The sequence below is a fragment of the Nansenia antarctica genome (assembly GCF_963989245.1).
Source record: "Nansenia antarctica genome assembly, chromosome: 4".
In the NCBI taxonomy this organism is placed as follows: domain Eukaryota; kingdom Metazoa; phylum Chordata; class Actinopteri; order Argentiniformes; family Microstomatidae; genus Nansenia; species Nansenia antarctica.
In genome coordinates, this window is record NC_137689.1 from 24,947,601 (window position 1) to 25,091,779 (window position 144,179).

The window sequence follows — 144,179 nt, forward strand, 5'->3', positions numbered from 1 at the left end:
GAAATGGATTGGAGAAGTGGGGAGGGGATGGGGTCAAGAGGGCATGTGGTTGCCCGCTTTGATGTGATAAGTGTGAGAATCTCATCGGGGGAGAGGGGGGAAAAAGATGACAATCCAGAGATCGAGTGTCGAGGGGAGAGTTTGGAAGGGGTGTTAGCATTGTTAGTGGGAACAGTGTTAGCATTGTTAGTGGGAGGAGGGAGCGGTGGGGGGAGAAAGGTGCTGCTGATGTCGTCCACCTTTTTTTCAAAGTAGGTGACAAAGTCATCGGCGGACAGGGAGGAAGGAGGAGGGGGAGGAGGTGGATTAAGGAGTGAAGAGAAAGTGGAGAACAGTTTTCTAGGATTAGAGGCAGAAGAATGTATTTTTGAATGATAGTAGGATGTTTTAGCAGCTGATGCCGAGGAGGCGTAGTTGGCAAGGAGAGAGTGATAGAGGTTAAGGTCACCAGAAAGGCCAGTTTTTCTCCATTTCCTCTCAGCTGCTCTGAGCTCTAGTCTACAAGCATGAAGCGTTTCAGAGAGCCAGGTAGAGCCTTACACTTACACATGGCTGTGGTTCAGGAGGTAGAGCCTTACACTGACACATGGCTGTGGTTCAGGAGGTAGAGCCGGCGTCTAATCATCACATGGTCCGCGGTTCGAGTACGGGCTAGCCATGTGTCGAGGTGTCCTTGGTCAAGACACTTGACCCCCAATTGCTCCCAATGAGCGGGCCGGCGCCTTGCATGGTAGCTTGCCGCCATTGGTGTGTGACGTGTGAATGTGTGAATGAGAGGCCGTTGTAAAGCACTTTGTAATAAAGTGCAGTCCATTTACACTTCACCCTCCTTTAACCTTTAACCTTCTCCTCTGCAGGGACCCTATATTAGTCACAGCACCAATGTGACCAAATAGTTTTGAACCATTGACTTATGTAATATCTAATATATCCATCTCCAAAATATAAATGGATGGTGCATGAGGCCAGAAAGGCAGTTTCTGATGCTGCGATCTTAAATGAATGATGAATGAATGGTCTTTATTGTCATTGATATAGTACAGGTACCAAACAACGAAATTTTGGAGGGGGGGCTCCCCTGGTGCTAGGAAAAAAAAAACTAAAAACAAGAAGGGAAAAGAGCTGGTTTACATAAATAAAGGCTATGTACACTATCCACTATACTATACTATACAAATAAAACACTGTGCTGTACTCTATGCTATGCTATACCTATTCTAACATTTCCTATCTCTGAACCTTATGTACCCGAGGGTTGTCATATTGCACATAGTGTTATTGCACATTCATTTAAAGTGTCGCAGTTTGCAGGTTTGAAATGTTCACAGTTGTGTTTCAGTGTTGCACTTGATTTCAATCTAGTAGCTGCCATCAAATTGTCTAGATTGTCCAGGGCCTAGAACCTAGGTCTTTGCTGTGTTCAGGGCCTGAATGGCCCTGGGGTAGAAGCTGAGCTTCAGTCTGTTTGTCCTTGCGAACATGCTCCTGAACCGCCTGTCCGAGGGCAGCCGAGCAAAGTGTTCGTACCCAGGGTGGGATGGGTCTCTGGAGATCTTGGAGGCCTTCCTGAGGCAGCGTGTGTTGTACAGCTCTTCCAGAGAGGGGAGGGGGGCGCCGGTGATCTTCTGGGCCGATCTCACGACTCTCTGTAGCGCATTCCTCTCTGCGGCTGTGCAGCTGGAGAACCACACGCAGATGCAGTAGGTGAGGATGCTCTCCACTGCGCAGCGGTAGAAGGTCACCAGCATCTCCTGTCCGATGTGGTCTTTCCTGAGGACTCTCAGGAAGTAGAGCCGCTGTTGTGCCTTCTTGATGATGGCTGCTGTGTTGATCTTCCAGGACAGGTCATCCTGTATGTGCACCCCCAGAAATCTGAGGGTTGAGAGTCTCTCCACGCTCCCTCCATCGACGAGCAGGGGCTGGACCTCAGATTTTTTCCTCCTGAAGTCCACGATGATTTCCTGGGTCTTTGACTGGTTCAGCAGCAGGTTGTTAACCTTGCACAGCTTGCCCAGCTGCTCCACCTCATCCCTGTACGCCGCCTCGTCCCCCCCCGAGATGCAGCCCACCACGGTGGTGTCGTCTGCAAACTTTACGATGGAGTTGCTGGGGTGGACGGGGGTGAAGTCGTAGGTGTAGAGGTTGTAGAGGATGGGGCTTAGCACGCAGCCCTGGGGGGACCCAGTGCTGAGTCTGAGGGCTGTGGAGGTGTGGGAGCCCACCCGCACCCTCTGGGGGCGGTCAGACAGGAAGTCCTTGATCCATGCACATATAGAGTGTGATAGTCCCAGGTCTAGTAGTTTGGTCACTAGCCTGTCTGGAAGGATGGTGTTGAAGGCAGAGCTGAAGTCCACAAAGAGCAGTCTCGCGTAGCTGTTTCCCCTCTCCAGGTGGGATAGAGTGGAGTGGAGAGTCGTCGCGATGGCGTCCTCTGTGGACCTGTGGGCTCTGTAGGCGAACTGGTATGGATCCAGGTTGGGCGGGAGGCGTGTGACTATGTGGGCCGGACTAGTTTCTCGAAGCACTTCATGATGATTGGTGTGAGTGCCACCGGGCGGTAGTCGTTTAGGCAGCTCACCGTGCTTTTCTTCGTGACTGGGATGATAGTTGAGGTTTTCAGGCAGGGTGGGATGGTGGCCTGGGACAGGGACTGGTTGAAGATGTTGGTGAAAACCCCGGCCAGCTGGTCGGCGCAGTCCCTCAGCATCCGTCCCAGGACGCCATCCCGCCCTGAGGCTTTCCTGGGGTCCACCGCCTTCAGCACGCGTCTCACTTCATGCTCTGTGAGGGTGAGGCTGCTGAGAGCTGGAGAGAGTGGTGTTTGTGTTGTGGTTACCTCCGTTCGCCCCTCGTCGAACCGGGCGTAGAAGGAGTTCAGCTTTTCCGCCAGCAGGGGGTCGTCCTCCGCGGCTGTGAGCCTGTTGGCTCTGAAGTTTGTCATGTGCTGAACCCCCTGCCACACCCGCCTGGAGTCGTTGCTCAGGAAGCATTCCTCAATCTTCTCTCTGTGGTCTGCCTTGGCCTCCCGGATGCCGCGCTTTAGGTTAGCCCTGGTGGTGCTGTACAGCAGTGTGTCCTTCCCTGAGAAGGCGTTGTCCCTCTCCTTGAGCAGTTTTTGGACCTTCCCAGTCATCCATGGCTTCGTGTTGGGGTAGACCCGGACCCGTTTGTCCACGGTGGCTGAGTTGGTGCAGTTCACTATGTGGTTCAGAACCGACGACGTGAACTGTTCCAGGTCCTCATGCTCATATTCCTGCCATGGGGTGTCATTCAGGCAGATCTGCAGTGGAGCGGACCCTGCTGGCCAGGTTCTGACAGTCTTAGTGGTGATGGGAGCACATTTCCTCATGGGAGTGTAGGCTGGGATCAGGAGGATTGACACATGGTCAGACATGCCTAGATGAGGTAGCGGTCTAGCCTTGTAAGCAAGCTTGATGTTGGTGTATACCTTATCCAGTGTTTTTTCTCCTCTTGTTGCACATTTAACATGCTGAAATATGGCATTCTGTGGGAACATGTTGAAGACACTGCATGCTGGCGTCATCAGTAAAGCACAAAGTCATGGGCTGCATTTCAGATTGTACAGGGAATGCAATCTTTTAACTTTCCTTGTAACCTTTCCTTTCCTTTACCACCCTCATAGAGGTGATCCTAACCCTCTTAGAGGTGATCCATTTTGCCCGGGTCTTCACATGTATCACTCATTAAATGGGTTTGAAGGAAAGATAAATTCTCAAATTTCCTCTGTTGGCAATAAAAAAAGACTTGATACACCAGATGGAGATATTGGAATCCAAGGTTTCTGTAAAATAGATGAAATACAAAGTGTATAGTACATTTCAATGGGGCAACATGCTTTTTGGCATCATTCTCAATAAGACTGTTGTACCACCAAGTAATCAAGGGACAATCAGGGGCTTCAAACTCTCTCTAGCTGTTCCTCTGGTTTAACCTTCAGGTCTCCTGCTAGCAGGTTTACTCAGCATGTGAGCGTGATTCCCTTAGACAGTGTTGTTGCTGTTCCTTGTGGAGAGTTGAGTCTGCCTGTTGGTGATGAGGTGGGTCAGGTAGGGCTACTATAGGATACAGGCTGCCTGTTGGTGATGAGGTGGGTCAGGTAGGGCTGCTATAGGATACAGGCTGCCTGTTGGTGATGAGGTGGGTCAGGTAGGGCTGCTATAGGATACAGGCTGATTAACAGGTCAGGTGGTCACAACAATATCCTGGCAGAGTTAATTAATTAATTAATTTTGCCATTTAGCAGACGCTTTTAATCCAAAGCGATTTACAATTACGAATTACAGGGACATTCCCCCTGGAGTAACTGAGGGCACACTAGTAGTGGTGTGGTTTCAGGTGGGATTTGAACTCACAACCTTCCGATCACAAGTCCAACTCACTGTCCACTAGACCACCACTACCCCCCAGAGTGAGACGGGCTTCACTCAGCATCACTTTGATAAACCTGATGGTATTGGATGAAATAGTGCTGGTGGGTGAACTGTATACATACTGGCTTACTATTCTCTCAGACAACTTTCAGTGAACGTTACCAGTCCTTACAATGTCTGCCTAGTAACATGTGACTCTTTGTTTCTGGGGTAGTAGATTGGCCTGTTTGTTTGAAGAGTAGCTAAAGTCCTGCTCGGTTTCCTCTTATTGAACACAGTGGCTTGGCAGAGGAACATGTCGATGTCAACTCTCTTACACATTTCCATTGCCCTGGGATTATCCACTCTGAATGGAGCAGGTACGTTAAACGATAATATACTTTTTTATTCATGTATAATGTATCTGATAATTGAAGAATTATACCTAATCACTAACCCTTTGATGTTACCAATTATTGTACACATATCCAAATATCAATAACCCTGGAATATCAGACAACTAATTGAATTCCATAGAAGGCAAATAGAGTATGTTTTTATCCATTACTGTATGGTAAACTAGTGAAAACCAGTGCCCTTCCAGCACTTATTTGTGTTGTTTTTCTCTTTTAGATGGATATTATATAACCCAAGATTCATACTGCCTGTACAGCTCTCGTGATCTGCATGATATGGAGTATATACGATCTTGTATTTTTAATAAGATAGAGGAAATCAGATTCAACAGCACTGTGGGCAAGTATGTTGGGTACACAGAGTTTGGTATAAAGATTGCAGACGCCTGGAATAAAAGTCCTCAACTGGCTAGAGCGAAAGGGCAGCTGGAGAGGCTCTGCAAGCCTAACGCTGGTGATTTCTACAGTCACATACTGGATAAGTCAGGTGAGCAGCCCTCCTGACCACAGCAGTTTACCATCCCTACCTGACCAGAGTTAATGTTAATGTGGTGTTAATGTGATATTAATGTGATATTAGTGTTAATGTGATGTTAATGTGATATTAATGTGATATTAGTGTTAATGTGATGTTAATGTGATATTAGTGTTAATGTTATGTTAATGTGATATTAGTGTTAATGTGATGTTAATGTGATATTAATGTGATATTAGTGTTCATGTGATGTTAATGTGATGTTAATGTGATATTAATGTGATATTAGTGTTCATGTGATGTTAATGTGATGTTAGTGTTAATGTAATGTTAATGTGATGTTAGTGTTAATGTGATGTTAATGTGATGTTAGTGTTAATGTGATGTTAATGTGATGTTAGTGTGATGTTAATGTGATGTTAATGTGATATTAATGTGATATTAGTGTTAATGTGATATTAGTGTTAATGTGATGTTAATGTGATATTAATGTGATATTAATGTGATATTAATGTGATATTAGTGTTAATGTGATGTTAATGTGATATTAATGTGATATTAGTGTTAATGTGATGTTAATTTGATATGTATGTGATATTAGTGTTAATGTGATATTAATGTGATATTAGTGTTAATGTGATATTAGTGTTAGTGTGATGTTAGTGTTAATGTAATTTTAATATGATATTAGTGTTAATGTGATGTTAATGTTAGTGTGATGTTAGTGTTAGTGTTAATGTTAGTGTGATGTTAATGTGATGTTAGTGTTTATGTTAGTGTGATGTTCATGTGATGTTCATGTGATGTTAATGTGATGTTAATGTTAGTGTGTTCTTTGTGAATAAGAAAACTTTTTAGAGATTCCTGATGGATATGACGATAGAGCTAATAATAATAGGATCAGAAATGTTGTTCTATATTGTACATCTTTCTGTGGGATTATCTTGAATGATCATGGATACTGTAGCTACAATCATTGAACACGTGCATCACTGTTATATTATACAGTTGTTTTTCTCAGAGAAGCATCACAAACAAACATTTCTATTGGCTCATTTTGAATGTACAGAATCTTCAGAGAGCATTACAACAATAGCAGTCTGTAAAATATTATGAGATTTCACTTCTCATTAAAGAATTAAACATTCAAGTTTAATCACATGAGAACAGAGCCCTGTTGGATGCTACAGACAATATGAATGATTTGCATCTGAGCTAGATGGTTCTGATGTGATATTATGCAGTCTGGTGATCAGGACTAACCCTAAATAATAATAAATACATAAATATATATGTACAATACTAATAAGTGTTGCTTGCTACTGCAAGCACACTTAATAACAGTAATCTGAGTTTTCCATTTTCACTCCATCAGTTAAGCCTTATGTCAGACTCAGCTCAGTGGCGCCCCCCAGTGGAAGACACCCTGCCATGCTGATTTGCAGTGTCTACGACTTCTACCCCAAACAAATCACTGTGACTTGGGCAAGGGACGGACAGGACGTGAAGACAGACGTGACCTCCACTGCGGAGCTGGCCGATGGGGACTGGTACTACCAGGTCCACTCCCACCTGGAGTACACGCCCAGATCTGGAGAGAAGATCTCCTGTATGGTGCACCACGCCAGCCTCCGAGACCCCCTAGTGACAGAGTGGAGTAAGTGTTATTACAGGGAGGTTTATTATAAGTGTTATAATGGTGTTTTGGGTAAGGAAGTTATCAGATATGTGAGTTGGGTGTTTTAAAAAGTGTTTTAATGTGTGTTTGAGTGGTGAAGGATAAACAAGTATTAGTTTATCAGACACTGAACAGGCCTTGCTGTAGTAACAGGGAACATGCATTATGTTATCTACGTGGTTTATAGAATCTGATTTCTGCTTTTGTGTGACAAACAAATCCATCATTTCTCTTTGGCAGACCCGTCCCTGCCTGAGTCTGAGAGGAACAAAATCGCGATCGGAGCGTCAGGACTGGTGCTGGGACTGGTGTTAGCGTTAGCAGGGCTGATCTACTACAAGAGGAAAGCCAATGGTGAGGGTCGTCTTGTGATGAAAACAGAGACAATCTGCAAACATCCATCTGGTTTTGCATGCTCTATTAACGGTTATCTGTGTAGACACATTAACCATCCATGCTCTATTAAGGGTTATCTGTGTAGACACATTAACCATCCATGCTCTATTAAGGGTTATCTGTGTAGACACATTAACCATCCATGCTCTATTAAAGGTTATCTGTGAAGACACATTAACCATCCATGCTCTATTAACGGTTATCTGTGTAGACACATTAACCATCCATGCTCTATTAACGGTTATCTGTGTAGACACATTAACCATCCATGCTCTATTAACAGTCATCTGTGTAGACACATTAACCATCCATGCTCTATTAACGGTCATCTGTGTAGACACATTAACCATCCATGCTCTATTAACGGTCATCTGTGTAGACACATTAACCATCCATGCTCTATTAAGGGTTATCTGTGTAGACACATTAACCATCCATGCTCTATTAAGGGTTATCTTTGTAGACACATTAACCAACCATGCCCTATTAACGGTTATCTGTGTAGACACATTAACCATCCATGCTCTATTACGGGTTATCTGTGTAGACACATTAACCATCCATGCTCTATTAACGGTCATCTGTGTAGACACATTAACCATCCATGCTCTATTAACGGTTATCTGTGTAGACACATTAACCATCCATGCTCTATTACGGGCAGTGTTGCCACAGTTACTTTGAAAAAGTATTCTGATTACTGATTACTGACTACTCCTTTAAAAAGTAATCTAGTTACTTTACTGATTACTTGATTTTAAAAGTAACTAAGTTAGATTACTAGTTACTTTTTTAGTTACTATTGGCAGCTGCCTAGGCACCCGACCCCCCCCCCCCCCCCGCAACATAAAAATGAAAACTGGTTTTGCCAAAACTCACTTTATTTTAACAGTAACTTAAATTACATAATTAAACTTTAAACAATAACTTAAAACAACAAAATAAAGAGTATTTCTTTGCCTCACCCAACATAAATACTTTTTTTTAAACAATAAAATAAATATAATCTTTATTTAACAGTAACTAGCAAGGAGTGGTTTCACAAAACCTAAAACCTACCCTGACCATTCAGGCTTTTACCACAGGACAATATTTTCTTGCCAGCACAGAGTGTACAACGAACATTTATGTTCTTGTCATCCTTTGCTGACACAAACTCAAAATAATCCTTATGTCCAGGTTATAATATAATAGTCCAGCTATTTAACGCATATCTCTGTTCTCGCTCCATTGTGTAGGCTACGCTTCTGTTTACACTGTGCAATCAGCGTGGTGATACACGTGAGCGATTCTGCTGCAACCTCGTGTTGAAAAGTGAGCACTGACGTCACTCCCCAAGACGCGAGAAAAGCAAACAAATGTTTGTTTACTATCGAACATTACAAAGAAATACTGCATTTAGCCTAAGTTATGAGGTAGTAACGCAATAGTAACGCACAGTCACTTGAATAAGTAACTTTAATCCGATTACTGATTTGGAAATAGTATCGCGTTAGAATACTCGTTACTGAAAAAAGTATTCAGATAAGAGTAACGCGTTACTTAGTAACGCGTTACCGGCATCACTGATTACGGGTTATCTGTGTAGACACATTAACCATCCATGCTCTATTAACGGTCATCTGTGTAGACACATTAACCATCCATGCTCTATTATAGGTTATCTGTGTAGATACATTAACCATCCAAATATAACTGTCAAGCTGATCAAGTTTTACAGTTTTACAAACATTCATTTGGAGAAACATCATTCTGCCTATGAGTCTTTATTACTGAAAGTAATTTTTATTCAACATTATACATCACTACGGTCTACGGTCTTGTATACATTTGGAGTGATATACAATTGTACATTACAGTTTACTTTTTACATCAGGTCACTGCTACAGTATGTCGATTCATTTATGAAAATATCAAGATGACTAATTTTCTCTCTCTCGCTCTCTCTCTCTCTCTCTCTCTCTCTCTCTCTCTCTCTCTCTCTCTCTCTCTCTCTCTCTCTCTCTCTCTCTCTCTCTCTCTCTCTCTCTCTCTCTCTCTCTCTCTCTCTCTCTCTCTCGTTTATTTCCGTAACAGGGCGGATTCTGGTACCAAATAACTAATGTGAGAATCCTGTTCAAATGAATTACTACTTATTCATTTGTAAAATATATCATGATGGTCATTCATTTGATTGTCAATTGTTTGTTGTGTTTTCAGGCGTGCAGGCACATTGCTGTAACCACTGCTGACAGGTGGACCCACTACAGCTGTCCTTAGATCACAGTAGGCCTGAAATGAGGCCTTGTCATAGAAGCTGATTACAATGCAGAGCTTTACTGAACCAATAGCTGCTGTTGCCTTTAACTTCTCAGATATCAATAGATTGATTATACACTGTGTGATTGTGTATTTGTAGAAGTTATATTCCTTTACTTTTTCCACAATTATTATCTTAAACTTGAATGCAATAAATCAGCTACAGTGAGATATGAAATGATACAGCTCTACGTTGTTAGAATGGGAGTGATGAAGATTAGGTCTGGGGTCAAGTCCATCTGAATATGACTCAACTGACAGGAACAGGCAATGAACAATGAAGAAAAATGTCATCTAGTGACATGATGACATCACTGGGGATGTTTAAAAACACTGATGTCATTAATATGCAGGACGGATTGTTAGTGTCACTGTTTTGCATTTATTTTGTACTTAAGTACTTTGTATTTCTAGTCCATTTTCTATCATCATGAAATGGACCTAAAGCCTTTCACTGGTGTTGGGATATTTGAGTGAGCAGCCCAATAGTTGGCAACTGAGCTTTGGAACTTTAGAGGCACGTCTTTGTGTGTCTTACTATTGTATTTGACAGGCCAGATCAACATATTAATTTTATATTTTTTCTGAAAGTAGTGTGTGTGTGTGTGTGTGTGTGTGTGTGTGTGTGTGTGTGTGTGTGTGTGTGATTTTTGGAGAGGGGGTAAAGTAAACTGTTTGATTAATACACTAATACACATATAAATAAAAGCAGGTTTATTGTGATTGATATACAGTATATTGAGCTTCTCTCAAAGGCTTGTGTTGCTCATCTTCTGCTTGAACGTGGTGGTGGTTTGAGACCGTTATATTCCTGCTGAATCGATCTAACCAGTTGACTTCATAAGAATTATGGCAAAAGCTTTTCAATAAACAATTTTAAAGGTATTGTTGTTTTGTCTCTCACTTTCACTGGGGTTGAGTTTCAGTTAATCACATCATGGATGAGCTGACAATGCTGAATTCCAGTTTGGGAGCTCAGAATGTGATCTGTGAACCAGAAACTGAGCAACTAGGGATTGTGTTTTTTAAGTTATTTTTTCTGAGTGGGGCAGTCCCACTCATATTTTTCATTTTATTGGACAGATACAGTGAAGACAGACAGGAAAGTAAGGAGAAGAAGGGAGAGAGTGCATGTCAGCAGGGAATGCGCCGGATTCAAACCCATGCCGACATGGGCATATGTGTGCACTGTAGACCGCGGTGCTGGACCACTGGACCACCCCAGACCATGGTGCTAGACCACTGGACCACCCCAGGCCACGGTGCTAGACCACTGGACCAGCCCAGGCCATGGTGCTAGACCACTGGACCACCCTAGGCCATGGTGCTAGACCACTGGACCACCCTAGGCCACCTCAAATAATTTTCAGATTCTAATAATTATAATCAGATAAAAGACATTCTGCACCCACTGTGTCAAAAGATGCTCAGCGTGTAAGCTAAAGAGAGTGTCTAGAAAGAGAGCAGGCCCACACACTGCAAGACACAATCACTCCACATATTAATCGCCCATTCCCCTTATACTGCAATTCTTGCAGCATGTCATAAATGCTACCTCTAGTAGGGCTCTATACAGAACATTAAACCTAGGGAGTTAAACATAATTGTGTGGATAGAGAATTTGTAATGTTTCTACCTTTGCTGCTATCTGGTGCTAATTGTTTTGTCCACTGGTTGCCATGGTAACAGACACCCTCCCGGTGAGGCCAGGTACCTGTGATGTCATGGGTGGGTCCCCCTCTCTGCCTCAGACAGACTCTCTCTACACAACAGGGTTGTTTCAGGTCAGCTGGAGGAACGATCACTTTGCTCTGTGGCTCCTGAAGCCACGCTGATGGGCTTGTTTACCATCAGGGAGTCGATGCTGATTCAGATCATATCAATGTTTGGCTTCTAAAATACGACCTCTGACCCTGCTTATCCACCTGTTTTCATTATCAATAATATGAACCAGCATGACTGATGTTCACAATGTCAGCTAAATGCTCATGTGATACAACCTCATTGGGTTTAGCTTGCTTGGCTGTGGGGGGTGGAGTTTTGTTTAGCCTCCAATAACAGACGCTTAAACAGGTTAGAACAGGTTATCGTTGTACAGATTTTAAAAATGACTGTAGGTGACAGTTTCAACAATTCTCCACTTTCAGAGTATGAGATGAGTACTGCATGTATGTTCATCCACATGCTTTTCTGTTCTCATTTGTTGAATTGTTCCTAAGCTGTAAAGTCTCACCTACGTACACAACACAACATGACACAGCACTGCATATCACGACACAACACAACACAACACAACACAAAACAACACAACACAACTCAACTCAACACAACACATCACAACACAACACAAAACAACACAACACAACACAACACAACACAAAACAACACAACACAACACAACACAACACATCACAACACAACACAACACAACACAACAGGTTCTAAGGAGCTATCAGTCCTCCCTGTGCTCAAATAACATTTATCTCAAACATTTCTTTACCTAGTAACTGGTGATGAACTCACCCTCAGCATTTCTATGGGTTCAGTTTAAAAAGAACTTTAGGGACTTTTATGGACTGGTTTGTCTGGACAGGTATGTTTCCTTGTTGTGGTCACATGGGACCTGTGTGAGCTTATCACAACAACTGCATTCCATCAGACTAGCAGATCTGCCATCCAGTACAGCAGCTGATGGGATGGATCCACTGGCTCAGGCTGCTGGGACGCAATTCAATCATTTAACCATCATAAGCCACAACTAACATCATAAGCCACAACTAACATCATACGTTACAACTAACAACTAGTCACAACTAACATCATAAGCCACAACTAACATCATAAGCCACTACTAACATCATTGATGATTATGTCATAAGTGATCCACTTCATACAGTACTGTACAGCAACCTATACACAACTTAAATTCAACTCAAATGCAATATTTTAAAATGAAAAATATGACTGTGACTGCCCCACTCAGCAAAAATAACTAAAAAAAAAAAAAAGCAATTGATGCTGTTTAGGCAATAATTAGTCAATCACCCCTCAGATGATTCTCCATATACAAGACAAGCCTGAACAGCAATGTGAGTGTCTACCTAGCAACAACTGACAAACAAACTCTGATTGGTCCTACTGTGCAAGAGGCTGCCTCCGGGGAAACAAAAAAAACCTCAGTTCCCTCTCAGTGAAGTTTGACGCTGGTCAGAAGGTAACTCTGGTTCTCTGTGTCCTCCTGTCTCTACACGGCCGTCTGTAAAGTGAACATGAAGGGTTCTGTGACCGTCCTCATCCTCTCCTGCCTGCTCCGTGTGGAGGCCAAAGGTAAGTGTCTGAACAGATGATTATTGAGATGATTCTGTCACCAAAAAGTGCTGCTAGGTTAGGTGACAGGTCAGGTGGTCACATCTTTAACAAAGTGTATGTTATCAAAGCTTCATAACCCGTCATTAGGCCTACATTAGTAGGTGTTTCACTAATAATTTATGAGTACGTGTTATACTATGTTAAAGTTAGCACAAGGGTTAGGCTGAGGACCGATGGTATCATTTCCTAGAAGGGGTATATTGTATATATAAGGTCATGAGTTCAAATCCCACCTGGGAACACCGCCACTATTGTGCCCTTGAGTAAGGCACTTAGCCCTAAGTTACTCCAGGGAGAATGTCCCTGTAATCTCTAACTGTAAATTGCTTTCGATAAAACCATCTGCTAAATGTTAAAAATGTCAAATGTAATGTAAATGTATCTTTCATAACACCTATGTCATGTATTTCTAACAACTCTTCATGAAATTGGGATTCAAAATATTGTAATTGATTATGCATTATTGATCTTCTACAACCCTACTATTGACATTACAATTTCAATTTGATGTAATTTTCTGTAAAACATTGATGGATCTGAATCTGATAAATCTATATTCATCATGTTTCTTGTGTCCGTTTTCAGTTCTGCATGATGATATATACACATTAGGATGCTCAGATATAACCACCGACTTTATAATTGGACTTGATGGTGATCAGTTCTATTATTTAGACTTTGTGAAAGGGAAAGGAGAGATGACACCTCCTGAATTTGCGGACCCATTTGTAATGCCAGATGGAGTCTATCAGAGAGCTCTATATAACCAGCACATATGCAAATTAAACCTGGCTACTTTCGCTCGAGTGCTCAACAACCCACCAGAGGCCATAGGTAAGTGAACATTTCAGATAGATTTAATTCAAATCATAATATCCTTCAGATTTTGTTTTAATTTGTTTCAAACTATTGTACATAATTTTGTATGAAACAGTCGAATTTCAAGTTGTTCAGGATATAAGACAATGACACCAGCATGAATAGCAAACAAAAGAACAAGTCCTAATCTGTAATACACTTCATTTAGCCTATTCATATAGCCTACTCATACTCATATAGCCTACTCATAGCCTACTCATGAACTGATTAAATGCTCATAAAATGGCACCCTAATGATTACCCACACTCCCCATCTTGTCCAAACATATTCATATGCCAGCATGATCAGTGTTTTCAGAGGGGAAGGTGATACTAACTGGGTTCCCCTACAGACGCTCCTCACAGCTCCATCTATCCCAGGGACGATGTGGAGCTGGGGACGGAGAACACTCTCATCTGTCACGTCATCGGATACCACCCTCCACCTGTGACAGTCTGGTGGACCAAGAACAACAATAATGTGACAGCGGGGGTGAGAATCAGCAGTCCCTACCCCAACAACGACCAAACTTTCAACCAGTTCTCCAGCCTGACCATCACCCCAGAGGAGGGAGACATCTACAGCTGCAGTGTGGGACACAAGTCTCTCACTGAGCCCCTTACACGGATATGGGGTGGGTCTCATTTAATGGACTGTTGAACAACTTCATTGTACAGAATTATTAAATTGTCAATGAAGCAGCATAAGTGTAATTGGCAGTATCATATCAAAATGTTACCGCAAAGTGTACTGCCATGGAAAATTCGTTTTCAACATGCCATCATCACATTGAATGTTTACAGTAATAGGTAAGCTATTTCATGAATGTCTGTGTGCGTGTCTGTGTGTGTGTGTGTGTGTGTGTGTGTGTGTGTGTGTGTGAGTGTGTGTATGTGTGTATGTGTGTCTGTGTGTGTGTGTGTGTGTGTGTGTGTGTGTGTGTGTGTGTGTGTGTGTGTGTTCCTCCCTCCCCAGAGCCCGAGGTGAACCAGCCCAGTGTGGGTCCTGCTGTGTTCTGTGGCGTGGGCCTGACTCTGGGGCTGCTGGGAGTGGCTACTGGAACATTCTTCCTCATCAAAGGAAACGAGTGCAACTAAGGTCTCAATCAGAGGGGCTGAGAAGACACTAGGGACAAACACCTGAATCTGTTAAAGTCCTTTGTAATGTGGAAACATCATGGGAAGATGAAATGCAGGGAAATCAAGCTGTTTTAGCTAAAAAAAATGTCTACTGGTGTACTGATATAGCCATAACATACTAACACAATATCAATGCTTACCTTGAAGTGTCAACTCCACACAATCAATCAACTAGCCTAGCACTGCAACAACTAGCATAGCTAAAGGCTATCATGTACTATACACTAAACCGCATTTCTAGTAACACAGGCCAGACACACAATCAACAGAACACCATTCAACTAGCAGACTAGACATAGCATAACAGCATAGCATTAGAACACAGTCAATCAACTAGCCTAGCACAACAACTAGCATAGCTAAAGGCTATCTGTGATGTCCGGACTGGACTTGTAAGTAATAATAGTCGATAGAGAACGTGGTCCATCAAACGCAGGTTTATTCTTTTCAGCATGAGTATAGCAGCAAACTACTCAACATAACTTCTCAGCATGAATCAGTATGGCAGCCACTACCCAGCATACACTTCAACTTCCTCCTTAGTCTAACACGTGATTCCGTCTTAAAGGGCAGGACACAACATTTCCCCCTTTCTGGAAAAGAGTTACTTGTACTAACAACAAGGCAAGCAAAAAAATGAAATGGTAGATTCAGCATGTATAAACAAAACAATATCACATCACCCAATCAATATCACATAAGGAAACTTAAATATTATTAATCTAGGTAATGACAGTCTAATACAATAACAATAGACCAAAGTAGTGCAAACAGTATAAGTGCAACAATCCCCATACAACAGGAATACAATTCAACAACTGTCAGTGACCCATTATTAGGCTATTCAAGAGACATAGTCCTTTAGCCATCCAGACCTCTGGATATTACGTCTAGGCCTGGGTGAATGATCAACCACAGGCTCTACAGTGTCTCCGTCTGTGGTTGCGGCAGTGTCTGGGAAAGCAGTGAGATGAGAGGCATTCCAAGTCTTTCCATCACTCAGAATGTATGTGCTGTCCCCCACCTTCTTGCTTATGGTGAGAGGATCACTGTACCTTCTGTGACCTTTCATCACATGCAGAGGATTCTTAACCCGCACTTTGTCCCCTTTTTGAAAAGCAGGAGGACGTGCACCACGTTTGGCATCAGTGTAGGCCTTCATCTTGCGCTGTCGTTCACTGACTCTGTGGCGAATGTTCATCGTCGCCGGAGTACACTCAGGAGCAGGAGGTAACAGAGTCAGCTTGGTTCGCATGGGCCGACCGTGGAGCAGTTCAAAAGGAGATGAACCAGTAGTGGCATCAGCAGCAGTAGCAGTAGTAGCATCAGCAGTAGTAGTAGTAGTAGTAGTAGTAGTAGTAGTAGTAGTAGTAGTAGTAGTAGTAGTAGTAGCAGTAGTAGTAGTAGTAGTAGTAGTAGTAGTAGTAGTAGTAGCAGTAGTAGTAGTAGTAGCATCAGCAGCAGTAGCAGTAGTAGTAGTTGCTGGAGCCTCAGCGATGGCCTGTATGCGTACAGTGTCTGGAAGCAGACCATCAGCAGAGACAGTGTGACCCAGGAATGGTAGACTGGGCTCACGGAAACGGCATTTGTCGTTATTAAGCTGCAAGCCAGCAGATTTCAGACGTTGCAGGGTAACTTTAAGAGCCTCGTCATGTGTGTGCCTGTCACTGCCATGTATGATGACATCATCAATGTAGTACTCCACACCCGGCAGGTCAGCGAGAATGATGCTCATCATCTTCTGAAAGGCAGCTGGCGCTGATGCCAGTCCATATGGCACACGGCAGAACCGATACAGTCCATCATGGGTGATGAATGCCGTTAGGTCGCGTGACTCCTCAGCAAGAGGCACCTGGTAGTAGGCGTTAGCCAGGTCAATGGATGAGAAGATGGTGGAGCCTTTCAGGCTGGAAAGGAGCTCATCCATATGAGGCAGTGGAAAGGCGTCAATAATGACCGCCTTATTGGGCTCACGCAGGTCGACACACATCCTTATTTTTCCAGTCTTCTTTTGTATGACGACAATGGGGGACACCCAAGCAGAGGCGTCGACAGGTTCGATCACTCCAGCAGCGAGTAAGCGCTTCAGTTCATCAGAAACTGCGTCTCTGACAGACAGCGGTAGCCGGCGCAGCTTTTGGCGTACCGGTGTGACAGAGGAATCGACCTTCACGCGGTGCACAAAGTTTTCTGCACACCCTACAGCAGCGGGAGCAGATGCAGTAGTGCACTGGAGCACAGGAGTAGGCAGAGATGCAGAGTCATTAGGAGGCACCACTTTGTTGTTTGCAATATGCACACTTAACACAGTCATTAGGTCCCTCCCCATCAGTGAGGTCCCCCTCTCCACAATGAAGAAGGTACCTGGAGCAGTGCGGCCATGGAGAGAAACATCAGCAGACATGCACCCCAGCACTGGAATGCTGGTTTTAGAGTAAGACACCAGCCTGGCAGTCGGTTCAGTAAGTGGAATGTTTTTAAAGTACTGTGCGTAGATGCTCTGTGGCAGTATAGAGACAGATGAACCAGTGTCAACCAGCAATTCCACTTTACTGGACTGTGAGTGTTCTGAAATAATCTCCACAGTGCATGTGATCTTATCACTATTACGTGCAGAATGTTCAGTATATAACACTGTAAATTCAGGGAGATCAACCTCACGTACCTCCTTGGTGTGTGTCTGTGTACTGCGACACACCTTGGCAAAGTGACCCACTCTGTTGCATTGTCTGCATGTAACTGATGCAGCTGGGCAGTTAGTTGCATTAGCTAAATGTCCATCTGATCCACAGCGGTAACATGTTTTCCGCTGTGAAGCCTCCCTAGGCTTTGTACGCTTACCCCACTGTTGTGGAGTGTGCTGCACCGCCTGCACAGATGCAGCCCGCGGCTCACAGAAGGCCTTAGCTTGCTCCGTAGCAGCCTCAATCTGTGTAGCAGTTGTCATGGCTCTTTCCAGTGTAAGTTTATTGTCCATCAAAAGTCTTTCACGGATCCGCGGGTTGTGTAGATGTTCAACTAGCTGATCACGGATCGCCTCATCCGCACGATCGCCATAGTCGCACGTAGCTGCAAGTTCACGTAGTGCAATCACATACTGAAGGACCGTTTCATTCTGCATCTGTACTCTCTTACGGAAAGCATGGCGTTCAGCAACAGTGTTTGTCTTGGGCACAAAGTACTCCTCCAACGCAGTCATTGCAGTGTCGTAATCTGCACCTGTGTTCGGGAGCGAGTAGAAGAGACGCTGTCCCTCGGTGCCCAGGCAGTGTAGTAAGACGGCTCTACGCCGTGCAGCAGGCCAAGCATTACCGCTAGCATTGATGACCAGCAAATAGTTCTCAAAAAATTTCCGCCATGTCTTGAATGGAATGGTGGGCTCACCAGGCGCAGGCAGGAAAAAACAGGGAAACGGCACGTTTACAGCCATTGTAAAAACTAGTAACTCCGATTACTCGTCGCCAATTGTGATGTCCGGACTGGACTTGTAAGTAATAATAGTCGATAGAGAACGTGGTCCATCAAACGCAGGTTTATTCTTTTCAGCATGAGTATAGCAGCAAACTACTCAACATAACTTCTCAGCATGAATCAGTATGGCAGCCACTACCCAGCATACACTTCAACTTCCTCCTTAGTCTAACACGTGATTCCGTCTTAAAGGGCAGGACACAACACTATCCTGTACTATACTAAACCGCATTTCTAGTAACACAATATTACATCACACTAGTATGACACACTAGTCACAGTTGTGTACTATTAAGAATGGGCCGCCAATTTAATGTCAGTTCTACTACATTCAGAGAGTGCTTGTAAAATAAATTAAAACATTTAGGTAATGTAAGCTTAAACGCAAAACATATGCCATTATATGATTTGGCAGATTACAATATTAATCAATAATTCACACAAAAGGAATTTGCTCTGAATGCTCTGAATTTTAATTTTAATTAGCTCTGACTTTCAAGATTGTGTTTTTTGTTGTTTTGTTGTTGTTATTGATCAATATATCAATAAAACGTAATATCAATACAACTATGTGACTTTTGCTTAACTTAACATTTTACAGTTTGTACAGAATCTAATTTTAATCAATATTAATCAATTTCACACCAAGAGAACCAAAGGGGTTAAAAAAAGAACTCTTTCCTTACACTTACACATGGGGCGGCTGTGGTTCAGGAGGTAGAGCGCTATGTAAGTCAGCCCATTTACACTTCACCCTCCTGTAACCTTTTACCTTCTCCTCTGCAGGGACCCTATATTAGTCACAGCACCAATGTGATAGAATTTTAGCAAGTGAATCATCAATCCACCAGTCGAAGCAGGAAGAGTAATCTAGCTCAGGCCCGGGGCCATTGGCAGTCTCAGTGATAGAAGGAAATAGTTTAATTATTTAATTAATTAATTAATTTGTATTAATATATAGACACTGGAGAACAGAGAAACGGTACAAGGGGGGCAGTAGAAGTCATAGGGGACACAGTAAAGTGGAAAAGGGGGTGTCTCAGGAGACGCAGTGCTGGGGGGTAGCACTGCGTCTCCTGAGACACTGGGCTGAAGTTTGGGGGCTGAAGTTTGGGAGTTGACCCTGAAGTTTGGGGGGTCGCCGAGTCGCCGAGCTGACCTGGGGGCGATAGATGACAACAATGTGAAGTTTGACAGGGGAGGAGACAAAAACAGCATGGAATTCGAAGGAGGATATTGACAGATGTGGCAGAGGAAGGACAGGCATACTGGAAGGACAGTATGTGACCACTTAGGCGAGATGAGGAGTCCTGTGCCTCCCCCTCAACCAGAGGGTCTAGGGGAATGAGAAAAGGAGTAGGCGTCAGAGAGGGCTGCTGGTGTAGCTGTGTTTTCAGGTGAGATCCAGGTCTCAGTGAGAGCCAGAAAATGTAAGGCCATGAACGACACATAAGCTGAGATAGCCTAGCAGGTTTACTCAGCATGTGAGCGTGATTCCCTGAGACAGTGTTGCTGTTCCTTGTGGAGAGTTGAGCCTGCCTGTTGGTGATGAGGTGGGTCAGGTAGGGCCACTATAGGATACAGGCTGATTAACAGGTCAGGTAGGGCCACTATAGGATACAGGCTGATTAACAGGTCAGGTATGGCCACTATAGGATACAGGCTGATTAACAGGTCAGGTGGTCACAACAATATCCTGGCAGGGTTAGGGTTATAGTAAGGGCATTTTACCAGATATTTGACCAATCTGCGAAGTAAATCGTTACCAAGAAATTTCTTCACCAATGTGTTTCTAAAGGTGTGTAATAACATGTCCTAAAAGGTTGAAATTCAACTCCTGTGGGAAACCTCATAAAAAAACTGCTCAAAGTTGGGTACCGATAACCGATTTTCGAAAATTCGAAAATGCTTAAATTGGACTTGAGTAACTTTTGAGGGGTCAAACTAGGCATTTTTCATGATTCTGAGTTGATTGCAAGCATGTATTTGTCACCAAGAGCACATCCTGGATGGGGGGTGTTTTGACAAGGCAATCCGTGCCCACCTCCTCATTGATGCAGCCATCTATCAGCACATCATGAAACATGCCTTCACTGAGGAGGAGCTTGGTGAAATGAGGACCTTAATGGAGAAGGTGGCTGATGGTAAGATGGGAGCCCGACACACAGATCCAGTAGTGGCACTGTTTGAACATAGGTTTGAAGAAAACTTCAAAAGACTCGCTGAAGGAGGAAGAACGCCTACACTCTGGGTGCAGTACCACCACATGGTAGATGTGATCAAGACCTTCATCCAAAGTGAGCGGCTTGCAGACCACAAGGGGCACCTGTCCTGCATTGCTACCAGGATGCTGGACATCTTTGCAGCTGCGGGCCATCATCAATATGCCAAAGGTGCACGGCTGTACTGTCAACTTATGAAGGAACTTGAAACGTTGCCTGCTTACAAAGAGACCATAGAAAGTTTCACTGCCCATGGAAACCATGTTGTCCGTTACTCCAGCCATGATTGGTCTGGCACCTGGTGTGACATCTGTATTGAGCAGACATTAATGAAGGCAGCCAAATCAGAAGGTGGACTGAGCAGAGGGAGGATGAGAAACAGTGATTCTGGCCACAAGTGCTGGGTGCTCACCCTCAGTCACTTCTCCAATGTCAACCAGTGCATGGAGGAAGATGTCAAGGAACATGCTCCACCCCACAGAGACCTTGCCAAAACACAGATGAAGCGAGATGCTGAAGCAGTTGAACTTGCCCTCCAATGGTTTGAGGAGAACAACCCATTCGACCATGATCGAGACAAGGAGATGTTTGTATCTTTCTCTACAGGATTCACAAGCACAGGAGATGACCCAGTCAATGCTGAGAGAGCAGCTGAAGTAGGGAGAGAGATGCAGATTAAGCTGGATGGACAGTCAGTGACATCGACCATGGAGGTGAAGTCAAAGGTACAAGCCCTGTCATCACTCAGAAAGATTCCCAAGATCAACGAGAAGAAGATTCACCTTGACTCACTCAAGTTGTTCAACCGACTGATCATTTTTGCCCAACGGGATATGACAGTTGAGACAAGCTTGGAGTATGAGCTGACTCCCGTCCCATTGTCCCTTTTCAGTAACAAAGATCAGAAAATGAACAAGGCGAACAAGGCAGGCTTTTCCAAGACTAGCCTGAAGGAGTTAACTGATCCACTTGAACTCACTAACCAACCCTGCTCCACTTTGGTGGTTGATGGCGGATGGCTTCTCTACATGGTGAGTGACGTGGGAACAAGGTCCGACTCGGCAGGAGATTGGCAACAGTTACCTAAGCTACGTGCAGTGTCTTGGCCGTAACTCTCAAAGGATCATTGTGGTCTTTGATGGCTATAACAGATCGCCAAAAGATCATGACCACATCCGACGTACCAAGAAGTCATGCTGTGACCTCCAGATTCGACCGGATATGATACACTGGACACCAAGAGCGAAGTTCTTGGACAACACTCATAACAAGAGTGAGCTCATTCACCTCCTCTCTTCAACATTCAGAAAAATTCACATCACCGTGGAGCAGAGTGACAATGATGCTGACACTTCGATTGTGAGAGAGGCATTGGCTGCTGCTACAGATGGCTTTGTTGAGGTCAGTAACATTTGTGTAGGTATTTTACTTGCATTAGCTATGACTACTTTAAAAGAAGAGTTTTTACTATTTTTATATATTTTCACATAGTTGAACATGCATTGCATATCTTCTTCTATTTTCAGTTGCGGGCAGAAGACGCAGACGTGCTGGCAATGCTGGTGCACCATAGCTCAAGCACCAACCACCCACTCTTCTTAACCACATCGAAGGGCTCTTATGATGTCAAGAGGATCCGAGAAGCTCTCTCAGATAGAAAGAGACGCTACCTGTTCTTTTGTCACGCCTTCACTGGGTGTGATACGGTTTCTGCTATCGCTGGCCATGGGAAAACAACTCTGTTTGACAGGTAATAATAATAATATTATATCATAATGAAATATTTGTATATTGAAATATCTGAAACAAACCTTGAAGTGCATTCTTTTACAGGTTTTGTGCAGGGGACATCGACGAACATATGGACATCTTCCTTGACATACACGCTACCAAGGATGCAGTGATTCAGGCTGGTACTAGGATCTTCCAGTACATTCACCATGGGCCAGGTACTACTCTGGGTGCAATTCGATGCAACATGTTCTCGGGAAAGGCAGCGGCTGGGCTGATCAAACCAGAAACTCTACCTCCAACAGAGGGTGCAGCTGCACAGCATTCTCTCCGTGCCTACCTACAGACCCGGGACTGGATCCTTCTACAGAGCATGTCTCTGGACCCCAGTGACTATGGATGGACATTAGGTGTTCATGGTTATGAGCCAGTTCCAACCTTAGACCCCATGGCTCCCGACGAGCTACTCCAGTTCACAAGCTGCAATTGTAATGGAGATTGCAGCAACCGGCGATGCAGCTGCAAGAAAAATGCTGTCAAGTGCATCTCAGCATGTGGAGTTTGTAAAGGCATTACATGCAAGAATGGTATTCATGATGTTGTTGAAGAAGACTCAGACATTGACTCCTGAAGCATTTGACCTATGGTGGATCAGTATTTGCTCTGAGTATTATGCAGCTAATTTAAATAAATGTATATGTAAATGGTAAGGGGCGTGGCAGTTTCTCTACCAGGAAGTGGTCTTGGTGACAATTAAATGCTTGCAATCAACTCAGAATCATGAACAATGCCTAGTTTGACCCCTCAAAAGCTACTCAAGTCCAATTTAAGCATTTTCGAATTTTCGAAAATCGGTTATCGGTACCCCAACTTTGAGCAGTTTTTTTATGAGGTTTTTCACAGGAGTTGAATTTCAACCTTTTAGTACATGTTATTACACACCTTTAGAAACACATTGGTGAAGAAAATTTTTGGTAACGATTTACTTCGCAGATTTTCATATGTTTCCCTTACTATTAGTGAGACGGGCTTCACTCAGCATCACTTTGATAAACCTGATGGTATTGGATCAAATAGTGCTGGTGGGTGAACTGTACCGTATACATACTGGCTTACTACTCTCTCAGACAACTTTCAGTGAAAGATACCAGTCCTTACAATGTCTGCCTAGTAACATGTGACTCTTTGTTTCTGGGGTAGTAGATTGGCCTGTTTGTTTGAAGAGTAGCTAAAGTCCTGCTCGGTTTCCTCTTATTGAACACAGTGGCTTGGCAGAGGAACATGTCGATGTCAACTCTCTTACACATTTGCATTGTCCTGGGATTATCCACTCTGAATGGAGCAGGTACGTTCAACTATAACATGATGCTTTTAACTGATTAACTTGAACCGTATAATGTATCTGATACTTGTACAGAATTTTCAGAGAGCCTTACAACAATAGCAGTCTGTAAAATATTACGAGATTTCACTTCTCATTAAAGAATTAAACATTCAGTTTAATCCCATGAAAACAGAGCCCTGTTGGATGCTATAGACAATATGAATGATTTGCATCCGAGCTAGATGGTTCTGATGTGATATTATGCAATCTGGTGATCAGAATTAACCCTAAATAACAGTAATATATTATACTTAATTGAAGAATTATACTTAATAGAAGGCAAATGGGGTATGTTTGTATCCATTATTGTATAACTAGTGAAAACCAGAGCCTTTTTCAGCATTTATTTGTATTGTTTTTCTCTTTTAGATGGATATTATAATAACCGTCTGGTAAGATGTCTGTACAGCTCTCCTGATCTGCATGATATAGAGCTTATAGAGTCTTATATTTTTAATAAGATAGAGTACACCAGATTCAACAGCACTGTGGGCAAGTATGTTGGGTACGGAGATGTTGGTATGAAGATGGCAGGGGACTTTAATAAAGCTCCTTACCTGGCTAGAGTGAAAGCAGAGATGGAGAGGTTCTGCAAGCCTGCCTCTGCTGGTTTCTACAGAGCCATACTGGATAAGTCAGGTGAGCAGCCCTCCTGACCACAGCAGTTTACCATCCCTGACTGACCAGATGTTCATGTTAGTGTGATGTTAATGTGATGTTAGTGTGTTCTTTGTGAATAAGAAAACATTTGTAGAGATTCCTGATGGATATGACGATAGAGCTAATAATAATAATAATAATAATAATAATAATAATAATAATAGGATCAGACATGTTGTTCTTGCTGTGGGAGGTTTTATCTTGAATGATCATGGATACTGTAGCTACAATCATTGAACACGTACATCACTGTTATATTATACTGTTGTTTTCCTCAGGGAAGCATCACAAACAAACATTTCTATTGGCTCATCACAAACAAACATTTCTATTGGCTCATTTTGAATGTACAGAATCTTCAGAGAGCATTACAACAATAGCAGTCTGTAAAATATTATGAGTTTTCACTTCTCATTAAAGAATTAAACATTCAGTTTAATCCCATGAGAACAGAGCCCTGTTGGATGCTACAGACAATATGAATGATTTGCATCCGAGCTCGATGGTTCTGATGTGATACTATACAGTCTGGTGATCAGGACTAACCCTAAATAATAATAAATACATACATATATATGTACAATACTAATAAGTGTTGCTTGCTACTGCAAGCACACTTAATAACAGTAATCTGAGTTACCATTTTCACTCCATCAGTTAAGCCTTATGTCAGACTCAGCTCAGTGGCGCCCCCCAGTGGAAGACACCCTGCCATGCTGATATGCAGTGTCTATGACTTCTACCCGAAACAAATCACTGTGACTTGGACAAGGGACGGACAGGACGTGAAAACAGACGTGACCTCCACTATGGAGCTGGCCGATGGGGACTGGTACTACCAGGTCCACTCCCACCTGGAGTACACGCCCAGATCTGGAGAGAAGATCTCCTGTATGGTGCACCACGCCAGCCTCCGAGACCCCCTGGTGACAGAGTGGAGTAAGTGTTATTACAGGGAGGTTTATTATAGGTGTTATAATGGTGTTTTGGGTGAGGAAGTTATCAGATATGTGAGTTGGGTGTTTTAAAAGTGTTTTAATGTGTGTTTGAGTGGTGAAGGATAAACGAGTATTAGTTTATCAGACACTGAACAGGCCTTGCTGTAGTAACAGGGAACATGCATTATGTTATCTACGTGGTTTATAGAATCTGATTGCTGCTTTTGTGTGAAAAACAAATCCATCATTTCTCTTTGGCAGACCCGTCCCTGCCTGAGTCTGAGAGGAACAAAATCGCGATCGGAGCGTCAGGACTGGTGCTGGGACTGGTGTTAGCGTTAGCAGGGCTGATCTACTACAAGAGGAAAGCCAATGGTGAGGGTCGTCTTGTGATGAAAACAGAGACAATATGCAAACATCCATCTGGTTTTGCATGCTCTATTAACGGTTATCTGTGTAGACACATTAACCATCCATGCTCTATTAATGGTTATCTGTGTAGACACATTAACCATCCATGCTCTATTAAAGGTTATCTGTGGACACATTAACCATCCAAATATAACCATCAACTAGTGGTAATCAAGTTTTACAGTCAACATTCATTCAGAGAAAATATCAAGATTACTAATTCTCCCTCTCCCTCTCTCTCTCTCTCTCTCTCTCTCTCTCTCTCTCTCTCTCTCTCTCTCTCTCTCTCTCTCTCTCTCTCTCTTGTTTATTTCTGTAACAGGACGGATTCTGGTACCATCTACCTAATGTGAGAATCCTGTTCAAATGAATTATTACTTATACTGGTTCATTTGTCAAATATATCATGATGTTCATTCTTGATTGTCAATTGTTTGTTGTGTTTTCAGGCTTGCAGGCACATTGCTGTAACCACTGCTGACAGGTGGACCGACTACAGCTGTCCTAAGATCACAGTAGGCCTGAAATGAGGCCTTGTCATAGAAGCTGATTACAATGCAGAGCTTTACTGAACCAATAGCTGCTGTTGCCTTTAACTTCTCAGTCTATATCAATAGATTCATTATACACTGTGTATTTGTAGAAGTTATATTCCTTTACTTTTTCCACAATTATTATTTTTTTATCTTAAACTTGAATGCAATAAATAAGCTACAGTGAGATATGAAATGATACAATTCTACGTTGTTAGAATGGGAGTGATGAAGATTAGGTCTGGGGTCAAGTCCATCTGAATATGACTCAACTGACAGGAACAGGCAATGAAGAAGAATGTCATATGGTGACATGATGACATCACTGGGGATGTTTGAAAACACGCACGTCAATAATATGTAGGACGGATTGTTAGTGTCACTGTTTTGCATTTCTTTTGTACTTTGTATTTCTAATGCATTTCCTATCATCATGAAATGGACCTAAAGCCTTTCACTGGTGTTGGGATATTTGAATGAGCAGCCCAATAGTTGGCAACTGAGCTTAGGAACTTTAGAGGCACGTCTTTGTGTGTCTTACTATTTTATTTGACAGGCCAGATCAACATATTGATTTTATATTTTCTCTGCACTAATCTAAAGTGAACGAGTAGTGAATGCTGAGAGTAGTGTGTGTGTGTGTGTGTGTGTGTGTGTGTGTGTGTGTGTGTGTGTGTGTGTGTGTGTGTGATTTTTGGAGAGGGGGTAAAGTAAACTGTTTGATTAATACACAGGTTTTGCTGTTGTTCTTATGTTCTGATATGTTTTTAAAAGTACAATCACACTGTAGTAAACGCTTCGTAAACCTTAATCTGACAGTAAAAGCAGGTTTATTGTGATTGATATATATTGAGCTTCCCTCAAAGGCTTGTGTTGCTCATCTTCTGCTTGAACGTGGTGGTGGTTTGAGACCGTTATATTCCTGCTGAATTGATCTAACCAGTTGCCTTTATAAGAATATGGCAAAAGCTTTTCAATAAACAATTTTAAAGGTATTGTTGTTTTGTCTCTCACATTCACTGGGGTTGAGTTTCAGTTAATCACATCATGGATGAGCTGACAATGCTGAATTCCAGTTTGGGAGCTCAGAATGTGATCTATGAACCAGAAACTGAGCAACTGGAGATTGTTGTGTTTTTTAAGTATCGGGCAGTCCCACTCATATTTTTCATTTTATTGGACAGATACAGTGAAGACAGACAGGAAAGTAAGGAGAAGAAGGGAGAGAGAGAGGTCATGTCAGCAGGGCACGGGCCGGATTAAAACCCACGCCGACATGGGCATATGTGTGCACTGTAGACCGCGAAGCTAGACCACTGGACCACCCCAGGCCATGGTACTAGACCACTGGACCACCCCAGGCCACGGTGCTGGACCACTGGACCACCCCAGGCCATGGTGCTAGACCACTGGACCACCCCAGGCCATGGTGCTAGATCACTGGACCACCCTAGGCCACCTCAAATTATTTTCTATCAGTTAAAAGATATTCTGCACCCACTGTGTCAAAAGATGCTCAGCGTGTAAGCTAAAGAGAGTGTCGAGAAAGAGAGCAGGCCCACACACTGCAAGACACAATCACTCCACATTTCATCGCCCATTCCCCTTATACTGCAATTCTTGCAGCATGTCATAAATGCTACCTCTAGTAGGGCTCTATAGTCAGCCTCGCTCAAGCTCGTTTACATCATCGAGCTCACTGTGCCCTGGGAGGGTGCAGTGGAGGAGGCCTACGAGCGGAAGAGGCTGAGGTACACTGAACTCACAGCAGATGCCCAACAACAAGGCTGGACAGCGAAGGTACGCCCAGTGGAAGTAGGCTGCAGAGGGTTCGTAGCCACCTCAACATCCAGGCTACTCAGGGAGATGGGAGTGCGAGGGAAGACCCACCGGCACGCAATCAAGGACCTCTCCAGGGCTGCTGAAAAGGGGAGCCAGTGGCTGTGGATGAAGAGAAAGGACTCGACCCGGGCGTTCAAATGAGCTGATCGCATCTAGGGAGTGAACCTGGGACGCTGGGATTCACTGCTGAACCCTCTGGAGGTGTCGTGGGCTTATCAGCGAAACATTCATGAAGGAGGGCGCCCACTTGACAACCCAAAGGATGCCATCGCTCATTTGAACACCACAGAGTCTTATCGGTGCCTTAAGTATGTATGTATCGAGGGATATCAACATCTAGTCCTACATAACAGATCTGATCATCTGGTGAACCAGTGACTGCTGTGAAAGTGCAGCTGGCAACAAGGGAAAGACCTTGCGACAGCATGGAAAGACAGCTGACAGGAGGGAATAGACCCCAACGGGGCCGCCATGGGCTAGCTACCCGTGGCGGCGGGATCCAGCACGAACAGTGTATGGGTCCCACCCAAACTTGGCTACGAAAAATTCGAAGAAGAAAATACCCCCTGAGCCTGCGAGAGCGGGGGCGGAAGATGGCTCATCGGCAGACTACCCGGTAACGAACACAGGAACGGAACAGACTACGAGATTGATGAACAGCATACCTGAGGCGCCGACAGCTACAGCAGGACACACGCTCCAGAACTGCGTATGTGGTTGGACAAAGGGGGTTACTTCCACCCATGGCCTGAAGATACACCAGGGCAAGAAAGGGTGCCTAAAGAAGGGTCAACAGGGAAGTCGCATCGACAGCTACTTTTTGAGAAGCAGGCCGAGTCAGTCGACTGAAGTTCAGCAGCAGGACACACACCACAGTCTGCAGGACATCAACACCCCTGTCCCAGAGGAGGAAGAACAAGGCACAGGAGAGCAACCTGAATCCAACACATCACGACCACCAGCAGAGAAGAAGATCCAGGGGCGAAGGCCATTAGTCAAGTGGCCAAAGTCCTGCAACAAGACGCTGTGGAAGGAGGTCAACACTGATCTCTGCAACATCCTAGAAGGGATCAGAGGCACCACCATGAAGAAGTTGGAGAGAATGGGCAACCTCATCTATGCCTATGGAGTGGAACAGTTCGGAGTGGTCGAAGGCAAACGATCTACTCAGTCAATTCCCACCAAGTCCAGAAGGCAGACAGAAATAGACCGACTAGTCAAGGAGAGGAGGCAGCTGAAGAAGCAATGGAGGAAGGCCACAGAGGAGGAGAAGGAGGGAATAAACCTGCTGCAGGAAGAGATTAAGAGCAGGCTTGCAACACTGAGGAGAGCTGAAAACCTCCTGAAGAGGCGCAGAAGGAAGGAGCAAACAAGATCACGCTTCTACAAAGATCCTTTCAAATTTGTGAAGACTCTCTTCACAAAGGAGAAGAGCGGAAGTCTCTCTGTGGCAAAGGCCCACCTGGAAGAACATCTGAAAAAGGGCTGCACAGATGACCGACACCAGGAAGAGGTCACGCTCCCACCTGACATGCCACCAGTCAATCCACCAGAGCACGAACTAGATATCAGTCCACCCAGGTGGAGTGAAGTAGACAACACTGTGCGTAGAGCAAGGGCCGCGTCAGCTCCAGGTCCCAACGGAGTTCCATACAGGCTCTACAAAAACGCACCAGATGTCCTGAGATTCCTCTGGAAGCTGATGAAAGTTGTGTGGCAAAAGAAGGCGATACCAACGTCCTGGCGGAGAGCCGGAGGGATCCTTATCCCCAAGGAAAAGGACTCAACAGAAATCGGACAGTTCCGGCAGATCAGCCTTCTAAATGTCGAGGGAAAAATCTTCTTCAGCGTGGTCGCTCATAGGCTGGCAGGATACCTGCAAAGAAACAACCTGATTGACACGTCAATCCAGAAAGCAGGCATCTCAGGCTTCTCAGGGTGTGTCGAACATGCTAGTGTCATATGGCATCAGATCCAGGTCGCCAAGAAGGAGGGAACGGACCTCCACGTGGTGTTCCTGGATCTTGCGAATGCCTTTGGCTCAGTCCCTCACAACCTCCTGTGGACAGCCTTCGACTACTTCAGGATCCCACCAGCTCTCACAACCCTTGTCAAGGCCTACTTCCAGGACGTCCAGCTCTGCGTGACCACAGCAGAGTACACCACAGCATGGCAACATCTGGAAGTGGGAATCATGGCCGGCTGCACCATCTCCCCGCTGGCCTTCACCATGGCCATGGAGGTCATTATTCGGGCCTCTCGATGGGTGGTTGGCGGACAGCGAATAAGACCTGGGCTGAGGTTGCCTCCGATCAGAGCCTACATGGATGACCTCACAACACTCACCACGACCAAGGCTTGCACAGTACGGCTACTAAGAAAGCTCCAGGAAAACATTCAGTTGGCTCGCATGAAGATCAAGCCGAGCAAGTCCAGAAGCATCTCCATTGTCAAGGGGAAGCTGTCAGACCACCGCTTCCACATTGGCAAAGAACCCATTCCAACGGTCTCCGAGAAGCCTGTGAAGAGCCTAGGTCGTTGGTATGATGCCTCCCTCAAAGATAAAGAGCAAGTAGAGCAGCTCAGGAAGGAGGTAGCCAGCGGCCTGGAGAACATCGACAGAACCCTGCTTCCTGGCAAGCTGAAGCTCTGGTGCATGCAGTATGGACTACTTCCACGTCTCCTGTGGCCACTAACCCTCTATGAAGTTCCTCTCTCAAAGGTGGAAAAGCTGGAGAGACTGGTCAACTCATATGCAAGGAAGTGGCTTGGCCTTCCCAGGTGCCTCAGCAGCATTGGGCTCTACGGCAAAGGGATGTTACACCTGCCCATTTCCAGTCTGACAGAGGAGTACAAGTGTGCCAAAGTCAGACTGGAGATGATGCTTCTGGATTCGAATGATCCATTTGTAGCCCAAGCTGCCCCCATCCTGGCCACTGGGAGGAAGTGGACCCCATTGGCTGCAACTGAGCAGGCAAAGGCAGCACTCAGACACAGGGACATTGTGGGCCGAGTGCAGGAGGGGAGGAGTGGTCTTGGCCTCGGGATTAGTACACCGGCCTGGAGCAAGGCCAATCCATCTCAGAGACGCAAGCTGGTGGTCCAGGAGGTACGTCGGGAAGAGGAAGCAGGAAGGCGCGCACAAGCTGTGGCGCAGGCAAAGCAAGGGCAGTGGATGGCATGGGAAGGAGTGGAAAAGAGGAAGATCTCCTGGAAAGATCTGTGGGAGATGGAGGCATTCAGAGCGAGCTTCACCATCAGGGCTGCCTACGATGTCCTGCCTTCTCCTGTAAACCTAAGCCAGTGGTATGGCGAAGACCCCACGTGCCCTCTATGTCAAAGTCCAGCAACACTGAAGCACATCTTAGTGGGATGCAAGACCAGCCTCACCCAAGGCCGTTACACCTGGCGGCACGACCAGGTGCTAAGGTGTCTTGCAGCAGTGCTGGAAAGTCAACGGACAAGTGTGAACGCCCTTCCTCCCCCATCATCCCGGTGGCAGCCAGCACCATTTGTTCGGGAGGGCGAGGGTCAAGCCTGCCTCACCACCATAAGACCAGACACTGGGCAGCTGGGCAGAGCACGGGACTGGAAGCTGCTGGCAGACTTGGGCAAGAAACTCTGCTTCCCAGCTGAGATCGCAGCCACCAACCTGCGACCAGACCTTGTGCTGTGGTCAGCCTCGCTCAAGCTCGTTTACATCATCGAGCTCACTGTGCCCTGGGAGGGTGCAGTGGAGGAGGCCTACGAGCGGAAGAGGCTGAGGTACACTGAACTCGCAGCAGATGCCCAACAACAAGGCTGGACAGCGAAGGTACGCCCAGTGGAAGTAGGCTGCAGAGGGTTCGTAGCCACCTCAACATCCAGGCTACTCAGGGAGATGGGAGTGCGAGGGAAGACCCACCGGCACGCAATCAAGGACCTCTCCAGGGCTGCTGAAAAGGGGAGCCAGTGGCTGTGGATGAAGAGAAAGGACTCGACCCGGGCGTTCAAATGAGCTGATCGCATCTAGGGAGTGAACCTGGGACGCTGGGATTCACTGCTGAACCCTCTGGAGGTGTCGTGGGCTTATCAGCGAAACATTCATGAAGGAGGGCGCCCACTTGACAACCCAAAGGATGCCATCGCTCATTTGAACACCACAGAGTCTTATCGGTGCCTTAAGTATGTATGTATCGAGGGATATCAACATCTAGTCCTACATAACAGATCTATACAGAACATTAAACCTAGGGAGTTAAACATAATTGTGTGGATAGAGAATTTGTAATGTTTCTACCCTTGCTACTATCTGGAGCTAATTGTTTTGTTGCCACTGGTTGCCATGGTAACAGACAACCCTCCCGATGAGGCCAGGTACCTGTGATGTCATGGGTGGGTCCCCCTCTCTGCCTCAGACAGACTCTCTCTACACAACAGGGTTGTTTCAGGTCAGCTGGAGGAACGATCACTTTGCTCTGTGGCTCCTGAAGCCACGCTGATGGGCTTGTTTACCATCAGGGAGTCGATGCTGATTCAGATCATATCAATGTTTGGCTTCTAAAATACGACCTCTGACCCTGTTTATCCACCTGTTTTCATTATCAATAATATGAACCAGCATGACTGATGTTCACAATGTCAGCTAAATGGTCATGTGATACAACCTCATTGGGTTTAGCTTGCTTGGCTGTGGGGGGTGGAGTTTTGTTTAGCCTCCAATAACAGACGCTTTAACAGGTTAGAACAGGTTATCATTGTGCAGATTTTTAAAATGACTGTAGGTGACAGTTTCAACAATTCTCCACTTTCAGAGTATGAGATGAGTACTGCATGTTTTAAAGTGTTTCTGATCACCACTTAATATCCTTCTCCCTTCCCCTCAAAACTTCCTCTTCCCTCTCAGCCTCTAACCACTTAAGACCCTCTCGTCGTAACCTACGTACCCTGTCCCCCAGCGCCCTCTCTTCTTCTGTCCTATCCTCCCTACCCTCTGTCGAATCCTTCTCCCTTCTATCCACTGATGCGGCATCCTCAACCCTCCTGTCCGCTCTCACATCATCCTTCGACACCCTCTGTCCACTAACCTTGAAGCCAGCTCGATCCTCTCCTCGAGCTCCCTGGCTCTCTGAAACGCTACATACTTGTAGACTAGAGCTCAGAGCAGCTGAGAGGAAATGGAGAAAAACTGGCCTTTCTGATGACCTTAACCTCTATCACTCTCTCCTTGCCAACTACGCCTCCTCGGCATCAGCTGCTAAAACATCCTACTATCATTCAAAAATACATTCTTCTGCCTCTAATCCTAGAAAACTGTTCTCCACTTTCTCTTCACTCCTTAATCCACCTCCTCCCCCTCCTCCTTCCTCCCTGTCCGCCGATGACTTTGTCACCTACTTTGAAAAAAAGGTGGACGACATCAGCAGCACCTTTCTCCCCCCACCGCTCCCTCCTCCCACTAACAATGCTAACACTGTTCCCACTAACAATGCTAACACCCCTTCCAAACTCTCCCCTCGACACTCGATCTCTGGATTGTCATCTTTTTCCCCCCTCTCCCCCGATGAGATTCTCACACTTATCACATCAAAGCGGGCAACCACATGCCCTCTTGACCCCATCCCCTCCCCTCTTCTCCAATCCATTTCCGCCGACATCCTTCCTTACCTTACCACCCTAATCAACTCCTCCCTATCCACTGGATCTGTCCCAGCGGCCTTCAAAATAGCCAGAGTCAAGCCTCTCCTCAAGAAACCTACCCTTGACCCATCATCTGTCCACAATTACAGACCGGTATCCCTTCTCTCCTTCCCTTCCAAAACCCTTGAACACGCGGCATCTAAACAACTGACTGACTATCTCCGGAAGATGGATCACTTAGACCCCCACCAATCCGGCTTCAAGGCTGGGCATTCCACTGAAACTGCGCTCCTTGCTGTCACGGAAGCCCTCTACTCTGCCCAAGCTTCCTCCCTCTCCTCTGTTCTCATTCTCCTTGACCTGTCTGCTGCCTTCGACACAGTCAATCACCAGATCCTTCTCTCCATCCTCTCAGACCTGGGCATCTCTGGCACCGCACACTCCTGGTTTTCTTCCTACCTGGCGGGCCGCTCCTACCAGGTGACCTGGAGAGAATCGCTATCTTCTCCACGAACCCTCTCCACTGGAGTTCCCCAGGGTTCCGTCCTAGGGCCCCTACTCTTCTCCCTCTACACCAAGTCTCTTGGCTCGGTAATCTCTTCACATGGGCTCTCCTACCACAGCTACGCAGACGACACTCAACTCTTCCTGTCCTTCCCCCCGTCTGATGTACACGTGGCAACCCGTATCTCAGCATGTCTCGCTGACATTTCAACTTGGATGGCTGACCACCATCTCAAGCTCAATCTTAACAAGACCGAGCTCCTCTTCATCCCCGGGAAAGCCTGCCCTCTCCAAGACTTCTCCATCACAGTGGAGAACTCTACTGTAACCCCCTCCCTGACAGCCAAGAACCTTGGAGTGATCCTGGATAACCGACTATCCTGTGCGGAGAACATTGCAGCAACGGCTCGCTCCTGCAGATTCTTCCTCTACAACATCAGAAGGATACGACCATTCCTTACCAGAGAGGCAGCGCAACTCTTGACCCAGGCACTGGTCATCTCCCGCCTGGATTACTGCAATGTACTCCTGGCTGGGCTCCCCGCTTCAGCCATTAGACCTCTGCAGCTCATCCAGAATGCTGCTGCCCGGCTGGTATTCAACCTCCCCAAATACTCGCATGTCACCCCTCTCCTTCGCACCCTGCACTGGCTCCCGATAGCAGCTCGCATCAGATTCAAGACCCTGGTGCTTGCATACCAGGCAGCTAAAGGGACAGCCCCTGCCTACCTGAAGGAAATGGTAACCCCCCAAACCCCTGCCCGCTCACTCCGTTCCTCCACCTCGGCTGGCCGACTGGCCCCACCTCCTCTACACAGCAGTCGGGCTGCCCGATCACGTCTCTTCACAACACTGGCTCCCCGCTGGTGGAATGAGCTCCCCACGGCTGTCAGAACGTCAGAGTCACTACCCATCTTCCGTCGTAGACTGAAGACCCATCTCTTCAGGTTACATCTTAACTGCTCCTCCTGAGACATCTTCTGACCCTCACCACTACATCTCCTAAAGACACCCGCTTTCCCCTCTACTGTGTCCCTAAGAACTTCTATTGCCCCCCTTGTACTGTTTCTCAGTTTCTCCAGTAATATTAAAAAAAAAAGATTTTTAGTAGAAGGCGATAATAGGGAGAAGGTTTTTCCTTCTATCAGTGGCCCCGGGCCCGAGCTAGAGTACTCTTCCTGCAACGAATAGTGGACTGCTGATTCACATGCTTAGTATTCAAATGTATTGATTGTAAGTCGCTTTGGAATAAGGCGTCTGCTAAATGCCAAAAATGTAAATGTAAATGTATGTTCATCCACACGCTTTTCTGTTCTAATTTGTTGAATTGTTCCTAAGCTGTAAAGTCTCACCAACGTACACGACACAACATGACACAGCACTGCACATCACAACACATCACAACACAACACAAAACAACACAACACAACAGGTTCTAAGGAGCTATCAGTCCTACCTGTGCTCAGATAACATTTCTCTCAAACATTCCTTTACCTAGTAACTGGTGATGACCTCACCCTCAGCATTTCTATGGGTTCAGTTTAAAAACAACTTAAGGGACTTTTATGGACTGGTTTGTCTGGACAGGTATGTTTCCTTGTTGTGGTCACATGGGACCTGTGTGAGCTTATCACAACAACTGCATTCCATCAGACTAGCAGATCTGCCATCCAGTACAGCAGCTGATGGGATCCACTGGCTCAGGCTGCTGGGATGCAATTCAATCATTTTACCACCATAAGCCACAACTAACATCATAAGCCACAACTAACATCATGAGCCACAACTAACAACTAGTTACAACTAACAACTAGTCACAACTAACATCATAAGCCACAACTAACATCATAAGCCACAACTAACATCATAAGTCACAACTAACAACTAGTCACAACTAACATCATAAGTCACAACTAACATCATAAGCCACTACTAACATCATTGATGATATGTCATAAGTGATCCACTTCATACAGTACTGTACAGCAACCTATACACAACTTAAATTCAACTCAAATACAATGTTTTTAAATGAAAAATATGACTGGGACTGCCCCACTCAGCAAAAATAACTTTAAAAAAAAAAAAGCAATTGATGCTGTTTAGGCAATAATTAGTCAATCACCCCTCAGATGATTCTCCATATACCAGACAAGCCTGAACAGCAATGTGAGTGTCTACCTAGCAACAACTGACAAACAAACTCTGATTAGTTCTACTGTGCAAGAGGCTGCCTCCGGGGAAACAAAAAAAAACTCAGTTCCCTCTCAGTGAAGTTTGACGCTGGTCAGAAGGTAACTCTGGTTCTCTGTGTCCTCCTGTCTCTACACGGCCGTCTGTAAAGTGAACATGAAGGGTTCTGTGACCGTCCTCATCCTCTCCTGCCTGCTCCGTGTGGAGGCCAAAGGTAAGTGTCTGAACAGGTGATTATTGAGATGATTCTGTCGCCAAAAAGTGCTGCTAGGTTACCCGAAACCTACAGTATGGTCATGTTTGTCAGCCTGATTTAAACATTTGCAGCTACTTCATGTAGGCCTATGAGGAGATCATTCAAATGTTGGTTCCACCACTAAGTAAGCCGAGTGGCACAGATGCAGGCGGTCACATCTTTAACAAAGTGTTACCAAAGCTTCATAAACCCGTCATTAGGCATACATTAGTAGGTGTTTCACAAATAATTTATGAGTACATGTTATACTATATTAATGTGAGCATAAGGGTTAGGCTGTACCACACTTGACAAACCATCAGGTCTAAGGATCGATGGTATCATTGTCCTAGAAGGGGTATATTGTATATAAGGTCAAGAGTTGAAATCCCACCTGGGAACACCACCACTAGTGTTCCCTTGAGTAAGGCACTTAGCCCTAAGTTACTCCAGAGAGAATGTCCCTGTAATCTGTAATTGTAAATTGCTTTGGATAAAACCATCTGCTAAATGGTAAAAATGTAAAATGTAATGTAAATGTATCTTTCATAACACTATGTCATGTATTTCTAACAACTCTTCATGAAATTGAGAATCTAAATATTGTAATTGATTATGCATTAATGATCTTCTACAACCCTACTATCGGCATTACGATTTCTATTTGATGCTACTCTGTAAAACATTGATGGATCTGAATCTGATATATCTATATTCATAATGTTTCTTGTGTCTGTTTTCAGTTCTACATGTTAATATATTCACAAACGGATGCTCAGATATAAAGGGATATGCGATGTATGGACTTGATGGTGATCAGATCAGGTATGCAGACTTTGTGAAAGGGAAATCAGAGATGTCTCTTCCTCCATTTGCTGACCCATTTAAACCGCCAGATGACACCTATCAGAACGCTGTAGCTAACCTGCAAATGTGCAAATGAAACTTGGCTGTTCTTAATAAAGTATTCAACAACCCACCAGAGGCCATAGGTAAGTGAACATTTCAGATACATTTAATTCAAATCATAATATCCTTCAGATTTTGTTTCGTTTGTTTCGACTATTGTACATTATTTTGTATGAAACAGTCAAATATCAAGTTGTTCAGGATATAAGACAATGACACCAGCATGAATAGCAAACAAAAGAACAAGTCTTAATCTGTATTACACTTCATGGCCTACTCATAGCCTACTCATATAATGTTAATGTTAATGTTAATTTTATTTATAATGCGCCCCCCATCCAACTTTTACATCGGCCCGGGTAAAGGAACAGATAAAGACAAGGACAAGGACAAGGAACACAGAAAGCAAACAGACACAGACTACTTAAACGAACATCTCAAGGGATACAATTTACAACAAATAGGGAGTAGACTTAGGGAACATCATTGAGGAAGAGGTGGGTTTTTAACTTGGCTCTAAAGGAGTCCAGAGTGGGGGCAGACTTGATGGCGGAAGGGAGCGCGTTCCACAGGGTCGCTGCTATCACCGCAAAGGCACGGTCACCCTTCCTCTTGAGGTTGGTGCGGGGGACCCTCAGGCTGAGTTGGGCGTCGGACCTGAGCCTGGGCCTTGAGGTGGAAGACAGGTCCAGGAGGTCCTTGATGTAGGGTGGGGCGAGACTGTTGAGAGCTTTGTAGACAAAGGTGCAGATCTTGAACTTCACTCTCTTCTTTACTGGGAGCCAGTGAAGGGAGATGAGGACAGGGGAGATGTGGTCCCTCATTTTAGTGCCTGACACCAGCCTGGCAGCGGCATTTTGGACTAGCTGCAGGCGGTAGATGGTCTTATCAGGAAGTCCAGCATAGAGTGAGTTGCAGTAGTCGAGCCTAGATGAAATTAGCATGAGGACGACCCTCCTCAGGTCACTGGGGGTGAGGAAGGACTTGATCTTGGCTATGATACGTAGTTGGTAGAAACATGACTTCACGACGGAGCTCACTTGTCGGTTAAGGTTGAGCTCGGAGTCAAAGATGACACCGAGGTTCTTGACATGTGGTCTGACAAGGGTGGACAGGCTTCCCATGTTGGTGCTGAGCTGAGTGATGGCGGTGGTGTTGCCGATGAGGAGGATTTCCCCCTTGCTCTCATTCAGCTGTAGGAAGTTCTGGGCCATCCACTCCTTCACATCGTGGAGGCAGTCCATCAGGCGCATCAGATCGGCGGGGTCGTCAGTGTTGATTGATAAGTAAAGCTGGGTGTCGTCCGCATAGCAGTGGAATGAGATCTGGTAGCGTTGAGGGATTAGACAGAGGGGGAGCATGTAGAGGGAGAACAAGATGGGACCGAGGATGGAGCCCTGAGGGACCCCACAGGTGAGGTTGGCTTGTCTGGAGGAGCTGTCTGCTATGTGGACGGCGTAGGTTCTATTGCTGAGGTAAGACTTGAACCAGGACAAGGCGGTGTCGGTGATGCCAACCTCCTGCTGGAGTCGATTAAAGAGGATGGCATGGTCTATGGTGTCAAAAGCTACGCTGAGGTCCAGGAGGACCAGGGCAGCACATTTCCTGGAGTCTGCGATGAGGAGGAGGTCGTTCCAAACCTTTAAAAGTGCCGACTCAGTGCTGTGGCCAGGTCTGAAGCCAGACTGAAACTTCTCCAGGATGTTGTTCTGTTGGAGGTAGGGCCATAGCTGGCTGAGGACAGCCTTTTCCAGGAGCTTGGCCACGACTGGGAGCTTGGAGATGGGTCTGTAGTTACTGAGGTTGGAAGGGTCCAGGTTGGGTTTCTTAAGGAGAGGCTGTACCACTGCTTGTTTGAGGGTGGGCGGAACAATACCAGTGGCCAGCGAGCTGTTGATTATTGAGAGGATGTGTGGCCCTACTGTGTCGAACACCTCTTTGAGGAGGGGGGTAGGGATGGGGTCCAGAGGCGATGAGGCCGGCTTCAGTACAGCGGCCATCTTGGATAGGGCTGGTAGAGTGAAGGGACAGAAGCTGGAGAACGTGGATGAACATCCCAGTGTGGTGGCTAAGTCCTTGGTGGAGTGCGGGATGTTTTTTCTGATATTGGTGACTTTATCAGAAAAAAAGGATAAAAATTCCTCGCACTTAGCCGGGGATGGATCCTGGATGACGGTAGGGGGGGGTGAACAACGGTGTTGATCGTCCTGAATAACACTCTGGGGTTGTGTGAGTTAATGGAGATGAGAGTGGCAAAGTACTTAGCCCTTTCAGTCTTTACGACCTTCTGATAGGTCCTCTGCTTTTCCCTCAAAATCTCGAGCGAGATGGTCAGCCCGTCCTTTTTCCACCTGCGTTCCGCCTGTCTCCACGCTCTTCTCTGAGATCTGATGGTGTCGTTGAGCCAAGCCGTGACCCTGGGTTTGGGCTTTTTCAGGGTAAGCGGGGCTATCGAGTCGAGGATGGAGCGACAGGAGGTGTTGAACATGGAAGTGAGTTCCTCTGGGTCAGATGGTGCCTCCCCTGCCCTGGTGTTTTGGGCGGCCATGAAGGCAGAGGAAAACCTTGGGGCTGTCTGGGCGTTAATGCATCGAGAGAGGCGAGCAGAGGATTGGGTAGAGGGAGGACTCATATAGCCTACTCATATAGCCTAACCTACTCATATAGCATATTCATATAGCATACTCATATAGCCTACTCATATAGCCTAGCTTACTCAAGCCTACTCATAGCCTAGCCTACTCATACAACCTACTCATATAGCCTTCTCATGAACTGACAGAACAGATTCAATGCTCATAAGAGGCACCCTAATGATTACCCAAGGCTCCCCACCGTGTCCAGATATGCCAGCATGATCAGTGTTTTCAGAGGGGAAGGTGATACTAACTGGGTTCCCCTACAGACGCTCCTCACAGCTCCATCTATCCCAGGGACGATGTGGAGCTGGGGACGGAGAACACTCTCATCTGTCACGTCAACGGATACTACCCTCCACCTGTGACAGTCTGGTGGACCAAGAACAACAATAACGTGACAGCGGGGGTGAGAATCAGCAGTCCCTACCCCAACAACGACCGAACTTTCAACCAGTTCTCCAGCCTGACCATCACCCCAGAGGAGGGAGACATCTACAGCTGCAGTGTGGGACACAAGTCTCTCACTGAGCCCCTTACACGGATATGGGGTGGGTCTCATTTAATGGACTGTTGAACAACTTCATTGTACAGAATTATTAAACTGTCAATGAAGCAGCATACAGTATAAGTGTAAATTGAATATTTACAGTAAGCTATTTCATGATTTGTTAATACAGTGTGTGTGTGTGTGTGTGTGTGTGTGTGTGTGTGTGTGTGTGTGTGTGTGTGTGTGTGTGTTCCTCCCCAGAGCCCGAGGTGAACCAGCCCAGTGTGGGTCCTGCTGTGTTCTGTGGCGTGGGCCTGACTCTGGGGCTGCTGGGAGTGGCTACTGGAACATTCTTCCTCATCAAAGGAAACGAGTGCAACTAAGATCTCAATCAGAGGGGCTGAGAAGACACTAGGGACACTCATGGAAACATCATTTTTGTACTTAATTAAACTTATATCATAATGTCTACTGGTGTACTGATATAGTCATAACATACTAACACAATATCAATGCTTTGCACTATTAAGAATGGGCCACCAATCTAATGTCAGTTCTTTTACATTCACAGTATTCAAGATCGTTTTTTTGGTTGTTTTTTTTGTTATTGATCAATATCAATAAAACGTAATATCAATACTATGTGCGTTTTGCTTTACTTAACATTTGACAGTTTGTACACAGTTTTATATCTAATTTTAATAATTTTCACACCAAGAGAACCAAAGGGTTGAAAAATACCAAAACAACGTTACTCTTGCCGTAACCACTTACACATGGGGCGACTAGTGCAGGAGGTAGAGCCGGCGTCTAATGGTCGCATGGTCGGAGGTTTGGTTCGAGACCCGGCTGGCCACGTGTCTGGCCTTGGGCCAGCGCCTTGCATGGTAGCTTGCTTGTGTGAATGTGTGAATAAGAGGCCATTGTACCCTTCACCCCCCTTTAACCTTCTCCTCTGCAGGGACCTTATATTAGTCACAGCACCAATGTGACCAAATTGTTTTGAACCATTGACTTATATAATATCTAACATATCCATCTCCAAAATAGAAATGGGTGATCCTAACCCTAACCCTCATAGAGGTGATCCATTCTGCCCTGGTCTTTACATACATTACTCATGCATACAAAATACTTGATACATCAGATGGAAATATTGGAACCCAAATGTACATTAAAATATAGTTGGCCAGATGAAATGCTAAATGTATAGTACGTTTCAATGGGGCAACATGCTTTTTGGCATCATTCTAATTTAGACTGCTGTACCACCAAGTAACCAAGGGACAATCAGGGGCTTCAAACTCTCTCTAGCTGTTCCTCTGGTTTAACCTTCAGGTCTCCTGCTAGCAGGTTTACTCAGCATGTGAGTGTGATTCCCTGAGACAGTTTTGCTGCTGTTCCTTGTGGAGAGTTGAGCCTGCCTGTTGGTGATGAGGTGGGTCAGGTAGGGCTACTATAGGATACAGCCTGCCTGTTGGTGATGAGGTGGGTCAGGTAGGGCTGCTATAGGATACAGCCTGCCTGTTGGTGATGAGGTGGGTCAGGTAGGGCTGCTATAGGATACAGGCTGCCTGTTGGTGATGAGGTGGGTCAGGTAGGGCTACTATAGGATACAGGCTGATTAACAGGTCAGGTGGTCACAACAGTATCCTGGCAGGGTTAGGGTTAGTGAGATGGGCTTCACTCAGCAGCACTTTGATAAACCTGATGGTATTGGATCAAATAGTGCTGGTGGGTGAACTGTATACATACTGGCTTACTATTCTCTGTCACGCCCTCTACCTCTAGGTAGTGGGCAGTGCCTCTCTCTCTCTCTTTCCCTCTCTCCCTCTCTCTCTCTCTCCCTCTAATTGGCTGGAGTGGCTTCAGGTGTGCGTTTTGTCCGGCTGTTCACTATTACCTCATCGTTAGCCCTGCATAAAGACCCGTTCCAGCCTTCACTTCTCTGCCAGATCGTAGCTTCAGCTTACCGTAAAGATACGCTTCCAGCTCCCCTACCTATTTACTACCCTGCCTGTACCTGCCTCCTACTTACCCCTGTTTTGCCTTTACCCCCCAGTACCCCTACCGGACTCCTGCCTGCCTGCCCTACCTGCCCTCCTGCCTGCCTGCCTGCCCTACCTGCCCTCTTGCCTGCCTGCCCTCCTGCCTGCCTACCCTACCTGCCCTCTTGCCTGCCTGCCCTACCGGCCTGACCCCTGCCTGCCTAACGACTACTCTCCCTGCCTAAGCCCCTGCCTGCCTGCCGACTACCCCTCCTGCCTAACCCCCCTGCCTGCCTGCCGACAACCCCTCCTGCCTAAACCCCCTGCCTGCCTGCTGTCTACGCCCCCTGCCTGACCCCCCGCTTGCCCTACGACCATTCTCTGCCTACTCCCTAAAATAAATCATACTTTATTTTACTTTAACCTGTCTCTGTCCGTGTCTGCGCTTGGGTTCCCTATCTGACCATAACATTCTCTCAGACAACTTTCAGTGAAAGATACCAGTCCTTACAATGTCTGCCTAGTAACATGTGACTCTTTGTTTCTGGGGTAGTAGATTGGCCTGTTTGTCTGAAGAGTAGCTAAAGTCCTGCTCGGTTTCCTCTTATTGAACACAGTGGCTTGGCAGAGGAACATGTCGATGTCAACTCTCTTACACATTTCCATTGCCCTGGGATTATCCACTCTGAATGGAGCAGGTACGTTCCACTATAACATGATGCTTTTAACTGAATTACTTGAACAGTATAATGTATCAGGTAATTGAAGAATTATACTTAATAGAAGGCAAATGGGGTATGGTTTTATCCATTCTTGTATGGCAAACTAGTGAAAACCAGTGCCCTTTTCAGCATTTATTTGTATTGTTTTTCTCTTTTAGATGGATATTATCATCACCGTGTGGCCCTCTGCCTGTACAGCTCTCCTGATCTGCATGATATAGAGTTTACAGACTCTTATATTTATAATCAGATAGAGTACATCAGATTCAACAGCACTGTGGGCAAGTATGTTGGGTACACAGAGTTTGGTATATATAATGCAGAGCTCTGGAATAAAGGTCCTATGCTGGTTGGAGAGAAAACGCAGCTGGAGAGGCTCTGCAAGCATAACGCTGGTATTTACTACGGAGCCATACTGGATATGTCAGGTGAGCACAGCAGTTTACCATCCCTACCTGACCAGATGTTCATGTTAATGTGATATTAGTGTTAATGTGATGTTAATGTTAATGTGATATTAATGTGATGTTAATGTTAATGTGATATTAATGTGATGTTAATGTTAATGTGATTTTAATGTGATTTTAATGTGATGTTAATGTGATATTAGTGTTAATGTGATTTTAATGTGATGTTAGTGTGATGTTAATGTGATGTTAATGTAATGTTAGTGTGATGTTAATGTCAGTGTGATGTTAATGTGATGTTAATGTAATGTTAGTGTGATGTTAATGTCAGTGTGATGTTAATGTGATGTTAATGTGATGTTAGTGTGATGTTAATGTCAGTGTGATGTTAATGTGATGTTAGTGTGTCCTTTGTGAATAAGAAAACATTTGTAGAGATTCCTGATGGATATGACGATAGAGCTAATAATAATAATAATAATAGGATCAGAAATGTTGTTCTTGTACATCTTGCTGTGGGAGGTTTTATCTTGAATGATCATGGATACTGTAGCTACAATCATTGAACACGTACATCACTGTTATGTTATACTGTTGTTTTCCTCAGGGAAGCATCAGAAACAAACATTTCTATTGGCTCATTTTTAATGTACAGAAGTTTCAGAGAGCATTACAACAATAGCAGTCTGTAAAATATTATGAGATTTCACCTCTCATTAAAGAATTAAACATTCAGTTTAATCACATGAGAACAGAGCCCTGTTGGATGCTACAGAATGATTTGCATCTGAGCTCGATGGTTCTGATGTGATATTATACAACCTGGTGATCAGGACTAACCCTATATAATAATAAATACATAAATATATATGTACAATACTATTAAGTGTTGCTTGCTACTGCAAGCACACTTAATAACAGTAATCTGAGTACCATTTTCACTCCATCAGTTAAGCCTTATGTCAGACTCAGCTCAGTGGCGCCCCCCAGTGGAAGACACCCTGCCATGCTGATATGCAGCGTCTACGACTTCTACCCCAAACAAATCACTGTGACCTGGACAAGGGACGGACAGGACGTGAAGACAGACGTGACCTCCACTGCGGAGCTGGCCGATGGGGACTGGTACTACCAGGTCCACTCCCACCTGGAGTACACGCCCAGATCTGGAGAGAAGATCTCCTGTATGGTGCACCACGCCAGCCTCCGAGACCCCCTAGTGACAGAGTGGAGTAAGTGTTATTACAGGGAGGTTTGAATGTGTTAGAATGGTGTTTGGGTGAGGTTATCAGATGTGTGAGTTGGGTGAAAGTGTTTTAATGCAGGGCTGCCAAGTTTCACCAAAAGTTTGGAGTGAGATTTTTTGGCGGTGGAGCGACCCAAAACTGTGCACGTTTTGGCAGCGGCGGCCCCTCTCTCCCACCCAATTATTTGTGCTAGTTTCCTGCAATTTTACATGTTGTTCATAATAAACCAGCACAAGAAATGAAAATAATTAATATTTTATAAAACAAGAAAAAAATTCAGACAATATATCATATTTATGAAATCTTAATAAACAAATACAGTAGCCTACAGACTCTAAAATAAAAATTGGCCCCATCAACAGGACTCAGCCCCTTGGTCAGCAGCAGAAAGACCCGTGGTCATCATCTTATATACAGTGCATTGCTCATAGATGGCTATCATGTTATACAGTACATACCAGGGTTTTTCCTGGGTCAGAATGAGGGCTTTGGTGGTTGATCTTGTGCGAGCGCAGCACGCCCACATTTTTTTTGAGGGACCCCCAATTGTTGTATTTGTATTGTAAATTGTAATTATTATTAATTATTATTATTATTATTAATGTACCTGGTTATGTTACAGTAGAGAAACAGAAAACAGTTACCAAAAAAAACTGAGTATTTACTAGCTAAGATTGACAAAAGATTGGCGTGGTGCAACCGAAATTAGTAAACAACTAGTTTGAAACTAGCTAGTAACAACTAGGGGTTTAGTAACTACTAAATGCCTGCATTTAGTAATAACTTACGCCATATTGGTGCAACCCAGTCCAGTAGGCTACCAGATACGATGTTGTAATGTATGCACATATTTTGCTACCACGGTTGCCAGACGGAATTGACAATGTCCAGCCCAACCGGTCTAAAAGCTGCCGAATCCACCCGTCCAGTGTGACCAAAAGTAGCCCAATCTGGCAACACTGCTTGCTACGTTCTTGCAGCTCGCGTGAACACAGGTTCTTCCATCAGCGCTCGCCTGCCGCTTCGATTGCAGACTCAAGTTAACGCGCGTGCAGAAAGATGCCACGAAACTCATGTCCGGTAGCTTTCTTTCAAGGAATTTCAAAAATAAAAGTCCCGTAAAACAATTGTTATTTCTCGCCGTGAGAAATAGAGATGCGGCGTGAGAGCGTGAGAACTGGTTGAAATGCGTGAGTCTCATGGCGATTGCGTGAGACTTGGCAGCTCTGTTTAATGTGTGTTTGAGTGGTGAAGGATAAACAAGTTTGTTTAACAGACACTGAACAGGCCTTGCTGTAGTAACAGGGAACATGCATTATGTTATCTACGTGGTTTATAAAATCTGATTGCTGCTTTTGTGTAAAAACAAATCCATCATTTCTCTTTGACAGACCCGTCCCTGCCTGAGTCTGAGAGGAACAAGATCGCGATCGGAGCGTCAGGACTGGTGCTGGGACTGGTGTTAGCGTTAGCAGGGCTGATCTACTACAAGAGGAAAGCCAATGGTGAGGGTCGTCTTGTGATGAAAACAGAGACAATCTGCAAACATCCATCTGGTTTTGCATGCTCTATTAACGGTCATCTGTGGAGACACATTAACCATCCATGCTCTATTAAGGGTTATCTGTGTGGACACATTAACCATCATGCTCTATTAACGGTTATCTGTGTAGACACATTAACCATCCATGCTCTATTAAGGGTTATCTGTGTAGACACATTAACCATCCATGCTCTATTAAGGGTTATCTGTGTAGACACATTAACCATCCATACTCTATTAACGGTCATCTGTGTAGACACATTAACCATCCATGCTCTATTAAAGGTTATCTGTGTAGACACATTAACCATCCATGCTCTATTAACGGTTATCTGTGGAGACACATTAACCATCCGAATATAACCGCCAAGCTACAGGTGGTGATCAAGTTTTACAGTGAAAAATCATTTATGAAAATATCAAGATTTTCACATTTTCTCTCTCTTTCTCTCTCTCTCTCTCTCTCTCTCTCTCTCTCGTTTATTTCTGTAACAGGACGGATTCTGGTACCATCTACCTAATGTGAGAATCCTGTTCAAATGAATTACTACTTATTCATTTGTCAAATGTATCATGATGGCCATTAATTTGATTGTCAATTGTTTGTTGTGTTTTCAGGCTTGCAGGCACATTGCTGTAACCACTGCTGACAGGTGGACCGACTACAGCTGTCCTTAGATCACAGTAGGCCTGAAATGAGGCCTTGTCATAGAAGCTGATTACAATGCAGAGCTTTACTGAACCAATAGCTGCTGTTGCCTTTAACTTCTCAGTCTATATCAATAGATTGATTATACACTGTGTATTTGTAGAAGTTATATTCCTTTACTTTTTCCACAATTATAAATTTTTTATCTTAAACTTGAATGCAATAAATCAGCTACAGTGAGATATGAAATGATACAATTCCATACCCAGCCATCACCTTGTCTTGAGACATCTTAAGACACATTTGTCAAGACGTCTTGAGACACGTCTTAAGACGTGCCTTTAGACATGGGTCTTAAGATATATTGGAAATATGAAGATGTCTTGGCTTGAGATGTCTTGGAAATATGAAGATGTCTTGGCTTGAGATGTCTTGGAAATATGAAGATGTCTTAACTTAAGATGTCTTGAGATGTCTTGGAAATATGAAGAACACAATGAATGTCATAGTATTGTCTCAGCATTTTATTATTTAAAAAACAACATACACAAATAATTTTAATTTTTTAATTTTTTTAAATTTATTTTTTTATTTAAATACAAATACATAATCATACTGTGGATTTTTTTTATTTTTTTATTTTTTTTTCAGATTTTATCCCCTTTTCACCCAATTTGGTAGCCAATTTAACCCAACTTAGCATCCAATTATCCCCTGCCTATTGCGAAGGATCCGCCGCACGACCCCGTGGCCGGCAGTCCCAGAGGAGGCCGCCAGGCAGACTAGGCTGACTGGCTCCTCGAGCCCAGTACCGTTACTCCGACACCAGACGGGGGCGGTGTTGCGCGACGGATCCTAGTCCAGAACTACTCCTATACCGCCCTCGGAAGCGGCCGGCCAATATGCCGCTTCCCGTGTGCCTCGGCCATATCTGGATCTGGCGAGCCGGGATACGAACCCCGGCCCCGGTGGGCAGCATGCACTAGCGGCCAGTGCTTAGACCGCTACACCACCGCGGGGCACCTACTGTGGATTACTAATTGATAAATACATTTACAGGAAATTGCAGGAACTATTATAAATAGGAACAAAATGATTATGTGTACAACATTATTATATGAACAAAATTATTATATGTACTAAACCTTTTGTAGGTAGGACACTATTGGACCTCGGCCCAAATCTAGTACTGAACCTGACCCCCCATGCTAAACCATTTGGAAGTACAGTATAGTAGGACTCCAATTCAGACACACTGGGGGGCTGTCACAAATCTACTAACTCTAATTATTTAAAATACAAATAAATAAATAAACAAGAATGTGTTGTGTAACAACTCCCCCAAGATTCCCCTCCACCACAGAGAGACTAAACTGTCCTTCTGAAAGAGACTACACTGACATCCTCCATCCCAGACAGACTACAATGACCACCATCACAGTGTGACATGGGAGAGTTACTCCATATGAGAGTGGAGAAACCTATTCTTCAGGTAGCATGTGTTCCTGATGTTGTGGACTACTCTTTTATCAACAATTTCACAGTATTGCCCATTGGTGGCAGTTGACTTCATACCTATCCCAACAAGTTGGCGTGGTTCCCAAAAACATTTATGATGTAGGAACAGGAGGGTGTCAGTGATGGCTGAGGGTGGGAAGAGAAGCTTTGCTCCCTCCTTGTACTCTTCACAGCCTGTCAGGGGATCTTCTCTGTGGAGTGGCAGGAACACGGTCCCTTCAAACAGGAGCTGTGGATTCTCTGAAAATAAAAGACATCAAGTATTAAGGTAGGCTATAGATTCCCATCAATATTTTTTATACAAGGTCTTTCAGTAAGACTATTTTACCTGACATGGTAGCCCATATGCCTGTGATTTTCACCGGTTGCCTGTGGTTCCTGTCCTCACCAAGTAGGGTTGGGTTGAGTTGGGTTGGGGTTGTCTCCACAAATGACCCAACTCTGATAGTCTTTATATCAAATCTGAGAATGAAATTCAGTATGCTAATTATAAAAGGGGTATGCTATTGATAATATCATTTAGATTGTTTTTAATTTATTATTTTAGATAATTCATTATTTTAAAATATTATTTTCTTTAGATAAACAACTAAAATAAAACATCTAAATTAGATGCTATTGATACTGCATAGAAACACATTGATATAATATACTTGTATGTTTCAGGGGACAATGTTGCACTCTGATATTGAGTGTGTCTCTGTGCTGCTTGCCCAGCAAGAGGGTTGTCAATATTTTGGATGACAGGCTTTCCCCTTTTCCAAACCTAGGAAATAAAACAGCATGCATATGATTCAAAGAATGCTCTCTTACAAGAAGTTAATACTGACTTATTTGATAATTAATTGTATTAAATATTGTATTGAAATAATTAATACATTTATGATCAACCCCACCCTACCATACCTTTGGTCCGAGGAAGACCTGTTCCTGTGTCAGGATTCTATTCTCCATCCTCTCCATTAGATCAGGTTGCCGCATATTTTTTGACACCTGTAGTTTTGACAGCTCTGGCAACACCTCGTTTCCATGCTGCCTTAAGCCTGTTTTGGAACGAGTTATATTTTGGTACCAACATTCTAGATATCTTTGGTATAACTGACATGCAGGAAATAATACTGTACATGATAAATACAGATAATACAGTTACTTAAGTAAATAAACACATTTTGAAGTAGATGTTCCTACCAAGCCCTCGTCTTTGCCGAAGATCAGTGGCCGATACTAATGCGACCGAACCAGATGCTCTGTATACAGGGGCATAGCCTGGCAGCCCGTGTACAGGTGTATTGTCTGCCACATGATTGGGTGCTGACAATGTGGTGATGGAATCCAAGACTGCAATCCTCTTGACCATGGTCTTCTCCATAACTAACACCATTCTTGTGAGCGATGACTGAAGTACAACATTCATATAAAACAATTAGCTTTAAGCACCTATATGGCCTTGCAAATTAAATACTGTATGTGTAGTTACATTTACCCATGTCCTTGACCCTGTGGTGGTATCGTTCAAAGCGGTTGCAGTCTCCAATCATGGGGTGGCCCAGCACATCTGTTTGCTCTCCAGTGTGATACCCACAATGAATGTTGGCACGGTTTGCAACATCTGCTTTCCATATCTTAGAAAATATGACACCAAAATGTACTTACTTCTGCTAAATGGTGTTAATATGAGTTAATATGTTAATATGAATTAATATCTAATCAAACCACACTGTTTTGATGCAAAATCCTGTAAGAAAGATAATAATATATAATAATGATATCAATAATAACTCACCCTCTCGAAAAGTTTGTGGTGGTCACATATCTCGACCTGGAGTTGCCTTGCTTCGTCATCCGTCAAACTAGCTGATCGGATCAAAGCCAAGTATCCACTCAGCAAGATGTTGGCTTTAGTCACTAGTCGGCAGGTGTTGCGGCCAATGTATTCAACAGAGGCTGCTGTAAATGCCTCAGGGCAACACATGACATCTCTGGCTATGATGGGCCACATCTGAATGAGATGGAGTACCTCACAGCCAGTGGCACATGCCAAGTGATGAACATCTGGGAGCTGAAAGTATAATGTGGTGTGTAATGCAATTTCATTCAGAGCTGTTCACACTTCTCACAGGACATGGACTTTGATGACAAAAATGTACTATTTAGTGATCTTAAAACAGTTGCTTGTTATATTAAGTGTGTTCTTCACTTCAACTTCCGTAATATGGAGAAAAAAACCAACAAATTCTAGCGCAATTCAGGATTTGCAGAGAAGAGGACCAAATCACCAGCGGGTGTCACATATAACAAACAGGCAGACTTTTTGAGAGAAAGCTAGTTCCCATTGACTTTGGTTGTTCTTTACTGAAGTCAATGGGGACTAGCTTTCACTCAAGTAGTGCTGGCAACCTCCCTGTGTGTTATATGGACAAACTGCACCTGTGTTTCAAGTGGCATGTCGGTGAGGAGATGACACAAGTTTCATTTTTGGGTAAACTGTTCCTTTAACAATTAAATACACCGGCGTCAAAATGTATAACTGTGACTTACCTGCTTGAGCCAGTGTGGTCTGTCAATTGCAACAATCAGATTGGATACGAACAGTTGCAATTGTGTCTTGATGTTGCCCCAAATTAGACTTATTTGGAGTCTTCCAACACCAAGGGCATCTAAGTGGAAGTGATCGATTCTTGTCTGTAACAAAATACAAAGCCAACAGTTGTATTGCTTTTACATGGTTTTATCATTTATCACCTGTCAGAACCTGGCCAGAAGGGTCCGCTCCACTGCAGATCTGCCTAAATGACACCCTATGGCAGGAATATGAGCATGAGGACCTGGAACAGTACACGTCGTCGGTTCTGAACCACATAGTGAACTGCACCAACTCAGTCACCGTGGACAAACGGGTCCGGGTCTACCCCAACACGAAGCCATGGATGACTGGGAAGGTCCAAAAACTGATCAACGAGAGGGACAACGCCTTCTTCGCAGGGAAGAGCACACCGCTGTACAGCTCCACCAGGGCCAACCTAAAGCGCGGCATCAAAGCGGCCAAGGCAGAGCACAGAGAGAAGATTGAGGAATGCCTCCTGAGCAACGACTCCAGGCGGATGTGGCAGGGGGTTCAGCAGATGACAAACTTCAGAGCCAACAGGCTCACAGCCGCAGAGGACGACCCCCTGCTGGCGGGAAAGCTGAACACCTTCTACGCCCGGTTCGACGAGGGGCGAACGGAGGTAACCGCAACACAAACACCCCTCTCTCCAGCTCTCAGCAGCCTCACCCTCACAGAGCATTAAGTGAGACGCGTACTGAAGGCAGTGGACCCCAGGAAAGCCTCGGGGCCGGATGGCGTCCTGGGACGGGTGCTGAGAGACTGCGCCTACCAGCTGGCCGGGGTTTTCACCAACATCTTTAACCAGTCCTTGTCCCAGGCCACCGTCCCACCCTGCCTGAAAACCTCAACTATCATCCCAGTCCCGAAGAAAAGCACGGTGAGCTGCCTAAACGACTACCGCCCGGTGGCACTCACACCAATCATCATGAAGTGCTTCGAGAAACTAGTCCGGGCCCACATACTCACACGCCTCCCGCCCAACCTGGATCCATACCAGTTCGCCTACAGAGACCACAGGTCCACAGAGGACGCCATCGCGACGACTCTCCACGCCACTCTATCCCACCTGGAGAGGGGAAACAGCTACGCGAGACTGCTCTTCGTGGACTTCAGCTCCGCCTTCAACACCATCCTTCCAGACAGGCTAGTGACCAAACTCCTAGACCTGGGTCTATCACACTCTATATGTGCGTGGATCAAGGACTTCCTGACCGACCGCCCCCAGAGGGTGCGGGTGGGCCCCCACACCTCCACAGCCCTCAGCCTCAGCACTGGGTCCCCCCAGGGCTGCGTGCTAAGCCCCATCCTCTACAACCTCTACACCCACGACTTCACCCCCGTCCACCCCAGCAACTACATCGTAAAGTTTGCAGACGACACCACCGTGGTGGGATGTATCTCGGGGGGGGGACGAGGCGGCGTACAGGGATGAGGTAGAGCAACTGAGCAAGCTGTGCAAGGTTAACAACCTGCTGCTGAACAAGTCAAAGACCCAGGAATTCATCGTAGACTTCAGGAGGAAAAAGTGCGAGATCCAGCCCCTGCTCATCGACGGAGAGAGCGTGGAGAGAGTCTCAACCCTCCGATTCCTGGGACATCACATGCGGGATGACCTGACCTGGAAGGACAACACAAAAGGCACCATCAAGAGGGCACAACAGCGGCTATACACCCTGAGATGCCTCAGGAAAGAACACAACAAGCAGGAGATACTGGTGGCCTTCTACCGCGGCGCAGTGGAGAGCATCCTCACCTACGGCATCTGCAACTGGTTCTACAGCTGCACAACAGCGGAGAGAAATGCGCTACAGAGAGTCGTGAGAACAGCACAGAAGATCACCGGCGCCCCCCTCCCCTCTCTGGAATAGCTGTACAACACACGCTGTCTCAGGAAGGCCTCCAAGATCTCCAGGGACCCGACCCACCCTGGGCACGTACACTTTATCAGGCTGCCCTCGAAAAGGAGGTACAGGACCCCGGCAAAGACAAACAGACTGAAGAACTGCTTCTACCACAGGGCCGTCAAGGCCCTGAACACAGCAAAGGCCTAAGTTCTGGGCCCAGGACAGTCTGGACGGATTGTATGGCAGCTAGTGCTGAGGCACAAACATGTACATTTCAAGCCTGCAAACTGTGACACTTTAAATAACGTGAAAAAATACTTTTGTGCAATATGACAACCCTAGTTGACTATCTGTGCAGTATAGTACAGTGGATTGTGTACATAGCCTTTATTTATGTAAACCAGCTCCTTACCTTCTTGTGATTCTTTTATATTCTTTTATATTCTTTTTCTAAAAGTTTTTTTTTTCTCCCTTTCCTAACACCAGGGGAGCCACCCCTCCTAAATTTCGTTGTCTGAGCTTCATTAGGCATAGGTAACATGCATGTATAGACAAAGCTTACATTAAAACATTTACCTGAATGTGCGGTTCAATGACAATGTCATCAGAGAAAAGCTGGTTGTTTTGGCTGAACAAGGTCCCAGTCTCTGTTTCTTGTCGTTTCCTCTCCACTACACCCATCTCAGACATGCCAGCGATAATGATGTTGGTGTTGGACTTTGTTCTGCGGGGTGCTTCACTGGCAACCTGTGGGTTGGAGAGGTCGGCCTTGTCGACTGTGCAAATTCTGCATCTAAGAGAGACATCATTTTAATAAGGGATGCATTTGAAAGATTTCACGCAATGTACATAACCAAGAAGACCAAATGGCCAGAGAAGTAATACTGAATCTAACCGTTTGTTTGCGGTGGAAGACAAACAGTTTGCACAGTGGTTTGCCTGGGGCATATCGGCATTGATCTCCCCAATTCCTCCACATACAAACACATTGCCTCCATAGTAAGGGCAGTTTGCATAATACCCCTCCTGTAGTCTGCGTATGTATGGAGAAATGGCATTCATGCACTGCTCAAATGATGTCCCTGATTTGGAAAGAAGATATATCTCAATCTCACATGAACCATGACTTAGACATTTTAACCATTTGTTAAAATGTGCTGATTATTATGCTACCTGGTTCTCCAAGGCCTATGATGCGCTCCCTTTTTGCCGCCTCAGAGCGGGGCAGGTTACCGACTGAAAAGTACATTCCGTTAGTGGAATGGTACTTCCTCCTGTACAGCCCAAATCCATCAAAATATAAATGGATGTAGAGTGGCAGAACTGGTACCCCTTTAACGAAACAATTTTATGGCAACCATTACTTCATGCATGTTCTTGTTCAGCTTACTCACAGCAACCTATCATATTTGATTAGCCATGAAACTATGACTTAACAGTGCCAATGAAAAGCAGTAGTGCAATATCATGGTAAGCTTTTTAGCCTACCTGTGGGTAGTTCTCTTTCTGGCTGCCCTTCACTACAATGAGCAGGGAGAGTTGCTACATCTTTGATGTATCTGCTGCTTGGCTCTTCAAATGCAGTGGCAGAGTGGTTGCTGTATATGTAGTAGCCAGTGAACTGTGGAATCTGAGGTATTTTCTGAACCACAGTATCCACTTTGATGGACTTAAATGCATCAGATATAAACAGTTGTTCTCTAACAGGTGTTAGACTGTGGAACTGTTGATGATTCCTCATCTCAAGGCCACGGAAAAGTATTCTGCACCTGAGCACTAGATCCTGGATGGAGCTGTGCAATGCAAAGCTCCTCTTACTTTCACACTTTCTGTGAAAAAAAGGTAAAAGTAAAAGTGTGCACACAAAAAAAAGCACTGAAATTAATTGCAGCCCCCCCCCCCCCCAATTCTCTAACTACACATGCACATGCGGTCAAATTACCCCACTCGGCGTTTCTACAAACCAAGCTAACTACCTAGCCCACAATTAAACTTTAGCTACACCTGGCTCAGCCAGCTAAAAGCCATAATGTTATATTCCAGAAAACAAAACCAATTCTCTAGCAAGCTAACACGGGCCATATTCAAGTGATGGTGTTACTAACTAGCTAACTAACTAAACATGATGCACATTCTTTCTTCCACTGCAGTCAGAAAAGCTAGTGCTAACTAGCCTATACACCTTTGAGCCCCGGAAACGCACTATATAAAAACAATGAATTATTATTATTATTATTATACTACATGAACTCATATTTCAGCAAACGAAATCAAGCTTCTGAAACCCTCTTGCATCGACTGAATTCACTTGTTAGCTATATTAGCTAGCTAGATCATGTCACTGGTGAGGTAAAGTTAACAAACAAAATTATTACACAATTGAACATTAAACTCTGACAAATAAAAGTATTAACTCACCTTTTGTAATTCGCACTCCTGATATTCTTGATATTCGTTATATTCTTGATATTCTCGATATTCCTACTACAGGCTACGTTCATCACGACTCAAGACGGGTGAATTCAGCAGCATTGTCAATTAGAATCAGGTGAGGGAGAAAGGCTGCTGGATGCACAGGTTGACAAACGGAATTTTGCAGGGGCAGTGTTCTGCGCATGTGCAACAACTGGAAACGTTTTTGACAAGTTGAGTGATCTCATCATTCTGACTGAGTGGACTATTTTAATTTCCCAGACAGGTTGAATGGATTAAAACTTAACATTTCTAGTTGTCTCAACTTTTTGGCAAAATTTAGTTGACCTGACTCACAAAAATGTGTTAAAGGAACTAAAATCCAAAATATTTTTTTACAGTGATGACATGCATTTTTGTCTGGGACACACCAATTGAATTATTATTAACTAATTAATAATGTAAAATATATAATAGGATAATTCATTATTATACTTGAATTATTCCAATTGGAACAAGATCGCCTGACTGTCTTAAGACATTGATATTCAGTGTCTTAAGACACCTCAAGATGTTCTGTGTCTTCAAGACACCGAAAATATGGCTCTTATGCTCCATGTCTTAAGTGAGTGAATGAGTGCATGTCTTCAGGTTAGGTCTTAAGACGACTTAAGACATCTTGACAGACAAAATGTCTTATTTTGGTTAATGAAGACATTAAGACATCTCAAGACAAGGTGATGGCTGGGTATGTCTACGTTGTTAGAATGGGAGTGGTGAAGATTAGGTCTGGGGTCAAGTCCATCTGAATATGACTTAACTGACAGGAACAGGCAATGAAGAAGAATGTCATATGGTGACATGATGACATCACTGGGGATGTTTGAAAACACGCATGTCAATAATATGCAGGACGGATTGTTAGTGTCACTGTTTTGCATTTCTTTTGTACTTTGTATTTCTAATGCATTTCCTATCATCATGAAATGGACCTAAAGCAGGGGTGCAAACTTGTCACCTTTTAGCTGTTTATACCTCAAAATAGGTCAACAATTTTCATAAATGTTCTTTGTTTTCAGGGGAAAAAACTATTTTGTCACCTTTTTGGGCCATCACTAGTTTGCATCTCTGTAAAGTATTTCACTGGTGTTGGGATATTTGAGTGAGCAGCCCAATAGTTGGCAACTGAGCTTAGGAACTTTAGAGGCACGTCTTTGTGTGTCTTACTATTTTATTGGACAGGCCAGATCAACATATTGATTTTATATTTTCACTGCACTAATATAAAGTGAATGAGTAGTGAATGCTGAGAGTAGTGTGTGTGTGTGTGTGTGTGTGTGTGTGTGTGTGTGTGTGTGTGTGATTTTTGGAGAGGCGGTAAAGTAAACTGTTTGATTAATACACCGGTTTTGCTGTTGTTCTTATGTTCTGATATGTTTTTAAAGGTACAATCACACTGTAGTAAACGCTTCGTAAACCTTAATCTGACAGTAAAAGCACGTTTTATGTGATTGATATCCAGCTTCCCTCAAAGGCTTGTGTTGCTCATCTTCTGCTTGAATGTGGTGGTGGTTTGAGACCGTTATATTCCTGCTGAATTGATCTAACCAGTTTATATATTCAGATCTAACCTTTATAAGAATATGGCAAAAGCTTTTCAATAAACAATTATGTATTGCTGTTTTGTCTCTCACTTTCACTGGGGTTGAGTTTCAGTTAATCACATCATGGATGAGCTGACAATGCTGACTTCCAGTTTGGGAGCTCAGAATGTGATCTGTGAACCAGAAACCCAGCAACTGGAGATGGTTATGTTTTAATGTGTTTGAGGGGTAATGGATGAACGATGACAGGTTTTAACCTGAGCCGTTAAGAGTATTCATTTAACACACAGAACAGGCCTTGCTGTTTGCACAGTAACAGGGAACATGCATGATGACTATCTACGTAGTTTATAGAGTTGGATGCTGCTTTTATGTGAAAACAAATCCATAATTTCTCTTCGACAGACCCCTCCCTTCCTGAGTGAGAGGAATATTCTGGAATATTCTGGAATACTCTCCAGACAATCAGCAAAAGAACAAGTGTGTTGGTGTATTGACTAGACTGAACGCGTGTGGTTAATCACAGACATGTGATATTACAGAGAAATTATTTCAGCGTCAGAGAAACAGGAACCTGCAGGTGGAATACAGAGGCTGGGGTTGTGCTTCCCTGCTGCCCTGAAATTTCACAATGTTCCTGTTTATGAATCAGTACAACAAAGGAAGACCTACAGAGCTCTGAAGTGTATAGCTAGCCTGTTTGTAAAGTTAGCACTAAAGTCAAATATAACCATATGAACCACCTTTACTTGCTTTTTTTGCCACCGAGTCAAACAACGTTTTGATACATTTTATTGAGAGCAATTCTTGGGAGTATTTTTTGCAATAAAAGCCGGTGACTTGTACACGTGACGTTGTCATTACCGTAATTCCTAAACAGTTTGTGCGATCAGAAAAATTCCAACAAAATGTATTATTAATAATAATGGAAGACTGGACGCTCTCCCGCTTTGTGGCGCTCCTCTGCCAAAATGGTGGCGTTAAGGACCATTACTTGGATTTCCGGGTTGTGTGACGTCAACTACCGGAGCTCTATTCGGTTGTTAAGTCTGACGTCAAACGTGACGTTTTGCAATTTCCGGGTCCAAACCAGAAATTCTCCGCACCAGAATACCAGTGTACTACAGCGGTAGAATGACAGTTTAATCGTTTTTTAGACTCGGATCTATTCATACAACAAGGGACACAGCACTTTCCCGTTTTCCCCATATTGTCAGGGTATTTGAGCCTCGGAAAAGCGCTATATAAATATAATTTATTATTATTATTATTGCGGAATTTCGAAGACAGGGCCTCAGCCAATTTTGGACCCGAAACACGTCACGACTTACCAACCGGATAGGCTACTACTGCCTGTGAAGTTGATACAGAGCTGCCAAGTCTCACGCAATCGCTGTGAGACTCACGCATTTCAACCAGTTCTCACGCTCTCACGCCGCATCTCTATTTCTCACGGCGAGAAATAACAATTGTTTTACGGGACTTGAAAGCTACCGGACATGCTACCGTTTCGTGGCATCTTTCTGCACACGCGTTAACTTGAGTCTGCAATCGAAGCGGCAGGCGAGCGCTGACGGAAGAACCTGTGTTCACGCGAGCTGCAAGAACGTAGCAAGCAGGGTTGCCAGATTGGGCTACTTTTGGTCACACTGGACGGGTGGATTCAGCAGCTTTTAGACCGGTTGGGCTGGACATTGTCAATTCCGTCTGGCAACCGTGGTAGCAAATTATGTGCAAATGTAATGGGGCAGGGGCAGCCCTAAAAGCTTTCCAACACCCCTGCCTTCTAAGAGGATACTGTTGAGGAGCCAACCAAGGTTACCCAGACAACACCCAGAGACCAGGAACAGTCCACAATGAATCTTTATTAGAAGGAATTACAAAAGCTAATTAAAAACAGAGTCCAATGGGATGGGATAATCCGATGGAGTCTCGACTCGGGCTCCCCCCAGGGTTAACTCCCGGCCGTATCCCGTCGGTCAAGGACCCTAAGGTCCGGCACGTCTCTATCCCGGCGTGGCGCCAATGGTCTCGCTGAGGACAGGAGGGAGAGGGACTCAACAGGTGGTATATAGCCGACAGTCACTCTCACGGTGCGCCCCTCCACTAACTCCCAGATACACTAGACCATAGGGTTAGCTTAGCCCTCGATCTCCAAAATAATACAACTCAAAACTTCACAAAAAATACTTAAAACTAAATGATCAAAGAAAACCACACAACTGTCGAGAAGACAGAAATAATAAACCACACAAATAAGGAGCTTGCCACTAGCTCGTCATAAACAACACTACTCAAAAGAATAGACACACCAAGCAAAAGCAAAATAAAGTTCACAAGAAACACTGGAGAGGCTAACCCTAGAACACTATGTCTGTATAGGAGGCGAGCTAATAGTCCGGACGTTCCCGTCAACAACAGCGGGACTACAGTGGCCCACAGGCCGCGACAGATGATGAGGTAAGGCATCAAGTCCACTTAACTCTGGGAAGGGTGCTTTGTGCCACACCCTCCCTTATCCCCAGTCAGGCGTTCTCCCGATTCCACGCGGGTCCCTCTGGTATCCAGCAGGGGTTCGTCTAGTGGTCGTCCTATCGGCACTCTGTGTCTCTGTACTCCCGTCTGGACACTCGTTCCCGAACTGCGCTCTCCTCCTAAAGGGGAATAGTGCCACTCCCAGTCCCCAATCACCATCAACCAGCACCAGGTGTGCACAGGAGGGGCAGCGACCACAACACCAACGGTGCGCCCGACCGAAGGGAAACAAAACACAGACGAAAAAGGTTCTGCATGCAAATGTCACCCCGTGACCAGTGTTGCCACAGTTACTTTGAAAAAGTATTCTGATTACTGATTACTGATTACTCCTTTAAAAAGTAATCTAGTTACTTTACTGATTACTTGATTTTAAAAGTAACTAAGTTAGATTACTAGTTACTTTTTTAGTTACTATTGGCAGCTGCCTAGGCACCCGACCCCCCCCCCCCCCCCCCCGCAACATAAAAATGAAAACTGGTTTTGCCAAAACTCACTTTATTTTAACAGTAACTTAAATTACATAATTAAACTTTAAACAATAACTTAAAACAACAAAATAAAGAGTCTTTCTTTGCCTCACCCAACATAAATACTTGTTTTTAAACAATAAAATAAATATAATCTTTATTTAACAGTAACTAGCAAGGAGTGGTTTCACAAAACCTAAAACCTACCCTGACCATTCAGATATGATCCTAATATAATCCTAATCCTAAACTGGGTGAGTCTTATCAATTTAGTTTATCAATGATCAACATTTATGTTCTTGTCATCCTTTGCTGACACAAACTCAAAATAATCCTTATATTTCCAGCTATTTAACGCATATCTCTGTTCTCGCTCCATTGTGTAGGCTACGCTTCTGTTTACACTGTGCAATCAGCGTGGTGATACACGTGAGCGATTCTGCTGCAATCTCGCGATAGTCGAGAGCCGTTTTTTGCGGGCATGGCCTTCCATAGTAACCTCGTGTTGAAAACGTGGGCACTGACGTCACTCCCCAAGACGCGAGAAATGTTTGTTTACTATCGAACATTACAAAGAAATACTGCATTTAGCCTAAGTTATGAGGTAGTAACGCAATAGTAACGCACAGCCACTTGAATAAGTAACTTTAATCCGATTACTGATTTGGAAATAGTATCGCGTTAGAATACTCGTTACTGGGAAAAGTATTCAGATTAGAGTATCGCGTTACTTAGTATCGCGTTACCGGCATCACTGCCCGTGACACATACATTACAACATCGTATCTGGTAGCCTACTGGACTGGGTTGCACCAATTTGGCGTAAGTCATTATAAATGCAGGCATTTAGTAGTTACTAAACCCCTAGTTGTTACTAGCAAGTTTCAAACTAGTTGTTTACTAATTTCGGTTGCACCACGCCAATCTTTTGTCAATCTTAGCTAGTAAATACTCCGGTTTTTTTGATAACTGTTTTTTGTTTCTCTACTGTAACATAACCAGGTACATTAATAATAATAATAATTAATAATAATTACAATTTACAATACAAATACAACAATTGGGGGTCCCTCAAAAAAAAAATGGGCGCGCTACGCTCGCACAAGATCAACCACCAAAGCCCTCATTCTGACCCAGGAAAAACCCTGGTATGTACTGTATAACATGATAGCCATCTATGAGCAATGCACTGTATATAAGATGATGACCAAGGGTCTTTCTGCTGCTGACCAAGGGGCTGAGTCCTGTTTTCTTTTAGAGTCTGTAGGCTACTGTCATATATTTCTACTTAAACACACACACATGCATAGATAGTATGATAAGGGCCTGTATATATGCTGTAGGGGAATGTTGTGCAATGTTGTGCAAATAGCCCCTGAGTGTTGTGCAATGTTGGGCAATAGCCCCCTGACTTGAGGCCATAGTGACATCACAGGGAACGGCCCTCTTGATGAACCAGGGTGAGACCCAAAGATCTATGTAGTATGTATGATCTATGTATGAATATGTAGTATATTTTAAACACACACACATACCAGGGCATGCAAGGGCATGATGCCCTCTAACAATGAGGGTTCTATGGCAACCAGATGACCAACAGAGACCTCTGGGGGTTGGGACCCTTATAAACACACACAGACACACACAGATACACACACACACTCTGGCCTCTTGACCAGCTCTAGGGAAGGGGGGGCAAGCATCTGCAGTGGCTGTAATAGGATCACTGGTAGATATAATTGCATTAGGGCCCGAGGGGGGTGGTGTTATGGCAGACAGCAAGACGCCCATAGGGTGAATTGCATTAGAATTGCATTAGACCATAGGGTGAATTGCATTAGAATTGCATTAGACCATAGGGTGAATTGCATTAGAATTGCATTAGACCATGGGGTTATGGAAGACAACAAGGCGCCCATAGGGGTTGAGACCATTGTGGGCGAACACACACACACACACACACACACACACATACACTCTGGCCCCTCCCCTCTTAGAAGGGGAACAAAACTAGCAGGCTAGGGGGAGATCGGCCTCTTTTTCACCACCCGAGCCAGAGGAGACGTATGTATGTATACATCTGTATGTATGTCTGTGTTGAACTTTGATTAAATCGTCTTAAACTCAATAACTGTTCTTTGATTCATAACCAACAATAATTAACTTCATAAGTGGCGAGACTAGCCCAGGAGATAAGTATAGCTTGATTAAGTTATAGTCAAAAGAATCTTGTGTAACGTTAATCTTGTTGGAATAGAAACAAATCTTTCATAATCTTTAAGCCTGGCTTGGTGATAGAGCCGAATTTGGTAATTCGCTTTTTGTGTAAAATGGTGTTGAGATATTAGTTTGGTAACTAATAGTTGTGATTTGTGAGATATTAGTGTGGTAACTAATAGTTGTGATTTGTTTGGATGGTATTACGGAATATCGTGAGTGTGTGTGTAAAATTGTGTTTTGATAAAGTGTAATAAGTGTTTTGTAAGAAAGAGCATTATTGTAAAAGATTATGAAATCAAATCTTCAGAACTGTAGCAGAAGTGTGTCTAAGAAAGAGCAGACGCCATTGTCCTTTGTGTCAACGGAGCAATAACACGCACGCTCGGGCACGCGCGCAGACACGCAGAAACACACAGAGACCTTGGAAAAGGAACAGTGAAATGCATATGATAAAGATTTGGTTTGGTAACTAATAGTTTAACTGCATTGAAAGATAATCTTGAAATTGTTGTGTCGTGGAGAATGTAATTTGTTTGTGGAAAGCAAAGTATATGTTATAAGTTTAATCCTACAGGAGCGGTTTCTCCCCCAGAAGAAAAGGACAAAGACTTGCCCCTCCCCCTTCCTTTCTCTCCTGTGGATAGACGCGCGCTCACACATGCACGAGTGCAGGGCTGTACACGCATTGATTCAAACATGCACACACGGAGTTGAAAGTCCCCTTTACAAAGGGAACCTGTATTTCATTGATTACATCACTCATCCATTACGAATAAAGATAAATTCATACAAAGATTGTAGTAATTTAGAGATAGAAAGATAGTGAATTGATCATTGGGGTATTTTAAAGTAGTTTAAAGATATTTGTCACGAGCCCCTAGTAGAAGTGCGCGCATGTGTAAGCAGTACACACACGGAGACGCGCGCAGGCACATTTCACACACACAGAGTGCGAAGCGAATATTGTAGTGCAGACGGTACCCATACCTTTAATTTCAACCCCTCTCTCTCTGTAATAAAGTTGTGGTCGCTGAATCACAAAAGTTAAAGACTAGTTTGTTAAAAGTAAAAGAATATATTGTGGGCTTTTGATAGATTCGAAGGAAAAGAGGCCAGTCGTTCCCCAATAAAACGGCTCTGTGCCTGCTTGCAGAATGTTGGTGAAAGAATCTAAAAGGCTGATGCATAGATTGATGTTGTAAATGACTGTTCAGTATTACATTACTTTAATTAATTTAATTAATTACTTATTAGTTGAATTAATTATTCAGATCATTCATTTTCTGTTTCACAAAACAATTGATTGATTCCACAGGTTTGGTCAAATGTCTGTGACTGTCTAATGAAAACCATTCTGAATAATCATTATTTTGTTTAATATTTTGTTAACAGATAATTGACTCCACAGGTTTTAAATCAATGTATATGATAATATAATGAATAATTCTAACTAATCATTCATTCCTTCCCAATAACAAGTTGATTTCTTTACAGGTTGTAATTAATATTTGTAATTCACATCTTTTATTTTAGTTAGGTCATGTCCACAGCTTTTGATTAGGAATAGCAGAATAGTTTGTATTGATAATTAAGCAGTAAAAGGGTTTTTGTAAATCAGTGAATACTTAGGTGTTGACCAGCCTTTGTGATTTAATAATTGTGTTGACCAGAACTGTAATTAGTATTGAATGAGTAATTAAGTGACACATTTTCATAAACAATTAGGAAACACATTTAAGTATAAAGTACTTACACAGATATTAAATTTAAGTTAATACTGCACTGACATACACAAGAGGCAAATCTGTTATTCTGAGTTGTAGGGTTCTGTGGGGATGGTTAATACAGTTAAATTGGACTAGCATTTGTTTAGCAAACAAGGCAATAGGAAGGTGGGTTGTAAGAAAAGTACACCTTATAGAATATATTCAGCATATTGAGCAGTATAAATCAATCAGCTTAAAATGGGAGCAAATTCAACGAAGCTGTTAAAAGATATTAGTGAACATAGTGGAATATTGGCTACTTTATCCCCTATGGCTGTAGTGGAAAAAATGAATCCTCTTGTTAGGGAAATTAGCAAAATGTCTACGAAATGGAATAGCCGTTGGGCATACATTGAACAGCCGTGGCCGAAAGAGGGCAGCCTTAATTTACAAATAATTGCAACATTGGAAATACTTATCAATGTGCACAAAGCACATCAAAGAGGAAAGATTCGATCAGAGAAACGCAAGTTAGAGTTAGCTATTTTAGATCTATTTAAGGTAGAGGGACAGAAAATAGCTCAGATGGAACCGGAAAAGAAAAATGAATTGGCCAGAACACTGGAACAGAAATTGAACATTCCATCCACAGACATGTGTCCTGTCTCCAGTCCCCCTCCATATGCTAAGGCACTGGAGGACCATTCCCAGAAGAAGAAGACCAAGAAGGAGCCAAGGGGAAAAGGGGACGACAGGAGTGACAAGGAAGATGACAGCAAAGATGGCAGTGAAGACTCAAGAGATGACGACAGTGCAGATGGAAGCTACAACGCTCAGGTCAGGAAGATGATAGCCACAGCCGAAAGGAAAGGTGGGAGAAGACACCGGGAGAAAGCGGAAAGAGAGGAAGAAAGACACCACAGATGGCTGAAGGAGCAACGAGAAAGGGAGAAAGAGAAAGATTGTCATCGAATGACATCAAATACATTAAAGAACTGTCCAGTGCTGATTCGGGGTAACAAGATGGAATATCATCCATGGAATCATACAGATCTGTCTGAAGTGATAGAGAAACTCCCCGTTCTCCAGGATGGTGGATTTGCATGGACTACCGAGGTGGACGTGAGATTGACGGGAACGCAGGCCGCGATGGGAGACCTGAAAAGACTCTTAGCTTTTATTGCAGGATTGGATACAATGCAGGAAATATTGATGAAGGCAGGACTTCATAGATATATCAATACATCAGTTTATGATCCAGAGCTCTTCGCAGCAAACAGAGGCAGGCTGTGGAAGGCAATCAGAGAGACTTACCCTACTCACATTCACCCAGACAATATCATTGTGAAGCCACTGGGGGGAGATGAGAATCCCAGGGGTTTGTTGCCCGTGTGCACTCTCAATGGAGAAGTGTGACAGGGAAGGACGCTGAAGATAACCCCTTAGAAAAATCCATAATCAGGGAAAAAATACAAGAAGGGCTTCCTACCCCAGTTAAGGATAAGCTAGCAGAAGTGGTGGGGCTACGACACATGAACAAAGCTGTTTATATAGACCACGTAGCTCATCAAGTTGAGTTATATCGAAAGAATATTCAGATACAGAAGACACAAGACGAAGAATCACTCAGAATATTGACTCATGTGCAATTGACTGAAAGCGAGAGGAACATAGAGGGAGTGCAGGCTTTAGCCCCACAGCAACAGCCACCTGGAGTGCAGACTGCTACTTACCAGTCCTACTCACAGGGGCCACAAGGGGGGTATCCTGCTACTTACCAGTCCTACCCACAGGGGCCACAAGGGGGGTATCCATACCCACAAGGGCCACCAGGGGTGCAAGCGGTTCCATACCAGCCGTACACACAGCCTGGCCAAGGACCACCACCAGGGGGATGGACAGCAGCAGGGAAGAAGATGCTAGAACCGTGTTACCAATGCGACCAGAATGGACATCTAGCCTGTACCTGCTACAACAGGCCCCAGGGGGGCGCAGGGGGGAGCCAAGGAGGAGGATATTGGCCTCCTACTACACCTGCTCCAGGAGTGATGAACCCTTACGGAGGCCCAGCAGCTGGCCTATAGGGGTGCCCGGAAGATCCGAGTGGGAGGTGCCAGCTGGTGGTGACAAAGAAGCCTGAAGACGCCACGCACCTTCCTATGTCTAGAGAATATGTGAAGACAATCGGATTTGAGGGAATTAAACAGCTGATTCCTACAACTGAGCTTGTAGACTTAGAGTGCAAGGGACAGAGAGCAACTCTGTCAACACTTGTGTCAGGACACACGCCAACAGGGCTGCTAGGGAGAGATGCTCAATGCCAATTGAACTATACAGTAAAATGCACACCTGACGGCTGTCAGGTGACGATGCCATCCGGTGCTCAGATTCCATCGACAGCCAGAGTGATTAAGCATAGAACAGACCTACAAGCTTTGCCTTTAAAGGGAGCTGATATAGAATATTGGGTTGATGGGTCTTGTTACCGGGTAGGAGAAACTTTGTGCGCTGGGTATTCCTTAGTTAAAGCACAGAATTCAAAGTTTATTGTAGAACAGGCTGAGGCAGTTCCTCAGCCTTGCTCAGCTCAGTTGGCTGAGTTGATTGCCCTCACAGAAGCATGCAACTTGGGAACCGGACGGAGAGTGACAGTGTACACCGACTCTGCCTATGCACATAATGTTTGTCATTTTAATGGAGCTGTATGGAGGGGGCGGGGTTTTAAGAGAACTGATGGTACGCCTATACAGCATCACGCACAGATCATGAAGCTGTTACAAGCCATGATGAAGCCAAAGGAATTAGCCATAGTGAAGTGTGCCACACACAGGTCTGACTCATCACATGTCACACAAGGTAACAGGGCTGCAGAAGATGCAGCCAAAGCCATTACAGGAGCAGACAAGGCAGGTAAAGGTCTTCTGGTCGCACATGAAAAGCAATTACAGGGCATGGTCACACTTGAGGATTTATTGATGTTACAGAGTAGAGTAACTACGTTAGACAAGAACGTTTGGCTAGTAAGGGGGGCAAGTCAGGATGACACAGGTCTATGGAGGAATCATGAGGGGTTGGTTGTAGCACCCTCAGATTTAATAGGCATGTTAATACGGGAAGCTCATGGATTAGCACATGTGGCTAGGGGGGAGGTAAGACGCAAGATCACCAAGGAATATGGGTTTTGGAGTCCATATTTGATGGAACAGATTGACCATGCTTTAGGTCAATGTGGGGTCTGTTGGAGAAACAACATCAGAGTGGGTACACCAGTGGTGTCTGGGCATATCCCTACCCCAATAGGGCCACGGGTGGTGGACAGGGGGGTGGATGTACAGAGTAGGCAGGATGTTGTGCCAACAGGTGCCGAGGTCCCCAGAGAACCTGAGAAGGAGGAGCTACGACGAGATGCTGTGGTGTTGCCAGAGCCAGTGGCAATGCCAGCGTTACAGCCAGTGATATTACCGGCAATGCCTGAAGCCGAGGGGACAGTGGAAAGCTGTCCAGATGCCAATAAACCAGAAACCAACGAAGCAGAGAGTGTTGACAGTCTGGAGGTCCAGCCTGGGAGTGTCCAAAGCCTGGACACCTGTGCTACTGGGGATGCTGGCGAGTGCCTGCATCATGCTTCAGATGATGCTGAGGGCGACTCCCCAGACCTTGATCAGTGTGGGAGGGGACCAGGCGGCTGCCTGAACCTCAATGACACTGACGGACGACGACCAGTTAGGAAAAGATTAAAGACTATGAATAGGGTAGTGAAGCAGCAGATCAAAGGGAACGACGGGAATGGACAGCAGATGATAGCATGGCTGGAAACGGTCTTAGGGGCATGGGAAACTTATTTTGCTAAGATAGGAGCACCTATTATAGCAGACATGATTTTTGACTTTCTTAGGAGACAAGGCCTCATTGACTGTTTTTGGAAAATCAGTCACTCAGTCCACGTTGATGAACTTTTCAGAAGACTAGTCCTCACCTGAGGTGAAGCTCTATGCATTAATGCATTCCCTTTGTCCTATGCTTACTGTTGGAGAATTATGTGTTATGATAACTGAATGTCATTATTTGTGTATTGTTTGTTTGTTTCTATATCGTATGTGATTGAGGTCAGTTGAGAAGTGATGTGATGGTTATACAAAGATAGGAAAGAAGTTCTGTTCCTAGCGCAACGAAGAATAAGCTCCTGACTAGGAAAGGTTATCAATCTGAGACAGCGGTAAAGGTTGTTCTGAAGATGCGAGTAACAAGAAGACGTTGGTTGTTGGAAGTTTTTGTGTTGAAATATGTAGGATGTACTGTGTTTAGATTAATTTGTATTGTTATTTTTTGATTTTATTTTATTTTATTTGTTATTATGTGTTATTATGTTTCTTGTGTTGTGTGTTGGTGTAGTTTTTCTGTCTTGTTGTTTATTTAAAAAAAAAAAATCTTTGGTGTCTTAGTTGCGGTTTGTGGGGTTTTGTGTTTTTGTTTTTGTTTTGTGGTCGTTTAGTTTCGGAACACCCTCTGGGTGGTCCGAGGGGGGATGTGTCGTATATTTCTACTTAAACACACACACATGCATAGATAGTATGATAAGGGCCTGTATATATGCTGTAGGGGAATGTTGTGCAATGTTGTGCAAATAGCCCCCTGAGTGTTGTGCAATGTTGGGCAATAGCCCCCTGACTTGAGGCCATAGTGACATCACAGGGAACGGCCCTCTTGATGAACCAGGGTGAGACCCAAAGATCTATGTAGTATGTATGATCTATGTATGAATATGTAGTATATGTTAAACACACACACATACCAGGGCATGCAAGGGCATGATGCCCTCTAACAATGAGGGTTCTATGGCAACCAGATGACCAACAGAGACCTCTGGGGGTTGGGACCAGCTCTAGGGAAGGGGGGGCAAGCATCTGCAGTGGCTGTAATAGGATCACTGGTAGATATAATTGCATTAGGGCCCGAGGGGGGTGGTGTTATGGCAGACAGCAAGACGCCCATAGGGTGAATTGCATTAGAATTGCATTAGACCATAGGGTGAATTGCATTAGAATTGCATTAGACCATAGGGTGAATTGCATTAGAATTGCATTAGACCATGGGGTTATGGCAGACAACAAGGCGCCCATAGGGGTTGAGACCATTGTGGGCGAACACACACACACACACACACACACACACACACACATACACTCTGGCCCCTCCCCTCTTAGAAGGGGAACAAAACTAGCAGGCTAGGGGGAGATCGGCCTCTTTTTCACCACCCGAGCCAGAGGAGACGTATGTATGTATACATCTGTATGTATGTCTGTGTTGAACTTTGATTAAATCGTCTTAAACTCAATAACTGTTCTTTGATTCATAACCAACAATAATTAACTTCACTACTGTATTTGTTTATTAAGATTTCATAAATATGATATATTGTCTGAATTTTTTTCTTGTTTTATAAAATGTTAATTATTTTCATTTCTTGTGCTGGTTTATTATGAACAACATGTAAAATTGCAGGAAACTAGCACAAATAATTGGGTGGGAGAGAGGGGCCGTGCACAGTTTTGGGTCGCTCCACCGCCAAAAAATCTCACTCCAAACTTTGGGTGAAACTTGGCAGCCCTGTTGATACAGCCTATTCAACATATCATTGGTGCGACAGAGTTAGAAATGTATGAGTAGATGTATGAGTTTCGCTGTGTTTGAGCAGCCCGAGCCAGTATTAGTTGTTGTGGAGCCCCCTGTGGAGTTGTGGTGTACTGCAGGTCTGCGTGTTCTTTTGTCCCTGTGGTGTTGCCGTAGCCAATGGTAGCGTTAGAATAGACGACCTTCTGAGAGGGATGAGCGCTGCGTACAATGCTCCTTGTATTTTATTATCTGTGTGAATGTTGATATGCTATTTGTTTTGACATGTATTGAGATGATTTCTATATAGTTCCACTGATTATAATATATAATACTGTTTATGAACGTTTTGCATTATACCCGCGTTTTGGTTGCTAGCTCAGTCAATTGTATTGTATTTTATTTTGCAGATTTAAAAGAATCGCACCACCAGGAAGAACACGTGTTGCATGTCTTCCACTCAGGTATGTTGCTCCACGTGTTTGTAATGTTTGAAGGAAATGTGTATTATTTCTGTAAACAAACTGTTGACATGAAAAGAATGGTAGCGTTAGAATTAGAGGTGTCACGCGATTAAAACAAATAATCTAATTAATTAGAGAGAAGTAACACAGGGTATCACACACCGCGGTGTCTTGAAAAGTATTAAAAGTTGATAAATCAATTTTGGGAAAATCAAGACCCATAATAAGTATTAAAAAGTCTTATCACGATTTTATGAGGTCTTGAATTTTGTAGGTATTTTTTCTGAATTAGACTCTGTCCAAAGAGTTTGAGTCCTAAAAACGTTTAGTAAAAGTTGAAATATGACGTGAATTTATTCGTTTTATTAAAAAACAAAGATGAACTGGAAATTGTGTTGTATGATAGTGGTCTGGTCTATTGCAAACTAAAACTGTTAAGTTAAATGTGTCACTGATGTCAACGGTTACAGCTCCAAGTGGCGGTGAGGTCTGGGAAAATATTGACAAGGTCTTTAAAAAGTCTTAGAAAGGTATTGAAATTAACCTCAATATTCCTGTATATACCCTGTAACAGTTTTCAATTCAAATGGATTTGGTATACGAGTGAATCAATGAATAGACATATACATAAGTTTAAAGCAGCAAAATCCTGTTTATTTTAGCTACACAGACCAACAGATCACACAATGTACCTAACCTAATGTTACACTAGGGACTCAGTGTCTTGCCCAAGGGCACCTCGACAGCCGGGGATCAAACCGCCAAAGAGCAGTCCTTGCGATCATTAGCCTCAATCGTTTTGTTTACTTTCACATATGTTCACTGTCCAGTTGTTTTGGTTTTGGTTTTGAAAGTGACACAGGGAATCTGTTAAGCAGTTAATCAAGTTTTTTTGGGCCTCAGCAAAGAATCTCAAACAGAGGTGATTTCAAAGCATTGTACACTTCTTGTCATTGGTCTGATATATATAAATGTTAATAATTATTTTCTAAAATAAGTTGTCAACTAAAGCATTAGTTGATTCGTCTGTTCACCCCTTACATATAATATACACTTTGCTCGGCTGCCCTCGGACAGGCGGTTCAGGACCATGTTCGCAAGGACAAACAGACTGAAGCTCAGCTTCTACCCCAGGGCCATTCAGGCCCTGAACACAGCAAAGACCTAGGTTCTAGGCCCTGGACAATGTAAATAAAGGCACTTGCGGTCTACGACCCATCTCACCATGTCTGGCTACAAATTCTCTGTAATGGTCATAATTTTGTTTAATGACCAAAGGGGGGATTTGTTGGGAATTTGTATTAAAATAACTAGAAGTGATAAATCATGTACTATGTGCTCATTTAAATAATATGTGACTGAGGTCAGTTGAGAACAATAGGAAGGTCACGCAAAGCCAAAAGAGAGGTTCTGTTTTTGAGCGAAAAGAAGAAGACAAGCTCCTGACTAAAAGAACGTTTTATGATTCAAACCGCCTGTAAATTACTTATTTTTACCTATGTGCTAACAACCATTTTATACCTGCTGTTATGATATTCTATTTTTCTGTACTGATTTTATACTTTCATAACTAATGATTAATGATAAGTCTATTCTTCTATACTATATTTTAACTTGTGAATCGAATCCTAACTCATATTACTGTGTAGCTTCAATGGTTAGGTTTTCACATGCTACTGATAAGGACACACTGCTCTGCTCAGTGCTACAAGTATATCATCATGACAACGGGAGGCCAGAAGAAGATAACACACAGTACACTCTTGCACCCACACAGAGAGAAGTTGAAGGCCACATACTGTAACTAACTAGAACACTTGCTCACAGCTGCAACAGATTTTATGCTGACAATTAAAAAACTACCAGATAGGGGGGAGGGACAGCCCAGCCCCAAATGTTAAATCAAATGTATAAAGGACTATGTACGAAGGCTAAAGGGGCTTCTTGTTTGGTGAAGCTTCTGCAGTTAACTTGTTGAAAGCTAGCTGATACGGGCCTGCGGAGGTGAAACTAGATGGGACCACTTTTCCATGGAAATGAACTATTATTGCTTGCTGATGTGCTTGAATAAATATTATCTTAATGAACAGTTCAGTAGTGGTGCCTAATATTTGATTGGATCATATTATCTTAAGAAGTGATATCAAGGACGTCTCGTTGAGATTAAACGAACTCGCTTGTAAGTGACGACTCAATTAAATCGATTCTGGAGAAGTTGATCGCCTTACAGTTGGTCCCTGAAGCTTATAGACAGCGTTTTCGAAACTTTAAGAAAACAACAGGCCTAACTTATATTGAGTTTGCCAGAGAGAAGGAGATTTTATTTGACAGGTGGTGTTCAGCAGCCAGGGTAGATGATTTTGTTAAGTTACGTGAACTAGCCTACTGTTGTTGGAGGAGTTTAAAAACGGTGTGCCAGAGCGCACGGTGGTTTATCTTAACGAACAGAAGGCGACTACTTTGCAGCAGGCCGCTACTCTGGCGGAGGAATTTGTTCTCACTCACAAAAGTGTTTTTGTTAAACATTATGCACCTTTTCCCCGTGGGTCTTCCTCGAAATCTAGCGACACGCGTGTCACTCAGTTTAATACACCATCATTGGGTTCGAAGGGGGAGAGACTGTGTTTTTTTGTCATAAACCTGGGCATGTCATTGCTGATTGCATGGCATTAAAGAGAAAACAACAACAGTTGCCAGCTTCGGGTCCTGCGCCACCGAAGTTTGTGGGGTTGATTAAAACAGTGTCCCCCGGTGGCAAGCCCATTGAGTGCCTGACAAATGTTTTACACCGTTTATTTTCTCTGGATTTGTGTCTCTCACAGGGAAGTCTGAGGACCAGCGCCCGATCACGGTGTTGCGAGACACCGGTGGCTCACAGTCATTCATTCTTTCCAGTGTTCTACCTGTGAGTGCTGCATCTGCCTGCGACATGAGCACCATAGTGCGAGGTATCGAAATGGGGTTTGTACCCGCACCTCTTCACCGCATGTATGTGAAATCTAACCTAGTCACTGGTTTCTTCCCAGTAGCCGTCCGCTCCTGTTTTCCCATTGAAGGCTTTGATTTTATCATGGGAAACGACATAGCTGGTGGTAAGGTCTATCCTTCTCCTGAGGTTGTTGATGTACCAATTTCTGAAATTGGACATGATGACCTAGCCACCAGTCATCCAGATGTGTTTTCAGTCAGTGTGCTGACTAGAGCCCAAGCCAGAAAGCAAGACCAGGATGTTAGCTTGTCAGATTCTTTGTTTGCTTCTGTCTTGTCTGAGGAACGGTGGCCATCGGTTGGTGAGCTGGGAAAAGGAATTTCAAAAGAGCCTGACACAGTAGCAGAACATACCACTGTTGCTGAAGTATCGCTGCCGCTGACCCGAAGTGCACTCATCAGCGCCCAGCAAGCAGATCCGTCCGTAGGCAAGTGTTTCGCTGCAGTTGTTGAGGATCCTACTAAGTACAGTGAGAAACAGACTTTTATTAAGAATAATGGTGTGTTGATGCGTAACTGGATTTCACGGGCAGGTGATGCAGTAGATTAGTGGTCACCAACCCGTCGATCGCGATCGACTGGTAGATCTTTGAGACTTTCCTGTAGATCTTTGATTGATAAAAAAAAAGTAAAAAGTTTTTTTTTTTTTTTTTTTAAACAAAAGTAAAACATTTTTTTTTTTAAATAAATACACAAAGAGCCTATGTTTTGCACGCGCCTCTCTCTCTCTCTCTCTCTAGCAAACTGTTGTGTCGCAAATGCTGCATGAAAGTGACCAATCAGATAAGAGAATAGTACTGCTACGTGACTCGCAAAAAAAACATTTGTCAAAATGGTTTTCCAGGATTCTACAACAAAGGTGGATTTCTTCACTCTTTTGCGCTTAAAGGAGAAAACGAGGGGTGTGGATATTTACAATGAGTTAAAAAAATATGTCGGTGAAAATGACATACCCATTCATAAACTAGTGGCGATTACTACTGACGGGGCCCCAGCAATGCGCGGTGCGCGCAATGGATTTATTGGACTGTGTCGTAATGACCCTGATTTTCCCTCCTTCGTCAATTATCACTGTGTGATCCATCAGCAGGCCTTGGCTGGTAAGGTGTTGGACTTTTCCCATGTAATGACACTGGTGGTGAAACTAGTCAACTCGATTCGAGCGAAAGCGCTTCAGCACCGCTTATTCAAAGCGTTATTGGACGAGCTCGACGCTGCTTACGGAGACCTGCTTCTCCATGCTGATGTGCGGTGGTTGAGTCGCGGCAAAGAGCTGCAGCGATTTGTCGACTTGCTGCCCGAGATCAAGACGTTCCTGTCGACAAGGCAAGTGGTAGTAAATATTTTCATAGGCAAAGGACTTAAATTGGTGTGGAAAGTCAGATCTTTACCTTTTCTTTTTACTGTTTCCCCCTGCTTTTATATTCATTCTATGCATGTATATGTTTTATATATGTTTTTATTCACTTTATGTTCTTATTCCTGTTGTAAAGCACTTTGAGCTGCATTTCTTGTATGAAAGGTGCTATATAAATAAAGCTTTACTTACTTAGGCCTACTTACTTACAAGGAACGAGGAGCACAAGGAACTGGCAGACGATGCGTGGCTACTGGACCTGGGGTTCCTGACAGACATAACCGCAAAACTGAACGCACTCAACTACGAGCTGCAGGGAAAAGACCGACACCTTCCCCACATGATAAGCACAGTAAATGGGTTCAAGGCCAAGCTCGGTGTTTGGACCACACACACCTAAAGAATGGGAGGCTGACACACTTTCCCAACCTGGAGAAAATGGCACAGCGCCTTGGAAGACAATGATGCTTTTCACCCTGAGCAGTACTGTGCTCCCCTGGACAAACTGGCAACAGAGTTCAATCGGCGTTTTGGTGAGTTAGATGTCATGGGAGATATTGCTGCATTTGTCTCAAACCCATTTGTGCCCATTGATATAGAGCAGGTAGCAGCCAAATTCCAGCAAGTATTTACTTTGCCAAGTGGAGTTGACATGGAGATGGTTGATTTACAAAATGACATAGAGCTGAAAGCCAGGTCAAGGGACAGTGACTTTTGGGGACTTGTCAGCAGAGAGAAGTTTCCTCTTCTCACTGCATGTGCACTAAGAGTGAGTGCCTACTTTGGATCCACATATCTCTGTGAAATGTCATTTTCACAGATGAAAATAATCAAATCAAAGTTCAGGAGCCGCCTTACTGACAGACACCTCACAGACTGTCTCAGACTGGCAGTCAGTAGCTATGAGCCAAACTACAAAGCACTTGTAGACAGTTTCCAGTCACAACCATCACACTGACTTGAGTGAGTAACATGACTGTTTCGATGTGAAAAGTAATGCTGCATAAGATGACTGCACTTAGCACTGACTGAGACACAAGTACACATTACAGTTCTACTTTATAAAATGCTATACTTGTAAATATGTTTGTCAATGTTAATAATATGAGAAAGTACACATTAGTTTTACTTTTGTTTTGATGTGAAAAGTGATGCTGCATAAGATGACTGCACTTAGCACTGACTGAGAAAGTACACATAACAGTTCTACTTTATAAAATGCTAATTGTAAATATGTTTGTCAATGTTAATAAGTAAGAATAATAATTAAGTCAGTCAAGTGTCAAAATGTCAAGAATGTCAGCTAACGTTACTATGAACAAAATGATTTTATCATACATTCCTCCATTCCATCATTCCATGCCTTTATTTTTTTGTGTTGTAATGAAATGACATAATCAAACTTTGAATTGAATTTCAGTTATGTACAATTCTTAAAGCAAGACAGCTGCCTGATATGCTTGATACAGTCTTTTTTTTTTTTTGCATCAATTTTAATGTTGGACCAATGCATTGCATCTAATTAAAATACAGGCAAATAAACGTCATTAAGTTTAAAGTACTATCTTGGCTATCTTTTTCTCTCAACGCTTCAATAGGTAGATCTTGCCTTCACCAAGGCCGAGGTCAGGGATCTTGGGCTTAAAAAGGTTGGTGACCACTGCAGTAGATGATGCAAGTGGAGACTGGGCCACAGTTCAACAGATAGTGGTACCTGTTGGTTGTCGACAGCATGTTCTTGAGCTAGCACACGAACATCTATGGTCTGGACATCTAGGGATCACTAAGACGTATGACCGTATCCTAAGACACTTCTTCCTGCCAGGACTGAAAGCTGATGTGGTGCGTTTTTGTAACACCTGCCGCACCTGCCAAATTGTGGGGAAACCAAATCAGGTAGCGCCGTTGCGGCCTATCCCTGCTGTTGGTGAGCCTTTTGATCATGTCATTGTAGACTGTGTTGGCCCTTTGCCCAGGACTAAAGCCGGTCACCAGTTTTTGTTAACTGTTGTGTGTTACCACTCATTTTCCTGAGGCAATTCCTCTACGTAGAATCACTGCTCCAGCCATCACAAAAGCGCTAACTAAGTTCTTTACTACCTTTGGGCTACCAAAACTTGTGCAAACTGATCAAGGAACTAATTTCCTTTCCAGAACCTTTAAGCAGACTTTGCAATCTTTAGGTGTCTCTCACGAAGTGTCTAGTGCATATCACCCAGAGTCACAGGGCGCGCTGGAGCGCTGGCATCAAACTTTGAAGTCCATGTTAAGGAAGTACTGATACAGGAAAAGAATGGGATGAGGGAGTCCCCTTTGTTCTTTTTGCTATCCGTGATGCAAAGCAGGAGTCTCTTGGATTTAGCCCAGCTGAACTTGTGTTTGGGCATAATGTGCGTGGCCCCCTTAAGGTGTTAAAGGAGCGGTTTATGTCTAATCCCACTAAGTAGACTAAGGTGGTGGACTTTGTCTCTCAGTGTAAGGAACGGCTGCGTCATGCATTGACAGTGGCGAAAGAGGCTCTCTCTTCCTCTCAGGAGAGTATGAAAAGGAGGTTTGACAGGAAGGCGGTGGAGCGCCAGTTTCAACCTGGTGATCAAGTTCTTGTTCTACTACCCATGCCTGGATCTGCTCTTACTGCCCGTTTCTCAGGACCCTACGCAGTAACCCTACGTAAAGTGTCTGACACAGATTATATCATCCATACGCCTGAGCGGCGAAGAAAAACACAGTTATGCCACATTAACATGCTCAAATCTTAGCATTCCAGAGAAGCTGTCCAGGGGAAGCAGGAAAAAACTGCTTCCCCTAATAAGATCTCTGCTTCTCTGGTTTGTGCAGAAGTCATGTCTGATGATGGTTTGACAGTGTTGGCTGATGGTCCACACTGTGGTAGGTTGTCGAACTCTGAGTTTCTGTCAAGCTTAGAAATACATCTGTCCTACCTGCCTGAATGTCAGAGGAGTGATGTAATCAGGTTACTTCACTCCTGTCCCACTCTGTTCAATGATGTGCCATCATGTACCAATGTGCTAACCCATGATATCGATATCGGTGCTGCTGCTCCCATTAAGCAGCATGCTTACCGCTGCCCTATAACCAAAAGGGAGGTTATGAAGAAGGAGGCCAACTATTTGTTACAGAATGGTTTAGCCAGGCCCAGTCGTAGTCCTTGGAGCTCTCCATGTTTGTTGGCCCCTAAATCCGATGGAACGTTTTGTTTTTGTACAGATTTTCGGAAAGTTAACGCTGTTACTGTACCAGATTCGTTCCCATTGCCTCGCATGGAGGACTGCATTGATAGCATTGGTCCAGCAACCTTCCTTACTAAACTAGACCTACTTAAAGGATACTGGCAGGTTCCCTTAACATCCCGAGCCTCTGACATTTCTGCTTTTGTAACGCCTGACCATTTCTTGCAATACACAGTGATGGCGTTTGGGATGAGGAATGCACCTGCCACATTTCAAAGGATGATGCACCTGGTGTTGGGGGATATCCCCTGTTGCAAAGTTTACCTGGATGACGTGGTGGTATTCTCAGATAACTGGGCTGACCATATTGCCAGTTTGACAGTGGTATTCCAGCGACTCACTGAGGCGTCCTTGACTCTGAACCTTGCCAAGTGTGAGTTTTGTAAGGCGGTCGTCACCTACCTGGGGAAACAGGTGGGTCATGGGCAAGTTCGTCCAGTGGATGCTAAAGTTACAGCCGTGCTGTCCTACCCTATCCCCACGACTAGATGGGAACTCCGACGTTTCCTGGGCATGACAGGTTACTACAGATGCTTTTGTAGGAACTTCTCTGTGGTGGTGGCTCCGCTTACTAAGCTGTGTAGTTTGCCCTTCGTGTGGAGTGATGAATGTCAGCATGCCTTTGATGGTGCCAAGTCTCTCCTCTGCAGTGCTCCTGTTCTGGTTGCACCTAACTTGTCCCTTCCTTTCAGACTGGAGGTTGACGCTAGTGCTTTTGGAGCCGGTGCTGTGCTACTGCAGTGTGGAGAGGAGGATGTATGCCATCCTGTGTGCTACTACTCGAATCTAGTAGTTAAGACGGTTTATCACAACAACTACACATCTGAGGGCAAATGATTATTATAATTGTTTTGTGTTGTATTGATTCTGTGAGATGTGTTAGCATATGTCCATTGTTCGATATCTTCCACAGGTTGATATTCTTCACTGAGGTGACACTATAGAACACCATGAACAACAACTTGCTACAACTTGATTACAGCCTGAATGACCACAACACACAATATTTAAAGTCTATTTATTACATCTTTGGCGATGATAACTCTTTGTTTGTACATGATCATGACCAACTTCTTCACTAAACAAATGTAATAAAAATGTGTTGTTGTTGTTGTTGTTGTTGTTGTTGTTGTTGTCTTAGTAGAAGTAAGCAACCCTCCATTGTTCACTTACTTTACTACTTCTTGTCCATTCATCTTGGTATGGAAACCTTCCTGGGTTTCATGTTAACCCCTTTATATTTACCCAGAGGTTTCTAATGGGTTCCATGGAACGCAAAAGGGTTGTATGTGGAACTCAAATGAGTTCTAAGAGTGTCAGTACTGTACTGTACACGTCTATGACCTCTCAGGCACATAACAACAAGTTGTCAACACATGTACATGAGAGAGTATATTGATAATTGATAATAAGATATTGATAATGACGTGAATGACACAGTGCTGTCAATTTTCAAATAATGCAATATGCTATATATATGAATGTTCAGTTATGATATGAAGTAGCCAACAATTCTCATGTCAATATTATGGCAGTTTCTTGCGCCTGTCCCGTTCTGTTGTTCAAAGAATATAATATAAAACGCATCACATGTTTGTCATTGTGTGAAAATGTTTCTGTAGCGAAGAACCGTGGCTCAATCTGGAGCTGATCAACTCCGGACAGCAATAGCACGTTGTGGGTGCAATTGTGCAAGAATAACACTGGCATGTCCGCTCGCCAACTAAAGCACTTGATTATAAACATAATAGCCTCTACTATTCCAAAGGCACTGTATGTGAGATCTTTATTTATAGAACTTTAACTTTACTCTCATGTGCCGTGGGCTCTCGGAAAGCTGCACATTGAATGTATTATGTATGAAAATAATGCAATAGGCTACATAGGAATAAGTGTGTTCATATGCAAACATACTCAATGGGATGTAATTAGTAGGCCATTGTTTATCAAAGATGAATCCTGACAATTGAATGCCATTGAGATTGAGACTCGGTAGCCTAATAATGAGTTCGATCTGCGTAGTTATCGTCTCATTAGGACGGCCAATGTAATGCGTTGTTTTTTTGATTTTGCATTCCTTGTTTTGTGGTAAACTAATCTCTTTCTGATCGTCCCGTTCACAAAAACCTAAGGTGATAAGTGACGTAATATGGCGAAATAAATGTTCGTTCAGACAATACAACATATATTTTAAAATATGATGATAAAATACATGTGGGATGGAGGTACGGGGATGATATGTGGCATGTCCGCTCGCCAACTAAAGCACTTGATTATAAACATACTAGGCTCTGTTTCTTACAAGTAGGCTTCTAACTAAATCTAACTGTATGGGACAACTTGTTTCTAAAAAGTGAGTTACAATCACTTGATGGAGGCCTAATGGTTGATGGGGGGAGGGTTGATGATGGCTTCTCAATCGTTTCCGATCAACAAACAAAGACATCGGGTTTCCCCCGCTCCACCACGTCCCAACGGTGTGTTTCATTTAATCATTTTCTCCTCCTTGTTGCATAAAAAAAAATCAAGACTCGCTCCTCTCAGGAGACCACTATTTATAAATAATAATCCACAGATAAGCACAGTCACAGTGCTACATGAAAATATCTAGCCACACACCACATATCATACCTCCGCCCTATATGTATTTATCATAATATTTTTCAATATAAAACGGAGGTACGATATATGGCAGATATATGTATGGTATATTATGGCAGTTTCTCGCACCTGTCCCGTTCTGTTGTTCAAAGAATATAATATAAAATGCATCACATGTTTGTCATTGTGTGAAAATGTTTCTGTAGCGAAGAGCCTTGGTTCAATCTGGAACTGATCAACTCCGGACGGCAATAGCACGTTGTGGGTGCAATTGTGCAAGAATAACACTATTTACAGCGCTGTCATTTATTGCTATATTTATTACTGTTATACTGTATATAAATGTGAACATTACAGATACCTGGTCAACACAGCTTGGGATTCCAAGGAAATTACATGGAACTATGTGTGAAAGGGACAACATTGCAATATATATTACAGTTATTTTTTAATAATGATAATCAACTTTCATTCGTTAGTAATGTAAAACTCCCGCAGTCTCAATCAATCTCCTAGACCTAGATCAATCTCCCTCTCCACTTACGTTACATCTACAATATGGCATGCATACGTTATTATATATATTTATATATATATATATATATGTCATAATTTGTTCCATAGTTCCTTTTCAGCTGACTCTCTGCTCTGTCCCCGCTTCTCTGGAACTTTATGCATTTTTAGAGGTAGTGTCTTGTCATTTTCTCTTCTTGTGTGACATCGCCATCCAGCGATTTTTGTGCATCAGTACACACTCCCCCATTGTCAAGAGTGGTCATGTGATTCGACACCTCGTCGCGCTAAAAGTAGGTAAAAAAACGTTGTGCGTCTAGTGTTAAGAATTTAGTAAGAATTGTCAATGGTTAGAGCAGTGACCACTTCCATGTAGAACCCTTTTTGGTTCCATGCTGAATAGGTTTTATAGGCACCAGGTAAAAACACAAAGCATTATATATTTTGAATATAATGTTTATTAATAAATCATTTTAATCCCCTCAAGGTCTGCCCACTCTGTGTTTACAATGGCATGAATTGTTTATTTGAGAATTATTTAATAAGATCATGCTGGCAAATTAGGGGCAAATCACCACTTTTTACATCAACACTGTTACTTTGAATTTCAAAGAGGACATGTAGATGTTCCACACTGAATGGTTATAATTCCACACACCAATAAGGAGGGATGAAGACGTTGGGATTCTCAATTCCATGCACAATATCGTAGTAGCTGGGAATAGAAAAGAAAGGGGTCACATTAGAGTTCTCTAGTGGAGGATTAAAGAATGTAGACCTCTGGGATCCTGAGGCATCATTTCTCTCAGAGATAAGATTGATCATAAGACAACATGAATTCATGTTAGCATGACTTAAAATTGTGCAATATTAAGCATAACATATAGTATACCACTAACCTGTTGAAGACTTCGCCTTCGTTCTCAAATTTGAACATGGTGGCAATGGGTATACATCCATGGGCAGTGAAAGTCATGAAGTAGCTTGCTGTGAAGAGAACACATCAGACTATCAGTCATGATAGTCACTATGCCAGTGGAGCTTGACTGGGAATGGTGATCATGGTAGGTGAGAAGCTTTTATGATATTGGAAAACATGAGGTAGGTTTTTTAGACTACATAGCTTACACATCAAGTAACTCACCCTTAAGCTCGGGTATCCTTCCAACCCAGTTGTTTACCAGCAGACCTTCTCCACGAGCAGAAAAGGTTCCAATGATCGCTTGTGAATGGAAGTGGGCATGCTTGGGAGTCCCGAAGGGGAACCGCTGCTTGGGAATGGTGGCTGATACACAGGTTTTGGTGTGGCGATTCCATTCATAATACACACCCTGAGGAAGGACAAATACAAGAGTATAAAAGAAGGCCAAGATGTTACAATGATGTTTACTGATTTGTACTATACAAACATACAGTATCAGCTCTGTGTTCCAACCACTGCAATAAAGTCTTAAACTAATTCTCCTCCAGTCTTCTAAGATGGCAGAAATCCACTTTGTTCCCTCCCAATGTATTGTATACTTCATTAACAATGCAATTAAATAGAATATGCATTTGTAATTAGAAGGTTAAACAATGTTACCTCTTCAAAGAAATGCAGGGCTTTTGTAACGGTGGTGTTGCCGTCGAGTGTCTCGACAGTACGGCGGTATTCCTTCTGTCCGTCAATTGCAAATCTCTCAATGGCACTATGACCCTCCTTGGTCATCATCTGTTACATGTGATAAGAAATGAACATGATATCATTCTTGGGTTATTCGTAATTCCTATTTCTGCTTACATTTGAACATTACAGAGTCTTAGATAAAATAATTGCATCCCAGAAAATGACATACCACTGCCTGCATGCCCTCCATGGGACGTGGGGATGCTTCAATGTTAAACAACAAAACAAACAAAAAACGACACAATTGTTACATTGAATGAAGAAGCAACAAATGGAACAAAACAATTTCCTAGAGATGCATCCTGGTATTTCAAATCAAAAGCATTTATGAAACAGTGAATTTACCATAGTTTTACCATTTAGTACCATAGATATAATTATCAATATAAAATCTAATTCTTACTTACAGCAATGTTCAGGTCTTTGGGCCAAGCTACCAACAGCCAGGCTGATGGTCAACAGAATGAAGGCTTGCATGGTGTAGAGTAGAGTAGGTCTAATCAAGGTCTAACAGAAGCTTCTGGATCACTCTCAGTAGTGTGGCACACCAACATCCAAGGTGGCCTTATATACACACCTCACTACGTCCCACATCCTACCTCCTCTTCCACAGCTCCAGTCCAGCCAGGTCACACAAGTGGTGTTTTTTGTTTAAAATTCTAGATAAGTAAAGATACAATCTGAAGTGTGGTCAAAATAAACTCTGATGAAAGGTCAGGGTATGATTCTTTTAATAATTATAATTTAATAATTTTGCCATTTAGCAGACGCTTTTATCCAAAGCGACTTACAATTACGAATTACAGGGACATTCCCCCTGGAGTAACTGAGGGCTAAGTGCCTTACCCAAGGGCACACTAGTAGTGGTGTGGCTTCAGGCGGGATTTGAACTCACAACCTTCCGATCCCAAGTCCAACTCACTATCCACTAGACCACTTTTGTTTCTTCTTGGTACTGAGCCATATCCTCTTGTACGTTGCAGGTAATGGTCATATGTGACACGGTCTGGGGAAAATATCTGAATGCCGACAGTGATCAAATGATCAAAAAGCTTTTTTTATTATTTTAATTTTAATATTTAATATTTTTTAAATGTGTCTTTTTCATATTGCGAAAGTTTAAGTATTGAAGTGCTCACTCAATATAACAAACAACAGTTTTAGGCACAGCCACACATTGTTTTATGTAATATATCTGTAGGCCTACAGATCTTCCTTTGGCTCATTTGGTTACATGAGACATAGTCAATCAGAGTATGTCTAACTTTATAAAACAAATAGAAATAGAATAGATTTTTAGTTTTGGATTTTATCAACAAGATCTTATGCTCAATTTGTATGAAATCATAGAAAAAGCAGAACACAAAAAAGAAACCGTACCCCCAGGTCAAAAGCAACAAATATGACAGATGGGCGTGAAAGCAGGAGTGACTTATCTCAAATGTCTCATTCAAGGATGGAAACTTTTAAAGGAGGCGGAGTACCCTTGACCTTGGTTTGTTTGATTGAATACCTTGATAGAATACTGTACTGTATTACTGACTGTATTAACAAGACAAGGTAACGGTAACAGATAGAATGAGAAAAAGAAAGAAAGAGAAGGAGAGGGAGAGAGAGAGGAGTAGAGGGAGGGAGGGAGATGGGGGAGAGAAAATAGACTATAAGTGTGTTACCTTTATTAGGTTGCATTGTGAATGTTTCTTCTTCTTCTTCTTCTTCTTCTTCTTCTTCTTCGAGAGAGAGAGAGAGAGAGAGAGAGAGAGAGAGAGAGAGAGAGAGAGGTGAAAAAAGGAATGTGTCGATTTCATTGCAGACAGGATGTCTGCTAAGTGTGATCATTCATCTGACACAAAGGACCCAGAAGAGAGAGTACCGTATATCAGTCTGTCTTGAAACTCCTGTAGAGTGTTATCTGCGCATGTCAGTAGAACTTGTTTAATATATGATATTATAAATAATATAATTAATTTGTACAATTTGTAAATAAATAAAAGTCTTTTTTTTAAGGTTTCCAAATTAACTGCAATCGCTAACACGTTGACATTGACAGCCCTAGTTTTTAAGCTAAAAAGGTTTATTAGCCTAGCTTAGCACTCAAGCCTTTATTTCAACTCTGGGACCACTGAGGGAGACCCTCATGTTGGGTGGGGCCGAGTGTCCAGGATAAACATATACAGTGCAACGCCAGGATAAACATATACAGTGCAACGCAATAAATACATAAACAATTTCTGCTGCCGAAATGTGTCACTACCAAAACATAGCAACACACAACAATAACAAATATTATATTAATTTGTTAAGACTGTGTTTCCATACCCCCTCTAAATAATAATGTTACCAATTTTTGTTGAAGATTTTTACAACTAAGGTCATGTTCTCACATGAAAGTCCGAATCGAGACCCGGAGCAAGTGGATGAGTTCGCAACTGCAACATTGTTGCATAAATTATTTCTCTGAGTTGCGTTCTCACAGCCCTTCATGTAAATGAAGTAACATACGCAATCGAAGCAACAGACGTGGTAGTTGATTGGTCAGAAAAAAATAGAATTGCCCGTTGTTCCGCTCTTATCCAGATCAACACGCATGCGCTGTTGTTTTCCTATGGACTGCGTCGGGCAGCGTTCTCACCAAAAGCAAAGCGAAGCAAAGGGATGGATGCGTCGTTTCTAGTCAGGTTCACTATGTTTCAATTTAAACTTTCGTGGGAATTTTTTGGGGATTTGCTAATCTATACATTTTTGGAAAGGGCATTGTATGAGGAATCAGAAAATATATGTTTCCATTTGCACAGATGTCTGAAAGCCGGCCATCTTGGCATTTACAAAATGGCCGCCATAATACACACGTTTTGTAATATCTTGGCTTCTAAATAAGCTAGAACATTGATTTGAACTGCTAAACCTACATTTTCAGGGTCAATGAATCCAATGGTTGGAGTTACAAAGCATTTTTTTTTATTCTTCTTCTTAAAAAAAAAAAGTATATGGGCACAGGCAGCCATTGCTCTGCATGATCCATAGGCTAATTGGATCCCCTGCAAAATTGGTACTCCAAACATGAGGATGGCATGCTTAAACCAACAACCACAGACGTCCTCCCAGCCCCAAAGTCCATCATTGAGATGGTACAATGCAAATGCAAAACTGACTGTTCTTCTGGCAGATGTTCATGCAGAGCTAAGAACTTAGCCTGTACCGACATGTGCAGCAGCCAGTGCCAGAACGATGACGATTCCCAAGCTGTGACGCACGAAAGTGATGATGATGAACTAATCTAACAGCCCAGCTCACATTGGCACGCATTGGACTCGCCATTCACATATCACATCACACATCAAATAAAAATCAAATCAAATTTTATTTGTATAGCGCATTTCTTACAAGATGCAACTCAATGCGCTTCACACAATGAAAATGTTCAGTCAATCAGTCAATCAATCAATCAATACTGACAGAGCCGCGAGCAGGCAAAAGTAAAAAACCTGTATACTATGTAGCCAGGAAAAATTCCCTTGCAGCCCTCTACCAATAGAGCGACTACTAGCCAGTTTGCTTACCAGTACCCAGCGGTCCCCCAGGGGAGGCCAAGGACCACCGGCACCAAGCAAGCAAGCAAGGGCAAAAACCTGTACACCATGTATCCAGGAAAAATTCCTTGCATATTATCGGCGTACACACTGTCCATAAATTTAGTGTTGTATTTGCATCGTTCTGCATCCAGTATGGTCACAGGTCCTGCCAAAAGAGAAACTTAAGCACAGTTATGATGCAACAACACAATAGAGACAGTAAAGATGACAGCAATACAACCTGATGGTGGTCCTGGTACACCCTTGTACCGGTTCCAGTACTGCTCTAGGTGCTATTTGGAGCTGACAGTGCCTCATCAGCACACGGGTCCATTTTCCTGTCAACACAAATCTCAAAACACGAGTATGGTGTAATGGCCTAGTGATCCTAGTTCTATAATGTCCAATGTCTCCCTTAGTATCAAAAGGCGACATTGAATAAGTAGGTTTTGAGGTCACGCTTAAAAATGTCCTGAGTTTTAGACAACCTCAGGCCCTCAGGTAGGGTGTTCCACAATCTAGGAGCATATATGCTAAAAGCTGATCCTCCAAATCTCTTTGTCCTAGCCTCTGGCACTATTAAAAGTTCCGTGCCACTAGACCGTAGGGGTCTAGCTGGTGTGTATCTTATGAGCATGTCCACCATGTAATTGGGTGCATCACAGTGAAGTGATTTATAAACTAGTAAAAGGATCTTAAAGTCTATTCTATGACTGACAGGGAGCCAGTGTAGTGATCTCAAGACAGGTGTGATGTGCGCTCTCCGTTTGGTCCTAGTAAGGACACGAGCAGCAGCATTTTGAACCATTTGTAGTCTATTTATCATTTTTTTGGGGAGACCTGTCAGGAGAGCATTACAGTAATCTAGCCTACTAGTAACAAACGCATGCATTAATTTTTCAGTGTCTGCCTGGGAGAGAAATGATTGTACCTTAGTGATGTTTCTTAGATGGTAGAAGGATGTTTTAATAGTGTTATTAATATGAGTTTCAAAATTTAGATCTGGGTCAATTATGACACCAAGATTCCTGGCCTGACACTTAGTGTTAAGAGCTAGTGTTTTCAAGTGTGCAGATAATTTCTCTCTCCCAGTTTTCTCGCCAATGATCAATACCTCTGTTTTTTCTTGATTGAGTTGGAGAAAGTTTTGTGTCATCAAAATATTAATATCGACAATACAGTCTATCAGGTGGTCGATCATCTTGTAGTCGTTGGGAGTTACTGAGATATAAAGCTGAGTGTCGTCAGCATAGCTGTGGTAGTTAACGCTATGCTTCTTGATAACAGAACTGAGGGGTAGCATGTATAGGCTAAAAAGCAACGGTCCTAAAATGGACCCCTGGGGAACTCCACAGGTTGTGCTATAATTTTTTGACTTATGGTCACCAAGGGCTACAAAGTAGTCTCGGTCAGCCAGGTAAGTCCTGAACCAGTTTAAGACCGGACCTGAGAGGCCAACCCAGTTTTCAAGTCTCTAAATAAGTATGGAGTGGTCTACCGTATCAAAGGCTGCACTTAAGTCTAAGAGTACAAGAATCGAGAGTTTTTTCGAGTCTGCATTTATCCTAAGGTCATTAGTTACCTTAAGCAAAGCGGTTTCTGTGCTGTGGTATGATCAGAAACCTGACTGAAGTGGGTCATACCTATTATTTAGGACTAAGAATTCATGAAGCTGTCTATACACTGCCTTTTCTAAAATGTTGCTTAGAAAAGTGAGATTGGATATTGGTCTACAGTTTTTTTGATCAGAAGGATCTAGGTTACTTTTCTTCAGGGTGGGTCTAACCAGGGCAGTTTTAAGCGCCGCTGGAAATATCCCTTTAAGTAGGGAGTGATTTACAATGCCTAGTATGTCATCAGACATAGCATAAACGCTTATACATAGTCAAGAGACACAACCCGCCTGTCATTACACATAGAGTAAATACACATCCCACAAACAGAACAACCAGCACACCATACACTCCCCACATTCCTCCCATTCATTTATTTTGTTTCATTCCCTATTTTTATCATTAAATATGATATACGGAGCTTATTCTCCATGCCGCACCCGCCTTGAAGTCCTGCCTGAGAGCGTTCCTCACTTCCTGTTTGCGCCAACTCAAGATCCCCAAAATCTGGCGAAGAGCCCTAGTTGTTGCGATCCCTAAACCGAATAAGCCTGAAGGGGACCCTAAGAGTTACCGTCCCATCTCTCTGTTATGCATCCCCTTCAAGATCCTCGAGACGGGGCCGTCTTTATAGACCTGACGGCTGCCTACGATACCGTATGGCATCGCGGCCTCACCTGCAAGCTGCTCCGCCTGCTGCCGGACAGGCACATGGTCAGAATGATCATGGAGCTCATCCGTAACCGCAGCTTTACCCTTACCACCGGTTGCATACAGCTAAGCAGGCTTCGACGCCTTAAGAACGGCGTCCCTCAGGGATCGGTCCTGGCCCCCCTCCTCTATAATATCTACACCTATGACCTGCCCAACACACTCTCGCGGAAGTACGCCTACGCAGACGACCTCGCAGTGGTGTACTCTGCTGGAAATTGGCAGTCTGTGGAGGGGATTCTGAGCCAGGACATGCAGACACTAGTGGCATACTTCCGGAAATGGAGATTGAAGCTTAGCGAGGCAAAGACGGTGTCGGCTGCCTTCCACCTTAACAACAGGGAGGCTAAATGTGAGCTTAGAGTATACCTAGATGGAACTCCCCTGCCATGTTCCGCTGAGCCAATCTATCTCGGCGTGACATTGGACAGGACGCTCACGTTTCGCCGGCACCTCGAGTCACTGCGCAAGAAGTTAACAGCTCATGTGGCGTTGATGAGGCGACTATTTGGCTCAGGCTGGGGCGCCGGCGCAAAGACCTTGCACACGGCAGCCCTAGCCCTCCTTTATTCAACTAGTGAATACTGCGCCCCAGTATGGTGTCGCAGTGCCCACACCCGCCTCATCGACTCGCCTATAAACGAAGCCTTGCGGTTTGTGACAGGATGCCTGCGTCTTACCCCCGTGGACAACCTTCCCATCCTAGCAGGCATCCAGCCCGCAGGCCTCCGCCGCATGGGAGCCACAGCACGTCTCGCCTGCCGGGCCGTGGAGCTTAATAACCATCTGCTCCACGATAGGCTCACTATAACAGCGGAGCCCTCCCGGCGTCTCAAGTCGAGACACCCATTTGTGCCTGCCGCACAGGATCTCAGGCAGCAATGCAGAGATCTTAACATCAGTGCGGCAGGATGGGCGGATTATATGTGGCGCGCGGAGTGGGAGGCAAACACCTCCAAACTCCGCGACCATATCCCAGTCGCCGGCCCTGAGCCCCTCGGGATGGACTTGCCAAGGCTATCCTGGGTGAGGCTCAATCGTCTCCGGACCGGCATCGGACGTTTCCGCTCATCAATGCACAGATGGGGCTTGGCCCCAAATGCGTCGTGCGAGTGTGGCGCAGAGGACCAAACCGCAGACCATGTTATCCTGGATTGCCCGGTGTACCACCCACCCAATGGGATGCATGTTCTGTCGGTACTAGATGACGAGACGATGACGTGGCTTCTGGAGGGGTGTCCAGAAATATTGCCCGGGTGAGCCCCTCAACCAGGTCTCGGGGTGGTAAAAGGGTAGCCCCTCGGCCCCGAGCATGGTGGAGTGGAGAGGAAAACAACTACCCATACGCCGAAAGAAGATCATTAAATATGCCATTAGGCTAAAGATTTACCTGCCTCTGTATTGCCTTACTGGTTGCTGGCTGTTGCCATAACATCCAAAAATGTATAGATTAGCAAATCCCCCCAAAAAGCCAACAAAAGTTTAAATCATAACATCGAGACTATCTAATGCAGGAGGTTGTCGTGATCATACTGTGGTCTGTGGACTTACGTATGGAAGTAATAGAAAAACGACAATTTCTTAAAGTATAAGTTACACATTTTTATGTGATGATATAAAAAAAAAAAAAATACAAAAAATAGCTTTGTAACTACAACCATTGGATTCCTTGACCCTGAAAATGTAGGTTTAGCAGTTAAAATGTTCTAGCTTATTTAGAAGCCAAGATATTACAAAACGTGTGTATTATGGCGGCCATTTCTTAAATGCCAAGATGGCCGCCTTTCAGACATCTGTGCAAATGGAAACATATATTTTCTGATTCCTCATACAATGCCCTTTCCAAAAATGTATAGATTAGCAAATCCCAAAAAAATTCCCACGAAATTATATAACAAACCTGACTACGAAGCGAAACCACCCTTTTCAAGCGGAGCATCTGATGGGTGTTTGCTCCGGGAGTTAGGCTACTTCGAATGTGCGTTCTCACAGATCCAAACGACGCAGAGCAAAGCGAACTTTATCCTAAACTCCATTTCAAGTGAAGCAAATGTTCTAGTGAGAACACCCCCTTAATCAATTTAAATGAAGATTTTTAACAAATCGTGAGCTTAGAATTATAAGGTTCTATCTCCTTTTAGGGTAGTTCAGAGATATTGAGCGGCAAAGTTTTTACATTCCATTATGTTTTGTGTCAAAAATGTCAACATTTTAAAAATAACACCACACAGGCATTAATAAACACCTAATGGATCAGATTATGTAAAAAAACTAAATTTTGACAAAGTTCAATTTCTAAAGGCCAATGCACACGGCGTGCAATTTTTGTTGCACCACAACATTCGATTTTGAAGTTTGAATGGAAGTCTATGAGAAAATCTCATCCCAACGCACACGGCCCCGATTTTAATCGAACATTCGATTCCATTAATTTTGAATGGGACAAAGCACACAGCGTGCGAGTTTTGTCGCACTGTCAAATTTAGCACATTTTGTAAAAGTTTGTGGTGCGACGGATTATTGCATCACAATGGGACAATTGGGAAAACTTCAACTGGTCTATCTAAATTAATTGAGTCACTCATAACGGGGAGAGAGACTGGAGCATACATTTTTGACTGTCTCCTTTTTTGAAAGAAGTTAAAGGCTGAAGGTCTGTCTGACCCAAAAGGTCTGATACAGTACCTACGGTACATGAAGGGTTTATGATGTACAACATTATCATTTCATTTTCATATCATATATTTCAAATACATACAGGACACACACAACGGATAATGGATGCCATTTGGTAAACCTCATCTTCTTTTCAGTGTGCCAGGCACATCATTCACTAATCCGTGGCACAGCTGTCATTCGAAATTTCTCGCCTTTTCGCTAATTGCATGACGACGTCAATGACCTATTTTAAAACATATTTTTAACTCTCCAAAACAATGTGTGACTTTGCAAGGCAGGATAGGGTGAAACAGAAAAGGAATCAGAGACATGTAAACATATTTTGTTTCTTGACTGTGTGTTTCTATGACGTGCTGAAGGTTGAAGGCTATCGTAAATCTTTGAACAAGTAACGTTATTTATACTTATATATATTATATTAGTTTACTCATCTACAATATAGTTTTTGGCTGCACGGGGTTGCCAGATTTCTAATCTAGCACGACTGAATGACCAGCAGCCAAATTATACACATGTTGTATAGACACTGTCCACTGAAAACCGGACATATGGCAACCCAACATTTATATTTACTCTACTGTACGTAGGCTACGTGTATGTAAAAATGGATGACGAAAAGCTCATCACGTTTATTCAGTGCCATAGGGAGCTATACGACCCCAGCTATGAGAGGTATAAGGACACAAATAAAAGAGACCAATCATGGAGAGCAATATCTCTTGCTATTGGATGCTCTGGTAAGTTAGCTAAGTAGCTACTTCAGAAAACTAATGTTAGCGTGCAGCTCTCTCTCAGACTAGCTAAGTAGCAGTTGGGGAAGTCAACCTGACATCTTCAATTGTGGATGGAGCAATCATCTATTTTAACGGTTTGACAGTCAAGGGCAAGATATGAACATCACCATCAGCCAGCCACTACACCTATATAGCCCACAGCTACACTATACACATTACTAGTGTGACGGCCCTGGCCCCATATATTCTCCTGGCCTGTAATAACATCTGTTTCCCTGTCTGCAGAGAGGCCTCCTGCTGGACAGGGTTACTAATCAGGGGAATGCAGATCAGCTGGTGGACAGCTGATTGTGCCCCACCTGGTTCCAGGATCCGGGACATATAAAAGACCCATGCAGGCCTCAGTATGGAGGCCCCCTTCTAGGCACCATTATTCTTTATCCTATTTTGTTTGTGCCTTGTTTCACACCATGCAACACTCACCTCACCACTTTCCACTACACTCACATTACACCACTGATTTACTGACTACCACACCTCATCTTATTATTGTTATTGGCCTCTATTAGTTATAATAAAACATTTCTTATCATTTACTTTAAGATCGCGTGTGTGTCTCCCGTTTTTGTCATGGTCATGAGCCTGGCCGTGACAAATTGGGGGCTCCGTCCGTTTTCGTTTTTCTAGCATTATTTTTTGATCACCTTTTGGTAAGTAAATATTGCTTTTTTTCTATTGAATTCTACCCGGTACTTTTTTGCTTAATTCATAGTTAAAACATTGTGGTTCATTACTTGTGGTGCGACTCCCATGGCTTGTTGCCTTGATTGGCAGGGGGTGCCTTGAGGCGCGTGTCTCTGTTAGTAGCCTAGGCAGAGATTTTGGTGAATGAACTGCAAACTGGTGTCGTAGTCGATTCCCCACCAGTTCAAAATTATCGCCTGCGGGTGTTTTTTTTGGAAGCCTTGTGTTATGCACACCTTAAAACTGGAAAAGCCAAATGTGGTGGAACCCCAGAGAAACAGAGACAGAGGCCAGGAGAATATACAATGATTTATTAAGGATGATATACACAAAGAAATAGGCCCTACACTAACTAGTGGAAAAACAAACATAAGGTGTGATGCAGGCGATAGTTATGGGGTGTGTAATTATACTATGTGTGTGTGCGTGTATGAGGTCAGGGGTGTTGTATTATGTGCTGCGATACTACCCTAGTGAGCAAAGTCCGAGATCCAGAGGGGGTAGTCAAGGGGAATGTCCAGGGGTCGGGCCAGGGAGAGTGATCCAGGAGAGAGTAGTCCAGAGGGGAGTCCAGGGGTCGAGCCAGGGAGGGAAATCCAGAAGAGAGTAGTCAGAGGGGGTCCAGGGGTCGAGCCATACAGATAGTTATGTTCAAGCGTTGGATCTCCGTCTGTAGCAGGGTTAAGTAGGCGGCTGTCCAGGTGGTGATTGGGACAGCTGGGCTGAAAGGTATTAGCCCACACCTGCTGCAAACAGAGCCAGAGATCCGGCCCACTCAATCCGGCCGGGAGGGGGCGCCAGAACGAGGCTCACGGGGGCGTGTCAGATTAGGAGGCACAACACCTTGAGTGGCATATTAAGCATTTTGGAGACACACTTATCGCATTTTTGTATATAATAGCCTATTGTTAATTGATCTGCGCGATCGTTTTGTTTGTAATGGTGCTTAGATAGGTTTTTTTCTATTGGGGCAAGAGGGTGTATACAATTGGCTGTCAGTTGCGCACATGTAGGCTACGGGGCTGCCCTGGTAGGCTTACGGTCTTTCTCCTTTGAGTCTGGCTGAGCGTTTTTCTGTAGTGTTGCGGTACGGCGGCTAGAGCAATTGTCTCGGGGACACATTCTTAGCTGTCAGGTGGGCGACCAGCTTGCTGGGGGTCTAACCGGGCTGACGAGTTAGTGTTTAAAGATCCTCCCGCTAACGCATGAAGACTAGGGTTGAGCTTACTCAGTCAGGTCCTGGGGTAGGCAGTCAGATAGGGGCATGCTCCGTTGCGAGGTTGTCAATTTCCTCTGATGCGCGCTGAGTTGTCAGTGTATACGTCATCTTGGGTCCATAGGCCTACATTGTCCTGTACTTAATATTGTGATTTAATAAAATAAAAATGTCTGGAGTAGAGGGGTTTATAGCAGCTCCATCCTATGACTTATTGTACCGTTTTACTAAAGCTCAATTGTTATTGGTTGCAAAACATTATGATGTAGCGGTGGTAGAACAAAAGAAACATGAGTTTAGGGCATGTTTAGAGTCGAAACTGGTCGAGATGGCAATTTTGCCACAGCCTGTCAAGGGTTCATCTTCGCCTGTTGCTAAGCACCCTTTTACATTTGACCAGGAAAAAGAATTGCTCAAACTGAGATTAGACCAGGAATTTGCACTTGAGAAAATGAAATGTGAAGTCCAAATGCAAACTGAAACGGCTAGATTGGAGTTAGAGAGACATAGGTTGAATTTGATTGAAGACGGTAAAATCAGTAGTGAAGTCTTAAGTAGTGGGGGTTCTTTTGCTTCCAGGGGAGCAAATAGAGGCTCATTTGATACAGCAGGAAACTTGAAACTTTTACCTAAATTTAATGAAAGGGATCCTGACTCGTTTTTTTCTTTGTTTGAGCGCCTCGCTGACACTCGTGGTTGGCCAGATGCTGAACGCACCCTCATGTTACAATGTGTTTTTACAGGTCGAGCACAGTTGGCATATTCGTCCCTGAGCCGTGAGGATTCTCTGATTTATGAGAAAGTGAAGTCTGCAGTGCTTAAATCTTATGAACAGGTTCCGGAGGCCTACAGACAGAAGTTTAGGAATTGGAGGAGAAACAAGAGTCAGACACATCTTGAGTTTACAAGAGAATTAGTTTTGCATTTCAATCGCTGGTGCAAGGCGTCTGATGTATATGATATTGATGATTTCTGTGATCTGATTGTACTGGAGCAATTTAAAAATGCTATTCCCCAGAATATAGCCACCTATATTAGTGAAAAGCAGGTGACTACTCCTGCTGGAGCTGCTGCGTTGGCAGATGATTTTACATTGATTCATAGCAGGGGTAGGTTTGGAGAGCCGCGCACGTTTGGTGAGTCTCGCGCTTATGTGCCAGAGCCTGGATTTCAGAGGAGTACCTTTGGTTTTGATATGCCACCTGCTGGTCAGTCAGTTGCAACTGATTTTGGTCGTAGAGGTCAGAATAGTTCAAGGAGTTATGAGAATCAGAATAGTTCAAGGAGTTATGAGAATCAGAATAGTTCAAGGAGTTATGAGAATCAGAATAGTTCAAGGAGTTATGAGAAAGTGTGCAGTCACTGCCATAAAAAGGGGCATGTTAAATCTGAATGCTATGCTTTAAAGTCTACGCAGGGGTGCTCAATACGTCGATCGCGATCGACCGGTCGATCGCAAAGGTAGTATGGGTAGATCGCATGGCATTGAACAAAACGGAAGAAAAAAAAAAAAAAAAAACGGAAAAATATAAAAGTTCGCCTATCATCCATCCTCACTATGGCTTTTGCCACTTGATTGACGTACAGGTAAGCCAGTCTGAGATCTGATCTTTTCACCTACACCTAACACGCGGTTCACCACGCATGCGCAGTCAACATCACCAACTACAAAATACAAAATACCAGCGAGACTAATTACCTAGTTAGCCTTCCAATTTCTACTATTTACTATATAATACTAAATAAAGGCTATCCAAATGAGTGGGGAAGCTGGACCAAGTAAGAAACCAATAACGTATAACTTCCATCCAGAATGGGAGGAGGACTTTTTTACACAATATGATATTGGAAATGCGTCTGTCTGATCTGCAAATCTACAATGGCTATTTCGAAGAAGGGAAATGTGGCAAAAGAGCGAAAACGTACGGCTGCAACGATAGCTTCTTATCGCGTCAGTCACGTTCTTGTTAAACACAAGAAGTCATTCAAAGACGGCAAAATTGTGAAAAAAGTTTCTCGAGGCTGCAGATTGCCTTTTCGATGACTGATCCACAGTGGCTGATGACACCTTGCAACCAGCTCCTACAGCCCTGACTATTAGAAACTAGCTGCCTCCTCCCAGTGCCAGGTCTCCCACTAATGTAGAGAAATGCATTTATTTCCTCCTTTCAAACTAGGGAACTACCTGTTTTGTATCTGGTTTACTTTTCTGTTTGTTGGATCAGTAGTTGGCTATGTGTTGTGTCCTGTTTATACCGCCAGTGGGCGCTAGTATGCTAGTGATGTATGCAGTGACGGAAGTGATGTATGCACTTACGGATGTGAAGAGAAGGAGTTGAATAAACGTGGAAGTGAACAGCAGCTGCGTGTCTCCCGGTCTCATTCCTTTCCTAACTACTTGCTTACTACAGAATACCACATTTTTGGCGACGAGGATGGCTATTTCCGTACCCTTACCTACACCGTTCATGCCTGTGCCAGGCGAACCTGCTATTTCTTTTCCTACTTGGTTGAGAATGTTTGAAAATTACATGCTCGTAATTGATGCTACCGGAGAAAAATGGCCGGAGGAAAGAGCGCGCGGTTCTTCTCCATGCACTTGGGACCGAAGGACAAAGACTGTTCTACACTCTAAAGGATACGGGTGTTACCTACACTTCTGCCGTGGATGGACTGAAAAAGTACTTTGTTCCTAAGGTGAATGTGATTGCTGAACGTCACAAATTTCGACAGAGAGCTCAGGGTCCTGACGAGACGGTTAATCAGTTCCTTGCTTCATTACGCGAGCTAGCTGCAGCTTGTGAATTTGGTGCCATGGAGGAACAAATGATTCGTGATCAACTGATTGAGCGTGTTGCTAATACACGCATACGAGACAGACTTTTGCTTGAATCGGACTTGTCTCTGGACAAAGCTACTTCAATGGCCTTACAAATCGAGGCTGGACTACGGAACTCCAACGTTCTCTCTGGAGCTACAGCTTCGGTGAGAGCCATCGAGAAACAGCCGACGAGGAGGAGGTTCGACAAGGGCAAGAAGAAAGCTCCGACGACGACTGCACCTGCCACGGTCTACAGCCAGCCAGCTACAACTGGGAATCAGCGCGCCTGCTTCCGATGCGGATCCACAGGACACTTAGCTAACAAGCCTACATGCCCGGCGGTTAAGGTGACTTGCAATACATGCGGAAAAGTTGGACATTTTTCCAAGGTGTGTAGATCGGCTCAAAAAGAGGTGCGTGAGGTAGTGGTGAATGACGTTACTGTGCTTTACATGCAGGGGGCCGTCGTGAATGATAAAATTATGTGTACTGTACGAGTTGATGCAAATTATCATTCCCATGATGTTGAGCTGATAGTGGATACAGGCTCATCTGTTTCTATTATTCCAGAGAGTACTTACCAGACACTTTTCCATACATGTGTCCTTGCTGAGCCTACAGTGAATCTGCTTACTTACTCCAGAGAGAAAATTCCTGTTAAAGGTTGCATGCATGCTACAGTTGTTCATAATGGACATTCAGTTACAGGTTCATTGATAGTGGTTGAATCAGGAAATGCATTGCTGGGACTAGATTTATTTGTAGCATTGCAGATGTGCATTGAGGGTAACAAAATTATTACTGTTAGCTCTGCTAGCTCTCCTACTGTGCTCCGAGCACCTACTGTACAGAGTACCACTCCACAGACCGAACCAGAGGTTCTAGTACAGGAGTTAGGGTGTGCAAAAGGTTTTATGCACAAAATACAGGTTAAACCAGATGCTGTGCCAGTACAGCAGAAACTGAGGAGGCTTCCGTTCTCAGTGAGGCAGGCTGTGACCGATGAGCTCGCAGATCTACAGGAAAAAGGCGTTATAGAACGTATAGACGCATCTCCATGGGTTTCCCCTATAGTTGTGACCCAGAGAAAGGGGGGAGGAAAGCCTCGCCTGTGTGTTGACCTCAGAGAACCTAATAAGGCAATCATCAGTGACTGTCATCCCTTACCGCACATGGATGAACTGTTCGCTGAGCTCCGTGGAGCCACAGTCTTTTCTACTATAGACTTAGCCTCTGCTTATCACCAGTTGCCATTGCATCCAGATAGCCGTGATTTAACTGCGTTTATCACGCATGAGGGTCTCTTTCGTTTCTGCCGAGTGCCATTTGGCCTCGCTTCTGCTCCTTCAGCTTTTCAGAAAATGATGTCGACTGTACTGACAGGCCTGCCAGGCGTACAGGCCTACCTGGATGATGTGATTTGCTACGGCATCACACAGCAGGATCACGATGTCAGCCTACGGAGAGTGCTACATGCTCTAAATGAAGTGGGACTTAAACTGAACATGCACAAGTGTAAGTTCAACCAGAAAGCTCTGCGCTTCCTGGGCCACACTGTGTCCAAAGATGGTCTTCATCCTGACCAAGACGGGGTCAGTGCTGTGGCGAACGCGCCTGCCCCGCACGACACATCCTCCCCTCCCTGCGGTCCTTCCTAGGACTTGCATCGTGGTATAGTAAATTCATACCTGACTTCTCTACTGTGGTGGAACCGCTACGTGCTACACTCAGGGAATCTACTGACACTAAGTTTGAATGGACAGCGGATGCAGAGTCCAGTTTTACTGAGGTTAAGAGACTGATTACTGAGAGTCCTACCTTAGCATTATATGATCCTGAGTTACCTACTTATGTCACTACCGATGCTTCTAACTATGGATTGGGGGCTGTAATGAGCCAGATTCACCCAGACAATACAGAGAGAACCATAGCTTTTGCGTCCAGGACACTTTCTCCTGCAGAGAGAAAGTACTCTACCGTCGAGCGTGAGGCGCTGGCATGCGTTTGGGCGGTGGAAAGGTGGAGAACCTACCTGTGGGGACATCGTTTTGTCCTACGCACAGACCACCAAGCGTTGACAACCCTACTCACTTCCAGGGGTACGGGTCGCGCAGGTCTGAGAATAGCGAGATGGTCTGCACGTCTACTATGCTTTACTTATGATGTCACTTACCATCCAGGGAAACGTAATGTGACTGCTGACTGCTTGTCCAGACTCCCTCTGCCTTCGACAGGAGAGGTGGAGGAGGAGCCAGACATGGTGGCTACTGTGTTCACAGGTTCCTCACATGCCATATCTGTGACCGAGTTCACTGCTGCCTGTGAGGCCTGTCCTGAACTGACTCAACTGAGACAGCAGATACAGAAAGGTTGGCCAAAATGCAGTAAGAATGTGACAAAGGAACTTGCTCCATATTTTAGAGTGAGAGATGAACTGGCTGTGGATGAACTACTTGTCATGAGAGGCCCCGACCGTGTGGTTGTTCCTATTACACTACGGTCTAAAGTGGTAAACTTAGCTCATGAAGCGCATCAGGGAATAGTGCGTACTAAACAGAGACTACGAGAGCTATATTGGTGGCCGCAAATGGACAGATGTGTCCAGACATTAGTAGGCTCATGTGTACCCTGTCAATACAATGACAAAACAGCCAAAACTGCGCCTGCACCACTTACCCCAGTGGAACTGCCAGGTGGACCATGGGAGAAGGTGGCCATTGACATTGTTGGTCCCTTTGACTGTGCGACATGGGACTGCCGTTACGCTATTACACTCACAGACTATTACAGTAAGTGGCCAGAGGTGGCGTTTGTCTCTACTGTAACTACAGAGGCGGTTATTAGCTTCTTGACTACAGTGTTTAGTCGTGAAGGTAACCCTTCCTTCCTGGTCTCTGACAAGGGATGTCAGTTTACCTCCCATGCTTTTGCAAGCTTTCTGGGAGAGAGAGAGATAAAGCACCTGCGTTCCAGTGTTTATTATCCAAGAGCCAACGGGGCTATTGAGAGATTTAATCGAGTTCTCAAAGAGTGTATTCAGACGGCTGAGAGAATGCACAAGCCATGGAAACATGCAGTAACAGAGTTCTTACTGAACTATCGCGCTACGCCGCATGCTACTACAGGAGCTACTCCCTTTGAGTTGCTGAGGAACAGAAAGATGCGTACAAAACTAAATGTCCTCCCTGTCTCACAACAAATTAAGTCACATGAGAAAGTGCAGGAGACAGTGAGACGCAAGCAACAGGAGAGTAAGGAGTACACAGACAGAATGAGGGGAGCGAAAGTGCCCATGTTCCAAGTGAATGACACCGTACGTGTCCGCAGACCGGAGCATGTAAAAAAGGGATCATCAAGATTCACAGAACCGCTGACAGTAGTTAGTAAAGCAGGACAGAATACATACCTGCTCAGTGATGGTCGAAAATGGAATGCATCCAAGCTTACACGCTTCCCCAAGGATGCTCTGTCTGGCACCAGTGGTGAAAAGGAGATTGAGCTAGAGGAGTTCATGGTGCCCGAGAGAGAGAATGTGTTTAATGAACCAGGTCCAAGAAGGAACCTGAGAGTCAGAAACCCACCTAGGTGGCTGGTAGACTTTGTGCCGTAGAGAACGTACTAAAAGGGTAGGATAGAACACGGTTCTAACTTAGTACAAAAAGGTCCTACAAGGCAATGACAAAAGTGAATGTTCATTTCATGTTTCACTGTCATAAACTGTTTATTGTTGTTATTCATTCTGCTGATTCATTCATTTTCATTTCCTTAGTTTTCATTTTATTTCAATTGTACTGACACCAGTCTACAGAATATTGCATTCTTTGAGTACTGTAATTCCTTTAAGAAAGGGGGAAATGTTGTGTCCTGTTTATACCGCCAGTGGGCGCTAGTATGCTAGTGATGTATGCAGTGACGGAAGTGATGTATGCACTTACGGATGTGAAGAGAAGGAGTTGAATAAACGTGGAAGTGAACAGCAGCTGCGTGTCTCCCGGTCTCATTCCTTTCCTAACTACTTGCTTACTACAGAATACCACACTATGGTACTGCAGACTGGCTGTCAGTGTGTGAGTGAGAGAAAGTGTGTGTGTGTGTGTGTGTGTGTGTGTGTGTGTGTGTGTGTGTGAATGTGTGTGAGCGAGAATAGCAAAGAGGGAGGGTTTGTGATGGTCTTCTCCTGTGGCTGTGTGACAGAGAGAGGGAAAGTGTATTGTGAGTTTACTATGCAGGCTGGGAACTGTGTGTGTGTGTGTGTGTGTGTGTGTGTGTGTGTGTGTGTGTGTGTGTTTGTAGTACGTGCATGTACGTTTGCGATGTTGAAACTAGACTGGTAGATCTTGGCAGACTGGCTACTTGAAAGATCTTGGTTCCAAAAAGTGTGAGCACCCCTGGTCTAGAGGTAAGCCTTGGGCTCCAGTGTCTCATGGGGATGGGGCTAAAGGGGCTGGTTGCGCGGCGCCGGTGGTGCAGCGGGTTAAGTCTGCTGCCCAAGCCTGTGATTCGCTGTCCCAGGTGCGCTCTACACATGTTGAGTCTCCACAATCCCCTGACCTTGAATCTTACTTGCCATTCCTTACAGATGGTTTGGTGTCCCTCGTCGGTGGGGATGAGAAGGTCCCAGTAAAAAAATTACGGGATACTGGGGCATTTGATTCGTTTATTTTAGCTTCTGCTTTGCCATTTTCTGATGCCTCTGACACAGGTGACTCCATTCCCATTCGTGGTATGGGTTTGGCTGTATTGCATGTTCCTCTGCACAGAATAATTCTTTCATCTGATTTGTTTCAGGGTGAGATGACTGTGGGTGTGCGCCCAGCGTTGCCCTGTGAGGGGGTGACCATGATCATGGGTAATGGCTTGGTTGGTGCACGAGTGTGGGCAGATGTGGCGCCACCTGTGGTGGTTACGTCTGTGCCAGTATTTAAAAGCAAGCCTGATGAAAGTGAACGGGAGTTTCCTGAGGTGTTCACTGCGTGTGCCGTAACTCGTGCCATGAGCCGTGCCACGCCTGACCCTGACAAAATGGTGGATGATGTGGAGCATGTGATATCACTGTCTGATTTTCCCCTGTCTGTCCCTCACAGTGAACTGGTGAGAGAGCAGCGGGCAGATCCAAGTCTGAAAGAGCTGTTTGAGGGAGCTCTCCCTGCTGGGGGGGTGAGGAACAGCGCCCATGCCTATTTCATTCACAATGAGGTATTGGTGAGGAAGTGGGTTCCCCATGGCGTTGAGTTTGTGGGAGACCCCATTTACCAAATTGTTGTGCCATCCAAGTATCGCAGCTTGGTTCTGCAGGTGTCACATGATGAGGGTGGACACCTAGGAGTTTCTAAGACCTATGATCGCATCCTCCGTTACTTCGTTTGGCCTCGCCTTAAGAGGGATGTGGCAGCCTATGTAAAAACATGTCATACATGTCAGTTGACAGGAAAGCCGAATCAGAGCATTACACCGGCTCCATTGAGTCCGATTCAGGCAACCAGTCAACCGTTTGACCATCTCATTATTGATTGTGTAGGTCCCCTCCCTCCGTCTCGTACTGGGGCTAAGTATTTGCTGACAGTTATGTGCCAGGCTACCAGGTATCCTGCAGCTTTTCCCTTACGCAATATCACCACCAAGTCTGTAGTCCGTGCCTTGACTCAGTTCATTTCAATCTTTGGCATACCAAAAATCATCCAGTCTGACCAGGGTTCTAATTTCTCTTCCCATCTGTTCGCTCAGGTCCTGAAACAGCTGCGCGTTAAGCACAACAGGGCGTCAGCCTATCACGCGCAGAGCCAGGGCGCATTGGAGCGATTCCATGCAACTTTGAAATCTTTGTTGCGCGCCTACTGTACTGAGCTGGACGGAGATTGGGAGGAGGGGCTTCCTTGGATGATGTTAGCCGCCAGGGAGGTGAGCCAGGAAAGTACGGGTTTTAGTCCCAATGATCTGGTGTTCGGACACACAGTACGTGGCCCCTTGGCCGTTATCCAAGATGATTGGAAAGAGTCCGAACCATCAAAAAACTTGCTTAGATACGTGCTCGGCTTTAAGCATAGGCTTTATGAAGCCGGTGAGCTGGCAAAAGAAAAACTAGCTAGTGCACAAAAGAAAATGCAACGCCTTTATGACCGCCGAACTGAGCCACGGAAGTTTAGCCCGGGTGATCAGGTTCTGGCACTCTTGCCCATGGTTGATTCCCCCTTTTGTGCTAAATGTACTGGTCCACATACTGTAGTAAAGCAAGTGTCTGATCTTAATTACCTGATTGGTACACCTTCTGCCACATTAATTTATTGAAACCGTATTATGACCGTGTGTCTGATTCTGTGGAGCAGGCGTCAGTTCCTGTTCTTCCGGCGTGTGTAGCCAGTACAGTAGGGGATTCCCCTCAGGTGGTGGCAGAGCCTGAGGAGGATGGCCTATCCAGTCCCGACCAGGAGTTGTTGACTGGAAGATTGAAAAATTCAGAGTCCCTTCGTGATCTTGGGAGCTCGTTGGGGCATTTAACAGAGGTTGAATGTACCCAACTGCTGCATCTTGTTAAGGATTATCCATCAATTTTTACGTCACATAAAAGGGAAGGACAATGTAGTGGCAGATGCATTGTCCAGGGCCCCTTGTTAAAATTGTTTTTGTAAAATTATTTCCTGTTTTTACCCTTCTACTGTTCCTGCTCCTCTTAATTATGGCTTCATTGGTACCTGTTGCCGAGGTTGGAGTAATGGTGGTTGGTCCTGAATACAGGTGATTATATATTATTTTACTGTGGGGTGTTTCCCTGTTGTGCAGTGTTCCCTTTGGGACCCTGTTTCTATGGGAGGGGGTGTGACGGCCCTGGCCCCATATATTGTCCTGGCCTGTAATAACATCTGTTTCCCTGTCTGCAGAGAGGCCTCCTGCTGGACAGGGTTACTAATCAGGGGAATACAGATCAGCTGGTGGACAGCTGATTGTGCCCCACCTGGTTCCAGGATCCGGGACATATAAAAGACCCATGCAGGCCTCAGTATGGAGGCCCCCTTCTAGGCACCATTATTCTTTATCCTATTTTGTTTGTTGCTTGTTTCACACCATGCAACACTCACCTCACCACTTTCCACTACACTCACATTACACCACTGATTTACTGACTACCACACCTCATCTTATTATTGTTATTGGTCTCTATTAGTTATAATAAAACATTTCTTATCATTTACTTTAAGATCGCGTGTGTGTCTCCCGTTTTTGTCATGGTCATGAGCCTGGCCGTGACACTAGCTATACGAATTACTGCATGCATGATTTATTTCCGTGTCATGCCACATAGCTACACGGCCCATCTCACATACAAGACGCCTATATTACATAATAATAACAATCGAGCATGTAGGCACAATATTGTAGCGTGAACGCAGGAACAATCGTCAGCCAGACGGACTTACATATTGAGCCTCAGTGCACCGCTCAGACCCCCCGGGGGGTCTCAAATACCCGGCGAGTTACGTGCCCTTTTAATTATTTACTATTCAGCCAATATGTCCAATGTTTGTCTTATTTATAGGCCTATGATTATTTGAATGAGATGAATTTGTACTACTGTATATTATGATGATTAATTGAGATGCATGATCAGTTGTGGAAGTTGAGTCCTAGGGCGAATAGCTAGATGTTGGACTGTCTCCGTCCTCCGAATCTATGTCTGCCTGATCATCGCCCATAATAATAAAGTGGCTTTTATAATACACCTTTCTGGCTGTGTGTTTTGTGCGCTCCCTCTCCTGACATTTTACCAATACCCCTAAATCAGGGGACCCACATATTTTATCACAATATGTCCAGTTGTATCTTGTAGAAATTGTGGAAGCAAGGCAAGCAATATTGGTAGAGCCTATTGTAATCAGCCTGCCTGGTCCGACTATGTAACAATTGAGAATGGAATGTTGTGGTGCAACAAAATCTCGCACGCTGTGTGCATTGGGATGCGATTTTTTATGATTTTCTCATAGACTTCAATGGTGTGAGTTGAAAATTGAATTCTGCGGTGCAACAAAATTGCATCGCACGCCGTGTGCATTGCAATCGAATGTTGTCGTGCAACAAAAATCGCACGCCGTGTGCATTGGCCTTAAGGAGTCCAAGGAGGCCTTGGAGTCAATCAAAATCTAAATGCAATCCTTTTTTGTAAAATGAATTCCACTGATCATATAGATCTGAGTTAATGAGTTATGAAATTTAACATACATTTCACCAATAGTTATCATACATTTTTTGTTGGTAAGTCAGTATCTTTTATTTTTTACAAAACATTGTGGTGGCTGCCAGTGGCGGCTGGTGCTAAAAAATGTGGGTGGGGCACAGCAGTGTTTCCTCCAGGATTTTTCACATTAGTGGCGGGGGGGTCCTCTTTCGCTTTCGTTTGATTTTTTTTTTCAGCGTGCACGCGCACGTTTACCCGTACCTCCGCCGTTCTGTTCGTGGTGATTTTAGAGGCAATAGATTTTTTTTTTTATATTATTACTAACACCAGAAGACAAGACATACAAACTGTGGTGAGCTACATTGCTTGTGTAACATTAGCTAGTAGCTATCCATTTTTCACTCATACACGGCCCGGAAAAGTGAACAGAAATACAACGCTGACTTACGGTGGTATCTTCCGGCTGTCTTCACAAAGAGCTCCAGGATGCTTTCGCTTGAGGTGCTTGTTCATTGCAGATGTTCTCCTGTGATAGGCCATTTCATTTCTGCACAGTTTACAGACCACCACATTGTTTCCTTTTGTGTAAAAGCCGGAAATTGCAAAACGTCACGTTTGACGTCAGACTTAACAACCAGATATTCAGGACGCACATTTTTGCGCCCCGGCCTAGAAATAGATAGATGCAATAGACTTGCATTGACCGGCGCCCCGACGCCTCCCCCTATGTATTTTAACAGTGAATTTTACACACACACAGATAAAATGTTTATTGTATTGGAGGATTTTTAATGAATGCTGATAGGCGCCGACAGAATATCTGCCGTATTTTGTGAATAAACAATGTTCATTTAAAAAAAAAAACGTTTCCAAATCGCAACTAGGAAGTGAAGGTGGGGAACTAGGAAGTGAAGGTGGGGGCGGCGCCCCAGCGCCCTCTATCGGCCAGCCGCCACTGGTGGCTGCACTGTCTCGGTAGTGACTGCACTCTTTCGGTAGTGACCACAGTATTTTGTTTGCAAGGTTGTATCATATTCCCACAACCTTATTGCTTAATATTAACTAATAATATGTCTTAAGTTGGGAATATTACAAACAAATATTTATTATCAATAAAATCACTACAGAAGTGATCATGTCACTACCGCAACTGTACCATCTGTTTCGGTAGTGATTGTTTCGGTAGTGAGTTTGAGCTAATTCCTAGCATAACTCAAAAATGCTAACAAGCACATGTGTACACTAGTGCAAGCTGCCCACCGGGGACTGGGATCGAATCCCAGCTCGCCAGACCCGGATATGGCCGGGGCACACACAGGGAGCGGTATATTGAGCGGCCGCTCCCGAGAGCGGTATAGGAATATTTCCGGACAAGGATCCGTCGCGCAACAGCGCCCCCGGGGTGCCGGAATAACAGTGCTGGGCTCGAGGAGCCAGTCAGCTAGTCTGCCTGGCGGTCTCCTCTGGGGCTGCCGGCCACGGGGTCGTGCGGCGGATCCTACGCAATAGGCAGGGGATAATTGGATGCTAGGTTGGGTTCAATTGGATACCAAATTGGGTGAAAAAGGGATAAAATCTGAAAAACAAATGTATAAAAAATAAAAATAAATGATGAGAGGTAACTACTCACCATGCAGCCATGAGGGACAGGGATGCAGTGTCACTTCATGGTCAAAAATGCAAGGGTGTGGCTAAAAACCAGGCTTAACCTATGTGTAAAACTATTTGTGTTTCGGTAGTGACATGAAAGCGTGGGACAAACATTTTTGAATAATGTTTTTTAATTTAAAAAATAAACCCACAATAAATCTAAATATTTTGAATTCTGTTTAAAATAAATCAAAAAGCTATTTTAAAAAACATCATTTAAAATAAGGACAAAAATACAAAAAGTATTATTTTCATGGATTGAAATTTAGGGCTACAGGGTTGGGACAGCCACTTCCCAATAGAAAGTACTCTATAAATGATGATTTTGTATATATTTAGCTTATTACTATCTATTTACTGTCTTGTGTTTAAAAAGATCATAACATAATGTTAGTAAATATCTAAGGTCTGAATTCTTAATTGTTTTGTTAAATAGTTGTTTTATTGTGGGACGGCAGTTTGATCAAATTCAGTAGAATGGCCCATATATATTGCTAAATAAGCAATAAATCCTGTACGCATACAGGGGACCTTTAGTGTAAGACAGTTATTTGATCGGGTGAGGTAAAGGCCAATATTCTGACTTAGCGGTGAAGAAATGTATGGTGGCAATTTCCCAAGCAGCACCTTATAAATAAACAGAAAATACCTATTTCGCCTCATTTCCAAGGATGACCAACCAACCATGTTATATAAAAGACAATAGTGAGTGTTGTAATTAGCACCCGTGATAAATCTAAGGGCAGAGTGATAGACTGAGTCAAGTGGTTTTAGCGTTGAAGACGCAGCATGTCTATAGACAGGGGTGCACATAACTTTTTGGGGCCAGTGCTCAGAGGAGCACCTAGGGATGCTGCTTGGTGCTCCCCGAGCTCGCGAGTCACGACCCGTCCCACAGGATGGATAAAAAAGGGATACATGGATAACTTATATTAGCAAAACGACATTTATTCATAAATAAAGATGAACGAACAAATGATTGTGTGCAAAACAAAATAAACAAATGCAAAATCAAATGACTGCTCTTTAAGCATGAAAGTCTGTCAGACTCCTTTAAACACAATGAAATCAACTGACATCTCTTTAAGCACTAACTGAATGTCTGTTCTTTAAACACAATGAAATCAACTGACATCTCTTTAAGCACTGCTCTGTTCTGTAAACACTGAAATCAACTTTTCAACAAAAAGTTACAGCCTAAGCATTTATTTATGCTACAAGCTTAATCATCATCATCACTGCTCTCTTGACTGCTGTAAGTTATCACTGTCCTCAATTTCAACCATGGTAGAGGATGTTGTAGGCCATCACTTTAAATAGCTCATTATTTTGATTGTGCAACAAAGTCTTTTTTTTCTTCTTTCTTCTAATAGAATTCCCAACCATATTCCCTGGGTCAGGGGTCTAGGTGCGATAATGAAGCTGTAAAACAAACGTCTGAACGTTTGAAAGCTTCAGAGAAAAGAAACGTGAAGTCCCTTGGTGTTGTTTTTCCTTTTAGCGACGAGTCGTTCGGGACTGAATTTTCACGTCGGCGTGATAACCGTGCAATACGCGATACGCGGGACGCGGAATGAAAGTACGAGTTACGATACTTTCCGAATGTTTTCGTGAGGGGAGTCGCCGTGGTCGTCGTGATGGATTACTCGTCGGGCCTTCGGCTGAGGGGACGGCAAATAGTTACTTACTTGGTGGGGCTTGCTTCTTGGACCCAGGCCCAGCTGTTGGTGCGCAAAAGCGCTGATCTGCCGCTGATCTGCCGCGCAGCATGCATTTTGGCGACGCATGCGCACTGGCGCACCAGTTATGTGCACCCCTGTCTATAGATCAAATCACCATAGTCCAAGACAGTGGCGGCTGGTGGTAAACATTTTGGGTGGGGCACACAGTGTTTGCGGGGGGGTCCTCTTTCGGATTTTTTTTCTTCGCGTGCACGATTTTTTTCCGCGTGCACGCGCACGTTTACCCGTACCTCCGCCGTTCTGTTCGTGGTGATTTTAGAGGCAATAGATTATTTTTTTTATATTATTACTAACACCAGAAGACAAGACATACAAACTGTGGTGAGCTACATTGCTTGTGTAACATTAGCTAGTAGAAAGGCATTACTTACACCACATCCAGTTAGCCAACTCCGTTTCTCATAAACCATGGCAGTGAACGCCCGGTTGTAAACTCGTCCCCGATCTCTTGTTTGTTGATTTATTTGCAAATCGGGTCGTTCCGGTCCAAGCTCTTTAATCAGTTTCTGTTGTTGAATTGAACGCCTTGAAAACGGGTTTTCTTTAAGCGAGACAACCAAATTGTCTTTTAGTTCAGAAGCACTTCTCCCAGTAGGACATGCAGCCGCCTCCATTGTTTCACTTTCAAACTAATGTGAGCCGCCAAAGTCACGTAACAGTAATGAGGTCTATGAATGAATGGACTTTATTGTCATTGCTACAGTACAGGTACCAAACAACGAAATTTAGGAGGGGTGGCTCCCCTGGTGTTAGGAAAGGGAAAAAAAAAAACTTTTAGAAAAAAAAAAATCACAAGAAGGTAAGGAGCTGGTTTACATAAATAAAGGCTATGTACACAATCCACTGTACTATACTGTACAGATAGTCAACTAGGGTTGTCATATTGCACAATAGTATTTTTTCACGTTATTTAAAGTGTCACAGTTTGCAGGCTTGAAATGTACATGTTTGTGCCTCAGCACTACACCTGGTTTTTTCAGTCCAGCAGCTGCCATACAATCCGTCCAGACTGTCCAGGGCCCAGAACTTAGGTCTTTGCTGTGTTCAGGGCCTGGACGGCCCTGTGGTAGAAGCAGTTCTTCAGTCTGTTTGTCTTAGCGGCCAGGGTCCTGAACCTCCTTTTCGAGGGCAGCCTGGTAAAGTGTACGTGCCCAGGGTGGGTCGGGTCCCTGGAGATCTTTGAGGCCTTCCTGAGACAGCGTGTGTTGTACAGCTCTTCCAGAGAGGGGAGGGGGGCGCCGGTGATCTTCTGGGCTGTTCTCACTACTCTCTGTAGCGCATTTCTCTCCGCTGTTGTGCAGCTGGAGAACCAGTTGCAGATGCCGTAGGTGAGGATGCTCTCCACTGCGCCGCGGTAGAAGGCCACCAGTATCTCCTGCTTGTTGTGTTCCTTCCTGAGGCATCTCAGGGTGTATAGCCGCTGTTGTGCCCTCTTGATGGTGCCTTTTGTGTTGTCCTTCCAGGTCAGGTCGTCCCGCATGTGATGTCCCAGGAATCGGAGGGTTGAGACTCTCTCCACGCTCTCTCCGTCGATGAGCAGGGGCTGGATCTGGACTTTTTCCTCCTGAAGTCTACGATGAATTCCTGGGTCTTTGACTTGTTCACCAGCAGGTTGTTAACCTTGCACAGCTTGCTCAGTTGCTCTACCTCATCCCTGTACGCCGCCTCGTCCCCCCCCGAGATACATCCCACCACGGTGGTGTCGTCTGCAAACTTTACGATGTAGTTGCTGGGGTGGACGGGGGTGAAGTCGTAGGTGTAGAGGTTGTAGAGGATGGGGCTTAGCACGCAGCCCTGGGGGGACCCAGTGCTGAGGCTGAGGGCTGTGGAGGTGTGGGGGCCCACCCGCACCCTCTGGGGGCGGTCGGTCAGGAAGTCCTTGATCCACGCACATATAGAGTGTGATAGACCCAGGTCTAGTAGTTTGGTCACTAGCCTGTCTGGAAGGATGGTGTTGAAGGCGGAGCTGAAGTCCACGAAGAGCAGTCTCGCGTAGCTGTTTCCCCTCTCCAGGTGGGATAGAGTGGCGTGGAGAGTCGTCGCGATGGCGTCCTCTGTGGACCTGTGGGCTCTGTAGGCGAACTGGTATGGATCCAGGTTGGGCGGGAGGCGTGTGACTATGTGGGCCCGGACTAGTTTCTCGAAGCACTTCATGATGATTGGTGTGAGTGCCACCGGGCGGTAGTCGTTTAGGCAGCTCACCGTGCTTTTCTTCGGGACTGGGATGATAGTTGAGGTTTTCAGGCAGGGTGGGATGGTGGCCTGGGACAGGGACTGGTTGAAGATGTTGATGAAAACCCCGGCCAGCTGGTCGGCGCAGTCCCTCAGGACCCGTCCCAGGACGCCATCCGGCCCAGAGGCTTTCCTGGGGTCCACCGCCTTCAGCATGCGTCTCACTTCATGCTCTGTGAGGGTGAGGCTGCTGAGAGCTGGAGAGAGTGGTGTTTGTGTTGTGGTTACCTCCGTTCGCCCCTCGTCGAACCGGGCGTAGAAGGAGTTCAGCTTTTCCGCCAGCAGAGGGTCATCCTCTGCGGCTGTGAGCCTGTTGGCTCTGAAGTTTGTCATGTGCTGAACCCCCTGCCACACCCGCCTGGAGTCGTTGCTCAGGAAGCATTCCTCAATCTTCTCTCTGTGGTCTGCCTTGGCCTCCCGGATGCCGCGCTTTAGGTTAGCCCTGGTGGTGCTGTACAGCAGTGTGCCCTTCCCTGCGAAGAAGGCGTTGTCCCTCTCATTGATCAGTTTTTGGACCTTCCCAGTCATCCATGGCTTCGTGTTGGGGTAGACCCGGACCCGTTTGTCCACGGTGACTGAGTTGGTGCAGTTCACTATGTGGTTCAGAACCGACGACGTGAACTGTTCCAGGTCCTCATGCTCATATTCCTGCCATGAGGTGTCATTTAGGCAGATCTGCAGTGGAGCGGACCCTGCTGGCCAGGTTCTGACAGTCTTAGTGGTGATGGGACACTTTTCCTCATGGTAGTGCAGGCTGGGATCAGGAGGGTTGACACATGGTCAGACATGCCTAGATGAGCTAGCGGTCTAGCCTTGTAAGCACGCTTGATGTTGGTGTATACCTTATCCAGTGTTTTTTCTCCTCTTGTTGCACATTTAACATGCTGATAGAACTTGGGTAGTACTACCTTCAGGTCAGCATGATTAAAGTCTCCGGCGATAATATGGACTGCCTGTGGGTCCGCGCTTTGTTCACCACTGATGACGTCATATAGCCGCGGCAATGCTAAGCTACCATCCGCGTTTGGTGCAATGTAAACACATGTAATGTACACTGTGTTGAATTCCCTCGGGAGGTAAGTGGGTCGGCATTTAACAGTCAAGTATTCCAGGTCTGGGGAGCAGTGGCTACTTACAGTTTTCGTGTTTAAGCACCAGCTGTCCTTCGTAGATATAATGAGCCCGCCTCCGCGGGTCTTCCCACTAAGCAAAGTCCGGTCTGCCCGGTGTAGGGTCCTTCCTTCTAGGGCTACCGCGGAGTCCAGGATAGTGTCATTTAGCCAGGTCTCTGTGAGAATAATCACACAGCTATCTCCCACGATGTTATTGGTAACGACATGCAGTCTCAATTCGTCCATCTTGTTTGCCAGAGACCTGACGTTGGATAGGAAAATACTCGGCAAAGCAGGTTTATTCGGGCTTCTCCTCAGCCTGGCTAGCAGGCCCCTGATTCGTCCTCGGCGTTGCTTACGGTCTCGCCTCCGACGTTTGCGCTTGAGTGTTGGGAGAGCGTAGTATTGTTCACCCGGCGACCGAGCGATGTCGAATGGGATTCTCTGCTGTTCCAAGAATTCTATTGTTACAGTCCTCTCATTTTGCACACCAACTTCTAGTAAGTCTAGTCTGCTGTAGGTACTATCTACACAACCGTTCCCTATAAGTACTAAAATAAAAATGTACATACAAATGTACTTAAAAACACTAAAAAAACACCAGCGTTGAAGCCACTCCAAGCCTCGCGTCTGAGTAGCGCGCCGCCATTTTGTCACTGTGTGACATAGATAGCCATCTATGAGCAATGCACTGTATATAAGATGATGATCAAGGGTCTTTCTGCTGCTGACCAAGGGGCTGAGTCCTGTTGATGGGGTCCATTTTTCTTTTAGAGTCTGTAGGCTACTGTATTTGTTTATTAAGATTTCATAAATATGATATATTGTCTGAATTTTTGTCTTGTTTTATAAAATGTTAATTATTTTCATTTCTTGTGCTGGTTTATTATGAACAACATGTAAAATTGCAGGAAACTAGCACAAATAATTGGGTGGGAGAGAGGGGCCGCCGCTGCCAAAACGCGCACAGTTTTGGGTCGCTCCACCGCCAAAAAATCTCACTCCAAACTTTTGGTGAAACTTGGCAGCCCTGACATAGACTATCATGATCAATATTTTTGGTATTTGTAAATAACATGAATTTAGTTTTACTAGCGTTCAGCTAGTTCAGCCAGATATGATAGCTTGGAGATTGGACGATAATTATTTAAATCGACAGTAATGCCTCCTGTCACATGGGCATTCTTCCAGGCCCTAGGAAAACTACCAGCGGCAAGGCAGAGATTAAATATACAAATGAAATGGTCAATGATAGATGGAGCTGCCAATTTTAACAAGAAGGAATCCAGATTATCCTCCCCAATCGGACATCTGGCATGGCTTGCAAGGCATCCAGGACGTCAACAGGTGATACGGGTCGGAAGGTGAAAGGTGCACTAGCATCAGTAGCTAGTTAGCATGTAAGCACAAGATTAAATAAGATTAGATTCAACTTTATTGTCATTGCAGAGTACAAATACCAGACAACGAAATGCAGTGTATACTTCCATGCTGAAAGCTTTTCTGTTCATAACTCTTTTTAGGACAGTGAAAATGGACGTGAGCAGAGAAAAGAGCCCCTGCTCCCCGACTCTACATCGGCTGAGTGCGAGCCCGAAGGAGTGAAGAAAAAGGAGAGAGAGTGGGGACGATGTAAGTATCTCTAAGATAAGAATTTGAATCATGATTCCCAGCATGCTGTGAGAGAAAATTATTATATGTAATAAGCTACATTTAAGATTCAAACTCCATCGTCTTAAATTGAATATCTACAGCAAGCTATAGAAAATGATTTCCTGTTGTCACACAATGAAACCAGTTTCTCTACTTGAAGCTTGACATTGGCTAGACAACAGACACATTTAAATGATTACAAAGACCTGATTGCTCTCTTTTCTCCCGAGATGGACCAACCCATCGAGAGCAGTTTTGGACTTTTGTGTTTCCCCAGACCCAGTACTCTAAGACCAGACTAAACCAGTTTGTGGCTATTCATAGCTTTCAGTCACGTGGTTTCTTCCCTAGCAACCACCAACCTGACGGGCAAAAAGGATCATAGCAACATCGCGCAACATGGCGAGTGGACGCAATTTACCGGCTGCCTACTATTTAGACCACCTCACCCATGAAGAACTAGCAAGATACACGGAAAAGATACACATATTCATAGCTTTCAGTCACGTGGTTTCTTCCCTAGCAACCACCAACCTAACGGGCAAAAAGTATCATAGCAACATCGCTCAACATGGCGAGTGGACGCAATTTACCGGCTGCCTACTATTTAGACCACCTCACCCATGAAGAACTATCAAGATACACGACGGTGATAAGAGAGTAGGATTGACACCATTCAAAAAGTGTTGGATTCCCTGGCTTCTCCTCTATCCGGACACGTTGGAATTATTATCCTAACCCCCGGAGAATCAAAGTTATTAACCCGCAAAAGGTGCCTCCTTGACCGGCTTTGTCCGTGAATAACACCGGTTATGGAGGTGGTACAAACACAATACTATTATTGCTAAATTCACCATCAGTATACGGTCATTTTGAGCCCTTAACCACCGCGCTGACACCCCGAGAAGATATACTTTTAATATGAAACTCGATCAACCGGGCGTTCACCCGCTGCTGGACGAAACTACCGCTACTCCCGCTGTCAGCGGGGCGAGGGAATATTTATATCCGGGAATTCGCTCCTTGCTGTGTCCATGGTGATAGGAGTGGAGGATCGACTCCATTCAAAAAGTTTTGGATTCCATGTCTTCTCCTCTATCCGGACACGTTGGAATTATTTTCCTAACCCACGGGAAATCAAAGTTATTAACCCGCAAAAGTGGGTTTTGCCCGCATAAAGTGCCTTTTGCCCGTCAGGTGGGCGTTTCCACTATGCTGTGACGTCACATGAAAGCTATGAATTGTGTCCCCTTTTCACCTTTGTGTAACTAGGAGAAAGTGGGGGCCGATTCCCCCTTAACCTTCATCCCCCATCATCTTCCTCAATGTACAAGTCCACACCCATTGCTCATGATTGGTCTAAACCTCACCCGTGGGCGGACCCCTTACCTGTGGAAACCTGATTGTATAAATACTGAGATGACATGAATGATCTGGACTTTTTGAGAGGAACTTTGAATCGTTCAGATGCGTCTGACGAACCTGTAAACTTCCTCCTTCTGCAGAAGAATATTAAATATCTTTTCTTATACATCTTGAAACGAAACAGGCTGCCATTATTGAATAATTTGCTCTTACAATGCCAATCGGTATACTTGCTATTTTTTACATCCAAAGCTTAAACATTTCCTCCCTTCTTTCCAGTCACAATTCGACACCATCCTCCTCTACTCCGTCTCATCTGCCCACCTATTCATCTAGGACCCATCCCAGGAGAAGGAAGAAGCAGAAGTAACTTATTGCTTCTCAGAGTCTGACTATTATTGACTACTAGCATTATTAGATACATGTTTGAAAGATGATTTCATAGGATTTTGGCAATACATTTGGAATTCAGTAGGAAAGGACAGTTGATAATCTTGCACCACTGGTCGTATACATGATCAAATATAACCAAAAAACAATATATTACTGTACCAAGAGAACATCCGCTGATTCTGGATGAAAACCACTCAAAAGTTTGATTGAAATATAAATCCTAACTGCTTCATGGTGAAGGCACAATAGCATAGGTAGACACATAGATAATGTTTTTTCTGTCAAATCTTCCATAAAGGTTTTCTCTCCTTTTGGTATGTGATATTTCACCCACTTTGCCCCTCCCGTCACCCAATAGAAGTGCCGCCAGGTATGCCCTTCCATGTACTGTTTTTGTTTTTACTCTCGCTTGAAATGTTTGAACACCCCCCTTCTGCATGTCCTTGTGGACAAGGTTAGATGGATGTATGGTAAAAAGCAGCAGACAATTGTTTTCCAGTCAGTGAAAATGTATTTCATCATCAATTCAACATTCAACATACAACAATCAACATTCAGCAATTAAAAAATAGCCTTCCCACCATGTCCATTATTGGAATAATCCTAGAAAAAAAGATTTAAAAATGCGATTGTCATAGATTGTAAAATAAAATGAAACAAATTACCCCATCTGTTCATATGAGAAAATAAATCTTTATTCATATCATTTTAACATAATGTGGTCATCTATGTGGAGGGATTTGGTGTGTGTTTTGAAATATCATTTGCCTTTGAGACTTTGATATGGCGAGGTATGGCAAGGTTATCAACTCGGATCGAGTTTATTCATGGACATTATTAAAGCCTTTGTGTCATTATGCTCAAGCATCAAACAAGTCACACTGTGGAGTGTCCAAGTGGGCAAGCATGTTTTTTTTCCAAGTCTGTACAGTATTGCTTTTAAGGTCCGTTCCCCAAACCGAGATTAACTTATTTACTTTAAATTCACTTAGGCCTTGACAAAGGTCAAGGATGAAACCCCTCCATCCTCTCCGGTCTTGTGTTCTCCTATTCAGTTGTTGCCATGACAGCCCTTCCACCTTCATCTCATGTTCTTCTCCAGGTGGTTCTCGGTGTTCTTCTCTCCCTCCTGCCTTGTGGGTTCCATGTTAGAACCTGCTTTGAGATTGATTTGTTTGATTTTCGACATGTGTGGCCTATCCATTTCCATTTCCTCCCCCGGTTTTGGATTTCTATGGTTTCTTGTTTGGTGAGTTCCCCCAGGTTGCTGTTTGAGATGGTGTTGGGTCAGGAGATTCCTAGGAGGCGTCGGAGGCAGCAGTTCATGAATGTCTGTAGATTGTTGAGTATGGAGGTGGTTGTCTTCCAGGTTTCAGATCCATAAAGTAGGGTGGATTTGACATTTGAGTTGAAGATTTTTTGTTTGGTCTTGAGTGATAGGTAAGATAGATAAGATGTTAAATGTTGTCCTTGCTTTTCCAATTCTGGCTTTGACATCCTTCTCTGATCCTCCGTCCACAGTAATTATACTCCCGAGCTATGTGAAACTAACTACATCCTCTAGCTGGTTTTGGTCCATGATTATTGGTGTGTTGTTCTTGTTGTTGATTCGCATTACTTTGGTTTTTGATGAATTGATGTTGAGCCCAAGTGAAGTAGCAGCAAGGACGTGTGGTCCATATAAGCACAGTGCTTACCCAACGAAAAAATTAAAAAGGACCGTGAAAATATTAAAATAAAAGTGCATGTAACCGTTTGTTTGTTTTCATTAAAAGAGTCGTATTTTAGGTCCCTGGGCAGCAGGAGTCATTCATTTTGACGTTGCATTTTTAGCGCCACCTGCAGGAGTAAGCACTTCCTACTCTGCTTGCATTGCATTGCATTATAAGCACTTCTCTCTCTGCTTTCCCTCGCGTACATTCGAATGCGTGAACATTTTTTTTTTTACGATGCCTCAGCCCGCTGTTTAATGTGGCCAGGGTAAGCATGCTTACCAGCCAATCAGTAGTTCTTTAATGCCGATAAGAGCTACTGATTGGCTCTTATCACTTTCAAGTTCACTTTACATGTCACCTCTCGCCCGGCAGAATAGCTTATGCTAGCTAGCTCAAACGATCTAAATAATAATAATAATCAATAAGGATAACTTGCTTGATTTTGTGAATATGGACATTACTGTCAGCGACCTAAAGGGATTTCGTAGACTGGACTGGACTGGAAAAACAGAACTACTGGCTAAATGCCGCCCGAAGCCACCACTCACCGATCTTCACACCCAGAAAGGGAGAGTCGCTAGGGGGTTCCAGCAAGCCTGGTATGAGCGGTTTATATGATGTATATGATTCGCGAGGCTGGTGGCGATCTGTGCTTGTTTATATGGTTTGAGTACTGCTGTGCTGCTGGTTATGGCTTCTTATTTAAGACTTCCTCTGCTTATACCTTTGAATGTAGGCCTGTGCCATTGTGTTTGGAGAGAGAGCTGCTTAATCAATTGCTGAGATAGGCCTAATGTCGCTGTCCGTGCCATTGATTCTGGACCAAAAGTGTTTGAGAGAGATAGAGAGGGAGGGTTTGTGATGTGATGTCAAGTGCCTGTGTGACAAAGTGTGAAAAGAAAGTGTGTTGTGAGTTTACTATGGAGGATGGAAACGGTGTGTGTCTGTGTTGTGCATGTGTGCGTTTGCAATGTTGAAACTGGACTTGTAGATTTCAGCAGGCTGGCTACTTGAAAAGATCTTGGTTCAAAAAAGATTGAACAATGAGCACCCCTGATATAGTCGAAACTGGCAACTGTTTTTTTTGTTTTTGGTAATCTGATCACAAAGTGACACTACAGTTTATTAGCGGGTTCTAGGGCATCAAAATTGCATTTCCTTGAAACTGCGTTCACTGATAGCGTGTATGTCTAATTATGTGTATTTCTATATCTTATGCTTACCCAATCTAAAAGCTCACGGCACGTGCCTGAACTGTAGCAGTTATCTCTAGTTCATGTGATCTTTCCTGGGTGTGTGTGTGTGTGTGTGTGTGTGTGTGTGTGTGTGTGTGTGTATATATATATATATATATATACATTTCAAAAAGTATCGCGATTCATTTTTCATCTCATTGATTTAAATCGTCACATATTTGTATCGATAATTAACTGCATCGCGAGGCATCGTTACATCCCTACTCAACAGTAATAATTGTAATATGTCTTGTCTTACTGTATTAATAACAATGACTGATAGGGCTTACTAGTAATGACTCACACGGAGACATGACATGCAGTTGACCATCACTTTACTGAACTGATTCTTATTCAGGTATCTTACAGGTCATGACTGCATCCAATTAGGTAGGGAGCGCCACCTACTGGTTAGGCATATTAACATATTTCACAATACATCACATCTTCCCCCTTAAGAGATATATTCCCCATAAACAAATTAACTAGCATATTCCTGTTTTCTCAACTTTACACTTCAACACATTACAATATTTATTTTTTCATTTTAACATTCCAACCAAAAGTTACTTTCAAACTTATTTTGTCTTTAAACTTAAAATCCATTTAAAACTATAACTTAAATCAAGTATTTCTATCTGATAACAGAATGTTATAACCAAAAATACACAAGAATACACAATTATTTTAGCCTACTACTAAACTAAATGTTGCTATTCAAGTAGAATAATGTTTTGGTGGTCAGATTTGCTAATCAGTCTACCACACCTTGACCTCTTGACTGGTTCTCCCCTGTCCCCAGTTGGTGTCACAGTCCCTTTCACTGGTGACTGTGCAGGTGATGGCACTGGTGTGTCACTGGTGTGTGTTACAGACTTGTATGTTTTGTATTGTGTCCTGTCTGTTTTTGTTTTGCTTTTGTTTGTCTCCCCCTAGGTGAAGTGGTATGCATGTGGTTCCTCCCCTATTGGTTATTGGTTCCTGTCCATCATCGTTGTCTCGTCAGCCCTCACCTGTGGTCAATCAGCAATCATCCCCGGTCATCCAATCCCAGAAGAACCTCTCCTACTTAATGTGTGTTTGTCATGTGTAGCGGGAGAGAGAAGTGGTGGTGTTTTGTTTGAGAGAGAAGTAGTGGTGTTTTGTTTGAGAGAGAAGTAGTGGTTTTGTTTGACTAGTCTGTATAATCTGTTACCAAGAAATCGTTGTTTTTGTTCATAGCTGTGGTTAGTGTGTTGATGACCCCTGTTTTCTCTTTTCCTCGCCAAGGGAGAAGGGCTAGGTAAGATACCCTGGGGTACACTCTGCATCACGTAGAAAACCACTGTCTAAAAACATTAGGTAAGAAGCGAGCGGGTGTCACGCCCTGTAATTCTGTAGCAGGTAGTTTAGGTTCCGGGTTAGTTAGTTTGAGGTATAGGTAGGTCAGAGGTGTAGGGAAGACTAGGAATGTGTTTGTTATTTTGTGACACCGTTCGCATGGTCCTTCTCCCTCCCTTCTCCTACCCTTTTTAAATCCCCGGTAGTTTTGGTAGTTCTTTGTTAATTGTTTAATGTTATATGAATGTTGTAAATGTGTAACCACTTGTAAATATACGTTGCACTAGCAATAAATCATTTTCTTTAAAAGGTACCCTTTTCCGTCTGTTATTTTTACATCTACTAGCAGAGTATAGGCAGGAGGTTGCACTCTCCCTCCCTAGTGGCGAACATCTCAGGGAGAGCGTAACATAAATTGGGGGCTCGTCGGATAATATTTATTTCCTGGGAGCTTATATGTGCTTTGTTAATTAATTGTATTGTGGGTGTGGTGTTTGGTTTGGTAATTTTGTTGTGAGAAATATTGAGATGGCGGCAGGCAGCCATAGTACGGGAGTTTGTTGAGGCTCCATCGTTAGAATTGTTGGAGCAGTGCCGTAAAGCAGACTTGTGTGCCATAGCTCACCAATACTCTATTGATGCACCAAAGACGTTGGTAAAGGCAGAGTTAAGGCGCATTGTGTATGAGGCACTAGTAGGGAAGGGGATCCTGCCTGTGTTACTCGCTCCTCCTGTTAAGACGCCTGCAGCTGCAGAGTGATTTCCAGACAAGGAGGATGACGAAGAGGGGCGGGGTGGCCCTGGCACAGCAGCGAAGGCGGAGGCCAACGCTGAGGTGGCAGAGAAATACCCCAGTAGAGTTTCTATGCCTCTGTATACACCATCGTCTTCTCCGGGGTCACCTGAGTCAGGCAGTAAGGCAACGCGATTGCGGCTCCGATTGGCTCGACTCGAGTTGGAGACACAGGAGAGAGAACGTGAGCGTGACAGGCAGAGGCAGGTGGAATATAATTGCAAAATTTAGATCAGAAGAATGGAACTTGATACAGAGGTCCAACTGCGGTGACTTGAGCTGGAAGGGCAAATGGCTCTGGCGAAAGCTCAACAGTCATTAACACCCATGTCCCCTGTCTCTGCAGTCTCCGTCCTCACCACCAGCACACCAATTTGATATATGTAAAAATATCTCGCAAGTTCCACCTTTTAGAGAGTCAGAAGTGGATTCATATTTTGGTGTCTTTGAGCGCATAGCGGTTTCTCTACAGTGGCCCAAAGATACATGGCCACTGTTGTTACAATGTAAGCTGATAGGGAAAGCTCAGGAGGCTGTGTCTACCTTATCCCTGGAAGATGGTTGTGTCAAGTCTGCAGTGCTTCGTGCATACGTGTTAGTCCCAGAGGTGTACCGACAAAAATTTAGATTTCATAGGAAAGCTGCTAACAAGACCTTTGTTGAGTTTGCTAGGGAGAAAGAAGTTATGTTTGACAGATGGTGTGCAGCTACAAAATGCACAGATTTTGAGTCCTTACGTGACCTAATATTGATAGAGGAATTCAAGAATAGCATTTCAGAGAAACTAGTAGTTTATATGAATGAACAGAAAGTGGCAACATTGTCCCATGCAGCAGTGCTGGCTGATGAATTTGTGCTCACCCATAAAACTATGTTTACAGCACCTCGTACAGAGCTACGGAGAGTTCCGCTAGACCCACTGCCTCGTCCTTCCTTGGTGCCTAGCTCTAACTTTAGGGTCAAGGAAGAGCGTGAATGTTTTTACTGTCACCGCCCTGGGCATGTGATGGCTGACTGTAGAAAACTGCAGAGTCGCCACGCGCAGTCTACCTCCCCGCCCAAACCTAAACCGGTAGGCTTAGTTAACACTGTGCATATTGCTTTAGAGCAGTCCTCTAGTGTACCCTGTTCTGATTCTAGCTATGATCCCTTCATCTCCTCTGGAACTGTCTCTTTAACAGAGGATGACAAGACAGATGTTCCTGTTCGTATTCTGAGAGACACCGGAGCAGCGCAGTCCGTGATTCTCTCCAGTGTGTTGCCTTGGTCCAATGACTCCTACTGTGGGTATAGTGTGTTATTGCAAGGTATTTGAAGAAGACTCCTCAATGTCGGTTTATACTATTTATTCAGACAAAGATGTCAACACCCTGTGGGTGGGAATACAGCGTATGAGTAAATACAATTACCAAAACAAGACATACATAACAAGATATAAACAAACATGAACGATTACTGTTAACCACAATCTGATAATAAGATACATATAACTAATAACAGACTTACGTATAACAGGCAAACACGTCCTAAAGAGAAAGGAGAAACAGCGTGTATCCTCGGACCACCTGGCATCCACAATGGCCACCACAACTTCTCCTAACTCTAACCTCTTAACAGAGAGTACTAAACACATAAACCAATACTATCGCCCCCTAGCGGTCGGGAGTACACTCCACCCTGCATCCCCCCCAGACCGGGGAGCCACGAATCCACGTGGGTCCACGGGCTCAAATCCATTGGCCAGACTCAGCTTCATAACGCTTAGGTGGCCTCCTAGCACGGGCCGGCCGGGCGGGCCGCAGTGGCGACGGCGCAGGAAGAGGTGTAGCGGGAGCCACACCAGCGGGAACTAGGGGCGCGGGGAGAGACGACGCCCCGCCTGAAGGCCCTAGCAGAGAGGGGCCCAGAACAGCAACACGGGGCCCATCCGTCCCCAGCCGGGCGTCACCCTGGGGCACCACTGGACCAGAGGGGGTAGCTAGGGGCAGAGAGTCCAGGGAGGGAGGAGGCAGGGGAGGCGGCGACGGCAGCCGCTGGGTACATGGGGCGACTGGCGTGTAGCCACGGAGGAACCGCCGGTTGCGCAACGTCAGGCGTCCTGAGCCATCAACTCTCACCCGATACTGATCGTGGCCAAGCGACTCCACCACCACCCCAGACCTGTCCCACTTATTGGGGCTCGGGCCCTGCTGATTCTGGATGAACACCCTCTCACCGAGTGCCAGAGGGCGAAGTGGTCTTGAATGAACCCCCAGAGACTCGGTGGTACGGGACATCCGCGTACGAAGGGCATCCTCCTTCACAGCCCATGCCTGACGCCAGAGAGGACGGATATGCGGGTTCGAAAACTTCTCCAGCCTGTTAACGAAGGAGAGCGAGCCTCGAAGGGGGTGACCGAAAATGATCTGTGCTGGTGAGAGGTTGCAGTCTGGGTCGGGTGTGTTACGCAACTGTATCATCGCGCGCAAGAAGCGATCCTGGTCGAGACTGCCCGCCGGGCCACTGTTGGACATCAGAAGCCGCTTCGCAGTCTTAACAGCGACCTCCGCTCTCCCGTTAGACTGTGGGAAACTGACGGAGGACACACGATGCCTGATCTGCCATAGGCGGAAGAAGTCCTGAGTGTGGCTTGCCATAAATTCTGGGCCGCCATCGCTTGAAAGCTCCTCAGGCACCCCAAAGGTCCGGAAGAATGAGCGGAGGTGGCGAACAAGGCCAGCTGCGCCTCCAGCATCAGTCCCGGCCGCAGCGCCCAGGACCTCCACCCAGCCTGAGAGCCGATCCCCGACGACCAGGTAGTGGCGGCCCCCGTAATCAAAGAAGTCAGCAAACACTGCCTCGAACGGGGTGGACGGTGGCGGAGATGACAGAGGGGGCGTAGCTGCCTGTGATGGAGCATTGCGGTTGCAGTCCGCGCACCCGGTCCTGACAGTGCGGATATCCCCAGACATCCCAGGCCAGTAGACTATGGCCCGGGCGTGCTGCTCCATCGCCGAAACCCCCTGGTGGGCAGCATGAAGGTGTCGAAGGACTCTCCCGCGGAGGGATAGGGGAATCACGACGCGATCCTGATACAGCAAGACCCCGTCCTGCGCATAGATGGAGTCACAGACCGGCGACAAACTCACCACGGCAGGGTCATGCGCGTCCACTCCGTCCCCGTGCTCAATCATGTCCAGCAGGCGGCCGAGGCATGCGTCAGCCGCTGTCTCTTGCGCGAGGAGGGGCCAGGAGACGGCGCCGAGCTCCTGAGCATCGACGCAGATGGAAGCCATGAGTGCCAACTCAACAGTGTCAGGCACGCCTGGCGGTTCCAGGGAGAGGCCGCTAGCCGAGCCCGAGGGGGAAGGGTGCCTTGAGGCAGCGTCAGCGGCATGGTTGCTCACGCCAGGGAGGTAAACAATCTCGAAACGCCATGGGAGGGTACGCTGTTTGAGCCTGAACAAGCGTGAGTTTGTGATCTCGTCGAGTGTGCGGTCCCCGAAGATCTTCACCAGGGGCTTGTGGTCGGTGACCACGACGAGATCGTCGCATCCCTGCGTGAAGTATCGTGCCTGCTCCAGACCCCAGGCCACGGCCAGGGCCTCCCCTTCGATAGCCGCATAACGCTGCTCCGCGGAGGACAGGAAGCGAGACCCAGCGAGTGTGATTCTCCAACCTCCCGGGCAGCAGTCCGGCACGCCCGAGGCACAGCTGCAATGCTGTTGGAGAAGGAAGTAGCCAATGCCTCGCCTGGACCAGTCGGGGCGGAGGCAGGTGCGCTTCTGCATGTCATAGATCTCTACACCTTCGCGAATGGCCCCAATTATGGCATGCTTAGACGCCTGGAAGGCCTCCTCCAGCTCGGTTGACCATGCGAACTTGCAGCGTGGGCTGAGGAAGGGCTTGAAAGGAGCCATAGTATCGCGCAACTGGGCGTAGTTAGTCACTTGATTTACAAGGCCGAACCAGCTTCTGATATCTGTCGTGGAGACCGGGCTGGGGAAGTCCCGGATGGCGTCCAGGTATTTGGGAAGTGGCTCGATGGTAGCGTCCGACACCCTGAAGCCAGCGAAGTCCACGCTCCTCTGCGCAAACTGAAACTTGCCCGGGTTCAACACGACGCCTGACCGCCCGACACGTGTCAGGAAATCGATGGTCCTCCACCAGTGCTGCTCCAAGTCGGTGTCGTAGTGGACCGTGTCATCCACACACCGTTCCTTGCGTTCAAAGTCTGAGAGGATAGCGTCAAAACGGCGGTTGTAGCCATCACCCGACGAGAGGAAACCCTGTGGTGCCCTGGTGTAACGCCACCGGCCAAAGGGAGTGATGAACGTTGTCAGATGACGGTCAGACTCGCGCAGTGGCACACTGTGATAACCATTCCAAGCGTCCGTGACTGTCTTCCAGGTGCCCTTCGGGACACGACGTGCGAGGTGGAATGGGGACTCAGTGGCGAACGTCTCACGCTGGCAGAACTTATTGAGAGGGGAAAGGTCCACGGTCCTGCGGGGGGACCCGTCGTGCTTCCGGGTAACCACCATCCGGTGGCACCATGTAACCGGTTCGCCGTACGGCACACGCTCGATGACACCAAGGGCCTCGTCCCGGAGAAGGTCGTCGTGGACCTTCTGCTGCCAGTGGAGAGGCACACCGGCTGCGGTGTGGCACGCTTTCGGCGCGGCAGCAGGGTCCACATGCATCTCGACGGGCGGCCCCTCCATGCACGGCAATGCCCGATGGGGGCACGTGTTAAATGTAGATGAGGCATACCTCTCAATCAACCACCCCTTCATCCGGCTATTGTTCTCAGGCTCGCAAGAGAATGGCAGCGCCGCGGGGCGTGACGGAGGGACTGCACGCTGTGGACACGAGCACCCGGCGTCATGGGGGTCGCTCGGGCCGTCGCAGCCGCCGTTGGCGGACCTCAATGCATTCACAGACAAGGGCCGACCCGGCGAAGAAGGGGGGGCAGGATCGTGCGTGTCCCTGGGTCGCCCCTCACCACCTGTTGGGAAGTCCTTAGGCAGGAGGCTGAGGTTGAGCAGCGACTCATAGGAGAGGTACATTCCCCGGACCGAGCTGCTCACATACACCATTGAGCGGCAGGACGACACCTCGCCGCCGTTGGAGACCGCCGAGAGTGTAGCAAAGAATGCGCCATCAATGGCTATGGGGGAGCGATTTGCAGCCGAGAGGCTGAGGCTAACAGGGCGCAGGTCGTCACGCGAGAATCCGCAGGACAGGTACTCCTCTAACGACCAAATGTCCGACTGCGCACCTGTGTCTGCGATGGCGGACACCTCCACCATGTTCCCCGAGGGCCGACAGCCGGCGCCGCCCCCCTGACCCACCGGATTGTCAATCGAGACGGAGATCAGTGCCCGGGGGTGTTCCCTCAGCCTGGCCCGCCTCCATTCGCCCTTGGAGAAGATATGGTGCTCGAGTCTGAGAGGTGCCGTTGTGCGGCGCCGACGATGGTTCCCGTAGTGTCGATCTGGGCGCGCCTCAGACTGAATGACCGAGAGCTGGGAGATTGGCTCCGACTCCAGGGCGGCCTGCTGACCGTTAGACGGCGTCCGCAGCCACACCTCGGATCCCATGGTAGCCTGCTGACCGTCAAATGGTGGCAGCCGCCGCTTGCGTCGACGGGCCTTGAAGCAGTCGACACAGAGCTGGTGAGGCCTGATGTTCCATCCGCGAGACCCCTCTGTAAAGACATGGAACGTGTTCTGACACCCTGGGCACACGGCTCGTTTTGCCACATCAGCTGGACTCGGGGCCAAGGAGGGGCTCCGCTGTGGGTCCTTCCTCAAGCGCTGGAATGAGGAGACAGCCGACAGGGCGGATGATGGAAGGGCGTTACGAGCCATCTCCTTGCCCTCGACGAGCGCGACCACATCATTAACGGGCTTCAGAAGAATGTCAGGCGTCCCTAACGCCTCACGGCGTATGTCCGGGTCGTAGATCCCATTAACAAGGACATCGCGGATGATGTGATCAGTGTAGCTCACACTCTTGCCACACTCGCAGACAGCCACGTAAGAGCACGTCTCCGCCTTCCCACGCACTCTGGCAGTAAAGGCGCGGAATGTCTCATCGCGTTCCTGGCGCAGCTGAAGCAGCTCTGTGCGCAGGACGCATGTGGCGACCGGGACAACGGCCAGCAAGCGCATAGCAGCAAGTAGTTCCTCTAGAGCCCCAGAGGCGACGTCCGGGTCCGCTTTCAACAGGCTGTCTCCAAGTTCGATCCCCGCGCACTGAAACAGCTGGAACGGGGCCTGGGCGGCTCCAATGCCCGACCCCGCCCGGAAGACCTCCCACCGCCGGACGAACACGTTCCACTCCTCCGTTGAGATGCCGGTGTCAACCCTAGGCCGCTCCATCCTCGGGCCTCGGGGAGCTGGGGTCTGAACCGCCGCACCTCGATGGAAATGTCCATGGTTTGTCAGCAAGACGATGGCGAGTGCTTCGGACACGTCTCTGGTCTCGAAGTCGCAGCCGGGGAAGGGGCATTCCACCTTCATGGTGTTGACATGAAGAAGACTCCTCAATGTCGGTTTATACTATTTATTCAGACAAAGATGTCAACACCCTGTGGGTGGGAATACAGCGTATGAGTAAATACAATTACCAAAACAAGACATACATAACAAGATATAAACAAACATGAACGATTACTGTTAACCACAATCTGATAATAAGATACATATAACTAATAACAGACTTACGTATAACAGGCAAACACGTCCTAAAGAGAAAGGAGAAACAGCGTGTATCCTCGGACCACCTGGCATCCACAATGGCCACCACAACTTCTCCTAACTCTAACCTCTTAACAGAGAGTACTAAACACATAAACCAATACTATCGCCCCCTAGCGGTCGGGAGTACACTCCACCCTGCAGTATTGAGATGGGTTATGTGCCTGTGCCATTACACTTCGTTCATCTGCGTTCAGATTTGATTAGTGGCAGATTCAAGGTAGCACTACAGCCTTCTCTCCCTGTGAAAGGTATTACCCTAGTCATGGGAAATGATATTGCAGGAGGGTTAGTGTCACCAGTGTTGGAGGACAAGCCAGCTGCATTTGATAGTTTAGGAAGTGAGTTTCCTGCGGCATTCCCAGCCTGTGTGGTGACTCGTGCCCAATCACAAAGGCTGGGCACAGTGTGCGATTTGGAGGACTCAGTACTTGGCCCCATACTCGGTGCAGACGATAAGGTAGTGCCTCTCCCCAGCCCCAAGTGAAGGAGCCTAAGTTAGAAAAGCCTGAAATGGCTAAGCCACCTAGTGAAATTACATTGCCTGTGACCAGTGAGACACTAAAAATTGCTCAAAAGCAGGACCCCAGCTTAGCTAAATGTTTCTCTTCTGTGGTGTCCCAAGAGCAAGCTGCTAAACAGAAGGTAGCCTATGTGGTAGAGGACAGACTCCTGCTACGTAAGTGGTTGTCCAGAAAGGGGATGGATGGCAGTTGGAATTCTGTGTGCCAGATTGTGGTTCCCAAGCCATTTCGTTCCCATGTGTTGTCTATCTCATGACATTCCTTGGTCGGGTCATCTAGGTGTAACAAAAACCTATGACCGTATATTAAGAAATGTTTTGGGGCCTGGACTGATATTGATATTCGCTCAGGATATCAGTGTTGTCTTTGGTGTCTACTTTGTAAACTCTTTTGACCAGTCCTAATTTTGAGCATCATTCTCTGCCTAGGATAGCTGGTGAGTCTCGCTCTACAATCTGGAACTCTAGCTCAAACTCCTTTTCCTTGTAGTCACACGTGAGTATTGCCTTACCTTTTGTCTCCATCGTGTGGCCAGAATAAGTAACTTGCAGCCCGACTTCAGCAGTGGTGCGTCCCTGTTCCCGATCTTTTCAAAGTCTTTGATTGACAACAAATTGCACTCTGCTCCTGTATCTAGCTTTAAGCGTAACATGCTGTTGTTTATTTTTAGCTCTTGAGTCTGACTTACTTTTTCCACTGTAAAGACTGTATCTAGTTGTAGCCTTGTTTGCTTCTTGATTTCAATACTGCCCATAAACATTTGTTCATTTTGTTCTATCATGGACCTTTTTCTCCATTTTGCTAGGCTTGCCTTTTTGTTTTTGTGTCTTGCAAATGCTACTGAAATGGTTCATTCGTGAACACTCATTAAATATTTGCCATAAGCTGGACACTTTCTTGGCTCGTGAGTGTAACCTCATCTCGCGCATTCTTCCTTCTCTTTCTCTGTCTGTCTGCCAGTTGACTTCGTTTTAGTAACAATTTTATTCACAGCTACGTCTGCGTCCTCATGCAGCGCTTTCATGTGACTTTGCGTTACTTCACTAGCCCGACAGATTTCTGAATAAAAAATGAGTAACATTGAAAAAAAAAGTCCTGATAGTAATTTTAAAGCACGGTGGCCAAGCTATAGAAAAAAACAAAACACAAACATCACACAAAATGAACTGTGAAGGAACCCTTCTCTCCCCCATCACCCTCCCACCCATGCTGATGCGTCCCCACAAACTGGACGCGTGCATAACCCGCTATTACTAGCAAATCCTAACACACACCTATAGTACAGCGGCTAAGCTCTCATATTATGAGGAATTGTGCACTTTTTGAAGAAAGCATGACATTTCTACCATAGTTAGTACATACAATAAGGTTTATTTTCAGATGTGGAGGGAAGTCAGATTTGACCCCAGAGGCCCGGGAGAGGTCAAATTCAAGATGGCCGCCAGGCCCTAATGTTCAAACACATGATTTTGGAACCAAACAGAGTAGAAAAACACTTTAGGTGTCCTTTCCAACTAAGTTAAGGATGCCTATTCATTTGGTGATACTTTTGAGACCTTGCATTTAGTTCAAGGTCTATGTAAAACTTTACCTCAGAAAACACAAATAGTTGTTCTCTTTTATTTATGAACTCTGTATTTATGAAAAAAATATTTTTTTATTGCCCTGCATTATTCAGTTATTAGTTATTATTTACTGGGATGTGTGGTTATTTTATTTATTCCTGCTAAGCACAGCGTTATCAGCAGATGGCCCTCTAGGGCACCAGTAGCTAACGCCAGTAGAGTAGAAGTCAGTACACTCCGTGATAGTGCAGTATGCACGAGACAGAGAGCACTTCTGACTAAATATCAGCAGGTAAATATAACAAGTAAACTGACTTACTATGAACAGACAATATTAGTACACTTGAGTAAAGCCTTAGTTCCTAACTGTAACATGCAAAGACATTGAATTTGATTATAGCCGGGAATGAGTTTGCTAGCTAGCTATGGCAGCGCTGATCAAAATAATTCTGCTAGATAAACTAGTGTAGGTCTGTTATTAGTCTTTTTATTACTGGTTTCAAAGCCAGTTTCAGCATAAGAGTCATAGTACCGAAATGTTGTAGTAAATACATTTTTGATTGGACAACACCTGTCACGCAAACACTTCCAAAGAACAAGTTGCCACTGTTCAGTAGGCCACCTGTCAAGATAAGGTCAAAAGACAAGGGACAACTTGCAGTACTGAAGAGTGACTGTGGTCTCTTTTCAAGGCTGTACATCTCCTGTCAAACACGAGATGGAGACATCCAACATTTCTTCTCCCATGAAAACCAGGCAGCCTCACCAGCTCTGTCAACTGGAGGAAAACTTTGGGGTTAAAGCAGATCTACTTCGCTGCCTGGAGTCAGATCTGCTCGAAGACAATAGTGTGCCTGTGGCTGATGCAGTAATTCTCGATGGTGCAGCTGTGGTTCAAATGCTAAATCCTAGCACATCAAGAACATTTCAAGAGTATGGAGAAACAGTGTTTGCACCATACATCTCTGCTCAACTTCAGAAAAACTCCCAAGTCAACCTTGTCTGGGATGTATACCTACCTGCCAGCCTGAAAGCCTCGTCCAGACAGAAGAGGGGAAAGGGCAGCAGGAAAAGGGTGGCTCCTCCTACTGTGATGCTGGATGGACTTCCTTCGATGCAATGAGAACAAAACCGAGTTGTTTTCTTTCCTGTCACGCAAAGCTGTTCATCTATCTCTTGCACAGGGCAAGGAACTGTATGCAACAGATGGAACTGGAGTCGTCTGCTCTCCTGCTGAGTCATGCTTGGCCTGCCTTGCCCCATGTTCGGTGCCACAATGAATCATACACAGTGCCAGACTCTATGGGCCCTATTATGCACTTCTTAACTTGCCGTCTTAAGTCTTAATTAAGACGCACCGCCAGGTTAAGACCTACCGCCACCCTTATTATGCGCTTCATACGCGCTACTGCTATTATGCAGGTGTCGATAGGCGCCCACACATAAGACGTAATACTCCCGTGCATATATTACTCATTGTGGGAGTGTTCATATGTTAATGAAGTGCACTAGGCGCCGCTGCTATTATGCGATCTGACTTTGCTCCTAGCGCTAAGAAGTGGTTTGAAAAGTTCTTAAGTTTAGACTTCATGCACGTTTTGAAACACGAGCGCGCCTCCGCGGTTTGCGCATGCATGTGGGCACACATGAACACGCACGTGGCTCCACGGCAAGACGTCAATTACGGTCACTGTATAAATGCTTTATTTCAGAAGGGAGAGGCCAGCGCTGTACAGTATGTTGCCTCCGCATACTGTGCACATACAGTACGAGCATGCCGTGCGTAATATAATGACATCAACATCTGTCATTCCTGCAGTCTTCCAGCGACCCCTCTGTAATACTTCTCAACTCACAAGCGGAGGTATTGCCGTGTTTATTCAGAAAATAATGATTGCTGTGTTTATTCTGAATACTATATCACACAAGGTTGTTCCATGTTGCCAGGTGACTGTCTCCCTTCCGTCTCCCTGTCTGCAGTTGAACTTAAACCAGCTGACCTGTTCTTTCCTTTAACGAATTTGAGTATAAGGTTCCCTTGCACAGAAAACGAGTAAGCTCGAGATAAGATTGCGAACTGACGAGCCTTGACCTCATGCACGAGCTTGTTACTTTCTTCTGCAGAGAAGCGCGCTGACCTCCTTCTTAGGACTTCCATAATAGCATAGCGCTAATGACTCAACGCAGCCGGTTCTTAAAGGGAATGGCACCTGGCACGCTGATTGGGTTGATTGAGAAGACGCCCAAAACACACCCATGACTAATTTCTTTGCTTAGCGCCGGGTTTTAGGCGCCCACTACCGCACGCATAATAGCAAAGTGGCCTTGACCACGCCTCCACGTCTTAAGTTTAGATCTACCGCCTCGTCTTATTGCTTAAGACTTATGAAGTGCATAATAGGGCCCTATAAGTCTTTCACGATTTCACTGGGTGTGACACTGTCTCTGCATTCGCTAGCTGAGGAAAGAAGACTGCCTGGGAGACTTGAAAGTCTTTCCCAGAGGTCAATGATGCGTTCCATGAACTCCTGTGCATGCCAAGTGAGGTCAGTGAAGAATCAAAGTTACTGCTAGAACGATTTGTGGTGCTGATGACCGAACCAGTGAGAGCACGGAGGTGAATGATGCCAGGAAACAGCTCTTCACACAGAAGTCCAGAACTTTAGAGAACATTCCTCCAACCCTGGCAGCCCTCAAACAGCACTTCAAGCGCACTTGCTACCAGGCCAACTGTTGGAACCAGGTACTGAATGAATGAATGAATGAATGAATGGTCTTTATTGTCATTGCTATAGTACAGGTACCAAACAACGACATTTGGGAGGGGTGGCTTCCCTGGTGCTAGGAAAGAAAAAAAACAAGAAGGGAAAGGAGCTGGTTTACATAAATAAAGGCTATGTACACTATCCACTATACTATACTGTACAGATAAAACGACTAGGGTTGTCATATTGCACATAGTGTTATTGCACATTCATTTAAAGTGGTGCTGGTCCTGGATCCAGAGATGCCAGAGCCATCTGACTGGGGCTGGACAAAGGAAAGAACTGGGTGGCAGCCGCTCTGGACCACTCTCCCTGAAGCATCAAAATCGTGCCATGAATTAATCCGCTGTCGCTGTGAGACAGGGTGCACTGGATGGTGCAAGTGTGCCAAAGTTGCACTTAAGTGCACTGATCTGTGCTTTTGTTCCCCTCATGTCTTCACTTATATCCCCTTATGTCTTCCCTTGTCTTTATATCCCCTCGTGTCCTCCCTTATATCCCCTCATGTCCTCCCTTATATCCCCTTGTGTCCTCCCTTATATCCCCTCATGTCCTCCCTTATATCCCCTTGTCTCCTCCCTTATATCCCCTCATGTCCTCCCTTATATCCCCTCATGTCCTCCCTTATATCCCCTCATGTCCTCCCTTATATCCCCTCATGTCCTCCCTTATATCCCCTCATGTCCTCCCTTATATCCCCTCATGTCCTCCCTTATATCCCCTTGTCTCCTCCCTTATATCCCCTCAAGTCCTCCCTTATATCCCCTCATGTCCTCCCTTATATCCCCTCATGTCCTCCCTTATATCCCCTCATGTCCTCCCTTATATCCCCTCGTGTCCTCCCTTATATCCCCTTGTGTCCGCCCTTATATCCCCTTGTGTCCTCCCTTATATCCCCTTGTGTCCTCCCTTATATCCCCTCATGTCCTCCCTTATATCCCCTTGTGTCCTCCCTTATATCCCCTCATGTCCTCCCTTATATCCCCTCATGTCCTCCCTTATATCCCCTCATGTCCTCCCTTATATCCCCTTGTGTCCTCCCTTATATCCCCTTGTGTCCTCCCTTATATCCCCTTGTGTCCTCCCTTATATCCCCTCGTGTCCTCCCTTATATCCCCTCATGTCCTCCCTTATATCCCCTCATGTCCTCCCTTATATCCCCTTGTGTCCTCCCTTATATCCCCTTGTGTCCTCCCTTATATCCCCTCATGTCCTCCCTTATATCCCCTCATGTCCTCCCTTATATCCCCTCATGTCCTCCCTTATATCCCCTCATGTCCTCCCTTATATCCCCTCATGTCCTCCCTTATATCCCCTCATGTCTTCCCTTATATCCCCTCATGTCTTCCCTTGTCTTTCGTCGGTTTGTCGTTAGTTTGTTAGTTGTGTGTACTTTGAGTTCTATGTACAATTTTGTTTTGGAAATTAAGCAAATGTTTGCATCCTTTGCCTGCCTATGTCTGCATAGTGTGTACTACTCCTCTACACTAACCATAACAATAGTGTCAAAATGGAAGCAAAGTTTCATGTAATCATGTAATTTCAATGTAATTTGACCTTGACTTTGACCTAATTGCATTTTCTTGAATTCTGGCAATCTCAAAAGTATCACCAAATGAATGGTCATCCCTAACTTAGTTGGAAAGGACACCTAAAGTGTTTTTCTACTCTGTTTGGTTCCAAAATTAAGCGTGTTTTAACATTAGACACGGTGGACTGGCGGCCATCTTGAATTTGACCTCTCCCGGGCCTCTGGGCATCTGACTTCCCTCCACATCTGAAAATAAACCTTATGGTATGTACTAACTATGGTAGAAATGTCATGCTTTCTTCAAAAAGTGCACACTTATTGTGCTAAGCCGCTCTACTACTAAGAAAAACGAGAAGAGGAGATAGACACTACCTCTTCTGTGGTTAAGTGACAAAATGATAATACTGTAAAATAGCACAGTCTCTAAATGAAATATAGCCTGTATAGGCCCATATGGACATGAATAATGAACTTGCCGTTCAGCCGAGGGTTTCTGTCTGGGGAACCATTTTTCAGAGTTTACTGTTTATGAAAGTGGAGGCGGTGGTCGGGTCCTCAAACGTGTGCACGGAACCAATCGGCAGAGTGATTTTCAGAACCGCTGGGAACATCAGCCCAAACTTGACACCAGGACAGGCACGAAGCTCGCGTTTCACTCCACCAAACGCAGCCCTCTTCTTGGAAACAGCGACGGTGTAATCAGGGAAGATGGAGAGCCTTTTGCTCAGTCTACTACTACAGTCTACTACTGAGCTACTGAGATGCTAACCCGCAGAATGTCCGGTTGACGCGCTGTGCGACGCCACAATGGCCTGAGTGTAGCTCTCTCAGGACTGGTTCTCTCAGCTTTGGCGGAATTATGACATTCATGCCCCAGAGCATGCTTCCAGCCATCACAGTCAACTCCTTCCCCCACGAAAGGTAAGGCTGAAGATCAGGTGGTGTGTCAGTGATCCGTGACATATCACCTCTCCTCGTGGTCGAACACCCTGGAGACTTTATGTCATAGTTGTGAGCACTGAGGAGCAGCGCCCAGTGCTGCATTCTGTTAGAATAAAATCAGATCCGGTTCTTTTGTCGACTGCCCCAAGAAAGAGGAGAAGTTCTCTGTTGCACACTTGGTATTTATTGAAAATTACACGTAGAGTACAGAGATGCATCAGCTGGACCGAACTCCTGAGGAGGTCTCTGGAGGAAAGGTTGTTCTCTTCAGATTTTACATGATATTATATACGTTTAGTCCTTCCCCTTTTGGTCACTATGATGTAATCGCTGAATGGCCTTGATTATAATGGTCTAAAACTATTAATTGAGTGTTGTCTTGTGTTTGACGTGAGAGCTGAGAAAGGAGTCTGCTGCACCTGGCTCTTCAAGGCCAGACAGACAGTCCCAGACAGACAGTAACTCCTTAATACCTTATAATTGGTCTTGTGTAGGGTACCATACTGATAACGTGCCTATTAAAACAGGAAAACTGATATCTAACTAACTGGTGCTAGAAGAATGAACAATAAAACCTTTGAAAGAAAGATATATCCTAACAATTCGGTACCCCTGCATAAGGACCAAAGATGGACGTCATGGGACAATGGTCAGTCAGCAAGGTGAACCTACTTCCGAACAGGTAAGTGTGGAACTTTTTAATTCCAAAGATAATGCTCAATGCTTCTTTCTCATTTCTGGCTTTCATAAAGCGTGGTTTGGAATCAGGTTTGATCTTCAGCTTAACTGTATTCCTTTCATGCTCCCCAGCTCGTCTTAAAACACAGCTGCATGTCGCTTTAACACTGCTGATAGGCCGGTGGTATCTGCATTCTCTTTTCTCCAGTGCAGACGCATCACCTCCAGTCATGGTCTGCCCATCAGCCTTGACCACGTAGATAGGAAGCTTGACCTTTCGTCCATTAATTTCTACTAGGACCTCTGCCTTCACAGCCATGGGGACAGCCTCGCCTGTGTATGTTATTAGAGTGAGATTTAACTGAGTCAATGGCATATGGTTCAGCTGGTGTCTCTGACATTAGTGATCTAGCTGCTCCAGTATCGATTTCCCTCTTGATTGGATGTCCTTCCAACAGCGGGGTGACACTATAGGCTGCCGAGCCTCCTTTTACAGTTAAAAACATAGGAACTATTTCTTTCCTTGGCAGCTGGCCATCCTGTTTATCTTAACTGGCTTGGTTCCCAAGGCAAGTGCAAACGATTCCTAGACCTCCTGGTGCTAAGTCAAGACCCTTACGTGCAATAGGTTTTATGGCCAAAAGATGTACTTCTTTGTTTGTTTTTCTTTGTGACAACCATTTATAAAGAGAGTAACTTTCCCTTGGTCATTGCTCAATCGATGTTTGACCACAAATGTGTGCAGGCCTTTGTATGAGCTCAGATCTGAATGAATTGTCTCGATTCAACTTTCCATTGAACATCAACTATTCCTCACCCACTTGTATTCTGTACTTCAATGTCAGAAATCATCATTACACTAGTTCAGTGACACACTACCATGAAAGGTATAAATGGAGTGTGAGAGTGATGGCGCGTGTTGCACTCATGCGATAGCACGAAACCTACGCAAGAAGCCCACTACCTCAATTCACCTCCAGTAATAGGGGCAGTGGCCAAGCAGAAATATATTATACGATTCCAGCAACAGATATAAGGGAAATCAATATTTGTTCAAAGGATAATTATATAATAGATAATAGGCGTTTAAGGAAAAAACGTATACAAATATATACAGAAGGGAGACTATTGGGGCATTCACAGTAAACTAGACAGTCACTATGATATGCTATATCTGATGGGAGGCTTGCGTGACATGAAAGATGGGGGTGGAGTTCCATTATCTGAATCCCAATAATTCAACCTGCCTTGTCCAATTCGATGTGCATAGCCATAGTTATCGAGTTGTAATTTAAATTCCTGAATAGTCTCTTCATAGAATTTTTCACTCAGCTGTAATGCATTCAGCAAGAGTATTGTTTCCGGTAGAGGCAATCTCAATAATCAAATGGCTTATTGTTTTTAAGATCCTCCCGCGCTTTTGCGAGATCCTTATGCAAATGTTTGTTCTCAACTTGCACATCGGCAAGATTCTTTTGTTGGACTTTGTTAAGCAAATGTAACATTGAGCAAATAATATGTTTTTTTTTACTTTGACTTGAATTTCATTCTCATACAAATCATCATGTAGATGCTTTCTGTCATGTTTGTTAAATTTCAGCAACATGTCTTTACCAGTTACCGAAGTGCACAGCTCAATCAATTCACGCACTTCTTTATCTCTAGCCATTGTTATATTCGTTATACTTTATACACTATTCAATGCAGGGTTTTCCATGTAAACAATGTGTTTATAAAGCCTGTGCCAAGGACCAATACCACAAAATGAATGAATCAATTTATCACGTCAGGGTCACCAAACTGTAACAGATTTAAACTAAAATCAGTTTTCACAACAATATTTGGTATTTTGATTCATCACAACACTGTGATACAACATGATGACAACCTCATTATAGGACCCAGGAACAAGAGAAAGAACTAGTCCCTGACCTCTGCTTTTATATCATCCTAAAAACCACAGTGTTTACAGTACTGTACTTGTTGTAAGTCGCTTTGGATAAAACCGTCTGCTAAATGTCAAAATAAATAAATAAATGAAATTCAAATTAAATTAGATAATGCTTGTTCTGTTCTTCTGAAGTTATGAATGAATGTAGTTTGATTATGGCTAAGTCTTTTGTTACATTAAGTTTGGTTTTCATAACAAAAACAACATACATCACACCTGAAATATTTGATTGAAGTTTATAGGCACCAGGTAAAAACACAAAGCATTATATATTTTGAATATAATGTTTATTAATAAGTCATTTTAATCCCATCAAAGTTCAAATCTGCCCACTCTGTGTTTACAATGGCATGAATTGTTTATGAATTGTGTTCTTATTTAATAAGATCATGCTGGCAAATGAGGGGCAAATCAATATTCTTTACATCAACACTGTTACTTTGAATTTCAAAGAGGACATGTCGATGTTCCACACTGATTGGTTATGCGTTCACACAGAAAGAAGGAGGGATGAAGACGTTGGGATTCTCAATTCCATGCACAATATCGTAGAAGCTGGGAATAGAAAAGAAAGGGGTCACATTAGAGTTCTCTAGTGGAGGATAAAAGAATGTAGACCTCTGGGATCCTGAGGCAGCATTTCTCTATCATGATCAGGGTCTGGATCTAACTGGAGATATGTTTGATCATAAGACAACAAGAATTCATCTTAGCATGATTTAACATTGTGCAATTTTAAGCATTACATATAGTATACCACTAACCTGTTGAAGACTGCGCCTTCTCCCTCATATTTGACCATGCTGGAAATGGGTATACATCCCTGGGCAGTGAAAGTCTTGAAGTAGGTTGCTGTGAAGAGAACACATCAGACTATCAGTCATGATAGTCACTATGCCAGTGGAGCTTGACTGGGAATGGTGATCATGGTAGGTGAGAAGCTTTTATGATATTGGAAAACATGAGGTAGGTTTTTTAGACTACATAGCTTACACATCAAGTAACTCACCCCCCATCTTGGGTATCTTTCCAACCCAGTTGTTTACCAGCAGACCTTCTCCACGAGCAGAAAAGGTTCCAACGATCGCTTGTGAATGGAAGTGGGCATTCTTGGGAATCCCGAAAGACAATTGCTGCTTGGGAATGGTGGATGATACACAGATTTTTAAGTGGCGATTCCAATTCCAAAACACACCCTGAGGAAGGACAAAAAAAGTATTAAAGAAGGACAAGATGTTAGAATGATGTTTACTGATTTGTACTGCACAAACATACAGTATCAGCTCTGTGTTTCAACCACTGCAATAAAGTCTTAAACTAATTCTCCTCCAGTCTCCAAAGATGGCAGAACTCTGCTCCACTTTGTTCCCTCCCAATGTATTGTATACTTCATTAACAATGCAATTAAATAGAATATGCATTTGTAATTAGAAGGTTAAACAATGTTACCTCCTCAAAGAAAAACAGGGATTCTAAAACGGTGGTGTTGCCGTCGAGTGTCTGGATATTACGGCGGTATTCCTTCTGTCCATCAATTGCAAATCTCTCAATGAAAGTATCACCCTCCTTGGTCATCATCTGTTACATGTGATAAGAAATGAACATGATATCATTCTTGGTTTATTCATCATTCCTATTTCTGCTTACATTTGAACATTATAGAGTCTTAGATAAAATAATTGCCTCCCAGAAAATGACATACCACTGCCTTCATGCCCTCAATGGGACGTGGGGATGCTTCAATGTTAAAAAACAAAACAAACAAATAAACGACACATTTGTTACATTGAATGAAGAAGCAACAAATGGAACAAAGCAATTTGCTAGAGATGGGTCCTGGTATTTCAAATTAAAAGCATTTATGAAACAGTGAATTTACCATAGTTTTACCATTTAGTACCATAGATATAATTATAAATATACAATCTAATTCTTACTTACAGCAAATGTCAGGTATTTGGGCCAAGCTACCAACAGCCAGGCTGATGGTCAACAGAATGCAGGCTTGCATGGTGTAGAGTATAGTAGGTCTAGTGAAGGTCTAACAGAAGCTTCTGGCTCACTCTCAGTAGTGTGGCACACCAACATCCAAGGTGGCCTTATATACACACCTCACTACGTCCTACATCCTACCTCCTCTTCCACAGCTCCAGTCCAGCCAGGTCACACAAGTGGTGTGTTTTGTTTAAAATTCTAGATAAGTAAAGATAAAATCTGAAGTGTGGTCAAAATAACCTCTGATGAAAGGTCAGGGTATGATTCTTTTGTTTCTTCTTGGTACTGAGCCATATCCTCTTGTACATTGCAGGTAATGGGCACGGTCTGGTGAAAAGATCTGCATGCCGATTGCCGACAGTTCTCAAGTTGAGCAAATGATCAAAAAGCTTCTTTCTTTTCACAATGCAAATTTGCAATATTGCAAAGTTTAAGTATTGAAGTGCTCACTCAATATAACAAACAACAGTTTTAGGCACAGCCACACACTGTTTTATGTAATATATCTGTAGGCCTACAGATCTTCCTTTGGCTCAGTTGATTGGCTTGTGGTACCTGGCATGGAGGGGCTCTTCTGATGCATGTCTGTGTGACAGTGTGCATGATAAACAGCTAACATTTATTTTGTGTATTTCAACATCTATTGCTTAGACTGTAGGGAACAGTGTTACATGTGACATATTCATTACTTCTCAGTACACTACTGTAGTTCTCTACTACTACTTTGTGCGAGTATGTCTCACTTTGTAAAACAAATTAGCCTCTTGTTCTTACTGACAAAATGGATCTTCCTCCTACCATGTCGTTTACTGGCTGTAATGAGTGAAGAGAAACACATGCCACACACAACACAAGAACAGATTTCCCTGTATCTCTCACACAAAACACTAATGTACAGGTGTCAAATCCTAAAGTTTTTGGATTTTATCAACAAGATCTCACGCTCAATTTGTATGAAATCATAGAAAAAGCAGAACACAAAATGTGTACACCCGGGTCATATGAAAAGCAATGAATTTGACAGAGTGACTTACAACCTACCCACTGAACTACTCCCATATGTACTCTGGTTTCATCTCCAACTCGTACTCACCGTCCTGCTGCTCCTATAGTTTTGCCCTGGACTCTCGCCCATCTCACTTACCCCCCACCTCCCTTTGCCCCTCTCTCGTCTCACCTATGCTGCTACTAACCTTCACTCACTGAACAATAACCATCGCCTCACTGCTACTGCTGCCACCGCCGCCACCAAAGCTGGCATTCTCCGCGGATGCCGTTAATCCATCGAGGCTCCCGGCAACATCGAAACCGGACTCTACACTACCCTGAAGGCACAAACATCCCCTCATTCTGGACTAACTCTCATTCCCTCATCATCACCACATACCGCACCATTGACCCTTCAAACCTCCGCTCCCTCCCTCCATCTCCCTTGCACTGTTGAACACTCGCTCTCTCTCCAACAAATCCCCCGTCATATCCGAACTGATACTGGACAACAACCTCGACATATACCCTTATACCCTTGGACTACTACTCACTCAACCAGGCCACCCCCCCTAATTACAGCTACATCGCTACAACCCTGCCTCTCTAAGCGAGGGGGTGGTCTCGCTGCTCTGCACAAACACACCCTAACTGTCACTGTACTGGACCTGAACCTCCCAACCATGTCATCCTTTGAATACCACGCCTTTTCACTCCCCAACTCCATAACTGCTCTTCTACTCTACCGCCCCCCGAAGCCACACCCCTCTTATCTTTCTGAACTCCTTACCATTGCTTCTTCCCTTTCCACCCGCCTCTTACTCACTGGTGACTTTAACATCCATGTCGACCAAACTCCAACCTCACATCTGACTTCCTTTACTGTTTCCACCTCACCCAGCACATCAACTTCCCCACCCATGTAATAGGCCATACACTGAACCTCGTCTGTTCTGCCTCCCTACCCATATCCAACCCCCACCCTCTTCTCTGATTTATTGGTCCGTGTAGTTTAAGTAAACAGGATTTTGCTGCTTTGCCCCCGCCGGGCGGGACACAGCCGAGAGCCACCTTTACCCCACATGGAAAGACATGCCAAAGTGAACACCCGTCCCTGACCACGACGGTGAAGAACGCTACTTGGTCCCCGGGGCGCCGGGCGTCGGTTCAAGCCGCGCCAAAAGGGCGACCGCTGCCCCTGGCTGCCAGTGGAGGAATGGCAGCCCGGATGGGTTACAAAGGCAGAGGACAATTTCCACCTGGCGACCCGCCGAAGATAGTGCATGTGCTTGTGTTTGTGTGTGTGTTCACCTAAAACTTGCATGTGTGTGATCAGAGTGTAAAACTGCCGTGTGTGGCCATTAAAAAAAGACCATCAAAGTCCGATTTCTTTCCCGCCTCTACTCGATTCTATTGGCTCTGACTTAAAATGAGTGGTCAATCATCAAATTTGACCAATGGATTTGAGAGAAAAAGCCAAGCGTAACCGCACGTCACGAAGCCTAGTGTGAAATGGAGGTGGTGCGCAAGGCGAATGTGCACAGGAGATGGAGCGCTGGATGCAATGGAACTGTAATGTCCTCTCGTGTCCTTGGTAAACATTCAGCAGAGACATTTTCCTCAGCTTTTGATCAAAGCACTCTGCAGTCCTCACAAGCTGATGTAAACTCTCTGGTCAGCGCCTTTAATTCATTTAATGGACAAAGTGGCTCCAATAAAAACGCGCCTGGTTCCATTAGTAAACCCATCTCCCTAGTTAAATGACACCATTCGTTGTCTTAGGCGTACATGTCGGAAGGTGAAACGGTTATGGAAATCCACAAAACCCCAAGTCCACCGCTTCTATTACAAGGAACTGATAAGCAACTTTAACAACATGGTTGAAGATGCAAGAGCTTCCTACTTTGCCAATCTAATCAAAACTAGTAAACAGAACCCAAAAATCTTATTTGACACCATCTCCAATATTGTCAACCCCGCCCCCCAGGTTGTACCCTTGTTTTCAAATAAGGACTGTAGTGACTTTCATATCTGAAACTGCTGCTTTGTCCTGTGGTGTGCCCCAGGGTTCTGTCCTGGGACCTATTTTGTTTGCACTTTACATGCTTCCCCTAGGAATGATCATTAGCAAATTCAAAGAGGTCTCCCATCACTGTTACGCAGATGATATTCAATTGTACATCTCATTTAAGCCAGATCAAACCGACAAGTTGTTTGTTTTATTTGACTGTCTGACTGCTGTGAAGGATTGGATGACAAACAACTTCCTTCAACTAAACGCAGATAAAACCAAGGTTCTTATTATAGGTTCAGATAAAGTCACTCCAAATGATGCTACATGCATTCTCAACAACAGTAAGGTGTTATTTTTGACCAGCAAATGCACTTTGATCATCAGATCAGGTCACTGACACATACCTTTTTTTTCCATCTGCGCAATATTGCTAAACTTCGGTCTGTGGTATCCCATGCGGAGTTGGAAATGATCATTCACGCTTTTCTATCATCCCGATTGGACTATTGCAATTCCCTGTTCACCTGCCTCGACGCATCCACCCTCGGCCGGCTACAAATGGTCCAACATGCAGCTGCAAGGCTGTTGACTTGGTCCAGAAAGTCATGTCATATTACTCCCATCTTAGCTTAAAAAACACAGTACCCTTCACAGTAACAACAAACCCATTGGTCTCAGGATACCTCTAAGCCTACTACTTCTTCTGCTTCTTCTCTTTCAGCCAGTTTCTGAGACAAACTAGCCTGTTTACATTTTCAGAGCTCAAGGCTGACTTTTTTTTTGCACTATGTTGTCTGCAAGGGAGAAAAGTCTCTCACAAGGGACAGAAGTGGCAGGGCTGGCCAAATACTAAAAATAAAAATATTAATAATAATAAAATAAAATAATAAAAAATGTAAAGAAAACAAACAAAACAAAAGCGATTAAAATTGGTTTAAAAAGTTACCACGTTATTTTTTCTGTAAAATAATCTAAATTAACGTGTTAAAGTGCCAGCCCTATTAATAACGTATGCATGCCATATCTTGGATGCAGGAGTTTTCATTACTACCCAATGAATGAAACAGATGACCCAACCATTCAATGCATGACTTGTGCTATAAATATATGAATATATATTTGTAGCACTACACTTGATGAACCAGTGCTGTGATATTATTGATCGTCTTAGAAGCATCTTAGCCAGAGGCACTTCAGCAATTATCATAAAGTTATGCATCAGCTCTTTTTATTCAACCTAAATTTACACAGATTAATATGTTAGCTATCTCAGTGGATAAACAATCTTTGGGTAAGTCTCTTTGTAGCAACTCTGTGCGTTGCTATGCAAACGATGATAGCTTGATGTCTTGCTAGTTTGTTAGCAACAACTCAGTTAGAGGGTAAGACTTTTTGAGTACTTACGTAATTTCAATTGGAAGCTATTTTCAGTTGCTGTTACTCCCTCCGTTGCCTAGCAACCCCTCTCTCTCTCTCTCTCTCTCTTGAAAACCTGTAAATCAATGCATTCCGACTCATCGGTTCCCTGTCAGGGTTCCCAAGCATGCCCACTTCCATTCACAAGCGATCATAATATGTTATTCTTATGTGTTAAAACCATTCCACACTGTGACCCATGTGTATCAGTGGAACCTAACTCCTCTGCTTTCACTCCACAAACATTCACAATGCAACCTAATAAAGGTAACACACTTATAGTCTATTTTCTCTCCCCCGTCTCCCTCACTCTACTCCTCTTTCTTTCTTTCTTTCTATCTGTCATCATTACCACCCTTTCTTGCTAATACAGTCAGTAATACAGTACAGTTTTCTATCAAGGTATTTAATCAAACAAACCAAGGTCAAGGGTACTCCGCCTTTAAAAGTTTCCATCCTTGAGTGTGACATTTGAGATAAGTCACTCATTCATTGCACAAATTCATTGCTTTTCATATGACCTGGGTGTACGGTTTCATACAAATTTTGCGTTCTGCAAAATTGAGCATGAGATCTTGTTGATAAAATACATGAGTGTTTTGTGTGAGAGAAATATAGGGAAATCTATTCTTAACGAAAGAATTTCAAGAAGTTTAAAAATAAAGGTATGGCATGTGTTTCTTTTCACTCATTACAGCCAGTAAACGACATGGTAGGAGGAAGATCCATTTTGTCAGTAAGAACAAGAGGCTAATTTGTTTTACAAAGTGAGACATACTCGCACAAAGTAGTAGTAGAGAACTACAGTAGTGTACTGAGAAGTAATAAATATATCACATGTAACACTGTTCCCTACAGTCTAGGCAATAGATGTTGAAATACACTAAATAAATGTTAGCT

The 144,179-nt window shown here is 44.6% G+C and overlaps 4 protein-coding genes and 1 pseudogene across 5 annotated transcripts; all 5 read left to right on the plus strand.

Annotated features, from left to right (window-relative positions):
* Window positions 1-5,062: 5,062 nt before the first annotated feature.
* On the plus strand, window positions 5,063-7,502 carry LOC308155912 (H-2 class II histocompatibility antigen, I-E beta chain-like; the record flags this gene model as incomplete). Its single annotated transcript, XM_080529278.1, has 4 exons — window positions 5,063-5,273; window positions 6,637-6,918; window positions 7,180-7,293; window positions 7,492-7,502. The coding sequence occupies 4 exons, from the start codon at window positions 5,063-5,065 to the stop codon at window positions 7,500-7,502; spliced, it is 618 nt and encodes a 205-aa protein (XP_080385404.1).
* Window positions 7,503-12,902: 5,400 nt separating this feature from the next.
* On the plus strand, window positions 12,903-14,958 carry LOC308155913 (H-2 class II histocompatibility antigen, I-E alpha chain-like; the record flags this gene model as incomplete). Its single annotated transcript, XM_080529279.1, has 3 exons — window positions 12,903-12,960; window positions 14,214-14,495; window positions 14,837-14,958. The coding sequence occupies 3 exons, from the start codon at window positions 12,903-12,905 to the stop codon at window positions 14,956-14,958; spliced, it is 462 nt and encodes a 153-aa protein (XP_080385405.1).
* Window positions 14,959-24,335: 9,377 nt separating this feature from the next.
* LOC308155914 (HLA class II histocompatibility antigen, DQ beta 1 chain-like) lies at window positions 24,336-26,298 on the plus strand (the record flags this gene model as incomplete). The annotated part of the gene is made up of 4 exons (XM_080529280.1): window positions 24,336-24,447; window positions 25,126-25,407; window positions 25,668-25,781; window positions 26,267-26,298. 4 exons carry the CDS (start codon window positions 24,336-24,338, stop codon window positions 26,296-26,298), a joined length of 540 nt encoding a protein of 179 aa, XP_080385406.1.
* A 10,366-nt stretch (window positions 26,299-36,664) lies between these two features.
* LOC308155915 (H-2 class II histocompatibility antigen, A-U alpha chain-like) lies at window positions 36,665-41,161 on the plus strand (annotated as a pseudogene). Its single transcript has 4 exons — window positions 36,665-36,722; window positions 37,487-37,735; window positions 40,558-40,839; window positions 41,040-41,161. The product of its transcript is annotated as an H-2 class II histocompatibility antigen, A-U alpha chain-like (transcript).
* A 2,239-nt stretch (window positions 41,162-43,400) lies between these two features.
* On the plus strand, window positions 43,401-120,546 carry LOC308155917 (H-2 class II histocompatibility antigen, I-E beta chain-like; the record flags this gene model as incomplete). The annotated part of the gene is made up of 5 exons (XM_080529282.1): window positions 43,401-43,464; window positions 43,647-43,916; window positions 44,846-45,127; window positions 46,534-46,647; window positions 120,515-120,546. 5 exons carry the CDS (start codon window positions 43,401-43,403, stop codon window positions 120,544-120,546), a joined length of 762 nt encoding a protein of 253 aa, XP_080385408.1.
* Window positions 120,547-144,179: the final 23,633 nt, after the last annotated feature.